We start from the raw sequence: 144,179 nt of genomic DNA on the forward strand, positions 1-144,179 counted from the left end.
AATAATAAAGGGTCATTTATGAATGTTAAGAAAGCCTGCAAATCCACTGCCAAACCTTGGTCATTCTGACCAACAGCTTTATGTAGTTAAGACTCAATTGATGAAAAAGGGATGACATTAGTGCCATAAAATTAGTCTTTGAGAAGTTTCTTCTATTCTTTGTACAGAATCCTTTACCAAAGTCAAACTGAGAGGAATTTAACAAGCTATACTGTTGAAAATAACTAATTGCATTTCCGTAGTCTCAAAAGCTTTTGAAAAGACTGTGAGGAAGAAAATCAGTCTGTAATAAAATCACTTTTATCATCTCCATTTTCATAGATGGTTATTACTACTGCATATTTAATTTGTATTGAGTATTGGTTAATTAATAAGAGAAATCGTGGATGTCCCATCAAGTTAGCATGAGATTTTAATATTGTGCTAGCAACACTATCATAGAACTTTCTATAATTCTTCTTTGGAATGGTAGTTTCAAAAACTACGTCAGCTAGTGGTAGCGACGGCTCTACAAGAGTAAATTTAGGCCATCTGTATGGTTGCTTATTAGTAGGTTTAATGTTTGTTGCCACCATGGGTAATCATTGAATGTGACGGCCAACAATTTCAAAGTTTCATCAATTCTTCAACAACTGTTACCTGGGAAGTCAGTTTCATTTTTAAATTTTCTTTTGTGCTATTAGTTTATATAGGATTAATGGTCATAAGTAATGGCATTATAAGAGAATTGAAATGAGGAAAATGTACAATATGTAGATGGTATTTTATAAAATTAATGATGTCCTGCCTTTAGTTTTAAGTGTCATGAGAACAGTTCTGTTTCAGCACCAACAAGATTCCTTCAGCAAATTGTAAGGTGAATGGAAAATGAAAGAAGTGTCAGAATACATGAAAAATCATATTAAGGCTCCAAAGTAATCAGGTAATGTGTGGAGTCAGCAGCAATTTGTGTGGCAGCAGTAGTAAAGATTAGATTCAGTTTTCGTTCCATATGCCCAAAAATTGAGATGATTCTCATGGGTGTGGAACATGTCAAAGTATAACAAAGCATTGGAATATAATACTTACTACCCTGATCATTTGTCAGGATATTGTCAAAATAGGTGAATACACTGCAGTAAACTGGAACAATATTTATAGAATTAACATGCTATCAAAATGAAACATTGTCATGCACTATTAATAAATTTATCATACACAAAACATCTAATCTTGACTGTTGTGACCAAGTGCTGTGAAAACTGAAATCTAACAGACATTTTTAACTTAAGCTGGCGTAACAGTCTCTGTTAAGATAGTCATCTATAGAGTAGGAGTTGCCTATCAAAACGTCTTTCAAATTCTGTTTGAACCGGCCTTTATCTGAAACCAAGTTTTTAATGGTTGCTGGCAATTTATTGAAAATGTGTGTTACTGAATATTGAACCCCTTTATGGACCCAGGTAAGTAATTTTAGGTCTTTAAGTAGATTGTTCTCATTCCCAGTATTGACACTATGTATTGAACTATTTGTTGGATACAGAGATATATTACTTGCCCCAAGTTTCATTAAAGAATAAATTTACTGAGAAACAGGGATTAGCATACAAAGTTCTTTGATCAGGTTTGTACTTGATGTTATTGAATTTACACCACAAATGGTTCTTATTACATGCTTTTGCACCCTAAAAACTTTTGCTTGGTTTGATGAGTTAACCCAGAATTTGATCCCATATGATGTAGTAGAATAAAAGTAAGCAAAGTATGCAAGTTTTTTTTATATCCATACCTCCTACATCCATCACCATTCTCACTGCAAATACAGATTTGTTTAAGCACTTCAGCAATTCTGTGGTGTGCCCTTCCCAACTGAATTTACTATTGAATTGATATGTTATCATATCCACTGGAATACTTGGATTTTAAGGATTTTATGATGGCTGCTACGTCTGTGGGAGACATGAGTGTCATTTCCTGGTCTCAGATACTCCATTGCACTGTTCCCTGAGTATGATAACCTCAAAGTGTCAGTAACAGAAATGAAGTACTTGTTTAAGAGGTTTGATACATGACATGCATTTGTTACCAAAGTCTCATCTATTTTTAGAGCTATCTGTTCCTCTTCCTTTTCGGCCCCACTTGTCTGTCTTCACTATATCCCATACAGTTTTTATTTTGTTGCCTGATGTTATTATCTTATTCTCATAATAAAGCTGCTTCAATTTCTGGATTACTTGCTTCAATATTTTGCAATATTCTTTGTAATGCATTTCAATTCTAACACTTCTATTCCCGTCAGTTTATCACACAGTGCCCTGCTCATCACTATTGGTGCCACCTCCCATTACACAAACACCCCTAATGCCCATGGCCTTACCATTATTGAACAGTGTGGTGTTTGTTTATTTATTGGTTTTTGTACATTATGAAAGTTGAAGTTAATATTATTGTGTCTGCTTCACAACTGAAAAATCATTTGCGTCAGTGACTCAGTTGTGGGGCCTCTTGCAGTTAATTTGCCCAACATGGTGTTTTTATATTGAAAGATCCACCAACAAACAAAATTCCAGACACATGACTATTTGTTGTTAAAACTGATTTTTGTAAATTATTTTTACTTTGGTGAAAATGCAAGGCTAAGCAGATTCTCGCAATTTTGTTAAGTGGGGCTCAAAAGAATTTACTGAACTCAGGTTTCTCAAATATGACCATGGCTGCAGTTACCCTTGATGCTGCATCACAGACAGGAGCACCTGCGATAGTGTACTCAACAACGAATCTGGGTGCACGAATGGCAAAATGTCATTTTTTTTTATGAATCCAGGTTCTGATTACAGCATCATGATGGTCGCATCTGTGTTTGGCGACATCGCAGTGAATGCACACTGGAAGTGTGTATTTGTCATCACCTTACTGGCACATCACATGGCTTTATGGTATGGGGTGCCACTGGTTACACGTCAATCTCACCTCTTGTTCACATTGACAGAACATTGAACAGTGTACGTTACATTTCAGATGTGTTACGATAATGCATGACCGCATGTTTCAGGTCCTGTACGGGCCTTTCTGGATACAGAAAATGTTTGACTGCTGCCCTGGCCAGCATATTCTCCAGATATCTCACCAACTGAAAAGTCTGGTCAATGGTGGCCAAGCAACTGGCTCGTCACAATATGCCAGTCACTACTCTTGATGAACTGTGGTATCGTGTTGAAGCTGCATGGGAAACTGTACCTGTACACTCCATCCAAGCTCAGTTTGACTCAATGCCCAGGTGTATCAATGCCGTTATTACGGCCAGAGGTGGCTGTTCTGGGTACTGATTTCTCAGGATCTATGCACCCAAATTGCATGAAAATGTAATCACATGTCAGTTTTAGTATAATATATTTGTCCAACGAATACCCATTTATCATTTGCATTTCTTCTTGGTGTAGCAACTTTAGTGGCCAGTAGTGTATATAAAGATAAAAATATTATTAAAGCCATATTAACTAATAGATTGCATACAGCACATGTCTTCTTGTGTCTTATAAATTTTTAAAAAGTTTAAACTGTTTTACCCATCTGACATAATTTAGATGTCTTAATAATAACAACGGACTCACAAGGAGTCAACATGGAAATGTTATTACTTGCAGGCAAATATGAAATAAGTCAAACTACAATGTAAAGAATTTTACTTATGTTTCATTTTATGTGATTCTGGTGCAAATATGAAGTGCTTTACTTCCCTTGAATTTTATATATGTAGTTCATGTAGATGGCACCATGTAACCAATCGATGTGTTCTCCATACAGCCTGCCTTCCTCAAACAGTAGTATTCAATAAACTGTGGGTGAAGCCTGATCAACAGGAACTTACATCCACTGAGCAAAAATGATAGTGGTATGGTATATACAACCCTTTTGAATTAAGCCATTACTTGTAACTTTTTATGACATCATCTGACTATGAACTTCTTGCGTATTCTTAGCATTCTAGATCTGCATAGCAAAATTTTAATAAGGATGACTGACTGCTGCAATCTACAATTTACAAGTCAATATAACAGTCGCTGAGAGCAACCACTTTCTGAATGGAAGGTGACCTGATGAATATTTGGTTATATTTAAGATTAATGTAACAGGAAACTTACACATTTTCATGCCCGGTCACAAAAAAAAGTGTAATTACATTCACAGATTATATCAGTTGATTACAGTCTTTGTTATTTTTCTGGGATAGTATTTATGTTTCATTACAATGTCAGTTTTGGTATGTTTGCAAAGTTATTCAATATTATTGTTATTCAATATTATTTTTATCACGTTGTGGCGTATCGCTACAACACTACCTTTCCCAATGCCCAATGGATTCCTAACCAACAACCTCCTTCCTAGATGCAAAGACCAATTGTATCCTTGCTCCCAATTACTTATCCTCTGAAGCCATTACCTACAAACAAATCTGAGGTATTGCTACGGGCAACTGCATGGCACCATCCTAGGTCAGTCTATTCATGGGCCATCTAGAGGAATCCTTCCTATACACCCAGAATCCTAAACCCTCACCTGGTTCACATTCACTGATGACATCTTTGCAATGTGGGTTGAGGGTGAGGACACCCTATCCACATTTCTCCAGAACACAATAACTTCTCTCCAATTTGTTTCACCTGTAAAATAGTTCTCCAACCTGAGGATTGACGTCACAAAATAGGTCCACCTTTAAACATACTTCCAACAGTCTGTCTTGTGTTTCATAGAACACACTAAGACAATTGCTCTTACATAGGATTTACAGTAATTCCGGTCAACATTGATTATATAGGTCAAGAAAAGTACTGCTTACCTTAGGCCTTAGCCAAATTAGATGGCTTTCAAGTTCTGTAATGTCAAATTTGATTCTACAACACTTTTACTTCATGCTTTCTGCAGGCAAGAAACTACTGGAACAAATCTCCAGAAATGATCCATTCGCCAGTTTCAAATGAGATTTATTCTAAACTTTTAACTGAAAGTTAATGAAGGAGCTGTGTTTGGCATGGAATTATGTCTTGTTTGTCCTGATTCTTTGTCCTTCAAGCATGGTTACCGTAACTATCTAGTTTTATTGTATTGTATTGTACCTGTACTTCCAGGCAACAAGGAATTTAATTTATGTTCCTATCCTCAATTGTGCCAGGGAAATTTATTGACCATATAAGATTAAAAATAGCATAAAGTACTGTTTTTCTTTTTTGGAGGGAATTCATCAGGTACAACAGTGATAGAAAAGTACTCAGTTGAACTAATATTCATGAAGGGAGTAGGTGGAAATTCAAATATCAATCAAGCTTTAATTTTTTTCCTTCAACTGGGTCACTAATGTGGATTGCCATTACCTTATCCCCTACACCCAAGACTATTTATAACAAACAGCATAGTATGAAATAACTAATTATATGCCACTATATACCATGAACAGAAAATAATTCTTTGTATTTGGCCTCCTACAGGCACTAGGAGTTTTTATACAACAGATGGTAAAATTCAGAAGATTAACTTTTGTTATAAATTTTAAATGAACATAGTAGCAAGATAATTATTAATACAAATGAGGAACCTTATCAGTACAACAATTTTTATTTGATCATCACATATAACTGGTATTTTTTTTACATAAATAAAGTTACTAATCATATGAAAATAGACATCACTGAACTTTTTATATACATTAGGAAACAAGGCATTCCATTAGCAACAGTCTTATCACATTGTTATACAATGTTATTTAGTACTAGTAATGACAGTATACTATATACTCTCCAAACTGTGTCTTGCATAAGTGGTACCTACACAGTAGGCAAGAAACTTGAGGATATTCACATAATATCTCATTATACATGACCATAAGCTTCTAACAATGCCTCACCATGATGAGTGATTACATAATCATGGTAATACATCATAATACATAGTGGCTGCCCAAGTATTAGTGATGCCCAAACAATTATGTTACTCCACCTAGGACCAAATGTCTTTTCAACACTGCGACTGAGCATTGACAGGGGTACCTGAAAGAGAAAATAAGATGATGAAATTATGTATGAAGCTATAACAAGAACATGAACTAAAATTAGCCCATATTATCATTCCTTCTTATTTCTTGCTTTTACATCATTAATCTTTATACTTCCTTAAGGCTTTTGTATTCAATAGCAGAAATTAACAATGTTTTTAAGAACCTTGACTTTTGTGCACTTGTCTGACCTTAATTATGCTTTAAGTTATCAATTTTCAAGCATTATTTTAGTTGCAACTACCATAAACTGGTCTGGTGCTTCTGTTTTACACAGTTGTATGTTTAAAGGTAGCCTTGTGGGCATTTCTCATTTAAATCATACAGTCGAGTATAATGTTCCTGATGTAATCAGTCCTCAGATAAACCACCTCTTGAAAACAAGTACTCTCACTACTACATAATAAATTTTACATGCCTCTGTACCATCTGCATATGCTTATGAAGTTTCTTTATTTTTTTCTTTCCAAGAAGTGTTTGATCCTGTCAAAAGACAATTAACTGAATACATTGAAACCTTTCTTTTTAACAGTTTCTTCTACAACAAGAGTTAGGCCGAATTATTTGAGTCAAGATTCCAAGCGGGAAAGCGCCGGCAGACAGGCACAATGAACAAAACACACACACAGAATTACTAGCTTTTGCAAATCTTCCTCAAATTTAACCATGTTTTCAGCACAGAATTTCCTGGCAGCTTTAACCATCACTGTCTTGTCTGTTAACGTCACTCGTTATGTATCTCTTAATACAAAATAGCTTTTTCCATGAAATTCTTATTCTCATTCACTCTTATTATTATTATTATTATTATTATTATTATTATTATTATTATTATTATTATTATTATTATTATTATTCTGCTGCTGCTATGTGGATCTGCAAGGATGGATATGTGTGTGTGTGTGTGTGTGTGTGTGTGTGTGTGTGTGTGTGTGTGTGTGTGTGTGTGTGTGTGTGTGTGTGCGCGCCAAGGGTAAAAAGTTCAGTTTTAGTTGTAATTTCTGAAAATTAAATTTTGAACAATGTGTAGTTTCAGCACCTATTATTGTGATGATATATATGGACCTGATTTTTGGTCATGAGACTGTCAGTCCACGGCCGAGTTTCAGACGAGGAACCTGTGTTGATTAGAACAACGACAATGCATCAACTTAATAGTGAAATAAGTGCTATGCGAATAATCCACATGTTAAAGCAATGACAGTGTGTTCCATGGTTATGTTTTTATTGCTCATACATGTTCAACAGTAAACTATTATAGCAGTATGTGGATGTTTGCCTGCAAACTATTAATGAGGCTTACTGAAAGTTAAACAATGGTGCACTGGTCATATGTAACTGTGTATTATTGGGAGGTTGTCAAAAGTGAAAGTAAAAGACTGTGAAACAACTGTGCATCTGTGCTACATAATTTACAGCAGACAGTACTGCATGTCCGCCCCATATTTTTTCAGCCAGTACATTGACACTGATGACAGAAAATGAAAAAACATAGTAGGCAAACCACTACATATGGTGCCTCAACATGAGGACTATTGTATGTGGGCACAATAAACTAGAACTCACGAAATTTGACAGTGAAGTATGAACTGTGGCGATTTACATTTTTAAATGGAAGAAATGCTACAGCCCATCAGCACTGGCATTTCACAGCCACAGTAGGACAGCAGTCAATCAGCAAGTGGGTTCAGTGGAAGCAGCCATTGAGTTCCAGAGCAGCCAAGAAGCACAGCTGATTGAGAAACAGGACACCTTGCCAATAGAATTACAGCTTGCCACATCCTTGCAGATCCACGTAACAACAGCAGCAGCAGCAGCAGCAGCAGCAGCAGCAGAAGAAGAAGAAGAAGAAGAAGAAGAAGGAGTGAATGAGAATAAGAATTTCATAGAAAAAGCTATTTTGTATTAAGAGATACATAACGAGTGACGTTAACACACAAGACAGTGTGTATAAGGACAATGCTGTAGAGGTTAAGTTGTTAAATGAACAGGACATAAGTGTGACTGGTTCTGTGGTTCTATAGATGATAATAGTTATAAATCAGACATGAATGTAGATTTAAAGGTTGGTGATGAAAGCCCTATTGTAAAGAGCAAAATGGACAACAACAACAGTCCTAAAGTGGGTGAAGTCATTAAGGTTAAGGAAGAGGAATCTGGTAGTAAAAGTCATCAAGAGCAACAGTTTATGGTAGATAGAAACTTGGAAGTGATGTTGAGGCAGATTATGAGTAGTATATGTAGGGTGGAAAAGAAAACTGATAGCATTAGAAATGACATGGTTAGCTTAATGGATGAACTGAAGAAAGAAATTAAAAATGAGATTCAGGTAGTTAACTATATTCTTTCAAAATTAAACAACTGGACTGAAGCAGTAGCTAAAGATTGTGATGAAAAATGCAAATAGGGCAGAATACTAGCAAGAAATTAACATTGATGAGCAGTAAATGCATAGGAGAGAGAAAAACTGATGATATAGGAAGAGGGTGGAGGCTTCCAGAAAACAGTGTAAGATGAAAAAGCTGCCAGGAAATTCTGTGCTGAAAACATGGTTAAATTTGAGGAAGATTTGAAATGGAGGTAGTAAAAAGTGTGCAATATGGATACAGGAAAAACTGATAAATGTAAATAAAAATGTAGATTCAGCATTTTCTGAAATAGAGAAAAAGATGGAAGAGGTACAAAATCTAAAGCATAGATTATGTAGTGTCCCAATCAGTTGGTTGGTTGGTTTAAAAAGAGCGGTGGTGGAGGAGAGGGGAGGGGAGGGGTACTGAACTGTGAGGTCATCAGTCCTTTGTTCCCAGTAAAAAAATTACACAATGGGAAGAAAAGAAAGGAGACATACAGCACAATAACAAGAGAAAGGAAGAGCCAGAAGAATGACAAAAGGACAACCAACACTATTATGGACAAAAAACAGGAAAAGAAAACCATACAGAGAAGCAAGAAACAGTAGAAGAGGTAAAAACAAGAGAGCAGATGACCGTGACTGATCAACCAAGTGAATAAGAAGGGAAAGCCAGTCACTCTGCTACACATTAAAATATCCACCGTAAACATATTAGAGTGGAGAACACAAAGAGAGGACATGCTGTAAAACTTATATAGAATGATAAAACCCACTGTCACATATAAAACTTGAAACTAAACTAGCCAATGAGGCATTGTCACATAAAATTAATGACAACCAGTCCGGTAACTGAAGAGTCCGTTGCAAGGTAGACAAAGAAGGACAGCTCACCAAGGTATGGGCCACTGTAAGCTGGGTGCTACACTGACACTGAGGTAGGTCATCATGGCAAAGGATGTAGGTGTGTGTCACCCAAGCGTGGCCAATGCAGAGCCAGCAGAGAACCACGGAGTTCCTGTGACATGCCTACATGGAGGACTGCCACACATTCATACTCTCCTTAAAGGCAAGCTGTTTGTTGTGCATGATGAGGTTATGCCATTTTGTCTCTCAGAGCAGCAAAACTTTGTGGCATAATACTGAATGCAGGTCAGTTGCAGAGAAGCTGATCTCCATAAGCAGTTTCCGCATTGGCTGTTTGGCCAGCCTGTCGGAAAGTTCATTGCCTGGGATTCCAATGTGACCTGGGGTCCAGACAAACACCACTGAACGACTGGGCTGTTCCAGGGCATAGATGGACTCCTGGATGGTCTCTATCAAAGGATGGCGAGGGTAGCACTGGTTGAGGGCTTGTAGGCTGCTCAAGGAGTCAGTAAATAGAAGAAATGCCTCCACAGGGCATGAACAGATGTTCTCAAGAGCACGAGATGTAGCCACCATAGCCACCAGCTCAAAAAAAAAAAAAAAAAAATTGCAGCCATCGTGCAAGGAATGCTGTTCAATATGTAATCCATGGACATACATGAAGTAGACATGAGCATCAGCCATCGAGCTGTCGGTGTAAACCACTTTCTTGCCTCAGTACTTGTCAAGTATCGAGATGAACTGGCAGCAGAGAGCCATGGGGTTAACTGAGTCTTTAGGACCACGTGAAAGGTCCAGGATAAGCTGCAGCCTAGGTGTGCACCATGGAGGTGTACATGAATGAACCTCACATATAGGTGGTAAAGGCAAAGACTCCAGTTCATAAAGAAGGGAGCAGACATGAACTGCAATTGGAATCACTGACCTGGGTCAATGACATGGGAGACGGACTGCCATGGGTGGAAAAAGGAGAGTGATTCTGATGTGCAGGAGAACTACGAACATGTGCTATATGTACCTGGTCAGTAGTTGTGCATGCCCAACCTGCGATGGAGGCACTCCGGCTTCCACAAGGACGCTGGTCACCAGACTCATCCTAAAAGCTCCTGTCGCTAGGTGAATGCCTCAATGGTGCACTGGGTTGAGTAAACACAATGCTGAGGGCGCCACCAAACCATAAACCAGACTCCCATATTCAAGGTAGGATTGAACAAGGGCTCTGTAGAACTATAGCAGCGTAGAGGGATTTGCACCCCAGTTGGTGTTGCTCAGGCAGCCGAGAGTATTGACATGCTGCCAGCACTTCCACTTACACTGATGAAGGCAAGGAAATCAAGTCAATTGGGCATCAAAAACCAGTCCTAAGAATCGATATGTCTCCACTAAAGTGAGTGGATTGTCATTAGGGTAAAGTTTTGGTTCTGAATGAACAGTACATTCCCAACAAAAATGCGTAACACACGATTTTGCAGCCAAAAACTGGAAACTGTGGGTTGGAGCCCATGAATACGCCTTATGAATGGCTCCCTGTAGGCACCGCTCGGCAACACTAGTACTAGTGGAGCTGTATGACATGCAGAAGTCATCTGCATACAGAGAAGGTTAGACAGATGTCCCTGCAGCTGCTGCTAGACCATTAATGGCCACTAACAAGAGAGACTCAATACAGAGCCCTGCGGGACTCCATTCTCCTGGAAATGTTGAGGGGGGTGAGGTGGCGGAGGGGGGGGGGGGGTACTATGGGAGGTACCAACTTTGACACTGATTGTAGGAAGGAACAGGAAAATCTGGATGAAAGTCAGGAGCAGGCCTCTGAGATGCCACTCATACAATGTGGCAAGGATATGTTGTCGCCAGGTCATGTCATGTCATGTCATATGCTTTTCGTAAATAAAAAAAAGACAGCAACCATGTGTTGGGATCTAAAAGGCTGTTTGGATGGCAAACTAGGAACACAAGATTATCAGTAATAGAGTGACCCTGTTGGAAGCTGCTCTGACATTGAGTCTGTAGGCAAAGTGACTCCAGTGCCCAACCCAACTGCTGACACACCATACATTCCAGCAGTGTACAAAGAAGATTGGTGAGGCTGATGAGCCAATAGCTATCCTCATCAAGTGAGTTTTTACCAGGTTTGAGCTTTGGAAGGATGGTGCTCTCCTGCCATTGCGATGAAAAGAAGCCATCGCAACAGAGCTGGTTGAAGATGACAAGGAGATACCACTTGTATTCATATGAGAGATGTTTCATCATCTGACCTGGTCGAGGAGCTGTGTTGGGGCAATGTGAAAGGGCACTGAGGGGTTCACATTCCATAAATGGGGTCTATAGGATTCACTGTGGCATGTAGAAAATGAGAGAAATTTCTCTTCCAGCTACTGTTTTAGAGTTCAAAAGGCTGGGGGGTAATTCTCCAACACAGAGGCTTGAGCATAGTACTTAGCAAAGAGCTCAGCAGTCACATTTGTGTCAGTACATAACTTTCCATTTATGGTAACACCAGGGACAGCTAATGGGGCCTGGTACTTTAAAAGACGTTTGATCTTTGCCCAGACTTAGGAAGGTGACGTGTGGCACCCAGTGGTGGAGACTTATCTCTCCCAATACTACTCCTGTTTGATAAGGTAGCGAACACGGGCACAGAGCCATTTAAAGGCTATGAGGTGCTCCAGATAATGGTGCTGCTTATGCCGCTGTGGAGTTCGCCATCACTCCTTAATTGCTTCTGCAACTTCCGGCGACCACCAAGGGACTACCTTACACTTTGGGCACTCTAAAGAGTGAGGGCTCATGTTTTCTGCCACAGAAATGATTGTTTTAGTCACCTGCACAACCATCACATCGAGGTTCCAACATGGGGGAGATTCACTGGTGACTGCAGAGGTAAAAGTTTCCCAGTCCGCCTTGTTTAAAGCCCATCTGGGCAGGCATCTGTGGGCTTGACGCTGGGACAGTGACAGGAAGATGGGGAATTGGTCACTACCACACAGGTTGTCATGTGCTCCCCAGTGGATAGATGGGAGAAGTCCTGGGCTGCAAATTGATAAATCAATGGTCGAGTAACTACCTCAAGCCACACTGAAATGTGTGGCGACCCCAGTATTTAAGAGGCAGAGCAGAGTTCGAACTGAGACAGTAAAGTTTCGACATCTTTGCCTTGGCTAGTAAGCATGGTGCCACCTGATAAGGGGTTATAGGCATTAAAATCTCCCAAAAGTAGGGAAGGTTTATGGAGTTTATTGATCAGTGCTGTTAATGCACTCATAGATTCTACATAATCTGGAGGAAGATATACATTGCAGACAGTTATATCCCACGTCATCCTGATTCTGACAGTCACAGCTTCAAGAGGTGTTTGAAGGGGCACAGGTTCACTACAGACCAAGTTTAGGACAAACACAAACTTCACTTGACACTCAATTACAGTAGCTATGTTTCCTGTAGTGTCCCTTATAGCCACGGAGGGCAGGGGTCCGCATTGCTGGGAACCAGGCATACATAAAGCAGGTGTAAAGCTTAGCCGTTGCCATAGCCCAGCCAGGCAGAGACAAAACAGCTGCAATTCCATTGCAGGAGGACATTGTGAGACTGGAATGCATGGAACACTCAATGAGGCAGTTTATGCCTCAGGGTCACCTGCTGCCACCGACTTTTTGCCTGAGCAGCCTATATCCACTGTCTGAGGGTCTAGCGAGATATAGGTCCTCAGCAAATGCCAAAATCTCCACCTCATCCACATACAGATGATCTAGTAGGTAGTGGTGGTGTGGATGCCACCACAATTCCCTTGGTCTTGGGGACCATCTTTTTGGGTTTCTCTCACTGTTCATAGGGTTTCCCTGGCTGGGAGGACTTCACTGATACAGTTTCCAGGAATGAGGATGAGTGTGAAGTCCTGTGACCAGCTGCTTTTGGGTTTTTCAGCCACTGGTGGGTGTCATCTTTCCTACTAGCAGAAAGATGGGAAGGGAGTGACCCAAGGGACCCCTTCCAAGCAAGAGCAGCCAAAGGATTTGTATGCTTCTCCAGCTTAGAAGTGGGGATGAACATCCCAGATGGTTGGGGGCATGTTGCTCCTCAAGTAGGTGATGCAGGAGCAACAGGGAGGGAAGTGCCCCCACCATCAAAGGGGCAGGTGTAGTCTTCCGAGTCAGAGGTGACTGGGGTTGGTGGAGCTGATGGGGCTATAACTGTTGTAGCAGTGGCATAAGATGTTTTCATGCATACAGGATGTAGGCCTACAAATTTCCTATTGGCCTCAGTGTAGGTCAATCGGTCCAGGGTTTTTTACTCCATGATCTTCCTTCCTTTCTTTCTTTCTGGAGAATCCTGCAGTCTGGCAAGCAAGGCGAATGGTGCCCTCCACAGTTGATACAGATGGGAGGCATGGCACATGGAAAATTGAGATGTGATGAGCATTCGCAATCTCAACATGTGATGCTGGAAGTACAGCAGGAAGACATATGACCAAATTTCCAACATTTAAAGCACGGCATTGGGGAAGGGAAATAGGGTTTTACATCATGTTCGTACACCATCACCTTGACCTTTTAGGGTAATGTATTACCCTCATATGCAAAGATGAAGGCAGTGGTGGCAACCTCATTATCCCTCAGACCCCAATAGACACACTGACGAAAATTTACACCTCACCATTGTAAATAGGCACGCAGCTGATCATTGGACTGCAAAAAAAAAGTCACTGTGAAATATGATACACTGGACCATATTTAAGCTCTTATGGGGTGTGATGGTTACAGAAACATCCCCCAGCTTGTCACAAATGAGTAATGCCTGTGACTGGGCAGAGGATGCTGTTTTGATCAAGACTGACCCTGATCTCATTTTGGACAAGCCTTCCACTTCCCCAAACTTGTCCTCTAAATACTCAACAAAAAACTCAACCTTCATTGGCATAAAAGACTCCCCATCAGCTGTCTAACATACAAGGTACCAGGGTGAATAAGAGCCACCGCCATCCTTAGTCTGACATTCCTCCTATGGTGTGGCCAGGGAGGGGAATAATTTGGGGTTTTACTTCTGTGCACTGGACTGAGCCTGTGAATGCTTAGAGTCAGATGGTGTTTGAATATCAGCAAGAGATGATGTACTACGTGTCATTGAGTTTCATCCACCCTGATGCCATCCACTCCAAACAGGGGCCTTCCCCACAGGCGCCACCCAGCTACAGGATGGGCATTGCCAGGAGTCCGGATGCCCCAGTGGATGGGCATCTGCCCCTTGGCATATGTGGGGAGTTAATGTTGCTGGCATCAGCAGAGCAATCCCTGTGTGGTCAGGAGGCCACAATCAAAAGGGTACATGGTGGCCCCACCGTGCAGGATATCAGGTGCAACCAAGCAAACAAGTCCATTATCTTCAGTGTAGAAAATTATACTGCACAGTTGATGGAAAAATATGCACCCAGGAGGGCGATATTGACCAACAGTTGGAGAATGAGCAGAAATGCAGATCCACATCGATGAAGGCTGCAATAGGACTTGGCGCACGATGCACCATGTAAGGTGCCCGTACCCAATTGGCTCGCTCTTCGGGAAAATTTTGAAAAATGGAGGTCCAGCTCTACAGGGAACCATCACATAGGCTGGAATGTGAGACTCCACTTTTAGTCACCTCTTACGACAGGCAGGACCCCCAGACCTGTAGGGGGTCCCAAACAGTCCTTTATTTGTTAGTTGTAAGAAATTTAATGATTTGCCTAAAACATAGAATAACAAAAAGAAAATGTCATTTGTGAGAGGTTTTTTGAAAGAGGATTCTTATGGATGGGCAGTTCAGGTAGCTGATAGTTGTAATTCGTGGCAGGGCTTTGAGAAAGAATTTTAAAATGAATATTGATCCAAAGAGTGAATTTTGCGGAGGAGAGAGATTTGACTCTAGGAAGGGTACTGTGAAAGGTTCCTGTCATCTTTGGATAAACAAACTGAAATATTTGGGCAAACAGGTAGGTACTGAATCAATAATTATGGGTTTAAGAACTAAGATGCCTCAGAAAGTTAGAGAATTGCTTGTACCTGCCCCTAGGGGTAATATTAGTGATTTCTTTAATTATGTTGATAAAGTGGAGAGGGTGAATCCCTCAGTGGAAGATCGTAGCAGACATTTTGATGACAATGATCACTGATAACAGTGGTGCTAAACTGATGTGAATGTTATGACAGGTCAGTTATTTGGTAACAGTTTGTGATTTTGTGAGGACTTAATCTCCTGACTAAAGAGTAGTGCTCAGCATGGAGTAGAGAAATGGGACCATGATTTGGTGTAACTTCCAAACCTATAGTTTTGATTTCAGTAGCAATTAAGTTATATGGGTGAGACTATTCTTTTTTCATAATGTAATGATTATTAAATCTATGCTACTGCACATTCCTGAATTTTGCTATTTTTAAAATGGGAAAGAAGCAAAATTCTTTTAAGTGTAACTAGTTTCAGACAGTAACAACTTAGAGTAATGTGCACTCGATTTTAAATTTTTCCTAGTCATTTCCTTTTGTACTATAGTCAATTTTAGTGCTAATTATTGCAATGTTATGATAACTATGTAATGTACCTGTTTATGATGTGATGATTATCGTCTGCCATTAGTGACATTTTTTTAGACTCACTTAGAAGTAAAAGCAAGTGTACTAAAGTAGGGTACTTTGATTTTTCATGTACTGTTGCAGAGGTGAACAACCTCCAAGGGAACTGGTAACTTACTCACTGCTACTTGGACAAATTGATGGTGTGGACAACTCTGAGTAGATGTGTAAAAGCTCATTAAAAGAGTGAAAGTGCTTGTGAAAAATACTAAACACTGAGCAAGTTGAATTTGCTGTCTATTGCAACTCATGAGGATTTGTTATTTGAAGCAAGATAGGACTTATCAAATGATATGTATCTTTAAATGTATTCTTCATTTACCCAAAAAGACATCACTTATGACGAAGAGGCAAAATTTTGTTGAAAGCATGACTTGTGGATATTTTATGTAAATGTACAACACACATGGCCAGTTCACATAAGTTAGAATTTGAAAAAGAAAACTATTTTAGTTTTGTTAAGATCTCTTAGGTAATATTTTAGTGATTGTGGATTTTAAACCCAATTTCTGGGGTCACTTGTGGTCATTGACTTGTCCAGTTAGCTATTTGCAATATCTATCAGGTCAATCCAATGAGGGGGTGATGTGACGAAGAAAGTAGGAATATTTTTACTTCCTTCTCCTTCTGCTATCTGCCTCCTTAAACTCATTTTTTCACTTTTGAATAATTGTCATTAACATACATGAATATAATCTGCATTTCCATAAAAGAGGAAGGTTGGCCCTCAGTTTTAAAGAATGTAACACCAGATCTGATTTTGTGCTTAGTTTTATGTATGTAATTTATTTTCTTATTTATTTTGATTATTACTAGTCAGTATCTTTCATTATAGGGCAAAAATCAGTAATTGTTTTGTAACTTAAATTATATTGTTGATGTATAAACAAATATGAAGTGTACTAATTATAAACCTTTGGAAAAAATTAATAGTTTTCTTGAAGGATCTATTTGGCTCTATTCGAAAAAATGTCAGCATAGCCAGCCCTTAACTCCAAAGTAATTAACAGTTTTCTCAAAAGTATTGTTTGCATGACAATGTATGTTAATTTCATGATTTAAACAAATAATTCGGCCTAACTCTTGTAGAAGAAACTGTTAAAAAGAACAAAGGTTTCAATGTATTCAGGTAACTTAAGGAGTTCAGTTTTAATTGTAATTTCTGAAAATTACATTTTGAAAAATGTGTAGCTCCAGAACCTATTATAGTGGTGATATGTAAGGGCCTGATTTTTGGTCACAAGACCGTCAGTCGACGGCCATGTTTCAGACGAGAAACCTGTGTTGGTTAGGATGACAGCAATGCATCAACTTTACAGTGAAATAAGTGTTACACCAATAGGCTGTGTGTTAAAGCAATGACAGAGCGTGTTCCATACACATCAGATCACTCCGAAAGAACTGAATTACATGGTTTTGTTTTCACTGCTCATGTGTGTTAACAGTAAACTATTGTAGCAGTATGTGGATGTTTGCAGGCAAACTTAATGAGGCTTATGGGAAGTTAGAACAATATACACATCCATATGTAACTGCTTATTGGGAGGTTGTGAAAAGTGAAAGTAAAAGACTTTAACAACTGTGCATCTGTCTGCTACATCATTTACAGTAGACAGTACTGCATGCCCAATCCCTATTTTTCAGCCAGTACATCAACAGAGGACAACAAATGAAGAAATGAAGTGAGCAAACTGCTAAAATTTCAGGATGCAAGATAGAACTTGGGTGAGGGTGACGGTGACAGAGAGGAGCCAAAGAATACTTTCTGCAGCAGTACTGCCACATGCTGTACAGGTCATCAGTTTGTGTCCCACTTTCTGCAGTAGTTTATGATCTGGAAGGTTGAGACATACTTGCACAACATTTTAATTCACTATAACATTATATGTATGTACAAACAAAAACACTCATTACCAAGGTGCACACACACACACAGTGTATAGTTTGTAAACATTACATAAACGTGCTTCTGTTGATGTTCCTGCTCTCTTAATTGACACCTTATTGAATTTTTATCCGACAATAAAACAGAATGCTCAATCTTAAAAATTCACCAGTTATGATTCCTTTGAATTATCTTTTTTGGTAACTTCTCACCTGAAGTCTTTTTCACATACTGTGGTATATTATGACAAGTTTCTTACCTGCCCCATCATTCCCATGAAAGCCCAAGTCTTGAATGTTCGTAATGGTACACTCACTAAGTACTCATGGAAGAAAGCACTTACAAAGAATACCATCACACTTGCTACTGTCCTTCCATAACCCATCTCAACCAGTGGTAAATACAAGTGCCTATAAAACAAAATTAACAACAATAATAAACACAAAATAAATCATCTTACAGTGCTTTTACTTTGTTATATAAGACAGTATCATAAGTAAAGCTTTAGGTGGACAAGTTAACAGCAGTCTTGTACTTTTGTACTGTGTTCAGGAAATCTTACAAAATCTTGGATGCTTTTGTCAGTGGACCTCAACCTTTGCTTATCATACCAGCACCGTGAAGCTATGAAAAGTACCTGATTTTCACATTACTGTGTAATAACAAAGCTTACCTTACAGCCCAGCGATGCACAGGCATGTTCCATGTTCTCCAGAATATATCTATGTTATTTGCATTCCACCAGTCACAATAAAAGTTCCTGTCAGCAAAGTGCAGGAGTTCACCCACCAAATTTAAGAATGAATGAAATAATAAATAAAAGCCAATCAGCCACAGTAAATGGTTTGGTATCTGAAAAGATGGAGAGGGGGGAAAAAAAGAGGTAAGTGATGAAATATTTCAGTCATGGTGTATAAATGCATCAATATGAGCAAAATTACTTACAGCAAGTTTTAGGAGACGTTCAGTTGCTTTTGCTACATCCATATTCTGTAAAGATATTGAGACTTAAATAGATCACAAACACACACCAAAATTAAAGTTTTGTTGCTCTATTTCTCAAATTGTGTACATTGGAAGGAGCAGGGTATCTAATATACTCACTGAAAATGGTATGAGTGAATTTTTGACAGATGGTATGATCCACTGCTGACACAATGACATCATTACTTGGAAACCAACTAGAACTTCCAGTATCCTCTTCAACAAAAACCTGGAACAAGCAATGTGAAGTTTTGCTCATTTTTCAGTGTCCTCCTAGATTATTAGACTACAGAAACTGTCACTTGTATTCACAAATCTCTAACAAAACCCTTAGGAAATGAAGAGGAGAAATAAAAGACAAAGGAAAGAATAAAAAACACAAATTCTTTAAATGCAATTATAGTGCAACAGAGAAAGAATCTTGATATTTGTTTAGTTTATAGCGTTCACATCTTGTTATGATTACAGAAGAGAATTTCACAAAAATATCTTAACTTTTATGTAAAATGAAGTGACAACGATTCATCTGTTGTGGACTAATGTTTGAAGCAGAGAAACATTTAACATGAAACATTATTAACAATAGCTTTCAACGCATGACTGCGTGCACCACTTTCATACAGGAAACTGTGAAGTAGGTCAACCAGCCACAAATTGTCCATCAATATTAGAGACAATGAGTCCTGAAGTCTATACTTAGCATGGAGAACTAAAAGGAGAGGGCATTTTACCAAGGTATGAGCCAAAATCTTTAAGGCTGCACAATCACAATGTGGACGTGGCTCATTACACAAAACTGGATTAACCTGGTATGACTGATGCAGAGATGACATAAGACTGTGGATTCCTTCGAGCAGAAGGAAGAGTGTCACGACACAGTCTCCCTGATGTGCAGAGTATGTTAAATAGTGCAGTAGCCTGCCAAATGACATTCCATTTCTGAGTGAGCAGAAATCTCATGTGCACCTGTAGACCAACAGCTAGGATCAGCAAAGCTGACAGGGAGCAAGTAACTGCTCCGCTAGACAAACTTTGGCTGGTTTGTTCTCCAGGACACCCACATTACATGGGACCCAGAGAAAAGAGCTGTAGGCAGCACAAGGGAAGGTCAGCAAGGTGGTCATGAATAGTAGAGACCACAGTGCTGCAAGAACAGCAACAGTCAGTAGTCCAGAGACTGCTCATTGTGACAGTATGATTTAGAATATGATCAATGGAAGGCAGTTTAATGAACACAGGGCTGTGCTAGCAGCTGTCACCTCTGCTATAAATAAAGTACATGGTCCCAGCAGTGAATGGCAGCCCATACTATCAGAAAATTTAGAAGTGTATCCTGTCTGATCCATAGTTGTAGAGCTGTCGATAAAAGATACTATAGCACCCTGGAACTCTCTAAGAATTTGATATAATAGATGCCAAAGTGTCATGCAGACATCTTTGGCTTTAGGGTCTTTGAAGATATCAGTCCCAATCCACAGTCTGGACACCATAAAAGAGGGAGTGTATGAGAAAGCATAGTGCATGAGAAAACATCTTAGGAGATGGAAGCAAGGCAAATTACAACTGGTAATCCCACCAAAGTGCAGTTATCAGCTCAGTGACACCCCTCATATGCAAAGGAAAGGGATACATGAGCTAATCAGGGAGTTGTTGAAAGGCAATTGCATAGGAGACCAAGAACTGGTACTGCCCAATTTTAACAGGGAAGGTCCCCAATTTGCAAGGGGGCTATCTACGAGACCAGTCCAGAAGGTACCAATGGCCACATGCCTGCCACAATTGTGGACCAAGTCTAACAGTTTCAGAGCTGAAAGAGCTACAGAGTCATAAACCTGGCAATTATAGGCCAGCTGGGACAAATAAGAGCCCGGTAAATACAGGTAAGAGTAGCATTATCTGCACCTTGAATAAACTACCACACATAGCTAGCCTTCAGGTGATAAATATGTGGCAACCCAGTCAGCTTTTTATCTAAAAGTAGCCCCAAGAAATGGGACAGTGATACAACATCCAGGGGCTGGATACTAAAGTAGAGTTCTGTGTCAGGATATACCTTGGTGTGATGGCAGAAATATATGACCCTTGCATTTGTAAGAGAGAATTGGAAATCATGGGAAAGAGCCAACACAGAGGCCTGACTGATAGCATTTGAGCAATGGCTACAAAGTGGGAGCTGTACGAAATTGAAAAAATTGACGACAGACAAGGCATGTCATCAGTGGCCCAGCAGCAGTCATTAGCCTACTGATTGTGATGAGTGATGCTCAACACAAAGCCCTGTGGGACACCCTTTTCTTGGACTTGTGGGAAGCTGAACAAAGTGCAAGTTGTCTGATTGGTTTAAAAGAGGGGGGAGGGGCAGGGACCAAACTGCTTCTGTTGTTCTGAATGAAAATACCACAAGGGTGAGAATAAAACAAATGAGACTTACAACACAAAACACAAAGAAAAGAAAAGAACCACAAGAACAATGGAACGGCAACAAAAGGGGACAAGAAAACCACAGAGACACAAGAAACAGGTAGAAGAGATTAAAACAAGAAAGCTGATTACCATGACTGGCTGACCATGAGAATAGAAAGGAGAAGCTAGCCACACTGCAACACATTAAAACCTCCTTCCTAGAAGTACTAGGGTGAAGGACATGTGTTAAAACTTACATAGAAGTATAAAACCCACTCTCATAGTTAAAACTAAATCAGCCTATGAGGTGTTGTCAGATAAATGTAGAAGCAACAAGTCGGGTAACCAAAGATTTTGTCGCAGGGCAGTCAAAGTAGGACAGTGCATCAGAATATAGGCCACTGGCAATTGGGCACTGCAACGACACAGTGCAGGAGGTAGCCATGGGCATGGTCAATGTGGAGCTGATGGAGAACCACAGAGTCCCTGCGAAACGCTTACTTGGAAGACTTCCACACATTCATAGTCTCCTCAATGAGAAGCAGTTTGTTGTATGTACTGTTATGCCATTCCATCTCCCAAGGTTGAAAAACCTTGTGGCATAATATTGAACATATGTCAGTTTCAGAGATTCTAATCTCCAGAAGCAGTTTTTGTGACATCTGTTTGGCCAGCCTGTCAGCTAGTTCATTTCTGGGAGTCTGACATGTCCTGGGGTCCAGACAAAAACCACTAAATGACTGGACCATTCCACAGCACAGATGGACTCCTGGATGGTCGCTACCAAAGGATGGTGGAGTAGCACTGGCAATAGCTTGTAGGCAGCTCAAGGAGTCAGTGCGCAGAAGAAGTGACTCGCCAAGGCATGAGCAGATATGCTCTAGGCACGAGACATGACAGCCAGCTCTGCAGTGGAAACACTGCAGCCATCTGGCAAGGAGGGCTGTTCAGTATGTCCTCCACAATCATACATGAAGCCTACGTGACCATCAGCCATCAAGCTGTCAGTGTACACTACTTCATGGCCCTGATGCATGTAGAGGACCAAGAGCTGCAGGGTTATCTGAGTCCTGAGGGCCATGGGAAAGGTCCAGGCAAAGCTCCAGACTGTGTTTACACCATGGAGGTGTACATGTATGGACCTAGAGGAGAGATTGTAAAGGAAAGGACTTCAGTTCCAACAGAAGGGGCTGAACGCGAACTGCAGTCATAAGCTCTGACCTGGGTTGCTGATGCGGGAGATGAACCACCATGGTTGAGAAAAGGAGACAGTAATTAGGATGCTCAGGAGAGTTACAAATGTGTGCAACGTAACTGACCAGCAGTTGTGCACATCTGATCTCCAATGGAGGGACTACAGCCTCCATCAGTACACTGGTCACTGGACTCATCCTAAAAGCTCTTGTCACTAGTTTAACTCTGCAGTGGTGCACTGGGTCAAGTAAATTCAACACTGATGGCGCCGCTGAACCATAAATCACACTCCCATAGCCAAGGGCTCTGTAGATCTGCAGCAGCATGGAGCGATCTGCACCCCAGTTGGTGTTGCTTAGGCAGCGGAGGGCATTGATGTGCTGCCAACACTTCCACTTAAGCTGACAAAGGTGATGAAGCTAAATCAATCAGGCATCAAAATCAGTCCTAAGAATTGCTATGTCTCCACTACAGCTAGTGGATCATCATTAAAATAAAGTTATGGTTCCGGATGAATGGTACGACGCCGACAGAAGTGCATGACATGACTTTGAGGCTGAAAACTGAAAGCCGTGGGCTAGAGCCCATTGACTGCCTTGAGGATGGCTCCCTGTAGGCACCACTCAGCAATACCAGTACTGAAGGAGCAGTAAAAAACACTTAAGTCATCTGCATATGGAGAAGGTGAGTGACAACCCCACCACTGCTGCTAGACAGTTAATGGCCACTAAAAATAGAGATACACTCTACACAGAGCCCTGTAAGACCCCTTTCCCCTGGATGGGGTGGCACTATGGGAGGCACTAACTTTGACACGGAAAGTACAGAGACAGGAAATTTTTGATAAAAAATTGAGAGCGGGCCCCGGGAGACCCACTCCTATAACATGGCAAGGATATGATGTTGCCAGGTCGTGTCTAAGCTTTTCGTAAATCAAAAGTGACAGCAATCATGTGTTGGGATCTGGGAAAGTCTGTTTGGATGGCAGATCTAAGGGACACAAGGTTATCAGTGGTAGAGCAACCCTGGTGGAAACCTCCCTGGCATGCAGCCAGTAGGCCTTGTAACTCCAGGACCCAACCCAACCACCAACACACCATACATTCTAGAAGCTTACAAAGAACATTGGCGAGGCTGATGGGCCAATAGCTATCCACATCATGCTGGGTTTTACCAAATTCAAGCACAGCAATGATGGTGCTCTCCCACCATCGCGACGGAAAGATGCCATTGCACCAGATCCAGTTGAAGATGACAAGGAGATGTCACTTGTCAGACAAGAGATGTTTACTCATCCGACTGTGGATCCAATCTGGTCCAGGAGCTGTGTCGGGGCAAACGGCAAGGGCACTGAGGAGCTCCCACTCTGTAAATGGGGCATTATAGGGCTCACTGTGGTGTGTAGTGAACGAGAGGACCTTCCCTTCCATTCTCCATTTGAGGGTGCAAAAGAACAGGGGCTAATTTGGCGACACAGATGCTCTCGCATAGTGCTTGGCAATCGCATTTGCATCAGCAGGTAACATGCAAATTGATGTTAATGCCAAGGACACCTGTTGGGGTCTGGTACCCAAAAGCACATCTGTTCTTCATCCAGACTTGGGGAGGTGACATATGGCACCTAATGATCGAGATATACCTCTCCTAACAGTTCTGTTTCCATCTTTTTATAAGCTGGCAAAAACAGGCATGGAGCTGTTTAAAATCTATTAGGTGCTTCAGGGAAGGGTGCCACATATGTAGCTGTAGAGGCCATCTATGGTCTAATTGCCTCAGCAATTTCCAGCGACCACCAAGGTATTGTCTTTAGCCGGTGGGCACCTGAATGAAAATGTGATAGTGTTTACCACCACAGAAATAATCTTTCAAGTGACCTGCTCAGCCACCACGTTGATGGTAACATGTGGGTGAGATTCAATGGTGACAGCAGAGGTGAAGGCTCCTCACTATGATTCTGAGGGAGTGCCAGGAAGATGGGGAAGTGGTTACTACCACACAAGACATTGTGGGCTCTCAAGTGGACAGATGGGAGAAGCCCTGAGCTGCAAAGTGATAAATCAATGGCTGATTAACTACCATGAGTCACAATGAAATGTATTGGGGCCCAGTATTTAAAAGGCAGAGGTTGAACTGAGACCTTCAAGTTTCAACATCTCTACCTTGGCCCGTATGCAAGGTGCCATCTCAAAAGGCGTTATAGGCATTAAAATCTCCCAAAATTAGGAAACGTTGAGACCCCATCTGGCAGTGTCACAGACAGTACAGTTCTTACAGTACCACCAATAGTCATGAAGAGTGGGGGTCCACACTGCAGGAAAGCAGTTTCCTGAAGGGCAACTCAAAAAGCAGGTGTAACACTTAAAAGCTGTCATAACTCAGCCAGGTGGGAGAAAAAACCACCAGAGTTCCACTGGAGGGTGACACTGTGTCGTCTGCGATGGGATGAAGGGATCAAGGAGGCAGATTATGTCTCTGGGTCATCTGTCACCACCAGATGAGTATTTATCTTCATTTTCATTGTGGCTAGAAAGTCATCAAGAGTCAGGTCCTCAGGGGAAGCTAAAATCTCCAACTCATCCTCTGATGCAGAACTGATAGGGAGTGTGCAATGGATCACCTGCCTTTTCTTTTTTTTCCCTTCATTTGTCTCCTCAGTGTATGTACTGTGTTGCTATATTGTTTAAAAAAACTGAAGTCAAACACTGACTACTTTAAACAATGTAGCTGACAGGTGCACATTTCTGTTCCACAGATATTTACTTTCACTATTCACAATGCCACAATAATACACAGTTTTATGGCCAGTGCACTATTGTGTAACTTTCAATAAGCCTCATTAATAATTTGCAGTTAAACATCAACATACTGCTACAACAGTTTAATATCTAACATCTACGAGCCATAAAAACCTAACCACATAGTTCCCAAGTCTTACAGAATATTGCAGTACATATTGAACAGACACACATTGTTTTAATACATGGCCTAATTGTGTTAAACTTATTTCGCAGTTAATTTGATGCATTATTGTTCTAACCAACACAGGTTCTTGTCTGAAAAACTGCCATGGACAGACTGTCTCGGGACCAAAAATCAGGCCCTAGGTATGAATATTTTCGAAGTTAAATTTACAGAAATTACAATTAAAAAAACACAACTCATTAAACTAACTGAATACATCGAAAAATTTGTTCCTTTTAACAAGGGTTAGGCCAAATTATTTGTTTAAATGATGAAATTAACAAATATTACACAACACTTTTGACAAAACTGTTGATTACTTTGCAATTAATTAAGGGCTGGTTTTTTAACATGTTTTTGAATAGAGCCAAATAAACACTTACAGAATGCTATTGTTTTGTCTCCCAAATGTTTATAATTAGCACAGAATTTATATTTGTTTATAAGTCAACAATAGAATTCAAGTTACAGAACAATTACTGATTTCACTTTATAACGAAAGAAACTAACTAGGAATAGTCAAAATAAATTAGGGAATCAGTTACATACATAAAACTAAGCACAAAATTAGATCTGGTGCAATCTTCTTTAAAACTGGGGGGGGGGGGGGGGGGGTGCAGTCACACTTTTTATGGAAATGCAGGTTATACTCATTTATGTTAACAGTAATTAGTCAAAAATTAAAAACCAATTTAAGTAAACAGATGGCAAAGCAAGAGGGGAAGTAAAAATATCCCAGCTTGCTTTGTCACAAGTGGTGGTATGGGGACCACTGGAGTTTCCTGTTTCTTAGCAGACTACTACATCACCTGCTTGCTCTCTCACTTCTATGTAGGGGCATGCTGGGAGGACTTCTCCAAAGCAGCTTCAGCTTCAGGCATGGAGGAACACCATGAAGCCCTTCATCCAGCAGCTTGTGGCTCCTTCAGTCACTGGTGAGTGTCCACTATGTCATTGGTGGACAAATTGGAAGAAAGAGTGCCAAAGGACCCCTTCCATGCAATAGGAGCCAGGGGAGGCTGTTGCTTCTCTGGCTGGGGGAGAGGGGGGGGGGTTATTGCTCCCAAAGTAGGTGCTTTGGTAACAATGAGAGAAAGTATGCCATCTAGCACTAAGGGGACAGATGCATTCTGGCCACCCTGAGGGCTCACTGTACAAGGCAAAGATGCAAGTAAGGGTGACGATGACGTAGCTGCAGCGCACAGAGATGTCAAGCCAATGGGATGCAACTTCATATTTCAGTTCAACCTCGCAGTAAAACAGCCTGTCTGGGGTCTTTTACACTTTAATTTTCCACTTATTTTGTACTACAATGGAGTCTGGTGAGCAGGGGGAGTAGTGCTCTCCACAGTTGCTCTACACGTGTGACATGGCACATGGGGTATTCAGATACAGTTGATATCTGCTATCTCTACATGTGGCATGGAAGTGCACCAGGAAGACATGCTCTAATTTCCAGCATTTAAAGCACCACATAGGGAGAGGGGCATTTGGTTTGATGTCACAGAGGTATACCATCACCTTGACCTTTTCAAGTAATGAGTCACCCTCAAATGCCAAGATTAAGACACCGGTGTCAACCCTGTTATCTTTAGGCCCCTTATAGACATGCTGGTCAAAGTGAAGACCACGTCATTCTAAATTTGCTCATAGCTCATTGTTTGACTGCAGCAGCAGGTCACAATCAAAAATAAACTCCCTGGACCATTTTGAAGCTGTTATGGGGACTGAAACAGGAACGTCACCCAGCTTGTCACAGGCAAGTAACACCTAGGTCTGGGCTGGGGATGCCATCTGAATAAGGACTGACCCCAATTGAGCATTTTGGACAATGCTGTCACTCAAACTCGTACTCCAGATGTTCAACAAAAAATAGAGGCTTCATATCCAGAAAGGAGTCCCTATCAGCTCTTCTGCACACTAAATAACAAGACAAATATGACTTCTTTACCATTAACATACGTTAATACAATCTGCATTTCCATAAAAGAGAAAGATTGGTCTTCAGTTGTAAAGAATATAATGTTTATTTTCTAATTTATTTTGACTATTCCTAGTTAGTATCTTTTGTTATAGGGTGAAATCAGTAATTGTTTCTTAACTTGAATTCTGTTGTCAACATAAGCAAATATAAATTCTGTACTAGTTATAAACATTTGGAGGAACAATTAATAGTCTTCTTCAAGTATTTGACTATATTCTAAAACATGTTAGAAAAGCCAGACCTTAATTCCAAAGTAATTAACAGTTTTGTCAAAAGCATTGTTTATGGGAATTAGATTAGGAAATGAGACACTTAAAGTAGTAAAGGAGTTTTGCTATTTGGGGAGCAAAATAACTGATGTTGGTCGAAGTAGAGAAGATATAAAATGTAGACTGGCAATGGCAAGGGAAGGGAAGGGAAGGGAAGCGTTTCCGAAGAAGAGAAATTTGTTAACATCGAGTATAGATTTAAGAGTCAGGAAGTCATTTCTGAAAGTAAGTATTTGTATGGAGTGTATCCATGTATGGAAGTGAAACATGGATGATAATAGTTTGGACAGGAGGAGAATAGAAGCTTTCAAAATGTGGTGCTACAGAAGAATGCTGAAGATTAAATGGGTAGATCACGTAACTAATGAGGAGGTACTGAATAGAATTGGGGAGGAGAAGACTGTGGCACAACAGGACAAGAAGAAGGGAGCGGTAGGTAGGACATGTTCTGAGGCCTCAAGGGATCACGAATTTAACATTGGAGGGCAGCGTGGAGAATAAAAATCGTAGAGGGAGACAAAAGATGAATACACTAAGCAGATTCAGAAGGATGTAGGTTGCAGTAGGTACTGGGAGATGATGAAACTTGCACAGGGTAGGGTAGCATGGAGAGCTGCATCAAACCAGTCTCAGGACTGAAGACCACAACACACAATATGGAACTATATTTGATAATTTCATGATTTAAACAAATAGTTTGGCTTAACCCCTGTAGAAGAAACTGTTAAAAACATGGAATTTTTTGATGTATTCTGTTAATCTAGCGAGTTAAGTTTAAATTGTAATTTCTGTAAATTAAATTTTGAACAATGCGTAGTTTCAGCACCTATTATTGTGATGATATATGAAGGTCTAATTTTTGGTCACGAGACAGTCATTCTATGGCGAAGTTTCAGACAATGAACCAGTGTTGGTTAGAATGGCAACAGCGAAACAACTTAACAGCGAAACAACTTAACAGCGAAACAACTTAACAGCGAAACAACTTAACAGCGAAACAACTTAACAGCGAAACAACTTAACAGCGAAACAACTTAACAGCGAAACAACTTAACAGCGAAACAACTTAACAGCGAAACAACTTAACAGCGAAACAACTTAACAGCGAAACAACTTAACAGCGAAACAACTTAACAGCGAAACAACTTAACAGCGAAACAACTTAACAGCGAAACAACTTAACAGCGAAACAACTTAACAGCGAAACAACTTAACAGCGAAACAACTTAACAGCGAAACAACTTAACAGCGAAACAACTTAACAGCGAAACAACTTAACAGCGAAACAACTTAACAGCGAAACAACTTAACAGCGAAACAACTTAACAGCGAAACAACTTAACAGCGAAACAACTTAACAGCGAAACAACTTAACAGCGAAATAAGTTTTACACCAGAAGGCCATATGTTAAAGCAATGACAGTGTGTGTTCCATATGTACCTGATTATTCTGAAAGAACTGTCAATTATGTGGTTGTGTTTTTGCTGCTCATAGACGTTTAACAGTAAACTATTTTAACAGTATCTGGAGGTTCACCTGGAAACTATTAATGAGGCTTATTGAAAGTTAAACAATAGTGCATTTGTCATATTAAATGTGGATTTGGGGGGGTTGCGAAAAGTGAAATTAAAGCACTGTGAAAAACAACTGAGTCTTTGTTGGCTACATCATTTAAAGTAGACCATGTTTGACTTCAACACCCCATTTTTCAGCCAGTATATCAACACCAAGGACAACAAACTAAGAAAGTAAAGTAGGTGGAACCGCTACAAAAATTTTCACACCCAGACGTCTCTCGTTTCTATTCTCTGTCTGCCTTATAATGATCTTTCTCATTTGAAGAGATTGCTGCAGCCTTTCAGCCACCAGCAGAAGAAAGATTCCAGAATGAGATTTTCACTCTGCAGCTGAGTGTGCACCGATATGAAACTTCCTGGCAGATTAAGACTGTGTGCCCAACCGAGACTTGAACTCAGGACCTTTGTCTTTCGCGGGCAAGTGCTCAGATGGTAGAGCATTTGCCCGTGAAAGGCAAAGGTCCTGAGTTAGAGTCTCTGTCAGGCACACAGTTTTAATCTGCCAGGAAGTTTCAGAAGAAAGATTAATTCACTTCATCTGCAAATCTTTCTCCATGGTACTGCCCTCTCCAAATGAGGGCTCTCCCCACACAGCCACACCAATAGTTACCTGGCCAGCAAACCATTTCTCAGAGATTCCTTTGGTGTGTGTGTGTGTGTGTGTGTGTGTGTGTGTGTTTTTTCCAGCTTGGGCACCAACAGTGCCATCCCCGTGTAGTAGATGGGGCTACCACCACACAAGTACCTTATGACCATGCTGCCCGCCACCACTCTGCCACCCACCCTACACAATGGAATGGCTACTGTGCTCGGTTTTGGGCACAGTACCTTCACAAGAGAAGGGTGCAAAGGATGAAAGGACCAAAAATCTGGAATATACACTGCACTGGGTGACCTTTTCTGCACAATATGTACACCTGTAAAATTTGAAAATGAGTATTAAGTCAAACCAACAATGGGGCCCTATAGTTAAGATTAAAAAGTTGTAGGATGACAGAAAGAAAACAAGTGTCCAAGATGATGCACAGATCTAAGCACAATCAGAACCATGGAGACCTTCACATGGAAGGGAAGAAAGGAAAAAAAGTAGAGACTTGCAGCTTGGAAAGGGAAGTAGCTCTCCAAAGGCTGGAGATCTGTGGTGTGTAAGGGGAGTCCCACAACTATAAAGAGATGGCTGGGGGGAGGGGGGCGGGAGAGGAGAGGCCCCTCATTGCAAAGTAAAAAAAACACATGAGTCAACCTAGTGTGGCCAATATGAGGATGGCAGAGGTAAGAATGCCGCATGTTGGAGGTCTCCTTGATCATAAAAGTTTATTAGGGAGTGGAGTAGCCTCTCAAGAGCTGGCCAACAATTGAGTAAAAAAGATTTGATGTAAAACGTCAAATTTGCCCCGGGAGGGGTCACAGAGAGTGGGTGGTGGAACACCTACACGTTTGTTCCAATGTGAACAAAACACTGATTTTTGATTTCATGACAATTAGCTCTAGCTGCACTTGCTCTTCAGATTACAAAAAAGCCCAATCCTAAGTGGAATAGAAATTGTGATTGTACAAGTATGAAATCATATTACCCCTGGTAGGGCATGTGTCATTACCACCCCACCAAAATGTAAGAGACTAACATTATAAAGTGCTCTCTTATGAAGATATTCATCAATGCTCCGAGTGTTTAAACTTTTTCAGACTGTCTGGGTGAAATAGGTTTTGGAAGTTTAATTAGGATTTTGAGACGTACTAGACAATGTGAATTTTATTTTACATTCTTGTGTCAAGCCTCACTCAAGATTTTTTTGTAGCTCTCAATGCTCCATTCACATATCTGACTGTTCTAGTCATCAATGCTGCATAGCACTGCTATCCAGCGAAGCCTGTGTAACTGTAGCAGTTCTGTTGAGAGAGGGGTTACCTTCAAGTTAGTAAGTGTGAAATGACTAGTACTTCACATGCAGTCCTTTCTGAGGAAGGATTGTAGAGTTTTTAAAGGAATGTATAAGAGAAATGGACAGTAACAATGATTAAAATGTCAATGATTTTGATGACAGTGATTCATTTGTAAACAATTCAAGTCATGGAAATAGTCCATCCTAACAAATTCCAAAATAAACTTTGCACAATGGGAAAGTTTTGTATTTTAATGTTTATGTAACTATATTTAAATGAAATGACACTGTTTAATTGTAGATCTTAATTGTTGATCAGCTGTCTCATTTTTCCATGAAGAGATTTGTGCAATTCTCGTTTCTGTACTCACTGCTCAGGCAGCAGTGACTTAAATAAGTGCATACAGATGTGCCAGTGTCTACATTACATAGTGCAAATGGTTAATATCATAGGAAATTTTGACTTCAGTGAAATTAAATAAGGGAAACCATATCACTGGAAGTAAATCTAGATGCATTATATATAGTTCTCAGTTCACTAAACTGAACTTAAAAAGTAACTTTTGTTAACTGAACAGATCTGAATCTCCTCCATTCCGATCATGAAATTTTACTTTTTGCCTCTGATGCCAGTAAACAGGAACAGATTAAAGTACTTCGAAAGGGCAAGTGTGAAAATATACTTTAAAAGGATAATGTTGTGTGGCCATAACATGAAAAGTGCCTGTTAACAATGAAAAGTTACAATCATTTGATGATTTTTGTATTTGGAGTTAGCTAATAATAGTGACTCAATGGACATACAACAAAATGATCAAAGCAAATGCTCTGTAGTTGTTTTGGTGATCTAAATAAATTTCTTGAAAGTAAGTTATGGTTTACTGGAAAGGAGAGTTTACTATCAGTTTACCAGTCACCAGTTTGTGATGGTCAGACACAAACTTCTTATACAAAACCATTGAAAGGCAGAGTTGTTCAATGAACAATGAAGACCTACTTTTTCATTCATTTATTCATGCTGAGAATTCTTAGAAGTGACTAGTATGACCTAATGAATCAATCATCAAACTGAAATGGAAGACATGATTATGACAAATCAAAGTTATATGGAATTGTATACAGGTGATTGAAAGAGAAATACTAAGGATGTTGTTTGATTTCAGTAGTAAGAAGATTGAGATGATGACAAAGAATACAGATGACATTAGGAAATATGTAAAAAGGATTCTGGAGAAACACAGCTAAAGACCATAATAGAGAGAAAAGTTCAGAAGAGATCTTTTCAGCAGAGGATGCTTGACAGCTGAAGATTATGCATTTAATTGTAGGGTCCCCTTAAATGTGCCAGGTGTGCACTACATATCAGAAGCAGCTACTCTGATAGCCCACTATGTGTAGGGTGAACACAAGAGTTTTTAGATTAGGCAACTCTCTTAATCCAGATAATGATAGCTGTAGGAAACCAAGAGTTATCAGCACGGATCAAAAGAGATGCCTCCCGTAGGTGAGAGTATTAAAATCCTAATACTAAAGTACCAAAGCCTTCACAACAAAGTGCCAGAGTTTGAAGCAGTCAACAAATGGAGTGAAGCTCGCATAATACTAGGTACAGAAATCTGGTTCAAACCTGAAGTTGATAGTGAGATTTTTGAGGAAAATTTAAATGTATATTGAAAGGATAGGCAAATGGGAAATGGAGGTGGTGTATTTGTTGCAGTAGACAAGAAACTCAAATCTACAAAGATAGAAATTGAAGTTGCATGTGAGATTGTTTGGGCAAGACTCAATATCATGTGTGGACATAAAATGGTAATTGGATCCTATCTCCCACCTGACTCATCTCCTAATTTAACAGAAAACCTTAGAGAAAACCTTAATTAACTTGTACATAGGTTCCCCAATCATACTGTAATCATCAGTGGGTACTTAAATTATCCAACAGTTAATTGGAAAAATTACAGGGCAACAAATAGACCTGACCTCTTTTAGGATGTCCACATCAAAACTGGTACCAGTGACCATGACATGGTTGTGGCAACAATGATTACCAAAGTAAAAGGACAACTAAAACAAGCAGAAATATATATGTTCAGTAAAGTAGATAAAATAATAAATGGTATCATATGCCAATGAGGAACTTTAAAAGTTCAGCACAGACCAGGAACATGCAGAGGAACTATGGCTAAAATTTAGAAGAATAACTGATCGTGCACTGGAAAGATGTACCCAGTAGAACATTTCATAATGAGAGGGATCCTCCATTGTATACAGTCACTGTAAAGAAACTTCTAAAAGAAACAGACTACTGCATAATAGGTGTAAAAAGAGCACAGGACTATAGGCAGACATGCTAAATGGAATGTGATTAGCCGTGAAGAGAGCAATGTGTGATGCCTCCAATGACTACCACAGCAGAATATTGTGAAATGGTATTTCACAAAATCGAATAAATTTTGGTTATACATAAAGGCTGTTGGTGGCACCAAAGTATGTGTACAGTCCTTAACAAATGAGACAGGATCTGAAACAGAGTAGCAAAGGAAAAGCTGAAATACTTAAACCCATTTACAAATATTCCTTTGCTAAGGAAAATTCATGAGAACTGACTCAGTTTAACCTTCATACCATTTAAAACATGAATGAAGTATGTTAAGTATTAGTGTCAGTTGTGTTGAGAAGAAGCTGAAATCATTGAAATTGTACAAAGCTCCATGATCAGCTGGAATCCCGGTCAGATTCTATACTGAATTTCCAGCTGAGTTTGCCCATCTTTTAACTATAATCTATCACAGATCCCTTGAGCAAAGAACAGTGCACAGGACTTTGAGAAAAAAGCACAGGTCACACCTGTCTGCAAGTAGGTAGTAGAAGCAATTCATAAGAAAAAGTCATGTGGAACCCAACTCGCACTTTTCTCATGTGACATACTGAAAGTTTTGTATCAAAGCATTCAGGTAAATGTTTTATTTCTTGATGTCTCTGAAGCATTTGACTCAATACCAGATCTACACTTACTGTTGAAAGCATGGCCATACAAGGGTACCAAGCGAACTTTGTGATGTGATTGTGGACATTTCAGCACCGAGGACACAACATGTTATCTCTGATGGAGAGTCACTGTCAGATGTAGAACTAACTCCTGGCATGCCCCAGTGAAGTGTGTTGGGATCCTTGCTGTTCATGTTTAATATTGATGACCTTGAAAACAAGATTAACAGTAACCTCAGAGTTTTTGCAGATGTTGCAGTTATCTATGATGACGTACTATCTGAAAGAAGCTGCATTAATATTCTGTCAGACCTTGTTAATATTTGAAAGTGGTGCAGAGAATGGCAACTTGCTTTAAATGTTCTCTAAATGTGAGAATTTTGCACTTCACAAAATCAAAAAACATACTATCCTAAGACTTAAGTAGGAATGAGTCACTGTTGGAATCTGCCAACTTTTACCAATACCTAGGGGCAACACTTTGTAGGAATGTTAATTGGAATGATTACTTAAGGGCAGTTGTGGGTAAAGCAGGTGGTAGACTTTGGTTTATTTGTAGAATATTGTGGAAGTGCAATCAGTCTACAAAGGAGTGTGCTTAGAAATCACTCATGTGAATGGTTCTAGAATACTGCTGAAGCATGTGGAACACATTCCAAATAGAACTAATAGGGGATATTTAATGTATACAGAGAAGGGCAGCACAAATGGTCACAGGTTTGTTTAATTTGAGGGAGATTGTCAACAGAGATACTTAAGGAACTGAACTGGAAGACTCTTTAGGGTAGAAGTAAACTATCCCGAGAAAGTCTACTCAGAGTTTCAAGAACTGGCTTTAAATTATGGCTCTAGGAATACACTGCAACACCCTATGTATTGCTCACAAAGGGATTGTGATGATAACATTATAAAAATTAGTGCACACACGGATGCATTTAAACAATCATTCTTCTCACACTCCACATGTGAATGGAACAGGAAGAAGAAACCCTAAAAACTGGTACAATCTGATGCACCCCCTGCCATGCACCTACACTGGTACGCAGAATATGCATATAGATGCAGATAATACTGATTGTGCTCATGAACATTACTGAAGTGAGTGAAAGTAGCCTGACACCAAACACTCAAGCCAACCATTCACTTAAGAACTACACCAACCAGAGCAATTTAAGTTAAGCTTATCTCTGAAGTATCCTAAAATTGCACTTTAAAATTTTGCTAGCTTGATATTTAATTGAACATTTACATCAGGTAGTATGGGTTAAACCTTAGATTATGTAACTGAAGGCCATTTGTCACAAAATATTCAGACTTTCCTATTGCGAAAAGTGAGATATCTATTAACTTTCATTTTAACAATTTGTTTACATTAGTTCAATTAAAAATAATAATGTACCTTTTCCGTATCCTTGTTGTTCTTGGGAAATTAAGTTCATAGCATAGAGTAGGTGCTAATATGTAGTAATACAAATCTTTTATATTTAAATTTTCAGGATACTGAACTAGATCAGGATGAGGACTTTTGTCTTTGAAGTGAATGGTTCCATTTTTCACACCAAGCGATTCTGTAAAGATACCATTTGTTAATATTAAACATTTCCCACTGCTAATCAGTATTTTACAAGAGGCAAGCACAGTGCTACAGTAATTCAAGTTGTGAAAAAGCTGTTTACCAAAGTTCTGGAGGGACAGAGACTGCCTTCTGAGAGTGTTTCTTTGATTTGCTCTGCTACTGCGGCACCACAAGTTCACTTGTACATATGACCACAGCTTCAAAAACAATATAGAATATAGCATACAGACAGCTGTTGCACCAACTGTGAAAAAAGTTATTTTTATAGTAACACTATATTCAGTCACAGTATGTAGGAAACAATTTATTGTGCTGGTCAACTGTCAAGTAAAATTATAACTTTAATCCCTTAAGAAAATCATTTGGGCTACAATAGTGTACTTGCAATATGTGATCAAAAGCATCTGAACACCTCCAAAATTATACATTTTTCATAATAGGTACATTTTGCTGCCACCTACTGCCAAGTACTCTATATCAGCGACCTCAGTAGTCATTAGACATAGTGAAAGCAGAACGGGGTGCTCCGCAGAACTCATGGGATTTGAATGTGGTCAGGTGATTGGGTGTCACGTGAGATTTCCACACTCACGAACATCACTAGGTCCACTGTTTCCAGTGTGATAGTGTAGTGGAAATGTGAAGGGACGCATACAGCACAAAAGCATGCAGGCTGACCTAATCTGTTGACTGACAGACTGCTAACAGTTGAAGAGGGTCAAAATGCGTAATAAGCAGACAGCTATCCAGACCATCACACAGAAATTCCAAACTGTATTATGATCCACTGCAAGTACTATGACAGTTAGGCGTAAGGTCAAGAAACTTTGGTTTCATGGCTGCTCATAAGCCACACATCATGCCGGTAAATGCCAAACGTCACCTCGATTGGTGCAAGAAGCATTGAAAAGTGAAAAAACTGTGTGGAGTGATGAATCATGGTACACAATGTGGCGATCTGATGGCAGGGTGTGAATATGGTGAATGCCCAATGAACGTCACCTGCCAGCATGAGTAGTGCCGACAGAAATTCAGAGGCAAAAGTATTATGATGTGCTAGAGTTTTTCATGCAGGGGGCTTGACCCCTTGTTGTTTTGCATGACACTATCACAGCACAGGCCTATATTGATGTTTTAGGCACCTTCTTGCTTCCCATTGTTAAAGAGCATTTCAGGGATGTCGATTGCATCTTCCAACACAATGGAGCACCTGGTGGAATGATTACATGGCAATAATATCCATGTAATGGCATGGCCTGAACAGAGTCCTGACCTGAATCCTACCGAACACCTTCGGGATGTTTTGGAACACTGACTTTGTGCCAGGCCCCACCAACCAACATCAATACCTCTCCTGAGTGCAACACTCCATGAAGAATTGGCTGCCATTCCCAAAGAAACATTCCAAAACGTGACTGAACATATGCCTGTGAGAGTGGAAGCTATCATCAAGGCTAAGGGTGAATTCTAGTATTACCGATGGAGGGCGCCACGAACTTTTAAGTAATTTTCAGCAAGGTGTCCGGGTACTTTTGACCATGTAGTGTATATATTAAGTCATAAAAAAGAAGTAAAATAAGATGAAAGACTTACCTAAGCTAAACGCTCCTGATTTAACATTGATTGTTACCATAGGAATCAGCACCAACACCACAAGGTTGACCACATGTATGAACATCCCAAAAGCATTTGGAATAATTTCCTTCAAAAAATTACAATAATTATTTACTGCAGATTACATCAGTTATATTTTTACACCTTCTAAATTTATTGAATAGTACCTTAATGCTTTAAGTATTACTTAGTTCTGGATTGTGAACATGAGCATCTGAAAAATCAGCAATTGTCCCTAATGGTGAATAAGAGAAAATCCAACATTTATGGACAGAGTATTTTTTTTACTGATGTCAGCCATTTTTAAACTTAACAGTAGGTCAGTTTGTAACCAATTAGTGTTTTTAATTAGTTTTCCTCAATAAGATGCACCATTCCAGAAATGAGCCTCACAAATAACCTACAAAACTGATCCTGTTTTTCTCTTCCACAGTACACACAACTAACAGTACCTTCCATTTATGCAATAAATGGAACTCATCATGCCCATTCTATATCACAAAAAAATCAAAGTGAGTAATATTCAGTACAGAAAACTGAATGTCAACTAATTTGTGAAGTCTAACATGAAAACAAAACATAATAATTCACAAAGTTTGTATTTTGCCAGTATTGCAGTGAGCTTCTCAAGGCAGATGCAACAGCAGCTAAAATAATGGAATCTGTAAGATGTACATGTCACCCACCAGATCAAGACCTCTGACAGCATCATTAACAGTTGCCACGCCTGAATGAAGTGACTGTTGTTAAAGAATCACTAATTTGTCCAAAAGTTTCTGTAACTTGCTAAAAAATTAGTCACCATCCGAAGTACTTCAGAAGAGCAAAGAAGAGTAACAATGGAGATATAAAATACAGGCCAACAAGATCCATCGTCTAAAAGTTAAGTCAGTTAAAAAAAGAAAAAAATTTTAAGTTAATGAAACCTTCACAATGAGCAACAGCTTGATTAACAAAGTGACATTTGTATGCAACCAACAAATACTGAGTTCATATTCTTTTCATTTTATGAACATTTTTAGATTACTGTCATATGCATGTATTAAGTATCTTTTATGATGCAGCACAGTGCATAGTGTTTTGAAACTTTGCAGCATTAAGGCAGTTATCTGAACTGGAACTCAAACTGAGACCTTCGTGTTTTGTGAGCAATATTCTTGCTGACTAAGCTATCTAGCCACCCACCATTACCCCACCTTCAGCATCAAGTCAGTTAGTACAATTATCATACATTCCTAAATCAAGGGAAGCTCCCCTGTATACATTACTCATGTAAAGAGGAATAATTTTAAATAAAACACCTATCCATCCAAACACATTAACCTTCACTATCTGATCAGAAGTATTTGGACAGCCATTGGCAAACAATGTGGGGTCTGTCCACCCTACCCCTGCATGACAACTTGAATTCTACTGGGGAATATCAGTCACGTGTCCAGGTCTGGAGGAATGGCAGAAATGTCTTACTCGTGATCCAAAACCAGAGAAGGTAGTGTTGTTTGACACTGTTCAAAGACACCCCAAAAGAGTGTTCCACTGGATACAGATCAAGACTCTGGGCTGGCCAGATCATTTCAGTAATGTTGTTGTCCACAAACCACTGCCTCACAGATGTTGCTTTATGACAGGGTACATTGTCATCCAGATACAATCTCTCATGTCCTAGCTGTCTCTTAACTGTTTTCTTACTGTACATAGTACACAGTGGTGTAAAATATGTTCATATTCTTTAGCATTTAGCATTCTATTAAGATCAATAAGAATACCACACACTAACCATGAAGAAAACACACATACTTTAACGTTATCGTGCCCGTACTTCACTGTTGGCACTATGTATGTAGGCAGGTAATGTTCTCCAGACGGCCAACAAACCTACGCCCTTCCATGACACTGCCAGAATACACACTATGATTCATCATTAGAATTCACTTCTTTACAGCCATCCACTGTCCAGCAGCATCACTCCTTACAAACCCGAAGCGTCACTTTTTTTTTGAAACTTTTTACAATCACCCTCAGCTATGCTATGTGACCTGTCTGCAAGTACAGCTCAAGAGAGCAACAATTTGATATCAATTTGGATAAAGATATGCCTTCCACAGTTTCAGAAGGAAGATCAGGGTAGCCTCAACCCATGGGCTAGGGAAGTGTGTATCTTTATTTGCTTATGGCAACTATCACAAAAGCATTTCAAATGCAATTATGTTACTGGTTTCAGGCAGCCAGTGATCATCACTAGACTATTTGAAAGCTCATGCTGCAACCAATGACATAAGGTTACCACTTCACTGTCAGAAGTATACATTATGTTTTTGTGATTGTTATAAAGAAATTTAAGAAGATAATTGTTCAGTCCCATTTTCAATAGAAAGACAACTTTTATGTCCCAGTGATGTGTTATAAGATGGTTAAATGGTAACAGTGGATTTTTAAAAAATCCTGTGCCCACCATCGATGGGCTGCAGTAGGAAATGATTTCCTTCAATTCAAATACTGCAAGCTTTTTGGACACAAGAACTTAGTATGTTTGTGAAGTACAATGGGCACTTCTCTAAATTTGAGGATGTATTGATATTTTTATGTATTTGGTATTATATTGTGAACCAAGCAGATGTCAGACAGATTTTGAATGGATAAATAACAGGGTTACATAACCAAAGGAAATCAAAACACAGTCATGAACTGGAAGACTAAAAGAATGAACAGCAATGAGACCCATCTGTCAGGAGAGGTTGTCTGTTGTGAATTAGTTTGGAGATTGTGAGAGCCATGGTTCTGGATGACCAAACTTTTGCTCTATAGCTGTGCTTTGAAAGTTGACAAATAGTACAATTTGCAATTTATATCACAGTCAAAGTTTGTCATCCACAATGGATATATTGAAAATAGTACAGTGCCTACAGTTAAGAAGTGGTCAAAGTACAAGCCTTTGTAAACTCAGTACCACTGGAACAACATCGTTACCAAACAAACAAGTGTTATGATACAAAGATAGTGTGTTAGTAGCACCAACTAAATGCCACTACAAACAGGCACTGGCTTGTAAGCAGTCAATGTCTAATGAAGTGTTAGTATGAACAGCAAGTAACTGTACTATGAATATCCTATTGAAAACTGCTTACATTTTCTAAGGTCTCAATCTCAAATTATCCACTGTCCAGTGTGAAATTACACCTTACTGTAAAACAAGAAAATACAACACTAAAAGGGTGAATTTTCTAGTGTGATAAAATATCAGAACTTAGCTAAACATGAAGAGAACCCATCTTCTTATGATTAAAGAGCTCCACTTCAATACATATCATATTGTAAAGCACTATTGCTCCAATAAACAAACTGCACAGTTTAACTTAACACCACATGAAAAAGTAAAAAAATGAGTGTTACCAATACCTGACAGAAGATCAGCTGTAATTCACTGATTATCTTAATTCCAGATTACAAATGGCAAAGTGCTATTTGTAATTTATAGACTAATAAGGAAAGCTCAAAATGAAATAGTAGATTGCAAATTTCTCTGAAGAAATAAAAGGAAAGATGATGAAAGCATTTTTTAACTTTCTTAGTACTGCATGCATATTTTTGTAGCTTATCCTTCGTGATACTTAATTACTGATATTGCCCGACATCCAGCAATATCTATTTCCATAGAATCAATCTCTTGAGATTCGGCACACTCAAGATCACAGCAAAACTTGCATTTCTTTTAAATGTGTGTGCTAGCCCAGCTCCATTTGTTCTTTTGTTAACCCATAGTAACTAGAAGCCCATCTACTGTTATACTTAAACATTTTTGCTGCAAAGTTACACTAAAAATGCAATCAAAACTGCAGAATATACTTACAACAGAAAGTGACTTCTCTACCAAAAGGCAGACAACAACAGGTACAACAGAATCTAAACAGAAGAAACATAAATGACCAATTACATCAACAAAGCGTCACTTAAGTGTAACTCTTCAATTTAATATTAGGAAATTTTCATTAAAATAAGAAGCTTTAACTCAACATAATTATCTTACTAGTCACTAGGGTGAACATTTACTTTTTGCTATTATATATGCATAACAGAAGTCAGTTCCAAATTAATTGAAAAAAAGGTGGAGTACAAAGAAGATTTATTTAGTAAGTGATCAACAAATGTAAAAGAGGAAATTAAAATCTCTAAAATAAAAATCTTAATTTAAAGTATGTCATTAGCCTGTTTAGAAAATTAAGTTTGAAAATTGTGTTTAGTCTGCATTGAATTATCTTAAGCTTCTAATGAAAATTGTGTTTAGTCTACAATGAATTATCTTAAGCTTCTAATGTGTTTACAATGGAAATTTTACATTAAGTATCTCTTTCAGTTTTGATTTATGATAGTTAGGCAAGCCACTGAAGTGCATGGCAGAGGGGTACATCCCACTGTACCATCTACACTCCTGGAAATTGAAATAAGAACACCGTGAATTCATTGTCCCAGGAAGGGGAAACTTTATTGACACATTCCTGGGGTCAGATACATCACATGATCACACTGACAGAACCACAGGCACATAGACACAGGCAACAGAGCATGCACAATGTCGGCACTAGTACAGTGTATATCCACCTTTCGCAGCAATGCAGGCTGCTATTCTCCCATGGAGACGATCCTAGATATGCTGGATGTAGTCCTGTGGAACGACTTGCCATGCCATTTCCACCTGGCGCCTCAGTTGGACCAGCGTTCGTGCTGGACGTGCAGACCGCGTGAGACGACGCTTCATCCAGTCCCAAACATGCTCAATGGGGGACAGATCCGGAGATCTTGCTGGCCAGGGTAGTTGACTTACACCTTCTAGAGCACGTTGGGTGGCACGGGATACATGCGGACGTGCATTGTCCTGTTGTAACAGCAAGTTCCCTTGCCGGTCTAGGAATGGTAGAACGATGGGTTTGATGACGGTTTGGATGTACCGTGCACTATTCAGTGTCCCCTCGACGATCACCAGAGGTGTACGGCCAGTGTAGGAGATCGCTCCCCACACCATGATGCCGGGTGTTGGCCCTGTGTGCCTCAGTCATATGCAGTCCTGATTGTGGCGCTCACCTGCACGGTGCCAAACACGCATACGACCATCATTGGCACCAAGGCAGAAGCGACTCATCGCTGAAGATGACACGTCTCCATTCGTCCCTCCATTCACGCCTGTCGCGACACCACTGCAGGCAGGCTGCACGATGTTGGGGCGTGAGCGGAAGACGGCCTAACGGTGTGCGGGACCGTAGCCCAGCTTCATGGAGACGGTTGCGAATGGTCCTCGCCGATACACCAGGAGCAACAGTGTCCCTAATTTGCTGGGAAGTGGTGGTGCAGTCCCGTACGGCACTGCGTAGGATCCTACGGTCTTGGCGTGCATCCGTGCGTCGCTGCAGTCCAGTCCCAGGTCGACGGGCACGTGCACCTTCCGCCGACCACTGGCGACAACATCGATGTACTGTTGAGACCTCACGTTTGCACTGGTGGAGACCATTTTTCCTAGTCTGGAATTTCAGCAGATGCTACCAAGTTTGCACTGGCAGTAAGGCAAGCAGATTACCAATGCACTGCGGAAGTGCAAGATATAATTACCGCACCACCAGAGGCTAATTTCTATTACTGGCTTAAAGCAGAATTGATTTGGTGAGTTTCAGCATTGCAGGAGGAGTGAATCTGTAAAGTCCTCACTTGGGAAGATATTGGAAATAAGGCATTGACAGTATTTGTGGCACCTAAGAAGCAAAGCATTCAATTGCATCTCTTTATTCGTCCATCAACAATATACATTGTATGGATGTAGTTAACTACAATATAATTTCTTATATTTAATTTGTTACAAAAACTTGGATAATAAATATAAATATTTCATACCAGCATACATAAATAATATTACTTTTCCATATTCAGATATACTTCAATGTTATAAAAACTATGTGTTAGTAAAAATTGTTTAAGATCTACCTTTAATTTATGAAATTCTTTAATTTTCTTTACTGTAAAAGGCAATGCACTAAAAAGTATTTTGGGTTGGTAGTTTACACTTTTTCGGTAGAGTGCTCCTTTGTGGCTGTGGCTGTGAAAAATCATCTCTGTTCCTTGTTTAATGGTTATGAACCAATTATTTAATGTTGATAATTCCAGGTAGGTTTTCAGAAAGCAGACACATTCATAGATGTATAAGCTAGGAGGAGTCATTTTAAATTATTTAAATATTTCTCTGCATGACACACTACAGGGAACCCCTTTCATTATTCTAATAATGATCTTTCTTTGAAGTTTGAAAGCTTGTTTTGCCTTACCTGTATTTCCCCAAAAGAACACACCATATCTAAGCAAACTGCTCATATAAGCATAATAGGCACACAGCAATGATTCAGTGTTGCAACATTCCCAAAGCATTCTTACCACATAGCATCATTTGCCTAGTTTTTTACTCAAATCATCTAGATGCTTTTCCCATCTGAAGTCCTCATCCACCCATATACCTAGGAATTTTGTGTATGTAGCTTGTGCAATAACAATTTCCTAACTCAGTTTTTACTCTTCTTCTAGCTTTACTTTCAATATTATTGAAATTCATCAATACTGTTTTATCCTTATTTATGATCAAAGCACTATCACTAAACCATTTTCCTGTCCATTTACTGTCCTAGAGACACTCTGCTGTAGATTATCCTCAGTGTGTCCTTTTATAAAAATGCTAGTATTGTCAGCAAACATCACCATTTCTGCAACTGTCAGATACTTTGGCAAATCATTTATATACACACACCAAGAACAACAGTGTGCCTAACACAGAACTCTGGGGCACTCCATAGCTAGGTTTTTGAGTCTAAAAGTTACTCTTTACCTTAATGACATATTTGTACCTCCTGTTGTCTATCAGATAAATAAGACTTTAACCCTCTGAAGGCAAGACCCCAGACTCCATAAAATTCTAATTTCAAAAGCAGTAAGTCATGGCTGGTTAGATCAGACATTTTAGATAAATCTAAAAATATCCCACAGCTTCGTTCTTGTCCAAGGCATTTAGGACCATTTTCATGAATTGGAGGACTGCCATTTCTGTGGATCTGTTCTGTCTAAACCCATTTTGAGCATTAGTCAGTATTTTATTTTTATTCAGAAAGTCAGCTAACCTTTCATACATTACTCTTTCAATTAGACATGGGAACTATTCTGGACAGCTTATTATGCACAATATGGAGCAGTCATTTGCCACAGCCCATTAAAAAAATATTAGCATCACAGTCTGACATCTTTGGATGTAGTAGTGAAGTTGGCAGATAAGATCCAAGATGCTATGACACTGGCTACTGTCAGCACAATCACTGCGCAGTGCACTAGTGTGATGCGAAATGTTTTAAGTGCAGATTACAATGCCTTGGCAGCCAAGCTAGATTTATCGATGAAGCAGTTCAGAGAACGTAACTCTACAATCTGAGCAATGACAGAAGCCTGAATCGATACTGCCAACACTTTCACAGCAGGTCACTGATGACCTCTTCAACAACCAAACCTGAGCAGCAAGATATCTGCTGGTATCACCAGAAATTTGGGGAGCAAGTGCGCACATGCATAACCCCCTGCAGTTACCCAAATGGCAATGACGTTCAGAATAGGTGCCTCCTCTGATTTCCAGTCAGTGTGAGTGTTTGTTAGAGATCAGTGGTCAGAAATATTTAATAGACACTAGATCCAATTTGTCCATTGAACTATGGAATATGTTGCACAGAAAGCAACCACCCACATTACTCTCCCTGAATGCAGAATACAACTCTGTCATGACAATGTATAGTGCTCTGTGTTTGTGATTACACCTTGATTTATGACGAGCCTAACCTACCATCAGAACAGGCTACCTCACTCATTATAATCTACTGCTGGACATGAAATACTCACGTCTACATCACAACACCACCACAGGCTTAAAAGTGTTAGGATTTTGATAAAATGCAGCTGTTGATACTGCCAAAGTAACACAGATAGTCGACGGTGAATAAGTGGAGCTGCTGAAGGGATTTCCAGCTCTGATATGACCACGTGGAGCCCCTAAGCTAGTAAGGCATGACTGTCCACTACATGAAGACAACTGATGGTCCCCCATGTCTTGCAGGCCACAACATTTGGCTTCAGATCATCTTAAAATTGTGAAAGCAGAATTTTGACAGTACGATTCGTGAACGTGTAATGTGGCCTTCCAACAGCTGCTGATCCTTGTCACTACATTTGGTCCCCAAAAAAGGATAGTGCATGGTGGCCTTGAGGTAACTACAGAGCCCTGAATGCCTGAACAATACAAGACAGATACCCAGTACCAGTTACTGGAAGATAACTATATGTTAAGTGGTGCACTTATTTTTAGCATCCTGGACTGTGCAAAAGCATACACACAGATCTCTGTAGCCGACTGACACATTCTGAAGACAGCAATAATCATTCCGTTTGGCCTATTAAAGAGCAGATTTATTGCATTTGGACTTTGAAATGCTGCTCAAACCTGGCAATGCTTCATTGACTCAATGCTAAAACACAACTTTTGCTACTGTTTAACCTGGATGATATTTTATTTTTTGTCATTGGCAAAGTGAAGTCAGCAGCAATAAACAGAAGCGTTTCAGCAGTTGGAATACTTTGGCATTGTCCTGAACTCTGCCAAATTTGTCTTTGGCCAGCCCCAACTGGATTTCTTGGGGCATAAGATAACAGCAGCAGGACAACTACCACTGCCTTATAAGTGAAAGCCATCTTACAGGTTTCATGCCCAAATACAACAGGAATTGCGTTGACTCCTTGGTACATTAAATTTTTAAAGCAATCATGTGCCACACACTGTAGAGTTACAGAAACCATTAACTGCCATTAACTGCAGTGCTCACGGGCCCAAATAACAAGGGTAACCCACCTATAACATGGACTGATCGTATTTGTGGCATCTGATGTGGTCAAAAAGAGCATTGAAGATGCCGCACTACTGATGCACCCTGAGCCTGCTGCATCTTTGGCACCAGTGGTCAACACTAGTCAGATGGCAATCAGTGCAATGTTGGAACAACAAAGTAGTGACACATGCAAACACTCATTTTTCTGAAACAACCTATCAAATTCACAAAAGCTGTGGAGCACCTATACAGAACTTCTGTCCATACATGAGTTTCTTATCAGTAACCACAATGCCTTAATAAATGAGAATGTACTACGTGATACAGACAGCTGTACCCTAAAAATCATAGGCTCATCTATGGAATATTTCCATTGTCAGTAAAGTGATTGGTATGTGCTTTACTTCATCTTTGTACACACAGAGTTTCTGGCAATGAAGATATGACACCACCACCACCACCACCACCACCACCACCACCACCACCACCACCACCACCACCACCACCACCATTTTTCTTTGTGACAGTTCACTTTTTCAGCACACCATGCACATTATTTATGTATTAAACTTAGAAATTTTAGCTATAAGTACAAAATGGAAACAGAATGAGGAAATTTAGTACATAAAATGAAATGTCTTATAGATAGGGCCTCCCATCATGTAGACAGGTCACCTGGTGCAAGACTTTTTAGCTGACACCATTGAGGTGACTTGTGTGTTGTTGAGGATGATAAATATATAATGATGACAACGCAACACCCAGTCTCCATGCATAGAAAATTCTCGAGCCAGCAGGGAATACAACTCCGTCCCCTTGCAAGGCATTCTGCCACACTGACCTCTTTGTTATCAAGATGGACAGATAGTAGATGAAGCTGCATGTGGGCCTTCTTACTAAAATTTCAGAATGCTTAAGACTGATATTAAAATTTGCCTTCCTCTATTCTTCATTAATATTGCTTCCTAACTGATTTGTTTCTTTGGTCACCAAGTGCATTTTTTTCTTTTTACCAGGAATCATGAAATTATTCATGAAAGATGATTATTATAATTATAACAACTTACACATCAAGAGCACAACAGATGGATGTTCTGCTGTCCCCTCTTGTTGTCCGCTAAGGAATATTATCCACTGTCTCGGGTCAACACGTATTCCATATCTGAAGAGAGAAAGAAGAACAAGAAACTTTTCATACATGTTGTTTATGTTCCATATAATACAATCACTTATTCTGGTGCTTAATGAAAGGGAGCAAAATATAAAAAAAAATGTAATGCACATTACCTTTAAAGTGAAGTTCCAGCAATCCTATTGAAGTAAAGGGTGCATAAAATGTAGACCTTTTCTGCTGATAATGTAGTTCATAGTTATCAGAATCAACATAAAACCAACACCAACAACAGTATACAAGCCAATGTCACAAGCAGAAAATGATGTAGATAAAGTATATAATGTTATTGAATAGGCAATTCAGTATGTGAAGGAAGATGAAAATTTAATACTCACAAATGACTGTAATGCAGTAGTACAGTAAGAACTAGTAAAAAGAGTTACAGGAGAATTTAGACTGTAGTAAGAATGAAAAAGAGAAGAGTAATTGAATTATGCAACAAATTTAAGCTAGTAATAGCAAATACACTATTCATAAATCAGAAAGGAGATGGTATAGTTGGAATATAGCCAGCAACATGGTATAATTCCAACAGGATTACATCAAGGTTGGATGAAGTCTGAATTAAAATGTTGAATTTTCAGGCATACCCAGGGGCAGATACATACTCAAATCACAATTTAATAGTGATGAAGAGAGGCTGGAGTATAAGATAACCGTCTGCAAGAATCAATGTGGAAAGAAGTGGTGTGCTGAAATACCAAGAGATAATATAGGCATTTGGAGTTCTCTAAAGCTATAGATACTGCGATAATGACCAATACAGTTCAGTGGAAGAGGAATGGACATATCTAAAAAAGGCCAATCACAAAAGCTGGACAGAAACATAGGAACTAGGCAAGCACCTGCTAAGAAATGTTTGGTAATACTTAAACTGATTAATGAAAGAAGAAAACAAAAATATTCAGGGAATGACAAGGATACAACAATATAAATAAATCTAGAATGAAGTAAATATGAAGTGCAAGGAAGTGAAGATAGAATGGCTGTTAGGGAAATGTGCAGAAGTAAAAATAAATAAATAGTCATATGAAGGTGTTAGCATGAGAAAAGTGAACACATTCAGTGAAATCAAAAGCAAGGGGGACAATATCAAGTATGGAGTGGGAATTCCACTAGAGGAGAAAGCAGATATCTGGAAAGACTGCATTGAGGGCCTCTACAAGGATGAGGAATGAGAGTTGATATACAAGACATAGGGACATAGGGACAAGTATTGAAGTCAGAATTCAATACAGATTATGAAGACTTGGGATCAAATGAAGCAGACGTGATAGATAATATTCCTTTGGAATTTCTAAAATCAATAAGGGAAATGCCAACGAAACTAATTTGGCTCTAAGAAAAGAAAAGCACACAAGAGGCAGTTCTGACTCTGCAGTTCATACTGGAAGCAAGATTTAAGAAAAATCAACACACTTTCAAAAGATTTTTAATGTAAAAAATTTATTTAGAATAATAAAATGGTGCAATATTTTCAGTATTCCAAAGAAAGTAGATGTAAACTGTAGAGAATAATGGGTATCTAAAATACTTAGAACAACCAAAGTGGAACAATATGACAGACCAAGAACACAGTGCTTGGATTAAAAAGATCCCTCCTGCTCAATCTATACACAGGAAAAGCAATGATGGAAATAAAAGAATGGTGCACGATTGAGATTAAAATTCTGGGTGAAGAATGTCAATGGTAAGATTCACTGACGACACTGCTATCCTAAATTAGAGTGAAGAAGAATTACAGATTCAATTGTATTGAATGAAAAGTCTAAATGAGATGTAGCAGAAATGAAAATAGCTATAAACTTATCAAAATTAATTAAAATACTCAAAATGGCTCTGAGCACTATGGGACTTAAATTCTGAGGTCATCAGTCCCCTATAACTCAGAACTACTTAAACCTAACTAACCTAAGGACATCACACACATCCATGCCCGAGGCATGATTCGAACCTGCGACCGTAGTGGTCACGAGGTTCCAGACTGTAGCGCCTAGAACCGCTCAGCCACCCCAGCTGGCAATTAAAATAGTCATTTTTTAAAAAAAATTATGATGTAATTTGAGACATGAAAATTGTGCTCATGAAGTGGTAGTAAGAGAATCAGTATTCCTTTCTCATCCCATCTGGTAAGTCTCCACTTTCCCAAGCTCTCCCCATTTCCTAAACCTCACCAGCCCCTTTTCTTTGCCCCTCTTCCTTCCCCTTCAACTCTTCTGGAGTGGAGTGGAGCGATTATGGATGAGCACATGCTCAAAAATGTTGACACCAGTTGTCTTATCTAATGGGTTAATCTGGACTTTTAAATTTTGTAAGGTAATGATGATAGCAAGAGGATACTTTAAACCTCCAACTGTAGTGATTCTGTGATCGTTCTCTATAAAATTGCAGAACAATTTTATTTGATAGTTAAATTAATTTTAAAGGATGGTATTAGAGCTATGTAACAAGAAAATGAAAAACTAAATTTAGCAAAGATTTTTATTTGATGTTTAATGTAGATAATGTGGGGAGGGCGGGGGGTGAGGGACTAAATTAAGGAGATGGGACATAAACAGATTGAAAGAGCCAGAGTTTGTTGAGAATATAATTTAACTGGACAGATAGGTTGTTGAAATTTTCAAAGGGAAAGGAATTCAGTAGAAGACAATGGATAGCTTAGAAAAAAAACAGTGAATGCAACAAAGGATCAGATAGGTAAAAAAAAAAAACAAGGGTTGATAGAAATTCTTGGATAACACTGGAGATATTGCATTTATTTCATGAAAGCATTAAATCGAGCAGGTTAAAGGAATATGAGAATCTAACAACCATTAGTGACAGGAAGTGCAGAATGGCTGTAAGGCATATTTGAAGGACTTAGAAGCATATTTCATTAAGGGAAAAAAGAGATACCACGTACAGGAAAATTGAAGACATTTCTGAGGAAAGAGAAGCACTTGTATGAATATCAAGAGCTCAGATGGAAAACCAGTGCTAAGCAAATAAGAGAAAGCTGAAATGTGGAAGGACTACTAGAGGATGTGTACAAGGGAGCTGAACTTGCAGGCAATAGTATAGAAACAGAAGAGAATGTAGATGAAGGTGAAATGGAAGATACGATGCTGCGAGAAGAATTTGACAGAGCATGTGTACATTATCCTAAAGCTTAGCATGTTTTCCATTTTGTTTACATGTCTATTAATCACTGAACAATTCAACTGTGTGACGTGGTTGCTTTTATTTCTTCCATTAATTATGTTACAGTATTCTCTTTTCAAATTTCCATGAAACAAACAACATATTCACTTCTTAAAACCATAAGCTTAGTCAATGGATAACTTACTTTATTAGATTCTCCAGAAGCAATCTCATTCCACCAATAGCAAGTAACAGGAACGCCCAGTTAACAAATCCGACGAAGTTGTCAAATCCTGATGACCATGAAAATAGTGAATCCCTGGGTCTATGACATCTGAAACAAAGTAACATTAGATTATGTGAGAGTAATTTATAGAATAAGGGTGAAAAGGATACTGTGCAGCTCCAAGGAATGACTGATTTGTTTACCCTCTCATTCGTTATATTTAGTAATTTGTATGAGTACTCAACTAAAATTACAATTTCATACAGAAGGCACTATATACAATATAAGGTAATTATATCTTCAAATTGCCCAAAATAGACAATTTAAATTTATCAGTAACAGTGCCTTTGCATTTATCAGGAACGTCTCATATGTTATCTAAACTTCGAAAAATATTTTATGGCAGTTTTTGTATTGGTTTGAAAGGAAAACCTTGTTAAAATAACCATGTCAAAACTGTTAAAAACATTTGCTATTTGTGAGATAGTTTGTTTACAATGCATATTTAAATGCAGCCACCATGTGTCTGAAGTTATCCAGGTGGAAAGAGTGGCCACTTTTGTTAAAATGCCTTTTTAAACTATAATTATAAAGTTACATCTACACCTGCATAATACTCTGTGAGCAACCACATGATGATGGTATGGAAGTGCATCTTTTAACACTACTAGTCATTTGCTTTCCTGCCCATTCACAAAGATAGCAAGGGAATAACTACTGTCTATAATCCTCCATACCAGCCCTAATTTCTCTTATCTTTACAGTCATTACATGACAGATGTTGATGGCAGTAAAGTCATCCTACAGTCCGCTGCCAACCCTAGTCCTCTAAATTTTCTGAATAATGTGTCACAAAAAGAATGTGGTCTTCCCTCCAGAGATTCCCATTTGAATTCACAAAGCATCTGTAATATATGTAAGCTGAGTGACCTTACTAGTAACAAATCTAGCTGCCCACCTCTGAACTGCTTTGATATCTTTCTTTAATCTGACCCAGAGGGTATCCCAATCACTCTACCAGTACTGAAAAATGGGCCACACTAGCATTTTACACAGAGTCTCTTTTACAGCTGAACCAAACTCTCCTAAAAGTCTCCTAACCAATCAAAGTCTACCATTCATCCCACTCATTATCATCACAAGCTTGTTTCATTCCATATTGCTTTCCAGCATTACATCTAGATATTTAACCACTATTATGACTGTGTCAAGCAGCCAACTACTGCCACTGGAAATTACTAGATTATTTTTCCTTATCTGCATTAAATTCTATTTTTCTTCATTTAGAGCAAGCTATCACTCATCACACCAATTAAACTTTTGTTTAAGCCGTCTCTTATTCTACTACAGTCAGTTATGATACCTTCCCATACACAATAGCATAATCATCCAACAGCTGTGGATTGCTGCCCACCCTGTCCATCTGATCACTTATGTGCAAAGATAAGAGCATCCTCTCTCTTCCCTGGGACACTATGACAATACCCTTGTCTCTGATGAACGCTTGCTGTTGAGGGTAACATATTGGATTGTAGGATATAATTTCCAACTGACTGTGGATAGTGAGCTGATAAACTTCCCACCAGATTAAAACTGTGTTCCAGATCAAGACTTATTCTAGACCTTTGCCTTTCACAGGCATGCACTCTAGTGACAGTTACCCAAACACAACTCAGGATCAGTTGTGTCTGCTTTCCATCCACCAGTACATAATCTACATTCTGAACTTCACAGAAGCGCTCCTGAACAACTTTTGAGCCTAGCACTCCAGGAGCAGTAAATTTAGTAACACTCGAAAGAACTGAATTTTCTAAATTTTCTATTGGAACTTCAACATTGTTCTAAAGGCATGGAATATAAATACTCAAACATGAAATAATGTCAATTAACAATAGCTACTAGTATCAGAGTCACAATGTGTCTTGTGCTTTGCTACTAAGCAACACCCCAAGACCTAAGCAACGCCCCAAACAAACAACACTTGTGAGAGTGATGCGAAGTGCACTTTTCCTCAATTCACTGATGTTGTTGTTGTTGTTGTCTTCAGTCCTGAGACTGGTTTGATGCAGCTCTCCATGCTACTCTATCCTGTGCAAGCTTCTTCATCTCCCAGTACCTACTGCAACCTACATCCTTCTGAGTCTGCTTAGTGTAGTCATCTCTTGGTCTCCCTCTACGATTTTTACCCTCCACGCTGCCCTCCAATACTAAATTGGTGATCCCTTGATACCTCAGAACATGTCCTACCAACCAATCCCTTCTTCTGGTCAAGTTGTGCCACAAAATTCTCTTCTCCCCAATCCTATTCAATACTTCCTCATTAGATATGTGATCTACCCATCTAATCTTCAGCATACTTCTGTAGCACCATGTTTCAAAAGCTTATATTCTCTTCTTGTCCGAACTATTTATCGTCCATGTTTCACTTCCGTACACGGCTACACTCCATACAAATACTTTCAGAAATGACACCTTAATCTATACTCTATGTTAACAAATTTCTCTTCTTCAGAAACGCTTTCCTTGCCATTGCCAGTCTACATTTTATATCCTCTCTACTTTGACCATCAGTTATTTTCCTCCCCAAATAGCAATATTCCTTTACTACTTTAAGTGTCTCATTTCCTAATCTAATTCCGTCAGCATCACCCGACTTCATTCGACTACATTCCATTATCCTCGTTTTGCTTTTGTTGATGTTCATCTTACATCCTCCTTTCAAGACACTGTCCATTTCGTTCAACTGCTCTTCCAAGTCCTGTGCTGTCTCTGACAGAATTACAATGTCATTAGCGATCCTCAAAGTTTTTATTTCTTCTCCCTGGATTTTAATACCTACTCCAAATTTTTCTTTTGTTTCCTTCACTGCTTGCTCAATATACAGATTGAATAACATCATTGAGAGACTACAACCCTGTCTCACTCTCTTCCCAACCTCTACTTCCCTTTCAAGTCCCTCAACTCTTAATAACCGCCATCTGGTTTCTGTACAAATTGTAAATAGCCTTTCACTCCCTATATTTTACCCCCTGCCACCTTCAGAATTTGAAAGAGTATTCCAGTCAAAATTGTCAAAAGCTTCCTCTAAGTCTACAAATGCTAGAAACGTAGGTTTGCCCTTACTTAATCTAGCTTCTAAGATAAGTCGTAGGGTCAGTATTGCCTCACATGTTCTAACATTTCTACGGAATCCAAACTGATATTCCCCGAGGTCAGCTTCTACTAGTTTTTCCATTCGTCTGTAAAGAATTCATGTTAATATTTTGCAGCTGTGACTTATTAAACTGATTGTTCAGTAATTTTCACATCTGTCAACACCTGCTTTCTTTGGGACTGGAATTATTATATTCTTCTTGAAGTCTGAGGGTATTTAGCCTGTTTCATACATCTTGCTCACCAGATGGTAGAGTTTTTTCAGGACTGGCTCTCCTAAGGCCGTCAGTAGTTCCAATGGAATGTTGTCTACTCCGGGGGCCTTGTTTTAACTTAGGTCTTTCAGTGCTCTGTCAAACTCTTTACACAGTATTGTATCTCCCATTTCATCTTCATCTACAACCTCTTCCATTTCCAAAATATTGTCTTCAAGTACATCGCCCTTGTATAAACCCTCTATATACTCCTTCCACCTTTCTGCCTTCCCTTCTTTGCTTAGAACTGGGTTTCCATCTGAGCTCTTGATATTCATACAAGTGGTTCTCTTATCTCCAAAGGTCTCTCTAATTTTCCTGTAGGCAGTATCTGTCTTACCCCTTGAGAGATAAGCCTCTACATCCTTACATTTGTCCTCTATCCATCCCTGCTTAGCCATTTTGCACTTCCTGTCGATCTCATTTTTGAGACCTTTGCCTTCCTATTTGCCTGCTTCATTTACTGCATTTTTTATATTTTCTGCTTTCATCAATTAAATTCAATATTTCTTCTGTTACCCAAGGATTTCTACTAGCCCTCATCTTTTTACCTACTTGATCCTCTGCTGCCTTCACTACTTCATCCCTCAAAGCTACCCATTCTTCTTCTACTGTATTTGTTTCCCCCATTCCTGTCAATTGCTCCCTTATGCTCTCCCTGAAACTATGTACAACTTCCGGTTCTTTTAGTTTATCCAGGTCCCATCTCCTTAAATTCCCACCATTTTGCAGTTTCTTTAGTTTTAATCTACAGGTCATAACCAATAGATTGTTGTCAGAGTCCACATCTGCCCCTGGAAATGTCAATCATACAGTAAAGCTGCATGCCCTCAGGAAAAATTACAGCCATAGTTTCCCCTTGCTTTCAGCCATTAACAGTACCAGCGCAGCAAGGCCGTTTTGGTTATTGTTACAAGGCCGGATCAGTCAATCATCCAGACTGTTGCCCCTGCAACTACTGAAAGGCTGTTGCCCTCTTCAGGACCCACACGTTTGTCTGGCCTCTCAACAGATACCCCTCCGTTGTGGTTGCACCTACGGTACGGCTATCTGTATCACTGAGGCACACAAGCCTCCCCACCAACGGCAAGGTCCATGGTTAATTTAATAGTCATGGGTGACAAATTCGGTAGTAGGAAAAGGGAGAGAAGGAAACGTAGTAGGTGAATATGGACTGGGGCAAAGAAATGAAAGAGGAAGACACCTGGTAGAATTTTGCACAGAGTACAATGTTTTCTGCAAGATCACTGATATATAACATGAACAGCAAGGAGTCCAGCATCCTTTCATAGGGCACAGCTGAAGTTATTTTCATACCTAATGACTTTACATCCACAATAACATCCTGTGTCCTTCCTACCGGAAAGTCCCCAATCCGGTTACGAATTTCATTTTATAGACCATATGATCATGCTTTTCACTACAAATGTAGGTGTGGCACTATGTCAAATGCTTTTCAGAAATCAAGGAATACTACATCTACCTGACTGCATTGATCCAAAGTTTTCAGTGTGTCACATGAGAAATGTCCGAGTCGGGTTTCTCATGATCGATGTTTTTGCACTCCATTCTGGTTGGCATTGAGGAGATCAATCTGTTCATGATACCTCATTATGTTTAAGTTCAGAATATATTCTAAGGTTCTACAATACATTAATGTCAAGGATACTGGACAGTAGTTTTATTGATCATTTCTACTACACTTCTTGTAGATTGGTGTGATCTGTGCTTTTTTCCAAGAAATGGAAATGGGTTTTTGTTCAAGGGTCTACAACAATACATTATAGTTAGAAGAGGGCTTAACTCGCCCACAAATCTGGTACATAATCTGATGAGGATTCCATTAGGACCTAGAGCTTTGTTCAGTTTTAACAATTTCAGCTGTTTCTCAACACCTCTGGCAATAATACTTATTTTATTCATCTTTTCAGTGATATGATTAAATGGGGCCTGTTATCCAGGGTTTTTCCTTTGTAAAGGAACACATGAAAATGGAGTTAAGTATTTCATCTTGTTTTGCTACCCTCAATTTCAGTTCCTGTCTCATTTGCTAGAAACTTGACACTGTATCACATGACATATGTGAACTGTCATGAGGTCCTGTAGTGGGCAGGTGTTGTGGCAACAGTAATACACCTTCTCACCTGTATCTGCATCCATACTCTGCAAATTACTGAAGTCCATGGCAGAGGGTGCTTCCTACAGTATCGAACTCCCTCCTGTGCCATTCGCGTAAGGAGTGTGGAAGGAATCACTACTATAACATCTTTATGCAGCCATAATTTGACTAATTATGTCTTTGTAACCTAGCAGCATTGTTTGGGTGTGGCCTAGTAGTACTCATTGTATGTTGAAAACCTGGTAGATGGATAAAAATGAGATTTTCAGAAGAATCAGCACTGAAAGGAATATGTGATAAAACTGAGAAGAAGCAGGGATAGGACAATAAACCATGTTTTAAGAAGTCAGGGGATAACTTCTATGGTACTAGAGGCAGTTACAGGCTAAAAACTAAGTGAAGACAGATATGGAAAAAATTGAAAAAATTGTGTATAAATTATACTCCAATAAGGAGTTTGGCACAGGAGAGGAAATCATTTGGAGCTGCATCAAACTGATCAGGATAATGACAACTTTTTCTGTGAAGTTATTGCCAGTTCAACCACATTGTTTGATCTTTCACCAAAAGATGCTAACACTGACACTCACGAAGATTGTGCCACATCAATTAATTCAGCTAGCAACCCTACAGCCTTAAATTAAACAGCTTTTGAGATACCACAAACAGTTACCTAAAGCAATGTCTTAACACAGACACTGGAGACTGACACATCAAAGTGAAGGAGTGTGTCACTGTATATGGATTCAACCAAGTTGTGAAGGAACAGACAAAATTTTTGTTCTGTGGCAGGGTGTGAGTAGACTACCACAGTATAGAAGTGCTTCAGAAAAAGACATGATCTCTGCACACTGATAACAGTTTTCTATGTACAAAATTTCTTGAAACAAATCATGTAGGCAATACTGAGTTATATACTGGTGACAAAACAACGAAGGAAGATTATCCATGCCTTCCATGTATGGTGAAGTCTAAACAGAAATATTCAGCAGAAAGAACAGTCAAACTTATTGGACATCTGGATATGATATCATTACTTTTATCACTAGTCAGGATGTTTCTGCAAACAAGTTTCTTAGTATGGTCCATTGTTCACAGAACTTATGTCCCATGACAGATTTCAATAGAAGAAAATAGGCTTCATCAATGAATATTAGGAATTTAAGCAGGTTCATTGTTGTGCTGTAGTCTTCAGTCCTGATACTGGTTTGATGCAGGTCCCCATGCTACTCTATCCTGTGCAAGCTGCATCTCCCAGTACTTACTGCAACCTACATCCTTCTGAATCTGCTTAGTGTATTCATCTCTTGGTCTCCCTGTACGATTTTTACCCTCCACGCTGCCCTCCAATGCTAAATTGGTGATCCCTTGATGCCCAGGGATATGTCCTACCAACCGGTCCCTTCTTCTTGTCAAGTTGTGCCACAAACCTCTCTTCTCCACAATTCTATTCAATACTTCCTCATTAGTTATGTGATATACCCATCAAATCTTCAGCATTCTTCTGTAGCACCACATTCTGAAAGCTTCTATTCTCTTCTTGTCCAAACTATTTATCGTCCATGTTTCACTTCCATACATGGCTACACTCCATACCAATACTTCCAGAAACGACTTCCTGACACTTAAATCTATACTTGATTTTAACAAATTTCTCTTCATCATAAACCCTTTCTGTCCATTGCCAGTCTACATTTTATATCCTCTCTACCTCGACCATCATCAGTTATTTTACTCGCCAAATAGAAAAACTCGTTTAGTACTGTAAGTGTCATTTCCTAATCTAATTCCCTCAGCATCACCCAACTTAATTAGACTACATTCCATTATCCTCGTTTTGCTTTTGTTGATGTTCATCTTTTATCCTCCTTTCAAGACACTTTCCATTCCATTCAACTGCTCTTCCAAGTCCTTTGATGTCTCTGACAGAATTACAATGTCATCAGTGAACCTCAAAAGTTTTTATTTCTTCTCCATGGACTTTAATACCTACTCCGAATTTTTTTTGTTTCCTTTACTGCTTGCTCAACATACAGATTTAACAACATCGGAGAAAGGCTACAAACCTGCATCACTCCCTTCCCAACCTCTGCTTCCCTTTCATGCCTCTTGACTCATAACTGCCGTCTGGTTTTTACCTACTTGATCCTCTGCCACCTTCACTACTTCATCCCTCAAAGCTATCCATTCTTCTTCTACTGTGTTTGTTTCCCCCATTCCTGTCAATTGCTCCCTTATGCTCTCCCTGAAACTATGTACAATCTCTGGTTCTTTTAGTTTATCCAGGTCCCATCTCCTTAAATTCCCACCTTTTTGCAGTTTCTTCAGTTTAATCTACAGGTCATAACCAGTAGATTGTGGTCAGAGTCCACATCTGCCCCTGTAAATGTCTCAATCATACAGTAAAGCTGCATGTCCTCGGGAAAAATTACGGCTGTAGTTTCCCCTTGCTTTCAGCCGTTCGCAGTACCAGCACAGCAAGCCCGTTTTGGTTATTGTTACAAGGCTAGATCAGTCAATCATCCAGACTGTTGCCCCTGCAACTACTGAAAAGGCTGCTGCCCCTCTTCAGGAACCACACGTTTGTCTAGCCTCTCAACAGATACCCCTCCGTTGTGGTTGCACCTACGGTACAGCCGTCTGTACCACTGAGGCATGCAAGCCTCCCCACCAATGGCAAGGTCCATGGTTCATGGGGGTAGGAAGTATGGTCATACTGAGTGGCAAATTATACTTTACATTGTTGTGATCAATTTGACACTCACTGACTTAATAGATATCAATCTTTACTCACTAAAATGTTTTGTCAGCATGGGCAGATTAGACTCCACAGTACCATCATATTAGCTTGCTTTGGTCCATTGTCCATCAGTAAAAATTCCAGAAAAAAATACTGGTTGGTTGAGGATTTAGAGGCCTGATAGTGAAGTCATCAGTCTTTCAGCCAAGTGGATGGAGCTAGCAATGTCCACCAGAAATTTAATTTAATTTAATTATGAAATTATCTAGGAGCAGTGAAGTTTAGGCACTGAAAGCAATATTGATGCCCAAGCTGAGAAGGAATTCAAGAAGTAGTACATGGATCAAGCAAATTCATGGCTCAGAGCAGATGAATAGTCTTCCAGGGCACATCAGTGGTGAGAGGAAACCTCACCCATACCTGAATCCTTCCAATTCAATTACTTATTTTGTTCTCTTTTAGGGCACAAAAAGTGACTGTAGTCATACACTCATATCAGAACCATAGAACATGAAGAAAAGAAATGAGTTAGAAGTTACTATACATTAAGCCCAACTGATGGAATGAAGATCACTAAAAATGGTGACTTTGAGAAAGGTCCATAAAATACCCCATAGGGACAATGGAGGTCCTCAACTAAAGCTTAAATACCCTTCACCAAATTGCTACAATGGATAAAAAGTGAAACACATTTGACAGCTCCCATGTCATTCACCTGAACTGCCGATAACTCAGATGGCAAACATAAATGAGAACATAAGTGATTAAGAAAGGGCATCCTATCAGGAAATGACAAACCACTAAAGGGTGAGGTCAATGAGAAAGTGTTGGGGGGAGCACCACTTAATAAATGGTGACAGCTAAAAAGACAGTGCCAAAGACACAACCTAGCTAAAATGATCTCATGGCGAGGGGGCTGAGTGGTCTGCCAAGCCACTGAGGAGGAGGTTTAATTCTCAAGAGCTTCCTGGCATATTAACACTGTGTGCCAGACAAACTCCAACTCTGGACCTTTGCCTTTGGTGAGCAAGTGCTCTACCATCTGACCTGCCCAAGCATGACTCTCAACCCGCTCTCATAGTTTCAATTCTGCCAATACTTCATCTCCTACCTTCCGAACTTCACAGAAGCTGTTCCGTAAACATTGCACCACTCCTGGAAGGAAGAAAGCTGTGAGGATGGGTTGAGAGTCTTGCTTGGGTAATTCAGATGGTAGAGCAGTTGCCCACAAAAGGCAAAGGTCCCGAGTGTGTCAGTCCAGCACACAGTTTTAATCTGTTAGGAAGTTTCACTGTTTTCAGCAGTTATGAACCAATGGGGAAGGGTTTGTGGTGACAGCACATTCTGAAGTTCATTTCTAAACGATTTTGCTTTAAGTCATCCAAACCCACTGTGTCCAGCATCCCTCCCTCAGTCTTTCATCCAGAGTCTATTTACACTCTTGTTATAAGGCCTACTATAATAACTGAAGCCAGCAATTCCAAACAAATCTTAAAACACCCATATATCAAATGACTGGAAAAAAACTATGTCGTAATTCAATTTTTTGCTGTGATGCATTTTATTTTATTTTGAAACAATGTACAACTATCAGTTTTGAAATTCTCCACTGACTGTAGCTGTGTGTGATCAGCCACCAAGCTAGCAGTCCCTAGATTCAGGAGGCAAGGTGGTTTGACTCCATCCACTGGCAACCACAAAAATGATTCTGTGGTTTCCCAATTTCAGTTTAGGCAAATACTGGGGTTGGTCCCTTACCATAGGCCACCTTTCTTTCCTGACACACTCCAGTTCTCTTAAAGATACAGCCCTTCTATTTAAATGAAAATAGTTGCATTGAAGGCAAGCCAAGCATCTCTTCAGATCTTCACACTAAAAGCAATATGATAAATAAATAAATATATATATAATCTAAATTCTCCTCATTTAGGCTCATGTATTTCTCTGCCAGGACATTCATTAATCCATAAAATGATTATTACATTGCACAAAGTGACACACACATACTTAAATGTCAATTTCTGAAGTGTGAGGATGAATAATTCCAAATCATTTGTACTTTCGCCACCAAAAATAATTCTAGCTTCTCTGCTGAACAGTGTTCTTTATTCCAAAACCATTGTCAGTAATAAACCCAGTGTCCCAAAAAATTAGTGCTCATACATTCTCCATCACTTCCTCAGCTCAAATCCAGATAAAGAAAGAGTGTGTATAATGACCTTGGAGGGTGAAGGGAGAGTGGAGCGTAGCAGCTGTTTAGTGGTTTGCTGAAATACAATACTCCTAAGTAATGAGACTATCTCCACTTAAGAGTTTTCATCGAGATCATTTTTGGATAAAATGATTTATTGTCCTCTATGGAAATTCAGAATTAATGAAAAACTTGAGTCTTTTAAGATCCTCTTAAACAAATTTAATCTTCCGCTCCATCCTCCACTTGATGAAATCCTTGTCATGTCCTTAGTGGCTCTGAGCACTATGCAACCTAACTTCTGAGGTCATAAGTCACCTAGAACTTAGAACTAATTAAACATAACTAACCTAAGGACATCACACACATCCATGCCCGAGGCAGGATTCGAACCTGCAACCATAGTGGTCGCTTGGCTCCAGACTGTAGTGCCCAGAACCGTACGGCCACTCTGGCCAGCCTGTGCTTAGTAGGGGGTGATTTAAAGACCACTATTTTTTTCTTCTATAACTCAAAGCACAGCTTCTAGCAAAAATGTTTCTCATTATGTTAAACTACATTACATTTTCTACAAAAAAGGTCATATTCCTTTTGGCTTTGACAGTTTCAACATTCACAGGTCAGTAAAAATTAACATTAACCTTAAATGAAGTGGGTTAAAAGAAATATTCAATGTATGTACCACATATAAGTTCAGTAGAACTGTATTAATGGGTAAACAGTGTTCCAGGGGTGCAACAGAGTGGAGGGGAGGGGACATGTGAGGGGTAGAAGGTCACTGAACTGTTTTCAGGCACTTCCCTCTTTCATAGCTCTTCAGACTGAAGATTAACCAGGCAATTAGTCTACCTACTCAACTAGGTCACAAGAAGCAACTACAATCTGTTTCATGATCTATGAACCATCCTCATTGTGTCTTATGAATCACTGGCAACATGATGTGCAGAAATGCCCCACAGTGTCTATTTGCCGCAAAATGCATTAACACTACATGGAATGCAGAGATGAGTTACTAATAATACCAATACAAGTAATGCACACCACTCTACATTGCCAGAAGGGGAATTTATTCTTAGTCATCCTTTATGGCAGTTATAGTGTCTTCCGGAAAACAGCATTTCTGTCCAATTTCCTTGTGAGAATAGAACAAGCAACTTCACTGAGCACATGTTTATATGTAGTAGTGTTATTTTCACAATGACCAAGAAGTGTAATTTGTAAGTTCTGCTGTTTCTTTAAAGCACAAAACAACTAAGGCTGTAAGCAGCCATGTCATAACTTGTATCAATCATTATCAAAGGAATTTTAAGTCAATAATACACAGAGCCTAATCAGCTGTAGTACAGGGACAGCCAAAAACTTGTGGATATTATGGGTCTTAGATCAGTAATGACACACATAAGCTGTTGAATGAATATTTATTTAAGCACATAAGGCGAAAACAGCATAGCTGAATAAATTTAGTGCACTTAGTACACATAGACATAGTGAATCAAAGATCCTCAGCCAAAAGACATGGCACTTTATGCCACTGGTGTCACAAACTAAACTAACACTTCCCCTTGGAGGAGGTTGCTCAAACAGTTGAAAATTCAATTTCCTTGACCATATTACAACAAATGGAAAGCACAAAATGATCCTCAGCTCATCCTGTTACATGCTAAAGTATCTTAATTCTGATGGCAAACATACTTTAAGTAGTAAATGCTTATAAAAATAGCATTGGGTCAGAAAATGGTGCACTGTCAATAATTGGTTGCAGTAAGCACAGTGGTGCTGAGTCTCCACTTAAGTGGTGGTGACCAACGATGCCCAATACACAGCTAGCTAAAAATGTCCTCACGGTGAGAGGGTGAGGTGTTTAATTTCCCAGAGTTTTCCCCCATATATAAAAGACTAGTGGTCATGCCAGAGTGAGAATGTTCCTATAAGCAGCAACACAGGCATCTGTAGAGACAGAACAGCTCAAATGCCTAGAGAGCCCGAGATGCCTGGCAGGAAACACTCCATGACAGGGGTAATTGCTATGGAAAAAGGCTACACGCAGCAGAGTCCTGAGGCACTCCATTCTCCTGAATAAAATTATTCAACAAAGCTGAACGCTTTGAAAACCTGTATTTTTGAAGTCTCCTGAATAAAAGGGGGCAAGAGGCCTCAAGTCCCATGTGTGCATTGTGCAGTGGATGCCCTTCCTCCAGCAGGTACCTTAAGCCTTCTCCAAACAAAATAGCACAGCTGTAGTTTATGGGTAGACAGGGCGACAAGATCAATAGCAGAGTGGTGCTTATGAAATCCACATTGTGCATTTGTTAGAAAATTTTGAGATAAGTCACCATACCAGTTGACCATTGATCATGCAATCCATCACCTTGCAGACACTGCTGGTGAGGGAAACTGGGCAGTAGCTGGATAGAAGATGTTTGTCCTTACCAGGCTTAGGTATGGGGATTGCAGTCGTTTCACACTGAGAATTTGTAAGTGTGGTGCTGTCAGTTACCTATGTAGTGTTGGTGTTAAATAAATGTGGCACCATACAGCCAAATCATTGACAGCATACTGTAAAATCATGTAATTGTGTTTTATTCACTTGGTGAATTAATGAATGACCAAAATGTGACTGCATTTCTCTCACAATTCACTGTGTTACTGGTATAATGCTCGAAAATATTTTTCTTTCAGGAATTGAAAGCTAATAGATTAGATTAGATTAGATTAGTTTTCGTTCCATAGATCCGTGTTGAGGAGATCCTCGTGGATGTGGAACATGTCACCTTTTTTATTTTTTTTTTTTAAGCTGAAATAACAATACTAATAGTATGAATATATACAACACATCATTAATTTCTATTAAAAAATTCGTCAATGGAGTAGAAGGAGTTTGCCTCTAGTAAGTCTTTCAGGCTCCTTTTAAACTGATCTCTATTTGTAACTAAATTTTTTATGTCTGCTGGCAAATTATTGAAGATGAGTGTTCCTGAGTAGTGGACCCCTTTTTGAACTAAAGTAAGTGCTTTTAAGTCCTTGTGCAGATCATTTTTGTTCCTGGTACTGTATGTATGAACTGAGCTGTTTGTTGGAAAAAGAGATATTATTTAGGACAAATTTCATTAAGGAGTAAATATACTGAGAGGCAGTAGTTAGTATACCCAGTTCTTTGAAGAGGTTTCTACAAGACGTCCGTGAGTTTACTCCACAAATAATACGTATTACACGCTTTTGGACTCTGAAAACTTTTGTTTGACTTGAAGAGTTACCCCAAAATATTATACCATATGACATTATGGAATGAAAGTAGGCAAAGTATGCAAGCTTTTTCACTTTTATGTCGCCTATGTCTGCTAACACTCGAATTGCAAATACAGATTTGTTAAGGTGTTTCGGCAGTTCTGTGGTGTGCTCCTCCCAACTGAATTTATTATCAAGTTGTAATACCAGGAATTTAAGACTGTTAACCTCTTCTATCTGCTCTTCTTCGTACTTTATGCATATGCTGGGTGGAAAGCTCTTACAGGTTCTGAACTGCATATAGTGAGTCTTTAAGTTTAATGTCAGTGAGTTGGCTTCAAACCATTTATTAATATCCATGAAAATGTCATTAGCAGATCTTTCTAGAACTACACTCGACATACTATTTATTGCAATACTTGTGTCATCTGCAAACAAAACCAACTCTGCTCTGGCAGTGTAACTGATGAGAGATCATTAATGTACACAAGAAAAATCAATGGCCCTAAGATGGATCCTTGTGGGACACCACATGTAATTTCTTTCCATTCTGATGATGACTGATGACTTAATTCACTAGTCCCTTGCACTGACACCCTTTGTTTCCTGTTAGTGAGGTATGACTTTAACCATTTTGCAGCACTGCCTGTGACACCATAGAATTCTAATTTATTTAAAAGGATGTAGTGGTTTACACAATCGAATGCCTTTGACAAATCACAGAAAATACCTGCTGCTTGTAACTTGTTATTTAATGAATTAAGTACATTTTCACTGTAGGTGTAAATAGCCTTTTCTATATCAGAACCCTTCAGAAATCCAAACTGTGTTCTTGATAATGTGTTATTTGTGGTCAGATGGTTGAGAAGCTGCCTGTAGATTACTTTTTCTAAAATTTTTGAGAATGCTGTCAAAAGTGAAATCGGTCTGTAGTTTGATGGCATCTCTTTATCCCTTTCTTGAACAGAGGCTTAACATCTGCATATTTCAGCCAGTCAGGAAATGTCCCAGTTATAATTGACTGGTTACACAAGTAACTTAGAATTGTACTAAACTCACATGCCTTAATTAACTTTGTTGATATTTCATCATAACCACTAGAATGCTTTGTTTTTAAAGTTTTTATTATGGAAGTTATTTCTTTTGGTGATGTTAGTGACATATTTATGTTCCTAAAGCTATGTGTAAAGGCTAGTATCACATACTCAAGGGCATTATTTACTGATCCTGACAATCCCATATGTCTGATGGAATGACACTGAAATTGAATATTCGTGAAATGAAAGACAAGCTGCAGCGACAAGCTCGGGATGTTTTGGTGTGCTAAAAGAATTCTGGCTTCGTTTCAGGTAAGTCGAGAGTATTTATATATTGTTGATTTTTCTGTTCTTTATTTTATTACTATTTGTATGAAGACCTCCCGAAACAAAAGTATGTACATAAAGTAAAAAATAAATGTTTTCAGAATAAATACAACATGAGCGTTTTCAAGAACCTCTAAAAAATCTGAACTCCCTTTGATAATATCTTGGCTGCGTCCTTGAACCAGGTACGAAGCTAGAGATTAAATGACTGGCGTCGTAGCTGCCGCGACGTCTCCATCTGTGGCTGGCAGGAAATGCTCGTCCGGGCAGCTGTTCTCGTCAAGCACGACAACCCGACTTCTGACGTAGCTGTCTATCTGCAGGAACTGGGTTCCCTCGGCTTGTTGCCAGCTGATCGCTTATTTTTAGCCCCAGACTTCTTAAACGCGGAAACCTTTCATGTGCTTCGGTATGCAGAGCTGCATTTCCCAAAACAAATGCAGGCAGCACCAAACCGCGTTTCGAAACTCACTCAGCTAGAATACAAATAGCTAACTTGCGACAGCAATAACAACTAAATCGGACAATTTAGGTGAACTGCATCACTATCACGTTGAATTAACTTATAAAATTTATTAAATATGCACTATCACAACCTGACTGCAGAAAAATGCCAGTCTTTCTGTAGCACTGTTCCAGTGTGCCTCAAATTATTGTACATGCAGCTACACTGAAGCATTTCTTGAGGTCTTACAAAGAAGGAGTTACAAGGCCAGCTTCAACTAAAGTGAATCTACTTGCATCTAGTTTGTTTGGATATTGATTGATAAGTTTCTGGGATGTGGCCAGCAGCCAACGTACAAAACTTGTGAAATCTGATAAGTACCAAGATAGTGAGAGAACATCTCTCCCTGGCAAAATGGCTTTCGAAAGCGACGAGATTGTTTACAGAGTTACAACGCTTTAGAAGTTGGGTGAGAAATATCATAAGCGAATAATCGAGAAGAATTAAAATACAAAGAAAGCCAGCTGTTTTATTTGCAGCTGAACGTAAGAAGTCGCTAAAAAGAATCAGTAACCTGTGTAGTTGGTATGGCATGGAATAGTCACTGTGGAGAAGGAAATTTCTGTGCTTCTTGATCTACATCTACACCTACACTCTGCGCACCACAGTAAGGTGCATGGCAGAGGGTATGTCCCATTGCATCAGTTATTGGGGTTTCTTCCTGTTCCATTAACGTATGGAGCGCGAAAAGAATGTTTGAATGCCTTTGTGCGGACAGTATTTATTCTAATCTTATACACGCGATCCCTATGAACGATATACAGAGTGGCCCATTGATCGTGACCGGGCCAAATATCTCACGAAATAAGCGTCAAACGAAAAAACTTCAAAGAACGAAACTTGTCTAGGGGGAAACCAGATGGCGCTATGGTTGGCCCACTAGGTGGCGCTGCCATAAGTCAAACGGATATCAGTTCCTTTGTTTAAATACGAACCCTCATTTTTATTACATATTCGTGTAGTACGTAAAGAAATATGTATGTTTTAGTTGGACCACTTTTTTCGCTTTGTGATAGATGGCGCTGTAATAGTCACAAACACATGGCTCACAATTTTAGACGAATAGTTGGTAACAGGTAGCTATGTGTCGAACATCCATCATGTTTGAAGTACATCACCATTCTGTCGTGCAGTGAAACGTCTTTTGGTAACATCGGTAGAACATTACGTAGGAAATCAGCAAAAATTGCACCATCTAAAGTTCCATCGATAAAATAGGGGCCAATTATCCTTCCCCCCATAATGCCGCATCATACATTAACACGCCAAGGTCGCTGATGTTCAACTTGACGCAGTCATCGTGGATTTTCCGTTGCCCAATAGTGCATCTGATGGCGGTTTACGTTACCGCTGTTGGTGAATGATGCTTCGTTGCTAACTAGAACGCGTACAAAAAATCTGTCATCGTCCAGTAATTTCTCTTGCGTTCAGTGGCAGAACTGTACACGACGTTCAAAGTCGTCGCTATGCAATTCCTGGTGCATAGAAATATGGTACGGATGCAATCTACGTTGATGTAGCGTTCTGAACACCAACGTTTTTGAAATTCCCGATTCTCGCAATGTTCGTCTGCTACTGATGCGCGGATTAGCCGCGGCAGCAGCTAAAACAACTACTTGGGCATCATTTGTTGCAGGTCGTGGTTGAAGTTTCAAATGTGGCTGAACACTTCCTGTTTCCTTAAATAACTTAACTATCCGGCGAACGGTCCGGACACTTTGATGATGTCGTCCAGGACACCGAGCAGCATACATAGCACACGCCCGTTGGGCATTTTGATCACAATAGCCATACATCAACACGATATCGACCTTTTCCGCAATTGGTAAATTGTCTATTTCAACACGGGTAATGTATCAAGAAGCAAATACCGTCCGCACTGGAAGAGTGTTACAGGATACCACGAACTTATACGTTTGTGACTATTACAGTGAAAAGTGGTCTGACTAAAACATTCATGTTTCTTTACGTACTACACGAATATGTAATAAAAAATGGGGTTTCCTATTTTTAAAAAGCAATTGATATCCGTTTGTCCTATAGCAGCGCCGTCTAGCGTGCCAGCCATAGCGCCATCTGGTTTCCCCCTTTAAGCTAGGCAAGTTTCGCTCTTTGTAGTTCTTTCGTTTGACGCTTATTTCGTGAGATATTTGGCCCGGTCACGATCGATGGACCACCCTGTATATGGGGTTGTAATACATTCCAAGAGTAATCATTTAAAGCCGGTTCTTGGAACCTGGTTAACAGACTTTCTGGAGATAGGCATAAAGTATATTTAAGAGTCCGCCAGAGTGTCAGTATCTCTGACTCTCCCACGGATTAAACAAACCTGTGACCATTCGTGCTCCCTATTTCCGTATACCTTAAATATCCGCTGTTGGTCCTATCCGGTACGGATCTCCCACACTTGAGCAATATTCCAGAACACTTAGAACGACTGATTTGCAAGCAATCTTCCTTATAGATTCTACCAATAAACATAGGTGATCACCTTCTTTACCTACGACTGAACCTGTGTTATTTCATTTCATAACCCTACGAAGTGTTACCACCAGGTATGAGTTGGCCTATTCCAGAAGTGATTCATTGATATTTTAGTCATAGGATACTACATTTTTCGTTTTGTGAAGTGCACAATTTTACGTTTCTCAACATTTAGAACAAGTTGCAGATCTCTGCACCATGTTGAAATCTTATTAAGATCTGACTGAATACTTATCCAACTTCTTTCAGCTACCGGAATGAGATTTTCACTCTGCAGCGGAGTGTGCGCTGATATGAAACTTCCTGACAGATTAAAACTGTGTGCCGGACCGACACTCGAATTCCCGAGTTCGAGTCTCGCTCCGGCACACTGTTTTAACCTGTCAGGAAGTTTCTTTCAGATAGTCCTTCGCTATAGAAGTTTTACAACTTTGTTTCTGCCATTTTTTCCACAAAATTTGAGGCTTTAATGTAACAAATTGCTTACAAGTGTACCATTCAAAGTATTTTCCATCGCTGGCCACTACTTTCTCCCATATTCCAGGCAGTGTGCGAATCCCGCGTTGAAAAAGTTTTTCATCTTTTGAAGCGATCCACGAATGATCCAATTTGTGACTTCATGAGATCGGAAGTGTTGGTCACCCAGGCCAAGCGCCATTGATCTAAACAGGTGATAGACGGAGTAGTGTCTGGAGAATACGGCGGGTGGTGTAGGACTTCCCATTTTAACGTTTCCAAGTACGCTTTGACCTCTTTCGCAACGTGGGGTCGAGCATTGTCGTGCTGCAAAATCACTATCGTATCTCTCGCTGTATTACGGCCGTTTGTCTTTTAATGCCCGCTCAGACGCATTATGCCTTCGTTAACGTGAATCTGTGATTGTTTCACTTGGTTCTAACACCTCATAGCACACGACGCCGAGCTGGTCCCACCAAATGCAGAGCATGATCTTGGAGCCGTGAATATTCTGTTTGGCCGTCTACGTTGATGCATGGTCAGGATATTCCTATGATTTTTTGCGTTTAGGGTTATCGTAATGAACCCCTTCCGTTTATACCTCTGAAGCAACTGTTCACAAACACACAAACGCCGTTCAACGTCTCGTGGTTTCAGCTAACACAGGACACAAGTTACTTCTTTCTGTATCATGCCCAAAGCCTTCAAACATTTTGAAATGGCTTGCTGTGTCACTCCCACTAATCGTGCCAATTCTTCTTGAGCTGGACGTTAATATTCACTCAGCAATGTCTCCAATTCTGCATCTTTGAGAACATTCCTCTTCCACCACTATGCCTGTCTACGACGTTAAAATCACCGTTCTTGAAGCGTTGAAACCTCTCACGACACGTTATTTCACTAATAGCGTCCTTACCATACGTCCTAGAGAGCATTCGATGAGACGTAACAGCTATTTTCTTCATATTGAAACAAAACAGTAACAACTCCCGCAAATTACGAGAATTAGGCTCTTAAACTTTTTCAGTCAAGAACAACTTTATGATACAGACACAAATCGAATGAGGTTATGTTGACCGAGGTCCAAGCTAACTGCCTGACGTCTGCGATCTGTTTCTTTCGACCACTACTTATCGTTGTCGCCACCTATCGGCAAACGGCGGAAGCAAAGTTGTACACCTTGTAGATAACTGCAACATCTGAAAAACGCCCAATTTTACTATTGATATCGTCTGCTACGTCATAAATACGTAACATGAACAGAAAAGGCCCTAGAACACTTCCCTGGAGCACACCCGAAGTTACTTCTACATCCGACGATGCCTCTCCATCCAAGATAACACGCTATGTCTTCCATACCAAAAGCTTCTCAGTCCATTCACAAATTTCACTTCCTAGCCCATATGATCGTAATGTTGACAATAAGCGTATGTGTTGCACTGACACAAAAGCGTTTCGGAAACAAAGGAATACTGCTTCTACCTGATTGAATTGACCCACAGAGTTCAGTGTGCCATGCGAGGAAAGTTAGAGTTGGATTTCACATAATCTGTGTTATTCAAATCCATGCTGGTTGGCATTGACATTCTATTCAAGATGCCTTATTACGTTTGAGCTCATAACATGTTACAAGATTCTACAACAGATCTATGTCAAGAAAGTTGGACAGTAGTTTTGCGAATCACTTCTTCTACCCTTATTGTAGATGGGTGTGACCTGTGCCTTTTTCGAGGTACTAGGCATGGTTTTTTGTTCGATGGATCTAGAATAGACTAAAGTTAGATGTGCTAACTCAGCTGCAAATTCCGTATAGAATCTGATGGATGCCATCAGGCCCTGGAGCTTTGTTCAGTTTTAACGATTTCAGTTGTTTCCCAACACCACTAATATCTCAGTCAACTTTTCAGTGGTATTGGGACAGTTCTCCTGGGTTTACCTTTGTGAAGGAACATTTGAAAACGGGGTTAAGAATTTCAGCTTTTATTTTGCTCCCCTCTCATTCAGTATGGACTGAACACTAACTTATGGTGCCACTAACAGCATTTACACATGGCCACAATTTCTTTGGGTTTTGTGAAAGGTCATTTGTCAATATTCTTCTGCAGTAGTCATTTAAGGCATGACTCGTTGCTCTCTTGACAGCCAAACGCGTTTCATTCAGCATATACACTCCTGGAAATGGAAAAAAGAACACATTGACACCGGTGTGTCAGACCCACCATACGTGCTCCGGACACTGCGAGAGGGCTGTACAAGCAATGATCACACGCACGGCACAGCGGACACACCAGGAACCGCGGTGTTAACCGTCGAATGGCGCTAGCTGCGCAGCATTTGTGCACCGCCGCCGTCAGTGTCAGCCAGTTTGCCGTGGCATATGGAACTCCATCGCAGTCTTTAACACTGGTAGCATGCCGCGACAGCGTGGACGTGAACCGTATGTGCAGTTGACGGACTTTGAGCGAGGGCGTATAGTGGGCATGCGGGAGCCCGGGTGGACGTACCGCCGAATTGCTCAACACGTGGGGCGTGAGGTCTCCACAGTACATCGATGTTGTCGCCAGTGGTCGGCGGAAGGTGCACGTGCCCGTCGACCTGGGACCGGACCGCAGCGACGCACGGATGCACGCCTAGACCGTAGGATCCTACGCAGTGCCGTAGGAGACCGCACCGCCACTTCTCAGCAAATTGGGGACACTGTTGCTCCTGGGGTATCGCCGAGGACCATTCGCAACCGTCTCCATGAAGCTGGGATACGGTCCCGCACACCGTTAGGCCGTCTTCCGCTCACGCCCCAACATCGTGCAGCCCGCCTGCAGTGGTGTCGCGACAGGCATGAATGGAGGGACGAATGGAGACGTGTCGTCTTCAGCGATGAGAGTCGCTTCTGCCTTGGTGCCAATGATGGTTGTATGCGTGTTTGGCGCCGTGCAGGTGAGCGCCACAATCAGGACTGCATACGACCGAGGCACACAGGGCCAACACCCGGCATCATGGTGTGGGGAGCGGTCTCCTACACTGGCCGTACACCTCTGGTGATCGTCGAGGGGACACTGAATAGTGCACGGTACATCCAAACCGTCATCGAACCCATCGTTCTACCATTCCTAGACCGGCAAGGGAACTTGCTGTTACAACAGGACAATGCACGTCCGCATGTATCCCGTGCCACCCAAGGTGCTCTAGAAGGTGTAAGTCAACTACCTTGGCCAGCAAGATCTCCGGAACTGTCCCCCATTGAGCATGTTATGGACTGGATGAAGCGTCGTCTCACGCGGTCTGCACGTCCAGCACGAACGCTGGTCCAACTGAGGCGCCAGGTGGAAATGGCATGGCAAGCCGTTCCACAGGACTACATCCAGCATCTCTACGATCGTCTCCATGGGAGAATAGCAGCCTGCATTGCTGCGAAAGGTGGATATACACTGTACTAGTGCCGACATTGTGCATGCTCTGTTGCCTGTGTCGATGTGCCTGTGGTTCTGTCAGTGTGATCATGTGATGTATCTGACCCCAGGAATGTGTCAATAAAGTTTCCCCTTCCTGGGACAATGAATTCACGGTGTTCTTATTTCAATTTCCAGGAGTGTATCTATAGCCCTACACATCGTTTTAAAGCTATTACGCAGTCATCTGTTTCCTTTGAAGTTTCTTTACAGTGACTTTACACCACGGAGGTTCCTCCCAGTATCAACTGTTCTACCGAGTACATGTATCTAGCCAGTGCATGGTCAACTTTTCTTTTACACTTGGGTTAGAGTTCCTCTACACAGTGCTGAAAGTTTCAGGTTCCTCATCGAGGTATGACACTAATTTTTATCTAAATTACTGGACACATATAGGTATCTTTCTGCTTGGTTTAGTTGTCCAGTATACTTAGGCAGTCTGTTGCAGCAACTGCGTTATGGTAACTGACTAAAGCTTGCCTGTCCAATTTCCCAAGCACAGCTGTCTCTTGTGGATAGAACGTCCAAGTTTAACTGACCAGGAAAGTACTTGGGCTCGAACAAACAGATCTGTATGGACGTTTGGTTACAGGACCATCATGTACCTCTGAATGTGCTAGTGGGTGTCTTTTTGTCTGCAAAAGTCTGCAGTCATGCTCTAGATATCACTGTAGATTTAATTGCATACGCCATACGCAATGCAGCAATCTTAACCATAAATGTAAATGCGGAATGTCAATAAAATGTTCCGAGCAATATGAATGACTGCAAAACGCACAGTGAATAAATGGAAGTTGATCGCATGGCGTATTTGCACATTTTATAATATCAGTGTTGAACGCCACGTCACTGACACTTTTGAAGTTGATCACTGGTTCAGCAATATCGTAGCCAGCGTTCTGCCACGCGTAACGAAGCAGTGGTCTGTATACTGCCGCAGATAACTGACTGTAAATAACAAAATGAATATTCATGATAAAGAATCTGTCGTGTAATTTCGGCTGCATATTACTGGAACGCAGTTTAATGAAGTCTGTTATTCTCTTGGCATATATTTTATATTGGGTGAAGAAACACACATCCAGAGGTTGTGCATATTTTGTAGTTTTAGGCGGAATGATTTCTAAATCTACATGTTTTCCGCCAGATGCTTCCAGTAGTACTCGTTCATCCTTATGTCCAGACCACGAGTCAAAGTACTAACGACTTTCTCGACAAATGTGGATTGGAAACTGACAGGAAAAAAACGTCATCAGATGTTTCGTCATCTTCCCACTCACTTGCATCGACGACGACATTTGGAGGGCACCGCGTTTCTATTTCCCTTGACACGCTGGGTCCAAACTTTCCACTGGATTCTTGGAAGCAAATATAGAGTTTGTCTGCCAATCGTCCGTTCATTGATATAGCAACATCGATCGTTTAACTATGTGTTGCACAGTTAACTGATTGCAACATCGCGACAGTGTCTCTCTCCCCTTTCATGGATAGTGTTCTGTCACAAGAAAGTTCATAGTTGAACTGACTCTGATCACAGTTCCATACAGAACTAATATTGATGTTTTCGCTTGTGATATGCTCATTGACGTCAGCAACAAACGTTTGAGCTCTTTCAATCAGCTCTTCTTCGTCATTCTTATCTTTTCGTGCTTTAAGCATAGTGATACGGCGTGATGTTATCCTAAAGTCCTTTTTCAAATTAGTAATTAATCCTAGTGTAGCTGTAAAGTTTGTACACCCGAGATTTCTGGCTACATCCAATGCCCAATGTTGTAACTGCCAATAATGAACAGCGGAACCGCATTCTCGCGCTTCATCGAATTTCGCCGTTAGACGCTCCTTGATGGTCTTTAACTGTAGTGTACGATTTCCTTTGAAAACTGTATTTCCTTTTTTCTTTGCCACGTAATCCAGTACGTTTTTAATATTGCTTTTAGACTTCAGTTTAGGGTATCTTTTCAGAAGCTTGTATGTGTCGAAACATCTTACGTAATAATCATCGTACATGTTCTTCAGTGTGTTATCAAACGCCGTGATGACACTTGCAACTCTTTAACCTCCTCCTTAGGAGACGGTTGGTATTCACTGTCACTGCTTCCATCGCCCCTTCCCGCATTTGCCGTAGCACTACCGTTTGCAATGAGTTGTTCGTCGTCATCATCTTCATCATCATCATCAATCAGCGTTACAACGGTATCCGTTTCTAACTGATGCTCATATTTCTGCACTACAATAGATACCCGAAAACATGCGAATGATTCCTCTTCTACTCCAATACCATCTTCACGAAGTAGTTCTTTGTAACTTCATCTCAACCAATCGCAATACATTAGCAGGATTGATTACCAATCGCAGAGTCATCTGACGCTTCAATACACAAAATCACAAAACGCAACTTCAGAGGCACACTGCACCGTCCCTACTGGTCCCGACTGTCGTACCGGGAGGTCAGTGTGCAATGCGGCATGGCATACGCAGAGGCCTCTAACGGACGACTGCAGAGTTTTGCAGATGGAGTATCTGCAGTGCAATAAGAGACCTTTGCATTATTTCTCACACGATTTTGTTGTATTTGTGTCTGTTCGAGCCCAAGTACTTTCCTGGTGAGTCATGCTCTTCAGCCCTTACTGTTCTAATCAGCATAAACGAGAAAGTATCGCTCGACACATTTCGTCTGAACTTCCAATAAATGAATGAGTAGGCATCTGCAGCCTCAGGACTGATTGAAAACGATAAATACCCGACTTCAACCGTTGTCAACTCCAGTGTTCAAGTGCACCATAGTGTTAAGGACTGATGCAAAGGAATTAGCAAAAACCGGAGATTGCATAGCTTTGAAAGCTTTTTTAGCTTCACCATAGGGTGACTCCTGGCTTTTTCTTTCCTCATCATAAACCTCTCACTTTCTGCTTCACACTGGGTGATCCTCAGAGCGGTTTACACACTCTGGAGGAAGTGATCAAGAATTGCCCAGTTCGTGAGCTGAGCCTCCAGAATTGCCACACGTTGGTATAGCCAGATCTTTGATATTTGAAGCATCGCATTGGATTAGGTACAAACAGGCAAACCTTAAGACGAATATAGCCTGTAAGGATAGGTTCAGGTAATTCGGGAGAATTAAGCATTAGAATAAATGTTGCCGATTTTTCCAATTTGCCGTTGACTCTCATAGTTCTGCAATTCCATGACGCCCATATTTTTTATATTCTTCACGCAACTCCGCAGGCTCCATCTCCATTGTATCTGATAAGGTAACGACGCCTTTACAAAAATTAAAGAGTGTTACGCAACTCAGCTTCGACTGGGTAGTCACCTAAGGACTCTTAGCCCAGAAGCTTAGATACTTTGAACTAGCACTTTCAACTAGAAGTGTTCCATTACGAAGTCGTTTGACACTTTTTTGGGACCCAGAAATACCCTCCATTCCCTTGTGAATATAGAAAGGGCGATCTTCGCAAAGGTTCCCCCCTGTTCTCTTGATTACAATGGAAGTGTTATGGCATACTAATGCCCTGTTACTATAATTGAGACTTCTTTTTGGGAGGACAGACCAACCGAGCTCTCTCTGATGGGTGAGTGTAGGTACTGCCTGACTGTACATCCGTCCTGTCAGCAGTAGTAGTTTGACGAGATCGTTCCATACCGATCCCACGAGAGACCGCCCTGCATGCCTCAGCAAGCCTTATAGAACTGGACAGGGGGGGGGGGGGGGGGGCGGTGGGTGCCTCGAGTTTGCCCGCTATTGACCGTTTTACCTCAACAGCCATTCACCTCATCAGTGCGTAGCACACCTTGAGGTTGAGGGTTCTTTTGCGCAGATATGTACTTTCTTCCCCGGGGTCCAGGCGGTTTTTTGGTTTTGATTTGTTTTAGGGCGCAAGAAACAACTGTGGTCTTACGCACCCAAGTCAAAACTATACAACACGAAGACAGAGGAGTTAAAAAGCGAGCACACATCACTCCCAATTGCCCTAAGAGAAAGCTGCTATAAACAGGCGCGTGGAGAAAGGGCTAAAAGAGACATCATACTGAAACGGAGGTCTAAAACTAAAAATTAAATGGCCTTCACCGTGTTGCTTTGGCGGATAAAAAGTGAAACGCGGTCGACAGCCCGCCCGTCATTTGCTGAAACGGCCGATAACTCTGACGCCAAACCCAAGTGGGAACGTAAACGGTTAAAAAGTGGGCAATCTGCCAGCAAGTGGCAGACAGTTATAACTTGAGCGCAATGCGTACAAAGTCGTGGGGGTAGTGCCACTTATCAAATGACTATGGCTGAAAGGACAGTGCCCAATACGCATCCTAGTTAAAAATCACCTCTTCCTGGCGGGAGGGCCGAGAGGGTTAATAAGCCTGAACTTATTCCCACGAAGGGAGGACCATTAACAATGCCAAAGGGACCACCTCCTGAGAGACAGCAACACACAGATCAGAGGTAATATAGAAACTAGCAATCTGAGGTACGAGAACTGCAGTCTTGGCAGCAGCGTCAGCAGCCTCATACCCTGGCAGACCAACATGACCAGGAACCCACAGAAATAGGACAGTGGCTCCACAAAGAGTGAGCAAGTGAGTTTTCCTGGACCTGCTCCACTAAAGGATGGGCGGTGTACAGTGCACAGTCTTTGAAGGGCGCTGAGTGAGTCTGAACAGATGACACAACTGAAAAGAATGTGTTGCTGGATGTAGTCCGTAACCTGATGTAGGGTGAAGAGCTAGGCTGTAAATATTGAGCAGTGTGCCAGAAGCCGATATCGAAAGATATGGATGCCAATGATGAAGCCACACCCGAAGCCACAGTCAGTCCGAGAGCCATCAGTGTGTACAAATATACTATTGTGAAGTTCCATGCAAAGGTTGTGAAACTGAAGACGACAGACCGAGGCTGGAGTAGTGTCCTTAGAAAGTGAATGAAGGCTGAAGTTAACATGTGCTGCTTCATGAAGCCAAGGTGGTGGTTATTTCACACCCACTGGGAAAGCTGCAGATAGTGTGAAGTGACGAAAGCGGACTCCAGGAGGCAACAGGTAAGAGGGACGCGCCCCATACTGGCGATCAAAGGAATCTAAGAAGGATACCAAATAATTCACACTTTACAGTTTCACAATTAGATACCTATAATATTTGAGGTACGACCTAGAAGGTAGCATTGTCACTTAAATCTGTGCGTACTATTTTGTGTGTACAAATTTCCAGATGTATCAGTTTTAAGTATCTGCAAAAAGCTATACTTAATACGAAAGGCCAAAAGGACATTCCATCGATATATGGAATACTGTCGGTCTGGCTCCGTAACCACATTGTAGGGACGGGTCGTTATGCAAGACAAAACGATGGGTGATCCTAGTATGGCTGATGTGCAGACAGTACAAGACTGGACTACTAGTGAGAGGAGCAGAAGGTAGAGCACTGAACTGCAGTAGTCTCCTGGATCGTGCACAGTTTATTACTGAGAGCAGTAGCGCACCAGATGTTACTCCACTTTTGGGCAAAGAGTGATTTGATGTGTATCCGCAAATCAGCACCTGGAATCGTGAAAGGGAATGTGTGTGTGTGGGGGGGGGGGGGGGGGGGCGCAAGTATCTACCCCTCTAATAAAACTGTCTGCCAGTTCATTCCCTGGGATGTCCCTTATGACTTGGGTCCCAGAGAAAGAAAACTGAGCAGGCGGCATGGCCAAGAGCAGAGAGAAGGTCATGGAACCAGATACCAACAGGTGACAGGAGTAGCATCGATGTATAGCCTGCAGGCTGCTCATTAAGTCGGTATACATTAAAACACTGTATATATTAAAACACTGTGCATGAAGGCCTGAATAACAAAATGAACAGCCTTGTTAATGGCTAGAAGTTCTGCTGTGAACACACTACACGATCCTATCAATAAATCGTGCTTAATGCCAGTAGGAAACATAGAAGTGTGTTCCACCTTATCTATCGTTTTAGAACTCTCAGTGTAGAAGGTGGTAGCGCCATGTAACTCTTCAAGAGTAGAACTTAAAAGGCACCTGAACACCATAGGGACGACAGAGACCTTAGGACCCTGCAGTGGGTCAGTGCTAATGTATGGTCGAGGCACCATCTGAGGGGGCGGGGGGGGGGGGGGGGAGGAGAAGACGCATGGGGAAATACACGGGGAACATTCCAATGAATGGAGACAGATACCCGGACAAAGGGAAGTAAGTTGCATTTCACTGGGCAATCCCACCCAAAGGCAGGAATCAAGAGGGATATGTCCCTCATTTGCAGGGAGGAGAGGGTACACAGGATGAACAGGGTCAATTAGTTTCAAAGTGGGAGGAGCTGCCGAAAATACATCTGACAACCATAATTAGTCTGGACTAACTAAGAATGAAAACGATGGAGAAAAGTAGCAGTCTCTCACTCCCAGATGTATCAGCCAGGAGGTGGAGAGCATTAAACTTCCACATGCAAGCAGTCTTGAGGTGCTAATATGGGGCAGCCACGTCAGCTTTTTATCTAAAAGAAACGGGACTGTGCTACAACGTCTAGGCGCTGGTCGCCTAAATTAAGTTCTGGATCGAGATGTACTGTGGGTCAACAGCAAAAATGCATAACCCGCTCTTCGGAGCGGAGAGAAGTGGAAGCCATGGGAGGGGCCCCACACAGAGGCCCGTCAGGTTGCATCTTTGAGCTGGAGTTCAGAAGATGCTACTGTGTGGGTGCGGCACCAGATGTAAAATCGTCGACACATAACGCCAGGTAACCACAGGCTCAACAGAGCTTACAAGATTATTGATGGCTATGAGCAAGAGTGTGACAACACACAACCCTGTGGAATATCGTTCTTGTAGATCAGAGGAGGTGCTGGATGAAGTGACAACTTTAATCTGGAAGAGCGAGGGTAACTAAAATGTGGCGCCAAGCTGTGTCATATGGCTTATGTAGGTTAAAGAAGACCATGGCAAGGTGACAGCAGTTAGCAAAAGCATGTCAGATTACTGTTTTCAATGTGGGTAAACGGTCAGTTTTAGATCGTCCTTCCCAGAAGCCACACTGGTATGGGGACAAAAGACCTTGAGATTTGAGTACCCAACATAATCTGAAGCTAGCCATCCTCTCCAGCAGTTTAGAAAAAAAAAAAAAAAAAAACACGGTCAGCCGAAATGGGCGGTAACTGTCTTAGAGTCATTGGGTTGTTTCCGATCTTAAGGATCAGGATAACTATACTGTCTCACCATTGCGAGTGGAAGACACCCATGAGCCAAATGTGGCTGAAGATCCTGAGTACATGTTACCTCTGTGTAACATCCAAGTGTTGGACCATCTGGTTGTGGAAGGAATCTGTGCCTGGGACTGTGTCATATGAAGAGGTAAGAGCCTGCAAGAATTCCCATTCAGTGAATGGCTCATTACAGGATCCATCTTGGTGGGAGTTGTAACGTAGGGGGGTTTCTTGTACTATTCGTTTCCGTCAGTGAAAGGTAGGATAGGAAGAGAACGCCGATGCTGTTGCATAGTGTTTTGCATGAAGCAACTGGATCAGTACACACAGGACTCTGCACAGTAAGCCCCGGAAGGTTGATAGTCGCTGGCAGTCCAGAAGGGTTCAGAGTTTGGCCCAAACCAGTGATGAAGTGGCATACTTCATCAAGGAGGAAACAGTGCTCTCAGCATTCCTTTTTCTTCTGCTTAATAGGGTAGCGAACCTTAGCATGGAACCACTTGCAAGCGATAAGATTGGTCTCTGAAGAGTATTGTTGAAATCGTTGCAGTTCTGGATAGTAACCGGTACATTCTTGGTATATCACGGTACTGGTCGACGATGATGGGGGACCTGTGGTTAGGGGGATAGCAGTGCCAGTGGCATGAAGAATAGTGGCAGGGACTCTTTGCAAGACTGCATCAATGCAACCTGACAGAGCTATCAAACTGCAGGGCAAACATATATACCAAGCGATAAAAAACAGTATAAATTTGAAAATTGAATAAATCACGGAACAACATATAGAGAGGTACAAATTGACACACATGTTTGGAATGACATTGGGTTTTATTAGACCCAAAAAATACAAAGTTCAAAAAATGTCCGACAGATGGCACTCCATCTGATCAGAATAGCAATAATTAGCATAACAAAGTAAGACAAAGCAAAGATGATGTTCTTTACAGGAAATGCTCAATATGTCCATCATTCCACCAATAGCTGTAGTCGAGGAATAACGTTGTGAACAGCACTGTAAAGCATGTCCGGAGTTATGGTGAGGCATTGGCGTCAGATGTTGTCTTTCAGCACCCCTAGAGATGTCGGTCGATCACGATACACTTGCGACTTCAGGTAACCCCAAAGCCAATAATCGCACGGACTAAGGGCTGGGGATCTGGGAGGCCAAGCATTACTAAATTGGCGGCTGAGCACACGATCACCAAACGACGCGCGCAAGAGATCTTTCACACTACTAGCAATCTACGTCTACATTTTACTCCACTAGCCACCCAACGGTGTGTGGCGGAGGGCACTTTACGTGCCATTGTCATTACCTCCCTTTTCTGTTCCAGTCGCGTATGGTTCGAGGGAAGAACGACTGTCTGAAAGCTTAGGTGCGCGCTCGAATCTAATTTTACGTTCGTGATCTCCACAGGAGGTATAAGTAGGTGGAAGCAATATATTCGATACCTCATCCAGAAAAGCACCCTCTCGAAACCTGGCGAGCAAGCTACACCGCGATGCAACGCTATCACGGTTACCAAATAACCCTGTGACGAAACGCGCCGCTCTTCTTTGCATCTTGTCTATCTCCTCCGTCAACCCGATCTTGTACGGATCCCACACTGATGAGCAATACTCAAGTACAGGTCGAACGAGTGTTTTGTAAGCCACCTCCTTTGTTGATGGACTGCATTTTCTAAGGACTCCCAATGAATCTCAACCTGGTACCCGCCTTACCAACAATTCTATGTGATCATTCAAACTCAAATCGTTCCGCACGCATACTACCGGATATTTTACAAAAGAAACTGCTACCAGTGTTTGTTCCGCTATCATAATCATACAATAAAGGATCCTCCTTTCTATGTATTCGCAATACATTACATTTATCTATGTTAAGGGTCGGTTGCCACTCCCTGCACCAAGTGCCTATCCGCTGCAGATCTTCCTGCATTTCGCTACAATTTTCTAATGCTGCAACTTCTCTGTACACTACAGCTACACCCGCGAAAAGCCGCATGGAACTTTCGACACTACTAGGTCATTATATATATTGTGAAAAGCAATGGTCCCATAACACTCCCCTGTGGCACGCCAGTTGTTACCTTAACGCCTGTAGACTTCTCTCCATTGATAACAACATGCTGTTTTCTGTTTGCTAAAAACTCTTCAATCCAGCCACACAGCTGGTCTGATATTCCATAGGCTCTTTGTTGATCAGGCGACAGTGCGGAACTGTATCGAATGCCTTCCGGAAGTCAAGGAAAATAGTATCTACCTGGGAGCCTGTATCTAATATTTTCTGGGTCTCATGAACAAATAAAGCGAGTTGGGTCTCACACGATCGCTGTTTCCGGAATCCATGATTCCTACAGAGTAGATTCTGTGTTTCCAAAAACGACATGATACGCGAGCAAAAAATATGTTCTAAAGTTCTACAACAGATCGACGTCAGAGATATAGGTCTATAGTTTTGCACTTCTGCTCGACGACCCTTCTTGAAGACTGGGACTACCTGTGCTCTTTTCCTATCATTTGGAACCTTCTGTTCCTCTAGAGACTTGCGGTACACGGCTGTTAGAAGGGGGCAAGTTCTTTCGCGTACTCTGTGAAGAAACGAACTGGTATCCCGTCAGGTCCAGTGGACTTTCCTCTGTTGAGTGATCCCAGTTGCTTTTCTATTCCTTTGACACTTATTTCGATGTCAGCCAATTTTTCGTTTGTGCGAGAATTTAGAGAAGGAACTGCAGTGCGGTCTTCCTCTGTGAAACAGCTTTGGAAAAAGATGTTTAGTATTTCAGCTTTACGCCTGTCATCCTCTGTTTCAATGCAATCATCATCCCAGAGTGTCTTGATATGCTGTTTCGAGCCACTTACTGATTTAACGTAAGACCAGAACTTCCCAGGATTTTCTGTAAAGTCGGTACACAGAATTTTACTTTCGAATTCACTGAACGCTTCACGCATAGCCCTCCTTACGCTAACTTTGACATAGTTTAGCTTCTGTTTGAGAGGGTGGAGCGCCATCCTGCATTTTGGTTCTAATAAAACCTCATGTCATTCTAAGCATGTGTGTCAATTTTTACTTTTCTATCTACATTATTCCGTGGTTTATTAAGTTTTCAAATTCATACTGAGTTTTTGATCACCCGGTACATAAAGGCCAATTGGCACTGTGGAATGACCAATACGGGGGGCCTCGTGGCGGCAGGGAAACTATACAACCATCGGAAAGTGGTCACTCTTAGTAAGGTCACGATTGGATGAACAATGTAATGAAAACCAAGATAGCAGCGGAGGAAATAATGAGATTCATAGCAGAAAAGAAACCATGAGTGTCACAGAAGTGGATAGGGGTAAAATTTGTAGTTAGTCTGTCAATGGGAAGATCCCTACCCACTGAAGTGGCATTCCCCTACAGGGGATGGTCTGCACTGAAGTATCTGAGGAGGAGATATGGGGACAGGAGTTACTATATTAAGGTAGGCAGGCCAACATAAGGAAGTAGCCTGCCTAGAGGGAGGTAGACATTGCAAATGGTGATTGCTGGGGGTGTTCTCACTCATACCGCTACTGCTTCAAAGTTGGTACGAAGAGGGGCCGAATCACTAATGACACCAGTGTGAGCCAAAGAGCAGACCCAGCAACATGGTTCTGCCAGAACGCCTGATAACCACAAAACATTGGAGAATGGTTATCACAAAACTGCGTTTCTTGAAGGTCAAGACAGAACGCAAAATAAGAGGACACAAGTTGGATTTTTAGTAGGTGGCGGTGATGTCCGTTGCATTTCCACTGGATTGTCTTGTGGAAAAGAGTCCAAGTTAGATAGATAAGCTAACGGGAGGTTATGTCACCGGCTCAGTGGTCATCAATGAGGATGGGGTGACAGCCATAAAAACAGGGTCTGATTTGGAATGAGGAGCGGGCCAAGCCCTGTGGGATACTCCTCCTCCTCCTCCTCCTCCTCCTCCTCCTCCTCCTCCTCCTCCTCCTCCTCCCCCCCCCCCCCCCACCCCCCCCCCCCCCCGGCCCTGAAGCTTACTGGCACACGGCGCACACATGTGTAACTCATACACACCTATGAATGTAACAGCTATATTCAATGTTTCCGTGTACTACCATTACTACGTTTAATGTTTTCCTATGGTTGATGAAATGCTAGTGTAAAGCCTACGGACATCGTCTTTTTCAAATTTTGTTAATAACCGAGTTTTCAAAATACTAAAGCTTAAATCATATCTGGTGGAACGCTAAATTGCCCGAGTCTTCTTTTTAATAGTGAATTCACTAGGAAGACTATCTTTCAATACGCCTCTAACGAAAGATAATGATTTTAAGATAGGTAACTAAGTCACAGCCTTTACAACATCTTCAAATGACTAGTTAGTACACCGTCCTTTCATGCCCAATTGTTGACAGAGAAAGATCCCTCATTCACTTTTTGAACATGTTTTAATTTAAATAACTCAGCGCTATATCGAGAGAGACGATCCTGTAACTCTCGATTCTTTTGCCTAAGGGCTTGCATTTCTGTTTCCATAATTTCTTTGATGGCTCGAGTACGCATTGTCGGATTCACAGCAATGTTAGTTCACACGACTAAAGTTTCGTCTAGTAGTAATTTCTTCACTAGCTGGTAATATATTTACCCGTGAAATATTCTTTACTTGTTTACGGTAGCTTCGTTCTGTCCACTAATATTTGTCTCATCAAGTTCATTACTCTGTCCTAAGTCAGCGCCGGAGGATGGCATATTTAAAGCTGGAACAGCATTAGTTTTCAGCTTACGTTCCGAGGGAATCTTCAACAGTTCACCTTTCAAATCCTTTTCATAATTCGAATCAGTAAAATGTGCCGAGTAGGCACGAGAATTTTCAGCTGAAAACGAATCTGTACATTTAAAATCATTTATCCAGTTTCGTTTTTTCTCACTGTGTTTAGGAAATTTGTAATAGTTCCTAACTTAAAATCAGACAACGGAAAATCCAGGACGGACTGTAACAATATTATGAAATGGATAGTTTCTACTCACCATATAGCAGAGATGCTGCTGAGTCGCCGATAGCCAATCTGGCTTCAGCTGCCAGAGACACTGTGCGTGTTCGCTTTCCGACAGTCTGTTGTGCCTATATGCGACTGTCTCAGCTATATGGTCAGTAGCTTTTATCCTTTCCATAATATCGTAAATTCCAACTTACTTGACGAGCGAGGTGGCGCAGTGGTTAGAACAATGGACTCATTCGGTTGACGACGGTTCAAACCCGCGTCAGGCCATCTTGATGTAGATTTTCCGTGATTTCCGTAAATCGCTTCAGGCGAATGCCGGGATGGTTCCTGTCAAAGGCCACGGCCGACTTTCTTCCCTATTTCGAGGGAACTGAGGACCTCAACGTTTGGTCCCCTCCCCCAAACCAACCAATCCTAGCTTGCTTAGTTTTCTCCTGTAATTTGTACTACTGGCGATCGCTAATAAAACGATTATTTTTCAGTTGTAAACTTACTCGAAAATATCCCGCAATATACTGATTATTACGGCATAACTCCGAACCCAATTGCCAGTAACCATTAAAAATTGACATTGCCGTAAGCAACCTTATTCTCGCTCGTAAACACAATTACAGTATATTACGGCAATAGCGGGCTCTGAGCGCTGGTTGGGTTCACTCTGACGTCAGTGGCATGACTTGGTGCTGCGTCTACACCTAGTGATACCTACCGTGTGACCTAGTATCACAATCCAGACGAAATGTCAAAATATAACTTATCTGCGCGAAAGATAAAAATAAAGGAAGAGTAACACTTATTAATATCTAAGAGAATGGTGATAATACCCGCTTTTCGTAGATAACAGACTTGGACACAAATTAGACAAAATAATATTGCAAATATTTTCAGAGAAGTAAGTGTAAAAACTGAAGAACTGATTTTGGTCTCCAACAAAGTAGAAGCCTGTTGCATCTGAACTGTAAATTTGTTGATAGTCACACGTGTTCAAATAAACATATCAATGTGTTGCATACACTATGTGCAGTAGTGAGGAGTACATACTTTGTCAGCTTCTCGCTAAAGAAACTTGAGTAACATAATGAACTGAGCGCAGCCACAGCACACGCGACGTTCGTAAACCTGGAAAGTACTTTACACTTACAGAATAACACTTTGGAAGTTTTGTAGAAAGTAGGAGCAAAATTTAAATACGAAGTAATTTACAGTATTTTCATAGGGTTGGAGGCTACGAAATACTATTCAAAACCAAGCACGCATATGGACACGAGTTTACCTAAAAAGTGCGAGACCTCGAGATTGCTATTCTGTGGAAACAACATTCTATTTAAAACACATTTCACTTTAGCATAATCAGGATAAAATTAATGACGATATTGAAATACCGGTAATATACTTAAGCAAAGTAAAAAAATAAGCTCTAAAACAATTTTCAATTACAAAAATATTTCTGAAGTCACATCTGGTGTATTGTACTACATACATGTATGCCTTGCCACAAGAAAAACTACACGAAACAGGAAGATTTTTCAATGGCGTTACAGAGGTCACTAAGAAGCTGCATGGATGAAGCGGGACAGGAAACAGCTTTGAATAGACCTAGAAATACTCTTTGAAAAACATGTAGTAAAAGCAGTAACGGCAAATACCTAAATGCGTACACAAGAAGATTGGACGTAGTGTGAAAAGAGAAACGCAGCCGAAAAATCCGATGGAAATGGTTTACTACTGGGAAAGTCAAACTTCCTTTTGAAATTCTTATTTACGATAGTTTCAGAGTGAAAAATAGTGTATGAAGAATAATCATAAATTGAGAAAAAATTTGAGGAGCTATAAACATAAATGGATGTTTACGTCTTTTGTGTCCGACGAACCTTCGTTTCACCTTACTTGCGTACTGCATCAAACAGGACGAATAAAACTAGTAAGTAAATGGCGTGACGTAAGCGTCTGCGTTGCACAACGCGAAGTTGTAATCTGCAGTAGTATTGACGCTGAAGTTAAAGACACAGGCCATAGTTCGGAAAGAGTAGTATGTGGACGACACCTTTCTGTGAACGTTGTTACTTCAGTGCAAGTGTCATACGATGACACTAGAAGACTCGTCACTGAAATCTATTACTCCAAATAACGCATCCATAAGACATCAGTAAACGAACTATAAGCCACCTTTTGCACACTTCCATGAGAGCTGACAGCATGCACTTCAAACAGTAAAACAACTAACATAACACTGCAGCATCTGGCTTCTGCTTTGTTTGGAAAAACTCTTGATTGTGACAAAGGTAGCGACATATTAGTTAATTAGATTAGATTCAGTTTTCGTTCCATAGACCCAACAAATGATATGATTCTCTTGGGTGTGGAACATGTCAGAATGTAGAACATAAAAACGTAAAGCATTTGAATATAATACTTACTACCCTGATCATTTATTAGTAGATTGTCGAAATAAGTGAACTGCAACAGCTAATATTTACTGAATTAACGCGCTGTCAGAATGAAACATTGTTACGCACTATTAATAAATTTATCATACACGAGATATCTAATCTTGACTGTTGTGACCAAGTGCTGTCAAAACTGAAATCTAAGGGATATGTCTTATTTGCACCTACTATCTCACTTCGTGAACGTTGTTATGCCGATACTATCTGCGCATACTCTCTTGTTGCCACTAGCGCATGCTAATCCTGAGATCCGTAACGTTAGGTCCCTTTGTCAGGGCTTACTGTTTACACCTTTACTGTATTGCCTATTTTCGTCTTTGTAATTTCGCTGTCAACTCGTTTGTTCAGTAGGCTGGTGTCGTGGAAAGGACAGATTTTCTGGTACTTGGTGTGGTTTCTACAGATCTTGGAACCCGGTACATAGTGCACTTTGTCCATGGCCACAGTTGTGTATTTATACTGCCGACGTTGCGATATTAGCCAACGTACTTTTTACACAAATTTATTCCGCTTGACATGGAAGAGTGTCCTGTTAACACTACCCGTCCGCAGAATTTATCCTGACTAATCGGCAAGGCACGGATTCGTATCTCAGAAGATTGGCCTCATGCGCTTCCCCGCGGTTTTGCCATTTTGGGAACGGGAGAGTGATGTGTTTGCATTGAAGAAATTAGCGTTTGTATTCATGTAACGAAAGATTCGTCTGCAGTGACGACACACTAGCAGATTTTACCCGAATGTCATTGAAAGTTCCAGATTTTGTTGCGAAAAAGCCAGATCCGCTTCAGATGAAGTGTCAACGTGTACTGTGCAAGTCCAGAACATAATTAAGGATAAGTTTAGCGTCTTTGCTGATATCTTAGACTGTCATACATCTGCAAATTGTTGGTCGTCTCTTGGGAGGTCAGTATTTCATTTGCTGTTCCGGGCCTGTAACAGCTTACGGTCGCCCTTGGTGAATGCTGTCTTGGTTCTGCTCCTGGGCCTGTTTGAATTCGTCTTCATACATTTCCACTGCCACAGGATGGTGCATGTGTGTCAGTACCGTGTTTCGTGGGCCTAACTTTCGGTCACTCCTATTCTGAGCAGGTAACGAATTACTGTTGGTTGAAATCTTTGCATTTCCTCGTTGCTTCCACTACCGTAAATTAGTTGCTGCAACTCTCGCAGCCAAGATAGCTGCCTTCTAGCATTTGCAAGGTTTTGGAATGAATATAAAAACTCATTGTCCAAAGTTCCTAAGAGCGATTTAGAAGATACAGCGTAATGCATTCATTTTGACTTGCCTGAAACTAACTAATTAACCTTTGTATTAATGAAACTATGTTCGGAAGAGTTTATGAAACAGCGTAAATTATTTGTGCGCCTAAATTTAAAAAGTCTGAAGATGTTTTTCTTGTGAGTATGCACGTGCTCGTCGTTCACAAACGCCATTGAACTGTCCGACACCAATTTCTTTCAATATCACGAAACTTAAAAATCAAAGTGGCCTTTGGTAACATCAAATCACACTGCTCCATCAGAAAATGAAGAAAGTATTGTATTCCAGTTCGTAAATGTCTAACTCAGTGCCTATGCTTTTCTATTGGCAGTAGTATCTGATGAAAAATTACTTTAACCACCGGTAACGTAGTAAATACTTGTCTGTTTCGCGAAGTAAATTGAATCAGCCTTTTCAGAACGTAGAATTAATTTTACTACCATGTTATTTGGGTACATCGATTACAGTAGTTAGTCTATCGAAACCCCGAAGAAGATTCACACTTCAAGTAGAGAAAAATACATTCGAGATGAATTCGGATGTGCACGTACGATTTGTGTGCGCCAGAGGAAATCCTTCACGTTAAATACTAAATGTAAGTCAGAATTTCGAACTCTGATGTGTGATTTCTCTTTGGATTGAGTGCGAACTTCCTAAAATAGTCCTAGTTCGGAGTTAATATAACACCGACTATAACAAAGCACAGTTTGTGGTTTCCTATGTTCATTATAATTATTTTAACATTGTTTCTGACGTGATGATATAGTGGTTGCTGGTGACTAAATATTTGTAGAAAGACTGAATCACTGTGTAATTTTCTGTCTTGACTTTTACAATCTTTCCTTTCACCGACCAGGCGTACTGCAGTTTATCAGTGCCTTATCGTAGTCAGCGCACCGCATGACAATTAGTAACTCTGCATTTTAGTTGAAACATCGATTGGACTTTGAGCCAATGAAAATTGGAAAGGAAGAAGAGACACTAAGAGCAAAACATGTATAACTACAAGATAACTTCATGTAATAGCATAGCATAAGTAGAATTAAGGATGTTTGTGTAACACAAAACAGGACATAAATCATTTCTTTTTAAATTATCTAACTAGGGGAGTAGACTAGGTTATCAGTTGAGGTGGATGACTTGTTTTGAGGTCAACATTGCCAAGAACATTCACCGTACAGAAATCCCCTAATTTCTCTGCGTTCTTTTTTTTTTTTTTTTTTTTTTTTAACAACATTCAGTGTTGGACTCCATCGTTGGACATTGGTTGGAGGGTCATGGCTGATCAGCTGAAGTCTTGTGGCTTTAATTTTCATTAATATTTTGGGTCCACACTTGTCCTTTTAGCTTGGGAGAAAATATCCTAGGTAGTAGAGAAAGACCTCTTTAAGAAAGAATTCGCGCACAGTGTCCAGCAGCTAGAAACACTTCGCCGTTATCTTCAAATGTTTCTCGCGCGTGCAATTAGCGATCTGAACTGCGTACAATTGCAAGCCTCGTGCGTTAGCTACAGTCCCAACTCAGTACGAGGACAGTAGGAGACTGGACAAACTACCAAAAGTTGCCACAGAGTGGAATCCTGTGCGCTGTCCATCAGATAAAATGTTAGGAATTCCTGCAAACGAAACTAATTCCTCGAAGGACTGCACTACTCAGCTTATGTAGTTCAGACAGGATAGGTATAATCTATATTTAAAAACAAAACACGTAGCGAAAGGCTGAATGAAATATTTAATGAATACTACAACATTAACCACAGTACTGGAGCTCTTTTAGCTACATAAGAGACTCCAACAAATACTTTTTTCCTGGACGCCTTCTGAAACAATTAGAACTGCTGTAGACTGTATGTGGCTATTAGATTGTTAGGAACTGTATACTTCCAACATTTATCTGACGGTCATGTCGCCCCTTTGAAGTGACTTAGATGGACAGTAACTGCCGTATGGAGACGAAGAACACATTCTGTGTAGTTTGGACGATGCTCACGTCATTTGTGATGGAACTCATGCCTCCTGTTTTGAACATAGGAGCAAATTATATACGATATACGATATTAACAAACGTGTGCTTTTGCTACACGCGGCTCTCCGTTCGGCACATGCTAGACCCAATCGTTCGAAGCTTGGCGCATATTATCGACAACTGTCAGTGGCACAAGATTAGAAATTACTTCCAGTGCTACAACAGTTTTCCATTACATTACTGTTTTTGCATCCTGGGTGCTTATATAAGACATCTTTAATGCGTTTTTATCAATGACGACTTAGAAAATAATTACAAAATGTTTATTTTCGTTGTTTCATGTTGAACGAGCGTTGATCAGAACAAGGCTTCGTTTACTTGTTTGGGAGCCGACTATCACCGACGGCCCGGTATCGCCGTTTTGTTCTCATTGCTTGTGATTATTCCTTAAACACTGCAGCTGTAAAAGAAAATCCCTATAGAACTGTACGAATGCATCTGTTTTAGTAAACAGTTCCATATTGTGCCTAGCACTGGAAGATTTTCTAACAAGATCTGACTTTAAACAAGAGAGTAACAATATTATCTGATTTACAACAGTGCAGGAGATAATCATTTTAACAATGGAGATAAATAATTTCATCGTTTGAATAAGTTGATTTGCCAAAGTGTTCTTATTTCAACTAAGTTTAAAAATGACAATAAATGGTCTTAGGACAGCATTTTTCAATTTACGAAATATTTCATTGTAACACCCCACCCGTCACTTACCTGGTTTAGGTGTGTGTTCACCCCAGGTAATTGACTAACAGATCAACAGAGAGTGCAAAACTGCCGCAATGTCGGATAATGCAAATAAAGTAATAAGGCCCTATGACTCCTGATTGAACTGTGATGGCAATTTTGACATTAATTGATTCAGAATTGATCCCTTTTAATTAAAAAAGGGGTGCACATTGATGTTATATTCAGATATTTAACACCAGATGCAAATGTTGACCATAAAATTAAGAAAGTGACCTGAGATTTCAACTACTTGATTGAAAACAGATGCAGTCGATTAGCACAGATTTATTTTAACTCACAACCTTCAATCATGACATTACATAACTCACCTAACAGGCAGTGGTAATAAATTGCTTTTTCGTGGAGTAAAGCGCGATATAACAAAAGTAATTCTTATCAACTGACCCAGGCGTAATGCGAAGTGCGAGAAGAATTCTACATTACATGGCCCATGAAACCCTCATCGAAACTTTGCCGACGTGATCCAACAAATTAATCAGTGGCCGTAGCAGGCGCAGTATCACCGAATTCGGTGTGGTGTGGCAGCGTCGTTATGCTGATATTGGCTGACCTCATGGTGGTGCAAGGCTGCACTCGTCTATTCACTTCTAGCTATCTTGCTCAGTACATAGCTGAACAAAAACTTTCTATCTCCAAGCTCAATCGTTCTGTTTGCGAAGTCCTAAACTGCAGAGATGCTCACTCTCCCAGTCAAGCTCAGTAAAGAACGCCATGTCCTCACTCTGGGCGAGCTGGGAACGGAAGACCACAATGTGGAACTCTCCCAGTCTGCTCTTCGGCTCTGTTTCCCCTCCAGTAAAATCACTTATGCCAATTGCAGCGCAAGTCGTTAATTATGCGTTGCTTCCCAGAGCTGACCAATGCCTGCTCTGGGAAGTGAACAAATTCCCACAAAATTTCCCTTCCTCTCAACTTCTGCTATTTAGCTCTTCCCAGGCCACCATCAAGGTTAGCGTTGTTTTCCGGAATTCTGACTCCCAGGAGAGTACTTCAAATTCCTTGGTCCTACATTCCCATCGGAGGCCAGCGTATTTCATTCTGTCGCTCTTCATCTGATTTACTTCAGACTCTGCGGACCGGGAATTGAGCATGAAGTTGCTATAGTCACAAACATGCATATTTTGACCTTTGTTTATTGCTCCACCATAGCTTTGCGCAGCTTTCTCGCATGTTTCACTGAAAACAGGACGACTGACATTTATCAACAGGTGTACAAGTTCTTCGTCTGCTTCCGGGTACACCACCATGGGGTCAACCACTCCCCCCCCCCCCCCCTCACTGTCACTCACTGTAAGGCAGCTGGAGGCTGCGCCCCGTTACTGCTTTTTCAAGAGTTTGAGCCGCCCTAAGCTGCCTATTGTCACTTCCCTTCGCCGCTCCCCTGCCCTGCGCTGTGGTCAACTCTAATACTTCCCTGGGGTAAACTAGCCTCCAGTAAAACGACGCGTTTCTACAAAGTTTACATGTTGTGTGAATTACTTTAAAACCTTCACCCAACATTAATTATTCTAATACGTTTATACTATACCCTCTACAAGATGCATTGTGCCTTGTGAGTCATTTTTATTCAGCTCTACTGTTCGCTCAAAATGAGTTAGGTGATCTTAAATGACTTCATGTAACGGGCATAGTTCTTGCCATCTTACATCATTAGCAAAGATTTTATTGCGGTATTAGTCGTCTAAAATGAAAGATTTACTGCCAAGAATGGTAATTTTGTGGAAAACTTAGTTTATTCACAAATGGGAACTTAGATATATTAGTACGACATGTAAGTAACAACAGTTTAATTGATAGATTTCTGAATTTCAGAATTCTCCGCAGCTTCTAGTTAAGTATTTGCTTAACGCTATAGCAACATGGCACACAAAGCGTTACACAAAGTTACCGTTTCCTCCACTTTGAGGATCATTAATTTATTAGTTGTGTTGGTATCCAACAATTTTCTCAGTCTTTGGCTATTTTAGCTTAGATTTTTAATTTTCTGTGACTAACTTTTAGGAATAGGATTAATTTTTTCATTAATATTTTCTCTACATTTCATAACTCTTAACACCCTCGATTTGATGGTTAAGGATACGAGTAATTTCAGATTGACTCAAAGTGGCATACACATATGAAGAGATGTTTGCACATGCTAATTAAATGGATAGAAGTAGTCTACCTTAAACTCGCCCCTTTCTTAAATTTCTGTGGACAAACATGTAATGGATATTGTCTAGAAGCAGCTGCACCTTTTTCACACCCTTAACTGTGCCCTTCCTCAATTCTGCTGCCGTGTCACATCGTCTCACTGACAACGCCAAAGGACGCATAAAAAGAAGCGCCCAGACACAGATATGGAGACTAGGGTACAAACACTTATTGAAAGCCGCAAGAAAAACTCTTTAGATGATGCGGAAACCTAGAAGAAGCTGGGATACTGGCGCATGGTGGTTCCCACAGTGCACACAAATTGGTCAAGGACGACGCCGCTGTCGCGATAATCAACTTTGAGTGTTTGGTGTACTTGATAAGATTGCCAAGCGTGTGCGTGCATCTTCGTGCAATTGTATTCCCCTATAAGAGACTGAACTGGCCTATTTTCGGGTTGTTACAACTTAAGGTGATACCACCTTTAATATAAATGCACTGCAGTGTTCAGCCTAGAGTTTCGCCATCTACATTATTATTTTATATATATTTCAACTTTAAATTGTTATTTTGAGAAGTATTATCTTTTTGTAAATGTTTTAGATGAAAAACTAAAATTCTTGGCTTCATCTCAGTTTTACGCCAAGAGCTGCCAGGTTTAGTTCTTTATTATGTATCGTACCTACAACCATCAACAGTTTTTAAGCATTGCAAGCTTACGACCAAGCAAAATATCGGGGTTTCTGCTTCCGTTAAACATGAGTAAGCGCTTTCCGTTTCTTCCCCCTTTACACAGAGCAATTTTTCCTCGTTCGGCTAAGTCAAAGTACCGAGGGGGGAGGGGGGTAAATAAGAACACTATACAGCCCGCCACCTTTAACAATTGGCGGTATTACTATTCTTCAGCTCTACGGAACTACTGTGGCGTCTATGAGGTCAGTCACGCGCATACTTTATCAAAACAAGCCTATCCTTGGGACAATAAGGAGTTTTGCGCGGAGACAACTACGCTTTCACTCTTGTTAAAACCTCAACTCAAGCCACAATGGGTTCTTCAGCATTGATGTATAAACTGAAAATTGGTAGTTTTCTAGTGTATAGCGTGTAACTCGCATTATCAGAACTGTCGATACTTCAAATAAATTATTTCTTACAGACTGACGTTCCTGAACACGGCACTTTTTGTCATCTTTCGCTGAACAGATAGCCTAAGTTGCAGACTTAGTGCTAAAATCGTTCTTCCTGATATGCGCCAGAGCTGCAGTACTTCAACTGTCACATTCTTAATTCGGGAATAGAAATTTCCGTGCGTGTGGACACGGAAGAGGTTTATCACTAAACGCTCTAATCAATAAACAATGGAACAATGGTAAGTGGAAATAATTACTTGTGATATAGTCCCGTATTTGCAGAAATTCATTTTATGAATAACAGAAGTCTTACGCGAAATCTTCTCTGGGGAATACATGGACCAGGTTAGGATTATGGTAAAAGAACGTAGCTCGACAGACTTCGTAAAAGATTTTATCGTGGACACGATGCGCTGATGCTTTCTCAAGCCGGGAAGAAACCGTTTCCGACGCGACCTGTCAAATCGTCGGTCAAATTCCTGTCAGATAAGATTAAACCGGCCGCCACACTGTACCGAAGGACTTTGATCAGTGACACAACATGTTCGCAGAAAAACTCCCCGATATGCGTGTCACTAGGCACGTGGGCCGCACTACAAAGTAGTACGGGTTTGCTGTCGGTGACTACGGCGGATTCTGTCCATTACTGGGAACTCTCGAGTTTCCGACGGACAAGCAAGAAAAGAAGTTACGGGTATGTTACTGTAACGAAAGTTTCTTCAACCTGTCCGGCACAGGTGAGGCCTAACATTTGTTGGCCGAGTAAAAGCAACGGTCTTCCAAATATTGGAAGGCTTGGCTATAATTTGTCAGCCATTTTACGTCAGAACCAGTGGATACGTCGTTCTTATGTGTTTGGAAGACCTAATTTGTGGTGGGGGACGGGGGGGGGGGGGGGGGGGTAGAGAAAAACTGCTCAATGGCAATTTCACGTGCCGTTCACGTTTGCGAAGGAAGGAGGAAACATTGGGTGGTCATTAACCCTAGATTACTAAATCATCGTAAAATCTATGGCTGCATTAGGGCATAAGACATTTGATTTGGTATGTAACATACCATTGGAGATCTGTTCTAGGTAGACCAACATTATAATAAAGGTCCGAAGATGGCCTTTTAAGCCGAAAAACTGTTAACACAAAAGTAATACTGTAGAACAAAAGCAAACTGGTGCTTGTCATTTATCATAATCTATAAATTATGCCTTCCTTTCAACTAAAATGTGGAGCAATAAACTTGAGTATCGTTTAGTAGCAAATTAACATGTCTTCCCCTCCTCCCCCGCATTCCAGTGTTCCAGGCTTAAGCACTTCGCATTAGCTTAGTTGGGCAAACCTGGGAGAGAAAAATCAGTCAATCTTGTTACAGAAATTATCTGTGCATTTGCTTTAAGTACTGAAAAACACGCGAAAGCTAGATAAAACGGATGGATGAAAGTAGGTATAAAAATTTGGATCTAGTGACACTAAGAACCCAATTGTAAAATTGTGGTTGGACATACAACAGAAACACTAGGCTACTTGAACGGAAATGGTAAGAAAAATTTAGATAGCAATATTTTCATGTAACTTTTTTTTGCCACATAGAAATTCTTTCCCCAATTGTATTTGTAAGAATTCATTAAATCGGCAACAAATACACCAGTAACAGTCACGCTAGCCTGTCTTTCACTGACAATATTCATTGCGCAGAAGTTGCCCTCAGTGATCTGTTTTGAAACAGAACGACGGTTCGTCAGTATTGCGGCAACGAACCGTAGAAACCAGGTCACCTCCTAGCAAGCGATAAATTCAGAGGAAAGTTTTTACCGTGAAAGAGGCATTTGGAACGACCCCGTCAGGAAGGAAGGTTAGGGCTTGACGTTCCGTCAACGACGATGTGACTAAGAGACGGTACGGAACTGGACATCACAATGGTTACAGATGTTTACACTCAATCACGAGAGTTCCAGCACTAATTACTGGCTCTCGTGGTACGGACATGAAATGCAATGGTACGTGCTCGGATTAGTTCATCTCCGCACGTGACTGCGCGGCGTGAAAGTGTAGCTGCCGCGCAGCGTCGTGGGCGCACGAGGTCGACTGAATTGTAAACAGCCGCTGGTAGGCTGTAGAGTAGCGTAGCGACACTTACGGCCTGTCGGGCTGCGACTTCCTGGCCTTGGCCTCCTCGTGCTGGATCTCCTCGGCCCTGGTGACGCTCTTGGTGCGCCTGTAGCGCACGCGCGTCGCTGCCTCGCCAGTCGTCGCCATAGCTAGCCTGGCACTGTGGCACCCGCCGCTGCAGCTCGGCCACACTGGTCTCCCTAGCAGGCGGCTGCCGCGGCACCGCGCCTGTCACAGCCGTATCAACAGCGCCCCCCACCACCTGTCCTGCCGCTTCCTCCCCTCCCCTCCCCCGTTCGACGTCCCGCTAGCCGGCAGACAGCACACTTTTCCCCGCGAAGGCGGGCTGACGCAACGGCCACGCAACACAAACATACGTGGCCCGCCCAACGTTGCACCCGCGGACGCTTTACGTTTTCCAGAAGCCAGCTTCTGTTCACCACGTTATCGGAAAACAGCTGAATACACTTGGTTGTTGCTGCAGGACCCTACACAGCCACCAACGGACCGGCTATCGTACCGACAAATTGGACGTAAGCGTTTCGACAGACCGACCGACGAACTTCCCATATCGGCCAGCTTCCGTTCACCACGTTATCGGAAAACCCGACAGTTCTTCCTCCCCCACCACAGTCCTGCCATTCTATACGACAAATTGTACCGTGTGTAGCGCTGTCGTCCCAACCGCCCGACAGAAGTTCGTCTTTTGTCACTCCGCGCGGGATTAAATGCTGTTCTAGTATACATAAGATGATATGAGGCGGACGAACCTTTAAGAACCATTTCTGGAGAAATTTAAAGACTGCAAATGTTTGCGGGACACGTCGTACGAGAGATATAGCAATGTAGATGCAAGAAATGAAACACTTTTTTTTTAATTTTTTGAATAAATCTATAATGGTTTCGTGTGGGACAGAAAGAGAATAAAGTCCGTCGCCCTTCCGTATTTCTATTTTTAGGTTTCATTTACGATACTTTAATATACTTTTAAACGTAAAAATGTAAATGTCAACATTTAATGGACATTAATTCATTAAGCACACTTGCTTCATTAGTATAGGTGTTAAAAAAAGTCCAGTCTATACCCGCTTCATTAGTAAGGTGTAAAAAAGTCCAGTCTATATAAAAAAAAATTGTTCAAATGGCTCTGAGCACTATGGGACTTAACATCTTAGGTCATCAGTCCCCTAGAACTTAGAACTACTTATACCTAACTAACCTAAGGACATCACACAACACCCAGCCTTCACGAGGCAGAGAAAATCCCTGACCCCGCCGGGAATCGAACCCAGGCGTGGGAAGCGAGAACGCTACCGCACGACCACGAGATGCGGGCCAGTCTATATCCAAGCCCTCTGCTTCGAAGAGCAAAGTGGGACTTTTTTATTACAGTTCTAACAGTTACTAAATATATCATTTCTTAACTGTCTGTTGTTCATTTATTAGATAATGTGCGCCATCACCATGTGTAGTCTTTCTTCTTCGAATTTGAAATGGTATCTTAAGGCTTTGTTACCTCTAAAACAGCGAAGACAAATGCACGTTTCTGTTCCTGTGTGAAACCAACATAAACACTGAACTTAAGATAAACAAATCACAACAGGGCGACTCTGTAGTAACTGGATGCAATCGGTTGGGACGTAGCCTGCCAGAAAATTGGTCGTTCGGCTGATAAGTTGGAGCGAGGTAGGGGCCTTATGCCAACCACCATGAATTCTGAAACATGAGGTGCTGTGACAGACAACTCGGATTTTTGGAATATGACATCATGAAAGCCGTACATCAAAGCAGTGGTGATATAGGTACAGTCTTTCTTGAATTTCGATAAGTTTTTTAATCGGTATCACAGTAGCACTTAATAACGAAAATACGATAATACACGGTATCAAACGAAATTGGTGACTGCATAAAGGTTTATTGGTAGGGGGGACTCAGATGTTGAAGTAAATTTAGCCGTAGCCCAGGAAAGTATGATTGTGTTGTTCATTAATGAACTAGCATAAGCCGGCCAGAGTGGCCGAGCGGTTCTAGACGCTGCAGTCTGGAACTGCGCGACCGCTAGGGTGGAAGGTTCGAAACCTGCCTCGGGCATGGATGTGTGTGATGTCCTTAGCTTAGTTAGGTTTAAGTAGTTCTAAATTCTAGAGGACTGATGACCTCAGAAGTTAAGTCCCACAGTGCTCAGAGCCATTTGAACCAACTAGCATAAAATGTTAATGGTAGCCGAAGACATTTGGCAGCTGATGCAATTATTTGTAATGAGGTACCATCTGAGAAAAGCTGCACGAATATTCAGTGAGATAAGATGTCAAAGAGGTGCAAAAGTGGGGCGAGTTTATTCAGATTTATGGAAAACTAAAATTGTGCACTCCACAACACTTGCAGTCTCCTACGCTTTAAATATCAGTGAGTCACAACTGGAAACTATGAAGTCATATAAATAACTTGGGGAAACAGTTTGTAGGGATATGAAATGGAACTATAACATAGGCTTAGTATTAGGCACATTAGATGGTAGATTTCGATTTATTAGTAAGATACAGTGGGAAAGTGCAAACACTCTAAAAGAAGATACGTACGAAACACCGTACAAGCCGTCCTCGACCGTTACCCCAAGTGTGATAGTACGGCTATCGTTTTCTACTCACATAGCCTAAATGATCTGGCGGACAAGGTGGCGCTGGCCTTTTGGCCGAGCGGTTCTAGGTGCTTCAGTCCAGAACAGCGCTGCTGCTACGGTCGCAGGTTCGAATCCTGCCTCGGGCTTGGATGTGTCTGATGTCCTTAGGTTAGTTAGGTTTAAGCAGTTCTACGTCTAGGGGACTGATGACCTCAGATGTTAAGTCCCACAGTGTTCAGAGCAATTTGAACCATCTGACAAGGTGGTCAGCAATCTGCTGCTGTTTGCTAATGATGCTGTGGTGAACGGGAAGGTGTTGAAGTTGATGATAAAAGATGACTTAGACGAAACATCTAGTTGATGTGGTGGATGGAAGCTCGCTCTAAATGTAGAAAAATTAAAATCAGTGCCGGGAAAAAGATAGTCGTAATGTTCGGATAGCTGTATCCGAACATATAACTGTTTAAATATTAGGGTGTAACGTTGCAAAGCGATATGAAACGAAACGAGCATTGAAGATTGTGGTACAGAAGGCGACTGGTCGATTTCGGTTTATAGGGATAATTTTGGGAAAGTGTGCTTCATCTGTAAAGGAGACTACATATACAGGTGACACAGAAAAATTGGAACATTTCCACAATACAATAAAACTAGAAGTGACGAAGGAAAGAAATTACATTCATAGTAACTGAAAATTTAACAACTTGATGGCATTTATCATTTCTTAAAAATTACGTCCTTTAGAGTCGTGTAGACTTTGCTCTTGAGGTAGCCCCACAAGGAAATAATCACAAACGGATAAATCTGGCGATCTAGGTGGCCAGAAAATGTTACCGAATCGTGAGATTAGATGGCTGCATAACAATTCTCGCACATATGCCATTGATTGCCGTGCAGTGTGTGATATCGCTTCGTCCTGTTGAAACCAGGCTCCTTGGACATTTGGATAGTTGTTCAATGCAGGTGTAACGAAAGTTCGTACCATCTCCAAGTAACGATCAGCATTGACAGTTTTTGTGTTTCTCTGTTCATTTACGGAAAAAATACGGTCCGATAATCACAAGTGATGAAACACCACTCCATACTGTCACTTTACTAGCTCTTGAATGTCATTCGGATTTGTGTTTGCAAAGTAGAGAATCAAATGTTCAAATGTGTTTGAATTCTCAAAGGACCAAACTGCTGAGGTCATCAGTCTCTAGACTTACACACTATTTAAACTAACTTAAACTAACTTATGCTAAGAAAACACACACACCTATGCCCGAGGGAGGACTCGAACCTCCGGCAGGAGGGGCCGCGCCTGCCCTGTAATGGTAGTTCCGTTTATTCGTATTACCTGTGAGATGAAAATGTGCCTCATCTGACATCCACAGTTTGTTTAGAAATTCATCGTCCTTATTTTTGTTATCATTTGTTGACAGAATCCTAATCGTAACTCGCGCACAACATCATTGTTCGCTGGAGAAGGCACACTTCTTGGTCGTCCTGTCGGTTTCTTCTTAACGACATATCCAGTCTCATCAAAGTTATTAATCCAACATTTTATCGCGTGTTTCGACGGAACGGCATCGTGACCTCCTAAATTATAAAAACATCGAAACTCCCTCGGCACTGCTACCAAACTATCATTGTTTTTAGAAGACATTTTTATGGCTAACGCACGATGTTGTCCGTTCCACTGATCCAAGTTTACTGAAATTGCGAGCTGTTTACTCGCTAACTGTCACGAACCCACTGTGCTGCCACCTGCCCATGGCTGTCATTACTCATTTCAAACATTCCCGTTGTTCTGTGTCACCCTGTAGGACCCTAGTGCGACCTATTCTTGAGTACTGGTAAAGTGTTTGGGATCCGCACCAAGTCGGATTAAAGGAAGACGTCGAAGCAAATTCAAAGGCGGACTGCTAGATTTGTTACCGGTAGGTCCGAGGAACAGGCGACTATTACGGAGATGCAACTCAAATGGGAACCCCTCGAGGGGGAAGGCAATGCTCTTTTCAGGGAACAGTATTGAGAACATTTAGAGGACTGGGATTTAAGCTCATTACTGAATGATTTTACTGGTGCCAACATATATTCAACGTAAGGGCCACGAAGGTAAGATACGATAAATTAGGGCTCAAGTGGAGGTGACAGTCTTTTTTCTCTCGCTCTTTTTGCGCATTGAACAGGAATGGAATTGACTAGTAGTGGTTGAGAGTACCCTCCGCTACGCACCTTACGGCAGCTTGCCGATTATGTATGTAAATATAGATGCAATTGTGTGGTACCCATACAAAGTAATAATTGAGAGACATATTGAACGAATACAAAGGAGGGCACCACAGTGACCACAGGCTTGTTCGATCCAAGGGACAGCATCATGAAGATGCTGATGAATCTGATTTGGTGGACGCTTGAAGATATACTCCAAACTATACTGCATAGTTTCAAAAAGCAGAATTAAACGGGGAATATAGGAATATACTAGATTACCTTAGGTATCATTCCCATAGGCCGGCACAGATAAGATTAGGCTAACTACAGCGCACACAGACGCATTTAAGCAATCAGTCCTCCCGCGCTTCTTACGCGAATGAACTTTGAAGAAACACTAATATGAGATACAATGGGGAACGCCGTACGTCATTCACTTCAGAATGGTCTGCAGCGCATGTGAGGTGTCGATCGTTGTGCACTTGCAAACTCATGTGTTTTCCACTTGCAAACTCATGTGGTTCTCAAAGGTCTAATGAACACTGATTTCGCGAACACTTGTCGCGTGAAACCAAAACTTAGCGTTCATTTGTTTTCGTATGGTAAAGAGCCCGCATGCAAACAAGGATTCTAGCAACAAAATCGATTTATTCGCCAATGACACCCGGTAGGCAGCAGATGATAAGAGTTCTGGTTGCTGCTGCGCCTGTTGAATTTCGAAGATTTCGATGCATTTTCATGTCATCGCCTGGTAAGAAAAATACTTGCTTTCGTTATGTCTGGATAAGTATGCGATTACACCGAAAACCTCCTAGCAAACAGAACGCAGTAAATGGTAAGGAGGTGGTCCTCGTTGAACGCATGAACCATACGAGGTCTGTTCAAAAAATTCTGGAACTTTGTCCACAAAATTTTTCTACGCTTACCTTTTACTTATTATGCACGGTCTCCTTCGAAATATTCTCCTCCACAATTGATACACCGCTTGCAACGCCGTTTCCACTTCCGGTAGCAGTTTTGCTACGCCTCTTACTGGGTCGCTCGAAGGGCCGTCTGTCTATTTTCTATTATCTCATCTATCGTTGCAAATCTTTGTTCTTTCAATGGCGTTTTCAACTCCGGAAATAAAAAGAGTCTGCAGGTGTCAGGTGTAGAGAGTACGGAGGCTGAGGCTGCACATTGTTTTCGTTTTTTGTGCAAGCCACGCAACAACAGGGATGAATGTGCAGGTGTGTTGCGTTATGGAAGAGCCATGAATTGTTTTGCCACATTTCAGGCCCTATCTTTCTCACATTTTCTCGCAGGAGTCGCGGTACGTTCCGGCGGTACCATAGATTAACAATTTGTCCCTGTGACACGAATTCATGCTGAACTAATCCTTCAAAGTCAAAGAAAACTATTAGCACGGCTTTGACATTTGACCTAACCTGACGAGCTTTTTTCGGGCTTGGAGAACCTTTCTTGACCCATTGTGAAGACTGAACCTTGGTCTCAACATCATAACCGTAGATCCACGTCTCGTCACCAGTTGTGATTCTCTTAAGGAACATCTCGTTCTCATTTGCGCGACCCAAAAGCTATTCACAGATTGCGAGACGAAGGTCTTTCTGGTCTTGACTCATGAGCGGTGGGACGAGCTTGGCGGCAACACGATGCTGTGTCAGGATTTCATGACATGATCCAACTGAAATGTTATATTCTGCACTCTCTTGGACAGTCAGTCTTACGTTGACGTTGCTGACATGAGCGTCGCCGGTAGACGTAGAAAGGGTGTTCTGAACGAAGGACATCTTTAGCTTCCGTCCGGCCATTTTTAAACCATGTGAACTATTCGTAACAGTGAGTATGGCTTAATCACTCATCACTGTAGACTTCCTGCATCATTTGGTGTGTCTCTGTGAAGGTTTTCTTGAGTTTCACGCAAAATTTAATGCAGAGGCGTTGCTCGTCGAACTCTGCCATCTCGAAGTTCGTAAACTGTGTGATACTATGATCCACTTTATAAACACCGAACAATAACAACAGACATAACAACAATGAAACTTCAGGCAGCAACACATTTACCACAGGCATGTTCAGGGATGCAAGCCGCATTTCCCTCCAACGCACCAATGGCGCGAAACTACGAATGTTCCGGAATTTTTTAAACAGACCTCGTAAATGTCAGTCTTTGTTTTTTTGAGTAAAATAAAAAGTAATGCCAAATCTGCTGCTGTAGTTTAATTCTTTACACTTTTTTCTTTAATACATTATTTTCGTGTCCACATCGGATGCTCCGTCTAACCGCTGCACCCGGTAAAATGACCCTTTACAGCCGGAACATTGATCATTGGCGGGAATTCCCGAAGCACTTCTATTGGATCTGCCCTAAAATATTTTATGTAAGTTATTTTCAGTATATTTTCCATCAGCATACACACCATGAATGAAAGATATTAATGTGTAACAAAATGATGATGTGTTGAAAAAATGTAAAGTTTCTCGCCGAGACGATCGAGACAAAAGCTTTGCCTGGCGTTCATCGTTTCGGCGGTTTGAATTCTCACGGAATGTGGTTACACACATCTTAGACCGTGCGAAGTGGCGCAGTGGTTAGCACACTGGACTCGCCTTCGGGAGGACGACGGTTCAATCCCCCGTCCGACCATCCTGATTTAGGTTTTCCGTGATTTCCCTAAATCGCTCCAGGCAAACGCCGGGATGGTTCCTTTGAAAGGACTCGGCTGACTTCCTTCCCCGTCCTTCCCTAATCGGATGAGACCAATGACCTCGCTGTGTGGTCTCTTCCCCTCAAGCAACCCAACCCAAACACACATCTCTCCAATGTGTGTAGTCTGTGCAAACGGTTATCCAATTTCACAAAATTATTGAAGAGTTGTCTCACCTTGGCGATGCAGTGGAAGTTTTCATTATAATCATAATATTGTTTAAGGTGTTGTATGCCATAAGGACTAAAGGGATTAGAAATTAAACGTGTGTGTGTGTGTGTGGTGTCCCGCATGATTCTAAGTAAAACCCAGGCGTTAAGGCGCGGTGTCCCAGCATGCTGGGTCCCTATTGGTTAATGGTGCATCTAAGGGCTACCTCGTTAATCTTAGAAGTAGTGCGCCATGGTAGTTTAAGTTATTGCCTTTGCCTTTCTTGGTTTAAGATAAGCAAGAATTCGTCAGCATAACTTTATCTTAAGCTGCACTCAGCCATCAGATACCGCTGCGCGATTTCTTTGGGTTGTGGTGTTTGGGCGAGTTAAAGCGCATGATAAATCAGTGCAATGGGGATTAGTAATTGCGTTGTACATGTGTGGTTTGTAGTGGTTATGTCCAAATTGTATATGCCCGTTGTGTATGGTTTACATACATTGATTGTTGTGCACGGGGCCACAGTAATTAAAATCAGATTTTATTTCTGATCAGTTTCATTATTTGTTTTATTGAGTAAAACTTTTATTAATGAATGGATATACATTAAGATAGTAATTTCAATGAGTCTGTCGGGATAGATGTTTTAAAAATTTAGCCTACTTATTGAGAGCTTAAAGGAAATGAATTTTTTTTTTTTTTTGTTACTTGAATGCAGTTTCAGCTATCCGCAGCACTTTCATAGTCTGCCCGTATCGTTGTTTGATTGACTACTATTCATTGTGGTTAAAGGTTCTGGGAACATTGTTAAGTGGGCCAGTCTGTTACACATAGAGATCGGTGCTCATGAAAGCAGAAACCGTGGTGCCCAGCTTGTCCCCCTGAGCTGATGGTCCTACAACCGCGAGGACGGCAGCCCTGTAGCTAGTCAAGAGTACCAGGTTCACCTAAGGGATGCTTTTGTTAATGTTTGTCAGCTCCGTCTCATCAGTTAATTACCACAGCCCTCCACTCCCAACCGCGAAAAATCTGCACGAAACGTTCACCGAAAATATTCTTAAAGATATCGCAGAACGGTTACGTTTGCTGACAGAGAATTCAATGTAGAAAGCCGGCACCAAATTAGTCAGAATTGTATGAAGTGTTCCAAAGTCTCCCACCAATTTGAAAAGTAGTCTCGAGAAGAACGCGTTCAAAGTTTTGAGTTATATTTCGTGTAGTTACGTTAAACATACATGTGGTCAGCGATCCGTGGACCATCCACCAATTCTTCCAGATCCGAAAGGAGGCCTTCCTCCATCTTCTTCGTGGCCATGGTGGTCCTGCGGGTACCTTTGGCAGCTTCTGTTTTCAGTTGCACTTCTCCCTCCATACGCTTTTCGTCCGCTTTCATGCAGGCTAGTCCGATCTAACGTTTGGGCACTTTCATAGTAACCATAATGCCTACAAGGTCGTCGTTGAAATTACACGCTGCCACATTGGTCGCAATGTGGACCATTTTTTTCCGGCTGTGAATGGTTTTCGGAGACGTTTTTTTCCTAAATCGCCCTGTAACTCGTTAACGAAGTTTCTAGCGAAGTAAGGATGAACACAACAATACAGCAGACACCCTAGACAACATTTTAAGCAAAAATCATTTTTTCGAACTTTTCGAAGAGGACTACACTGTAAAGGGGAAGAAATTGTCAGAAGTGTAAGTAGCGTCAACTATACGCTGAGAAAGTATGAACGGACGATTCTCAAAAACGTACCCAAGGATCTGAGCTGGAGGAGTGCAGCTTATTAATTTCGTGGAAAGGGGAGACTTGAAATAAACGAAGCACAATTTCTTAAAAAATAAATCTCAAAACTAAGTTCATTGAAAAATCACCAGACTTACAAATGCTACCGCTTTATAATAGATACCTACTACTGGGCGAGAGTAATTTGTGAGATATTTGTACACATAGACTGGAGAAAACTGACCTGGAGAACAGTTTCAGGGTACCAGGAAAGCCAGCAGAGGAAAGGAAATACAGTATTAAACTGACTAAACAGGTGTTGAAAGTGGCCACCACTTCTCTTGGCGCTTTTGGGCCCTGTTGAGCTAATTGTTGAAGGTGGATCGCAGTTGGCCTGCTGAAATAGCTTCAGTCTCATCCGAAATGTTCTGCTGCAGGTCTTGAAAGTTGAGCGTTATTATGATACACCTTATACTTGAGAGCTCCCCGTACAGTGTAATCGCACACTGACAGATTAGCTGACCTGAGTATTGGAACAATGCTGATTCTGCGCTAAAGTACCGTCATCCAAGATGGCGTCCATGACGTCATACAAGATGGCGGTCGTGACGTCATTCAAGATTTCAGGTTTTCCCGGGAAGTTTGAATTTTGGCGGGAAAGTGCCGCGCGCCCCCCTCAGCCAGAAAATTCCAACAGGATAATGCATCACACCAAGACAAATGGCGAGAAAAAGGGGCTTGTCGTTATTACTTAACCAATTTCAAACTTGTGTGTTTGCCACGGGCTCTAGAACCCAACTGTCTTGAGATCGTCGCCACCAGAGAGCGCTACCGTGACGTAATCCAAGATAGCGACCGTGACGTGCCGTTAGGAGAGCGCCCTCTGGTGACACCCATATGAACTAAGCCAGTTGGAGGCCAGACTCAGTGGCGAACACACCTCCTGAAATTCGTTAACTAATAAAGGCAAGTCTGTTTTTCCCACCATTATTGTAGGTGTGCCGCATTATCATGTTGGAATTTGAACTTCACGCAATTTTTATTGGGGAGGGGTTAGGTCAGTGGATGTAGGCCAGGTGTACAATCTTACACTGCGTGGTTGATACACTGGGTGCAGACATCTTGATTTGCGTCACAGTCGCCATCTTGGATGATGTCATGGTGGCGACGATATCAACTAAGCCAGTTGGGCTCTAGAGCTCGTGGCGAACACATATGCTTGAAATCGTTTAAATAATAAAGACACGTCCCTTTTTCTCGCCATTTTTCTTGGTGTGACGTATTATCCTGTTGGAATTTGAACTTCGCGCCATTTTTCTGGGCGAAGGGGGCGTGGCACTTTTCCGCCAATATTCAAACTTCCCACCAAAATCCGCCGTCTTGAATGACGTCATCGCCACCATATATGTATGACGTCGTCGCCGCCCTCTTGGATGACATCATCGCCACCACCTTGCATAACGGTATTTTGGGGCAGAACAGTTTTGTTCCAATACTGACCAGGAGGCCAGCTAGGACTGCAACGAAACAGACGTCTGCTGTCTGCTAACAACTCTTTCGGGTGTGAAGATCGTGTAAATGTGCTTAAGGTTCAGCCGGCTGTATGTGCAGTTGCTCCATCCTGTTGCTTTTCCTTCTCCATTATTGCTGCCACTAAACTTCAGTCGCATCCACTTTTATTTGGGCCACCCTGTATTTCGAGAAACGTTCAGTAAGTAATGCAACATTTTTCTCTGCCAATTTCGGCTAAAAAATGCGGAATATGTTGTGGAACATAGTAGAATATTCCGGCTTTAGCACCTGTAGTTTTATGAAGTTCTGATGGGTGCCAGCGCTATAAGTAGCTACAAACCAGAGCATCAATGGTGTCTATGGGCTCTTGTTGAATACCTACGGAGACGTGGCAGTGAACAAAAGGACAGTGAGTCATTGGGCAAGGCTTCTGCCGTCATGATAAAAAGGACGCTGCACAACTGGTCATGTCTGTTGGTAGTGCGGTCCCCAAAGGTGTGTGCCCGTTAGGGTCCTCTTCGTCTAACAGAACATCATAAAGAGCACGAAGGACCATCTGTGTGTAGTTGCTTGTGCAATACGAAGCTTATCGTGATAATTAGTTGTCGAACATGGGCTCGTCATTTCGAACCGGAAACAAAATGCCAATCCATGAAGGTGTGACACACCACTTTCACTAAAAAAAAAAAAAAAAAATTCCAAATCTCACCCTCAGCCAGGAAAGTCATTTTGTTGGTCTTCTGGGGCTCTGAAGAGGTTATTCTGTTTGATGTCCTCCCTCATGGTGCAACTACCATCTCTGGCATGTTCTACTATACTCAGGAAAATGAAGAACGAATTCAGGGTTTGTCGCCTTAAAAATGCAAGCGAACTTCTCCATGACAACGCAGGGCTTCAAGCAAGTCTACGCACTTGAGAGGAACTCAGAAAACTTCATTGGACTGTTCTTCCTCACCTGCCCTACAGACTGTATTTCGCACCTTCAGACTTCCATCTGTTTGGCACATGAAGAATACACTCCATGGGAAGCAGTGCATGAATACTGGGGAGGTTATTGATGCAGCAGGACGTTGGCTGCTACGTGGACCGTTAGAGTTGTACTGTAAGAGCATACAGGCTCTCCCATTAAGTTGGCGTAAGGCCATCGCACTGAATTGATATTATGTAAAAAAAATAGGGTTTCATAGCCAAAAAAGTGAATAATATCGTGTATTGGAATCCTGAATAAAAGCTATCGGCTTTCAGAAGAAAAATTGTTACATTCCTTACTGAATGCTTCTCGCATTATAATGTCAGGCAGGTCATGTTAAAGTACATGTGAATAGTTTTTATATTCACATTTTAACAGTTTTTGACACTGGTCGGTAAAACGAAAGTTAGCACGAACTGAACTTAAAATGCTACTGCAAGCCTTTAAATTCCCAGCAAGAGCTATCAGGCATTTTCAGTTGCAAGGCAATACAGGCGAACGACGAAATAGTTTCTCAAGATATGGCTGTGGGCGTACCCGCTAGTGTCCGGTATCCATTACATGCTCTGACTTTCATGAAACTAGTACTAAATTCACACATCCGTCTGTGTGACCTGGCAGACTGGGACTTCGGTTTGATAAGATAACATTTTATATAGAGTTTAGGGCGGGGGAGATGCCCTCCCGTGTGCTCTGATGGTTATGCCCATGACAGCTATTGTTCACAATAGATTTTTGCGTTCTGAGTTTGTACGCGGAAGTTGCAGTTGAGTAATGGAAGGTGGAGTCGTTAGGCGATTATTAGGAAAAACACCTTGCCGCTGACCCTACACCCTGTTATATGTAATGGTGTGTGAAAATTTGTGCCATATAGGGATTCTGTATATATAAGTCGCAATCTTCCATTATGTCCGTTCCTCTGATGATCCCGTCCCGGCATAGAGAACAACATATGTTTGTACCCAAGTAATAGTAGGAAAAATCAGTGATGGTAAAAGTTAGGGGCAGACCTGAAAACGTACACAGATAGCCTAATGATTAATGTGACTGCTCACGAAAAGCAGGCATTCAGAGTTTGAATCCCAGTGCACAAATTATTTCACTGATATCACTTATTTCCTTCATTTCATGCTAACGATTTGATATCATTGAAGTCGTTTCAGTGACATAAATATGACTTCAAGATGAAATTGGAAGAAAATGCTCTATTTCAGTTTCCTATAGAATCGCTAATCAGCTACTGCGGTATCTGGGAAACAACCACATGAATCTGCCTGTTGGGAAGACAGATGCTAGACTGAATTTTATCATTCAATTAATTATTGAGTAAAATTTGTCTGTGTTTTGAAGTTCGCTGTAAATCAAGATAAAGTTCAAAACGATAGGTTCATGGTAAACAGTTATCGCCAGTATGGCAAATGACTGACACTAGTTTCATTCATAGGTCTAGAACATTTGCAAAGCTTACTAAATGAAGGACAGGGTGAAGATTCCTAGAAGAACTGCTTATTCAGCAGAAGACAGTCACGTAAATACTCAATGAACTCAAATGGAAATGTGACAAATAAGGCATTGTATTTTTTTTGTACCACTTCCATCAACATTAGGTTTCGCTTAAGAACCAAGTACGTAAAATTAGAGAAATTCAAGGTTAGGCGGAGGAGTACCCATGACAGAGAGATGTTAAAGTTTAACCTTTCTTTATCGATGTCACATTGCTGTCGGAAATTGCAGCTACATTTGCTACATTTTACTGGATACATTATGGTGTTAGGCATTGACGGGAGATTTAAAAATCAAAGATGGCACTGGTGTGAAGTTTAAACAATTGCAAGATGGCGATGGAGGGAAAATTAAAAACCTGCAAATTGCCGTTGGTGGGTCATTTAAAAACTGCCAGATGGCGTTGAAAGGAAATTCAAAAATATGCTGAAAGCATTGACAGGAAATTAAATTGAAACAGCCTGGAGGGAAGAACATTTTTGCACATTCTATAAAACGAAACACCCAGTTTTTCTACCTCGAAAATGCAACAGCGCAAGCAGTATGTACAGCCTGCCGTGTTCAAAAGTATTCATTTGTACTACAGTATTTCCATAAACTTTCATAAACCTTTTTACCCTAACTGCAAATTGCTGTCCTTCATCATACCCCACCACATACACAAATGACATGCAAAGAAACTATTTCTCTAACTGCATTTCGAGTGTCAAAAAAATATATACACGCTCATAAAACTCAGCGTCATCAGCTTTATACACCATTAAAAAATGTTTGTCAAACACTTTACTACTTCATCAGCAAATTCCATCTCTGTCCATTTTATAACGCACTAATGTTTGTCAATTTTAACATCTCTCTCTGTAATGGTAATATGAATGAGCCATCAACATTATATTGCAAGCGGAATGAAACAAAAAAATACTCTAGATATCAATTTTATTATATTTATTTATCCACTTTCAATAATGAATCATATTTAAAGTTTTCTATTTATATTTTCACACATACATTAAAACCACAGCTAACTTTGTCTTGCTGCACAAATCATTTGACATCTTATGCTGTCACAAAGCGGAAACGTACAAATTAATACACATTTTATTCATCTTCATCACGTTTTACAATAATTTCTACTGCAAACAGTACGTTGCTACATGAACACACATATATCTGCTAAGCTATCCCCTTCCACGATGACCAGTTTTTAATGTTGACGCTAGAATTCTCTGTTCTTGGAAAGCGAATACAATTTCTCACTGTCTGCTCCCAAAATACAAAGCGTGCTGTTGAGTATGCGAAATCCTATGCACTGATTATGTGCACTGTTTCCAAATCTTTTTAATTTTTGAAATGCAACTTTTGTGGATATCTTTCAACTGACAGATTATTCTTACATGCAACTTCCCAATTTTCAGTTGAGTCATTCACTTTATTATATTTGACAACCGTCATAACCTTCTAGCAATAATCGATTCTTCTCAAAGTTCCTACACACTATACAGTATTTCATTATCACGTCGGTTATCGCCTACTGCTTTCAAACCTAGCGAGAAAAATAATCACTCTACCAATTCGTTCAGGCATTTCGATGAATAAAATATTGTATGTTGGCTATTTGTTGAACAGCATCTGCTAGTTGTGAATGTCATCATCGTCATAATAACCATCCTTCTTCTTCTTTATCTTCCTCATCATAATCATCTCCTTCTTCTACTTCTACATATTCCTATCCATAATCGTCCTATTCTTCTTTTTCTTATTTTACTCCAGTATATCCACCCTCTTTCAAAAATTCATTATTTTTCTTTGCTGTTATCGTCTTTCACTTCCTTGTCTTCGTCTGTCTTCTCCTCTAAGAATTGCTGCCACAGTCTCAGCAACAGCTGAGAAATGGAGGAGACAGAAAGTAGAAGTTTATACTTCATGAATCACATCTTCTACCCAACAAAACCTGTAAGGTTGTTTGTATCCAGCAGGCATAGCTGCATTAGCGTCAGAATTTGAGAAAATTATAACATCATATTGATATTTACATTAAGTGACAGTAAAAAACTACATATATTATATTTACCATTCTTTTGATAGAACTCAATGTGTTTATTGTGGATGAGAGCAATAAATCCAAATATTAGTTCCTATCGATACATATTTACTCAATTACTTCTTAGCTAATTAAACTTTAGAATTATATGTATGTATGAAATTTATTGCCAGTAGAATCAGTTTTAATTTTTGGACAGAATCACTGTAGCCTCATGACAGTTATTTCATATTTATTAGCAGCTTTTCTCTTTTTATATTTTTGGCTGTGCTGTTAGTTATGGTGCTTCTGGATTCAAGCACATAAATCACTTAGAAATAATTCTTTAACAGCCAAGAACCTAGCATAAAGAAAATTGAATTTTATGGGAGATATGTAGATGACACACTATTGTTAGTGAAAGTGGATACCAAACACATCAGACATTCTAAATTACTTCAAGAATCTACATGAGAAAATCAAATTCACTGTGGAACATGAGCAAAATAAAACCATCAATTTTCTGGACCTAAACATTACAAGAGACAACAACACATTCACCTCCAAAATTCATAGGAAAAGCACAATGACTAACACCACAATCCCTGCAGCCTCATGTCATCAAAATACCCATAAACAGGTAGCATACAGGTCAATGCTACATAGGGCAACTAAAATACCATTGAACCAAGAAAACATGCAATAAGAAACAAACACAGTGCAAAAGACTGCATTTGCCAATGGTTACAATGCTTCCACTGCTTCCATGGTTGAAACAATCCTAAAAAAAGTCAAGAAAGCCCAAGCACAAATTGCACTACAGAAGAAAAAGAGAAAAACAATTATATATCTAGTATCTCATACATTAGCAATGTACCTCAAAAGATTGAAAATATTTTCAAAAATCACGAAGTAAAAATTGGGTTTTCTACATCTAATAAACTACAACAGAAACTGGTACATAATATAAAGTGTAAGCATGATCCATACTCAGACTCTAGAGTATACAAGGTAACATGCCATGAATGCTCCATGTTCTACCTAGGACAAACAGGCCGAAATTTCAACACCAGGTACACAGAGCACATAAAAGCCTACGCACACAACAGACACACTATATCAGCCATAGCAACACTTATGCATACTACAAGAAATCCATTTGGAAAAATAGAGCAAAATGTCGAAGTACTTCACCGACTAAATAAAGGACATAAAATGGATTTGCTAGAAGAACTGGAGACGTATTCACATTACAGAAAATATGAAGATAAAATATTAAACGAAAAACTTGAAAGTGAATCAATGAATTTCTTCAGATGTTTAGACAGTAACATAAATAAAAATAGTAACACAGAAATAAGCATTATTGTAAAACAGAAATACGTAAATTATGATCCAAACTGTTAAGGTAAATAATCTTTGTCAAAAAGTATATCATTCTCTGTGGAAGATCTATGTCATCGCTTTGACTGCTTGTAGGGATATCTGTGCAACTGTTTTGTTTATGTACAATGTTTTCAATTTAAAAGTGTACAACAATTTGTGTGTGATGGTTAGTGTGTGTGAGACTCTGTACAAATGGACCATAAGGACACTATAAGTACAAATTTCTAAATTTCCCCGCTAACTTCACAAAAAGATCGACAACCAACTAAAAATCGTGTGTTTTCCTATATATTGCAGTAAAGTCAACGAAATGAAGCAGACTCTCGCACATAGTCAACATCACATAGAAATGGTATTACAAACGCAAAAAAACGCACTTGAAAATGGGAATCATTTGCCGAAATTCGTCGTGCGAAAAAATAAAGAAAATCGTGAATGGTAGTATGTAAGTTATTTATAAACAAACCTATTGTTTTCACAGTCGCAGGCTCTCAGAACCATTTATAATGGATCAAATCAGATCCAATCATCACCGTCAATTGAAGTCACTTTTTCACCTCCCCAAGTGCTGCTTTGCACTGACATAACTGAATTGTCCTGGCCAATCATTCTGCTGTTACTGCTTCTCTCTTGACAACATAGCACTTCCCACTTATTTTATGCTGGTCGGTTCACTTCTCATAACATCTACTGGTCACTTTCGCATTACACAGGGGTATTTAGATACTGTTGATCAGACAGCATTAGTCACAGCAAAATTGAAAGAAATTATCCTTCATATTACAGCAAAACTGTAACAAATTCTTCATGTTACAACAAAACTATAACGGACTACAGCAAAACTGTACCTAACAAATGGTTCTATGTTACAGACGAACTATAAAAAATTGCCCTCCACGGTGGTATCGTCTTTTCTTTACTTGCAGGCACAACCATAAGATTAACTGATGAAGCTTGGGTATGCCATGTTGCTATCATAATCAAATTGGTTCTAGTGGCTCTGTGCACTATGGGACTTAACATCTGAGATCATCAGTCCCCTAGACATAGAACTACTTAAACCTAACTAACCTAAGGACATCAGACGCATCCATGCCCGAAGCAGGATTCGAAACTGCGACCGTAGCAGCAGCGCAGTTCCGGACTGAAGCACCTAGAACCGCTTGGCCAGAACGGCGGGCTATCATAATCAGTGGCGGCAGTTTGCGTACTACAGTGTTGTCCGTTGATAACAATGATTTGTAAATGGTGATTAAAGCTTATATATAAATAGCAAATTTGCTGCATGCCATAGTTTGTTTCGTTTTCAGGGCATTTTCACTATGACTTACTAGGAAGTAAGTGGCAACGTCACTACATCAAAATTGTCATTGAGACTCAGCGGTACGATCAAGCGTAGTACAACACCCCAAAAATAGTAGTGATTCTCTTTTATTATGCTATAACGTAAGAAACAGCGGCATCTGAGTTGTGATACTTGTCATAAACAGTCGTAATGCACGTATGTTTCCTTAACAAGAAATACACTGCTGCTTCATCTAATAGAGAATTATATTCCAGAGTGAAATAATTGTACGTGGTGCTATGAAGAAAAATACTTTTTTGCACCTACCCGTGAAAGGCTGCTGCGTAAGGCTCTTGCCCAGCAGTGGCTCTCAAGAGAGAGCTGATAGATGCGCATCTCAGGTTAAGTGCAGTGATACACTGTGAGGTCTACTTGCAGCAGACGACCGCCGCAGCACCACGGACAGCCTTACAAGCGCTAACACTGCCTGCTGTTTTCAAGAGCATCCCAAATGACCTGAACTTTTCATCATGTTCAAAAGTATTCAAACAATTTCAATTCAATGCAAATTGGTTTAGTGTTTAAACGTACAAAATCAGTTTGTTGGATATGTTAATAATGATCCATTTTATTATAATCAATAAACATACTGCTTATGTCAGGGATGTAGGTTACTTATATAGCTGATAGTTGACAAAATAACGCTGGATGTTTGTATAAACTATTTTGAAATTTATTAGAAATTTCTTTAAGCAGCAGCTCACTGTTCTCGCCAATGCATTTGACTTGGATTGAAGTAATGTGACACCCATGCTGGTTACTTTCGAAAAGCAGGCAGGCATCGGCAAGTCTGAAGTTGCTGACAAACAATTTTTGCTTGTTGGAATAAGCAGTAGCCTGTTGTGGCTTGTCTGGGAAAACTATGCATACATTTTGGCGAGATGCCAGTATGTGACATATTGGAAGATTGCAAAATTGTTGACTCACTGAGTAATCAAAAGGGCAGTTAACAATGTGAGACTGGTACTATCAGAGATAAGTCGTTTGATGGTGCTATCCTCTGTGAAAGCGTCATTGATTTACTCTGCACATCAGAATACTATAACATCTCCATTTTTCGATCTGTTGGCGAGGATGAGGGCTGCTACAGACAGTTCAGTAGCCTAAATTATGAGGAAATAATGGTTGAGCACTCTATACAGCATGTTAAAACCAATTATATTCTAGAATAAGTTTGTGCGGATTCACACTTAAAAATCAAATATATCCTACTGTAATAGTTATGATGGGTTTGATTAACATAATGCAAAACTGTTATATTATCATAATTCAATGTCTATTGCTAATTATCATCATTAGTTAACTCTTTAGCATACATCTGTTTCTCACTCTTTACTCTGTACACTACAGCCCAGATTCAGCCTCGAGAGCATACATTTTAGTCCATAGGCTGTCAAATTCAGTAATAAGTTCACCATTCAACTCATCATTCAATAATCCAATCTTCTTATAGGTGTAATGTTAAATCTCTTATTTACAGGGAAATCTAAAGTATCAAGCCACTTGATATCTCTATAGCACAGTTTTACAAGCTTTGCTGGAAACTTATTTGGTGTATGTTGTAGTAGTCTTCTGTCCGGAGACTGGTCTGATGTAGCTCTCCATGCTACTCTATCCTGTGCAAGATTCTACATTTCCAAGTAACTACTGCATACTAAATACTTCTGAATCTGCTTAGTGTATTCATCTCTTGATCCTCAACAGAGATTTTTACCCTCCACGCTACCCTCCAATACTAAACTGGTGATCCCTTGACACCTCAGAACATGTCCTACCAACCGATCCCTTCTTCTAGACAAGTTGTGCCACAAATTCCTCTTCTCCCAATTCTGTTCAGTATCTCATTAGTTACGTAATCCACCCACCTAATCTCCAGCATTCTGTATCAACAAATTTCGAAAGCTTCTATTCTCTCATTGTCTAAACTATTTAGCGTCCACGTTTCACATCTACACATGGCTATACTCTTTACAAATACTTTGAGAAAAGACTTCCTGACACTGTAATCTATACTCGATGTTAACAATTTTCTGTTCTTCAGAAACGCTTCTCTTGCCATTGCCAGTCTACATTTTATATCCTCCCTACTTCGTCCATCATTAGTTATTTTGCTTCCTAAGTAGCAGAATTCGTCTATTACTTTAAGTGTTTCATTTCCTAATTTAACTCCCTCAGCATCACCTGATTTAATTAGACTACATTCCATTATCCTCGTTTTGCTTTTGTTGATGTTCATCTTATGGCCTCCTTTCAAGACACTGTCCATTCCGTTCAACTGCTCTTCCAGGTCCTTTGCTGTCTCTGACAAAATTACTATGTCATCAGCAAAGTTTTTATTTCTTGTCGATGGATTTTAATTCCTAATCAAAATTTTTCTTTTGTTTCCTTTACTGCTTGCTCAATGTATAGACTGAATAACATCGGGAATAAGTTACAACCCTGTATCACTCCGTTCCCAACCTCTGCTTCCCTCTCATGCCCCTCGGGTCTTAAAACAGATGTATATGCACTGACGTTATTCATTCCAACTGTCATATAGTTTCTGCAGCTGAACAGTGCAAGCTATGTTTATCAGTACAAACGATGAACGTTTGATGCTTGGAGATAAAGTGAATTCTTTAGCTTGGGGTCACTACCACCTGAAAAATGGTGTCCTGTTTTATTGTGTATGTATTAAAATGTAATTTCTACTGCAGGGAAAAGTTAACCCTGAATATTGAGTCTGTGAAAGAGTAAAAGCATTATATGTCATTTGTAACTTATCTACTGTGTGAAAAATTTCATTTTAAAATTTCTTCATTGTAATAGGAGAGTTGACCTTAATCTGACACATGTTGATTATTCTGAAAAACTTGAGCGAGCCTGTGTGAAATACGTCTGAATGTATTTGTGTGAGAAAGTCTATACTTACAAACATATCAAAGGAAATTTAGAAGGCGGAAAACCTCCTTTTTACCGTATCTTTTGTAACTTGTTCTATTTCTAAGTGTCAAATATCGTCGAAAACTATTTTCCTCGGTGAACAGAGCTGACTTATACTGTTGAAATAATTTTCACTGAAAGTACTTGTATTTACGTTCTTATTTACACGCAGTACAGGCTATTTCTTTGTCCAGGTATTGAAAAGCCTAAATATCTTTTTGCTTTCAGATATTTCGTCACCATTGTGGTGGAACACTAGTAGATATAATACCATGCTATCGAGCAACCTTCGTTATGTGGTGCGTACACAAAGCAAACAACAAAATAAATATTAGATTTAGTACTTTCATCGCTAGGTAGCATGTGGGTAACGAGTTTCCTGCAGTGGACTCGATTAGCTGCCAAGTTTTTATCTACCTCCCAGCTCATGTCCACCCACTGAAGATCCTCTGGAAAAGTTCACTCCCAGGTGTTCTGAGATATTCCTCTACTTCTGTACCCATCCATTGGTTTCCACATCAGTGCTGATTTGGGGAGTCTTCCTTCAGCAACGATTTTATTATATAGACTGCATCTACATCAACATGGATACTCTCCAAATCACACTTAAGTGGCTGGCAGAGGGTTCATCGAACCACCTACAAAATAATTCTCTATTGTTCCGCTCTCAAACAGCGCGCGGAAAGAACGACCACTTACATCTTTCCGTGCGATCTCTGATTTCCCTTATTTTATTATAATGATCGTTTCTCCCTATGTACGTCGGTGTCAACAAAATATTTTCACTTTCGAAGGAGAAAGTTGGAGATTGAAATTTCGTAAGAATTATTTCGCCTGAACGAAAATTTACCTTTGTTTTAATTATGTCCATCCCAAATCCTGTATCATGTCCCTGACACTTTCTCTCCTACTTTTCAATTTAAAAAAAAATATGCTGCCCTCCTTTGAACTTTCTCGAGGTATTCCATTAATCCTATCTGCTAAGAATCCAACACCGCGCAGCAGTACTCCGACAGAGGACGGAGAAGTGTAATTAGTGAAGGCAGTATCTTAAGTAGATCTGTTGCATTTCCAATTGTTCTGCCAACAAAACGCAGTGTTTGGTTCATCATCCCCACAATATTTTCTGTGTTTTCTTTCCAACTTAAATTGTTCATAATTGTAATTCCTATGTATTTAGTTGAAGTTACGGCCTTCAGGTTCGACTGATTCATCGTGTGAACGAAGTTTAACGGATTCTTTTTAGCACTTATGTGGATGACCTTACACTTTTCATTATTTACGGTCAACTGACAATTTTCGTACCGTTCAGATATCTTGGCTAAATCGTTTTGATCTTCTGATGACTGTATTACACGACAAACGATAGCATTATTTGCAAACAACCAAAGACAGCTGCTCAGATTGCCTCCTAAATCGTTTACATACATAAGAGCAGAGGACCCCTAACACTATCTTGGGGAACGACAGAAATCTCTTCCGTTTTAGTTGATGACGTGCCGTTAATTGCTATGAACTGTGACCTCTCTAACAAGAAATCACGAATCCTGTCGCATAACTGTGACGATATTCTATAAGCACGCAATTTGATTACTAGCCGCCTATGAGGTACAATTTCAGAAGTCTTCTGGAAATTATAAATGCAGAACCAATATGGAATCCCTTGTCGGTAGTACGCAGCACTTCGTGTGAGAAAAGAGCTAGCTGTGTTTCACAAGAACGATGTTTTCTAAATCCACGTTGACTGTGTGTCAGTATGTCTTCGAGGTAATTCATAATGTTCGAATACAGGGTATCTACCAAAGAACTGCTGCATATATATATCAATGACAAGGGCCTGTAATTTGCTGGATTAATCCTATTGCCTTTCTTGAATTTTGGTGTGACCTGTGCAACTTTCCAGTATTTGGGTACGGATCTTTTGTCGAGCGAGCGGCTGTATATGACTGTTAAGTGTGGAACTATTGTATCAGCATACTCTGAAAGGGAGCTAGTTGGTATACAGCTTGGACTGGAAGACTTGGTTTTATTAAGGGATTTAAGCTGCTTCACTACTCCGAGGACATGTACTTCTAAATCACTCATTCTGGCAGCTGTTCTTGATTCGAATTCTGGAATATTTACTTCGTCTTCTGTGGTGAAGGACTTTCGGAATGCCTTGACAGAGTAGTCCAAGACTTTTGTTTTGAATTACGCGGCAAGTTTGTCAGTGTTTCACAGTATCGTACGGCATTGAGGGTTTCAGCTTGGGAAGGAAATCAACAAGGGGAGATCGTAGCTTAAGTGCCTTCACTTCATCGTCTGTTGGTTTGACATGACAAACCCAAGTTTCATCAGCAGCCACAATTCTGTTTAAGAATTTATCTCCCTCATCACTGTATCGGGCAAGAAATGTCAAAACACTGCCAAGTTGCTTCCTTTTGTGGAAATCTGTGAACATTTTCGGAGCCCAGTGGGATTTGTGAGAGTCTCACGCAGAACCGTTTTTGCAGTTTGTAGAGACTCATCAAAAAGCATTATTATTGTGAAGCGTATGTTTTCACGAATTTTCTCATTTATTTTCCCAGCCAAACCATCATTGACAACAGAGAGCCACCTATTCGATTCTTCTTCACAAACATTGCTTTCGTCCGTTATTGATTGTATCAGTCATTACATTTCACCATAAATCTCTACAAGTTGACGATGAATTTCAGCTGGCTTAATATTCTTTGAGTTAAAAAACCGTATCACAGTAGGCACTTCAGAGTCGGTGCTCAGAGATTGCCTAAAACATTTTGAACGATCACTAAACACAACCCAATCCGGCTCGAGGCCGTGGGGCGTACGTCACGGCATCTGACACTGCATATTTTAGCCGAGTTTAATAATTCTTGACTGCGCGCTTAAATGCATGCTATTATATAAAGATTTCCAGTGGGGCCTGCACGGAGCGTTCGCAGTGTGGTAGGCAAGCCGGCTAGTGTGACTTTAGAAGGTCGTTGCGAGGTCTGTATTTCTCGTGAACCACGATCCGGTTCTAATGGCGTAGTGGAAAGACAATGAAGCAAAGAGAATAGCGCGAATGTGCGGGACTGTGATGGACACGCCTGTTATTTGATAGAAGTTTATCGCTGTGGGTAGAGAAATGATGCTGGATCGTGTTAGGGCAAGTCCATCAATAAGCTCCTGTCAACTTGCCTATGAAGTGCACATTTCGAAAAGTACAGTGTCGAGAATGCTGGCTGAGCAACAGTTATATCTCTTATCAGAAAACGACGTGTTCAGGTAATAGCGCTAAAAGGCACTGAATTCAGAATTCAGTTCTGTCAAAGGATTGTTATTGTTCACCGATGAGATCTCTTTCACTTGTGATAGTCCTTTCAATCGCCGCTCCTGCCATGTCTGGAACGATGAAAATTAATATGACACTCCTGCCTCGAATCACCAACAAGATCCTCTAGCAACTTATATGATGGATTAGTATAACTATTATTTGACTTTTTTTTTCAGTACCGTCGGTGCACAATGCACGTACTTAATTCGAGGCGTGCTCCCACATTAGCTACAATTTATACCTTTTGTTGCCCGCGAGGGGATATGTTTACAACACGATGGTGCACTATTCCGCTTCGACATTAATGTCGGTGAAGATCTGAACAACAGGGTTGTTCCTGCCCTACGGCCAGCATGCACACAAAGACTCAATTCTGTCGATTTTTTGCTGTGGGGTTACAGGAAGTCTTTAGTGCATACATATATGCATTAATACTTGTACCATAGATCATGAATACCACATTTTGTAATGATGTGGAACGTGTCACTTTGACATAATTTTTCTTTAAACAAAATTATTAATTTTTTACAGTTACTACTTCATATCTAAAAATCCATCTATCGAGTAGGAGTTTCCATTTAGAAATTCTTTTAATTTATTAAAAACAAATTAAAAGCACCGGTCAGACTTTTAAGGTTATTTGGCAAATGGTCGAAGATTTATGCGGTAGCATAATTCACCCTTTTCTATGCCGAAGTTAGAATCTACCCAGAATAGTGAAGATCATCCTTTCTTCTAGTGTTGTAGCTATGAACTTCGCTGTTATTTCTGAATTGGGATGGGTTATTAATAACAAATTTTTAAGTGAATATATGTATTGTGAAGGTACTGTGAATATCCCGAGTTCCTCAAATTAATGTCTGCAAGGTGATCTACTGTGGGGTCCAGCTATTATTCTGACTACACGCTTTTGTGCAATGAATAAGTTTTCTCTTAATGATGAAATACCGCAAAATCTGATGCCATATGAAACCAGTGAATGAAAATAGGTATAGTAGGCTAATTTACTGATACGTTTAGCGCCAAAATTTGCAATAACTGTAATAGCATAAGTAGCTGAACCTAACCATTTCAGCAGATCATCGATATGTTTCTTCCAATTCAATTTCTCATCAATGCACACACCCAGAAATTTTGAATATTCGTTCTTATCGACAGACTGCTTTTCAGAGCCTACATTGGTTAATGTTCTTGTACCATTTACTGTACAGAATTGTACATTTCAAAATTTAGTGAGTCTGTTTGCAGAGAACCATTCAATAATTTTCTGAAAGACATTATTTTCAATTTTCTCAGCTGATTCTTGTTTGTTGGGTGTGATTATTATACTTGTATCATCAGCAAATAGAACTAGCTTTGCATCTTCATGTATATAGAGTGGCAGATCATTAATATACATTACGAACAATAAGGGACCCAAGACGGAATCCTGTGGGACACCATTCCTGATACTTCCCCAGTAAGAGGAACCTATTGATTTTTGAAGACTATCTGTACTTCTGATTTCAACTTTCTTCATTTTTCAGTTAAATATGAATTAAACCATTTGTGTTCTTCCCATTCATACCACAATACTTAAGCTTATCTAGAATAATTTCATGATACACACGGTCAAAAGCCTTTGAGAGATCACAAAAAATCCCAATGAGTGATGTTCGGTTATTCAACGCATTTAATATTTGATCAGTGAAGCATATATAGTATTTTCTGATGAAAAACCTTTCTGAAAACCAAATTGACATTTTGTTTGTCCTTCATTTTTCAAATATGTGATGCTACTCTTGTATACATTACTTTTTCAAGAATTTTGAATAAAGCTGATAGAAGTGAGATTGGGCGGTAGTTGTCAGCATCAGACATATCCCCCTTTTTATGCAATGGTTTAACAATAGAGTATTTCAATATATCTGGAAAAATGACCTTCTTCAGTGAGATACTACATATGTGGCTGAGAACCCTACTTGTCTATTGGGAACAAGCTTTTTTTGCTCTGTTAGAAATCCCATCAAGTCCATGTGAGCTTTTACTTTTAAGTGAATTTATTATTTTTCCTAATTCCAGAAGGAGAGGTGGGTTGAATTTCAATTTTATTAAACTGCATAGCCATTGCCTCTTCCATATACTACCTTGTATTTCCTAATGAATAGCTGGATCCTATTTTCTCTACAACACTTAAAAAAGATGATTAATAATGTTTTCTACTTCTGACTTCTTGTTAACATACTTCTCATTGAGTTTGATAGAAATACAGTCTTCCTGTGCTCTCGATTGCCCTGTTTGTCTTTTAACATTATTCAAATTGTTTTAAATTTATCAGATGTGCTAATCTCAGACATAATGCACATACTTCTGGACCTTTTAATATCTTTTCTTAATACAATGCAGTAGCTTTTATGATGTTTCACTGTTTCTGGATCATTAATCTTCCTATCTATGAAATACATTTCCCTTTTCTGTTTACAAGATATTTTTATCCCATTAGTAAGCGATGTCTTTTTAGTTGATTTCTTACAATTATATTTCACTATTTTCTCATGGAAACTGTTTCCAAATATACTCACGAAGGTATCATGAAATACGTTAAATTTTAAATTAGCATCAGGTTCCACGTACACATCATCCCAGCTTTCCCTAAAATTTTCAGTTGTTAAATCATTAACTGAATGCAGTATTTTGGAGGACTGTGTTGCATTACTGTATGGAGCTACGTCATATACTGTAATTAGCTGTCCATCATGGTCAGCCAGACCATTCTTAACATGAAAAGTTATTATTTGATTAAATTGATCTTTGTCTACAAAACAGTATCTAACAGTGTGCTGCTTTCCTGTACCACTGGAGTAGGAAAATCAAAAACTGACGTCAGATTGAAAGAGCGAAGTAATACTTCAAGGTCAAGCTTTCTATCTCACTCTTTCAGAAAACCTACATTGGAATTCACACAGACGGCCGGTGAGGCCGAGCAGTTCGAGGCGCTTCATTCTGGAACCGCGCCACCGCCTCGGTCGCAGGTTCGAATCCTGCCTCGGGCATGGATGTGTGCGATGTCCTTAGGAGTTAGGTTTAGGTAGTTCTGAGTTCTAGGGGACTGATGACCTCAGATGTTAAGTCGCATAGTGCTCAGAGCCATTTGAACCATTTTTTTGAAACTTACACAAACAATAATTTGCTTTCGTCTGTCTGACAAATAGCGCAACAAAGAATCCACGTTTTTCAAAAATAGCTGAAAATTTCCCAGTGGGGACATATACACAGCTACAGTTATAGAAGTACCATTATTTAGTTTAAGCTCACAAGCACATGCTTCTGTAGTTTGCTATACACAAAAATTTTTAGTTTCCAAATTTTTCATACTATGACAAATGTTAAAATATATGTCAACTCCTCCTCTCTCTATAGTGTCTTTACTTACATGTGCTGAAAGCTTATATCCACCTACATTTACTATTTCCATACTTATGACAATATGATGTTCAGACAGGCATAGAACATCTATTCCACCCTCAGTTTCTAAATCGTCTAGACAATTTAGAAGCTCATCTACTTTTTTTTTTAATCCCCTAATATTTTGATGCAATATACTAACATTATTTTTCACTGTGCCTTTATGAGAATCTTGTGACATGCTAACATTATTTTTCACTCTACTGTTATGAGAATCTTGTGATGTTTTCACATCTCTAGTGCCTTCCTGTCTAAGCTTCTCATTAACCTTAATTTCAATCAATATAAACTATAGAGGAATTGGTTTGTAGTATCCTAACTATATACCCCGCCATACAGCAGAGAACAGGTACGTCTGAAAGAGTGACGCAAGATTTTATCAGCTGTTGTTTTGCGAGCATTAATAGTGTCAGCTGTTACTTTGAATTGTTGCCATGAGCTTAGGTTGTTGCTACAAAACGTAAGTTGTTTATGGCAATGAAAAATCAGAGAAAGAATACTGTCACGACATAGTTTAAATCTGTTAATAACTTTCATTCCAGTGCGCTCTACAGTAATTTATAAAGAGAAAGCTCGCTCTCGTTCTTAGAAGGACTACGTCATTCGTGACGATCCTGTTCAGCGAAATCACTAGATTTCACCGCAGGCCTGACATCTAACGGATATTGCAAGCACCATCCTGTCGCTGGATACTGACCAGTAGTGTCGCCTTACTGACCGCTGGAATGTCGCCTTGGACACTGAACATCACACTTTCCAAGATCGCGGGAAAGCTGCCAGGATACAATAGCGCCGAAGAACATCATTTCCTCCTTGAATTTCTAGCAAACGGTTACTGCTAATCCTATCTGGCGCTCTCGGCACAACACTGCTCGTTATTAATGCTACAGTTTTGAGTTGAATCTGTATAACGCTGCCATTTGAAACAATTACGACGAAGACGAGTGTCTTCCTTGGGGCTCCAAAATAACACTGAAACACAACTGTTGTGTAGTTATCCAGCCTCTTGCAGACCCACAATATTACCTCGTTGAAATTCAGTTGATTACATAAAATGTGTTCGTCACGAAATCTCTTTAACTCAGCACGATATTCACACAACAGACCACTGTTTCATCGAGTCAAATACAGTTGTTATTATGTCAACCTTATCGTGTTCAATACTTGGGTCCTACTTCTTCCACAATTTAGTTGTGTGAATCATTGGCTTTTTCATCTTCAGTATATCAAGCTGATGTGTTTCTGTGACATTTCTTTGGGGTTTCTCGAGTACTCTCTTAGTAATACCTGAATACTGCAACTAAGTCAGTCATCGAAAAATTGTGTGCAAAATTGGAAAACTCATGTCGGCTAGAATCCTGAAAATATATAATCAGGTTAATCAATGTTCAAATGTGTGTGAAATCGTATGGGACTTAACTGCTAAGGCCATCAGTCCCTAAGCTTACACACTACTTAACCTAAATTACCCTAAGGAAAAACACATACACCCATGCCCGAGGGAGGACTCGAACCTCCGCCGGGACCAGCCGCACAGTCTAGGACTGCAGCGCCCAGACCGCTCGGCTAATCCCGCGTGGCAATCAGGTCAATAGCTCAGTTCATCAAAACCAGCTGTATTGTAGGAACAGGAATCTGAGTCGCCCCACCAAGGTTAACCAGTTCATAAACGTTGCAAGCTCCACTGTCGTCTTCTCGTGTGCGTGTCTAAGTCTCCACTGCACTGTTCTAAACATGGAGAAGGAAATGATCCACATGTATTCCCGAGCACAAATGTGATAGCTCGTAAATTCTATGTTATCTCCTCAACCATGGTGCGTCACGTAATCTCTCGGCGCTCAAAGTGACGATTTATTTTACCATTAACATAAAATTGTCTAACGTATATCTTAGATTTATGCTTTATCGTTCTAAGTCTGGTTTCAGCGCGATAATATGACGGAGCCTTCAGATCTGTTTTCCATCTCTGGAGCTGCTTAATTGAGTATAAATACTCCCCTCTTCCCTCGCTCCCGCCCTACTTCCATCCTTAATCCTCTATGTTTTTCCCGCACATTTTTCGAGAGTTTTTCGTTGAGCTCGTAGAAAAATGAAATATATTGCCTTAGGTGCAGTGTTTGTAAAGCGGCTACATAATCTGAGTCGCCCCACCAAGGTTAACCAGTTCATAAACGTTGCAAGCTCCACTGTCGTCTTCTCGTGTGCGTGTCTAAGTCTCCACTGCACTGTTCTAAACATGGAGAAGGAAATGATCCACATGACAAATGCCGAAGACTGGGATGAAACATAGCATAATTATCTATTCCGCAGAAACTGGTCTTCGTTGTTATTCGAAAATGAAAATGAAACAGAGACGCTTGAGAGTAGTTGATCTGATCCATAAGAAAACCAATAACGTTTCTTCAGTTGTGCCTATCTGTTATCACATACCGAGCAGCAATATTCCGCGTATTAAATGTCACTTTTTGTCAATATTGCAACTGCTAGTAAATGTTTGTGGAGATACATCACGATTCAGCGCTTCTGAACTGTTCCCGTTGTAGATTCGGGAAAGCATCTTGCGAGTAGTATTTCCTACTCATAAGAGATTGGCACAGGGAACGAAATGTTGCCCTCCCTTGTTTCATTGTCCCATATAATTAATTTATACTAAAAGCAGTTTGTAATAGATGCTGTTAATTTCCTGTCTTTCTCTATATTTTTTTATTTCTTCAGTTCCATAGAATACTAAGGAAGTTATTCCAGTACCAAGAAAGTTTTCTATTGTGTCTTAACACATGTCCTATTATCCTGTGCTGTGTTTCCCTCACATCCCATTCCTCGCAGAGTCTGCAGATAATCTCCTCACTTCTCCGCTTTATTATCAGCATCCTTCTGTAAAACCACATCTCATATGCAACGATTCTCTTCTTTTCCGATTTTAGGTATATGAAGCGAAAAGCAACTATTACTGTTGCAGCGAGTAACTAATGAACATAAGGGCAATTTCTAAGTTCTTGCACATTTGTAAGCGTCGGCCAATACTTATAATAACTGGTCATCGGTGTATGTAAACAGTCTTATGAGTCCCTGCCTCTACTTTACCAGTAGCTGGTCTTATCATGCAGAGCATATCTCCTGGTACAGTGTGCAACTGACAGTCCAAAGTTCATATCCCACTGAATGGAAGCAAAATTAAATTATCACCATCCGATCAGTGGCCGATCAGCACTATATGTAAATCCTTGGAGTACTTTGTTCGTGCATTGCCTTGAAACTTACAACATCCAAGATAAATATCTGGCTTCTGAAAACGCTATAGTTCACCAACCGCATCAGTCAAAAGTGACGACACCAAAAATTCCACTGTCATACGTGCAGCGGTCATTTTGCTCACGGAAAAATTCAAATGGCTTTGAGCACTATGGGACTTAACATCTGAGGTCATCAGTCTCCTAGAACTTAGAACTACTTAAACCTAACCAACCTAAGGACATCACACACATCCATGCCCGAGGCAGGATTCGAACCTGAGACCGTAGCGGTCGCGCTATTCAATACTGAAGCGCCTAGAACCGCTCGGCCACAACGGCCGGCGTACTCATGGACTCAGCAAGGCTTTTGATACTACCGATTTCGAATTACCACTTCTGACAATAAAACAGTAGAACTTCTCAAACAGTTTAATGCTGTGTTTCGGCATCTATACTGAAAACAGGTACCACAAACTCGCCTGTGGGTCTGCGAAGTCTTCAACGAAACATGTGCCCTTTCGATTCCTTTTGGGTTCTGTTAATGGTTCATTGCTTTTTCTCGCTGTATATCAATGTTGTTTCATTTTTACGTTCTTATAACTACCGTGTATATGCTTATTTTAATGCAAAAATATGAGTGGCTATCAGATCTTCTTGGCTCTTTAAAACTGTGGAACGTTACAACACTTCGTCCTATGGCTGTTACCCTCTTTTCCTCATTACATGTTTACGAAATATAGCCACTTCCTTAAAAGAGCATACTGGCTGCTTTGGAGCGTTGTAGACGGTGCAGAGCTGGTACCAGGTCACGTGACCCTACACCGCTGAGAAAGCCACTACAGTGAAGTACAGTGTTGGCGACAGTCGGCTGCATGGAATTGGTGCACTTTTGGATCGACGTGGAGACATGGCAGAAATGAGTTATCGTGTTTGGATGTGCCATGAGCACATCGTAATGAATTTTCCGGATTTGTTGGTCTATTAATGCAGTCATATAACATGGCGTAAAAACAGTGGCCGTAAAAATATTATGCTTGACAGCAACCGAGGACGGAAGTCACGCCTTGTCAATCAAAAGCTGATACGTAACCCGTCAGGAACTGTAGCTGTCAATGAATGCAGCTCCATCTCAACCAGTTTCCGAGCAAATAAAAACGGTTTTCAACAAACTGGGCCCAGGCTACGTTGCGCACAGTGAAATTTTCGCACAGTTAAATTTGTGCTCATAAAAGAGAGAGTAAAGCTGAACTAACTAATCGAATTTCCGGAACTGCATCTTGCCCATCAGGTAGAATAGCGGAGGGCCCTTCAGTGGCTGGCCTGGGTAGCCGAGCGGATCGAATCCTGCCTCGGGCATGGATGTGTGTGATGTCCTTAGGTTAGTTTGGTTTAAGCAGTTCTAAGTTGTAGAGTACTGATGACCTCAGAAGTTAAGTTCCGTAGTGCTCAGATGCATTTGAGCTCTTCAGTGATATATCACTTCAAATTAACTGGTGAAGAGCTCTGTAGCTACAAATTTTTTACAGTTGGAAGATATCATAATTTGTTTTATTTTCTGTCAGATTCAATTACTGAATTCTTACTTACCACCTGACGTTCAGAAAATACAATGGAAAATATAAAGACCAAATTACAAACACAAATGCGAACCTTTTTGGTTAAGCTTTTCCATGGTGGTTACTGATATTGAATGAAACAGTTAATTTCCTGTTACAAATCACCTTTTATTTATGCCCACAATATGTTTCACCTGTTTGAAACTGCGTCATCAGGTGGATTTATGTGTGTTAATATGAAATGTGTGTATCTGTTACAACTTTGGGGGAACCTGTGGCACTGTGACTATGATTTGGGGTAACCTGTGGCAATGTGACCACTAGGGACAGAGTCACAGGTTACCCCAAAGTCGAAATGCAACACACATATATCGTGTTAACTCATATAAATTCAAGTGATAATGGAGATTTGAACCTTTGAAACGCACTATGGGCATAAATAAACAATGACTGGTAATGGATAACTTATTGTTTCACTCCACAAACACGAATGTTAAAAATTTTGTATCTTTTCTACTTGACAAACTTAAAAATAAATAAAAAATTAAATAGGTCCATAACGAAAATGTCATACCCGTAATGTACGTCCGCCTCCGTAGCTAAGTGGTCAGCGCAGCTGAGTGTCATGTAGAGGACATAGGCTCGATTCCCAGAAGTCTCCGGGATGTTTCATTCATGGAAGACTGGAGCGGGATATGTCCGCACCGCAGGTCCTGGTCTAGTGTCTAGCGTTGCTGCCTCTGGATCACGAGGTCCCGGCTCGAATCCCAGTCGGGGTTGAGGTTTTTCTCTGCTCGGGGACTGAGTGTTTGTTTTGTCCTCATTATTTTATCATCCTTCGGGAAATTGGCGAGCCGGCCGGAGTGGCCGAGCTGTTCTAGGAGCTTCAGTCTGGAACCGCACGACCACTACGGTCGCAGGTTCGAATCCTGCCTCGGGCATGGTTGTGTGTGATGTCCTTAGGTTAGTTAGGTTTAAGTAGTTCTTAGTTCTAGGGGAATGATGACCTCAGATGTTAAGTCTCATACTGCTCAGAGTCATTTGAACCATTTGAAATTGGCGACACAAGACGGTGCAGAGATTGAGAATTTGTACGGGCGCTGATAATCATACAGTTGAGCGCACCACAAACCAAATATCATCATCATCATCATCGTCCATGGTGGAACGGGATGAATCAGCTGACGGAGGAGCTGTTTGACCAGACGTACCGGCTTCAAGTAAAGAAAACACAACGGCCGAGAAAGCGTTGTGCTGACCACACGCCCTCCATACCGCATACAATGACACCATTAGCAGAGGATGACACGGTGGTCGGTCGGTACTGATGTGCTCGTTACATGTAGTGTACATGAGACTCCTCTTCATTCTGTTTAAAATACCAGGCCTAAGAACGTACAAGGAAAATTACCTGTACATACAGTGGATGGACGAAAATATGGAAACACAGTGAAAAACAAATGCTTCAATTTAAATACGGATGCTAGCCAACCCTGCCGGTTGCACTGTTATATTCGACCACGAACGACACCTGTGCAATGTCCTAAGTTCTTTGCAAGTGCCACAAGTGGTCAGAACGCAGGTGGAAGTGCATTATATCGGAAGTAAGTGGGCAAATTGTTGGTGCTCGTAGGTTTGGTGCTTACGTAACCAAGGTAACCGAAGTAGTTGGTGTCTCTAGAGACACCGTATCGAATATTTATACCGCGTTTAGGAAAGCGAAGAAATTCCATCCACTAAGACGAAACGCAGGCGATGTATGTTGAGTGATCATGGCGGACGATTATTGAAGGGCATTATGACGAAAAATAAAAGGGCGACAGGTACAAAAGTCACTGCAGAATTGATTATCGCACTTGCAGAATCCTGTCAGCACCAAAACAAGACAAAAGGAGCTCCAGAAGCAGGGAATTGGAGGGCGGGCTGGAACACCAAAACTATTTTCCATTGATACAAATGTCCGTAACAAGAAAACGAGGTGCCGAGGGCACAAAACCTGGACTGTGAAGCAATGGAAGAATGTCATTTGGTCTTGTTTCACGCCCTTTCCAACTTCTAATCGAAAAAAATGGTTCAAATGGCTCTGAGCACTGTGGGACTTAACTACTGAGGTCATCAGTCTCCTAGAACTTAGAACGACTTAAACCTAACTAACCTAAGGACATCACATGCATCCATGCCCGGGGCTGGATTCGAACCTGCGACCGTAGCAGTCGCGCGGTTCCAGACTGAAGCGCCTAGAACCGCTCGGCCACTCCTGCCGGCCTTCTGATCGAGTTTACGTCCCAAGAGCAAAACATGGCGGGGGTTCGGTTAAAATTTGGGTAGCTATCTCGTGGTATTCCATGAGCCCCTTGGTTACTCTGTAAGGCTGCTTTACTGCCACGGATTTATGTTGCTAGTTGGACTGATTAAGTCCATCCCAAGGTACAATGGTTCTTCCCCAGTAGTGATGCTGCGTTCCAAGACGGCATGGTCCATGTTTACACAGCCTTAAATCGCCCAGAACTAGTTCTGTGAGAAGGTAGATGAATTGTCGCGTCTCCACTGGCCACCACAGTCGACAGTTCTCAGTATTACTGACTCTTTGTGGTCTGGTATGGAGATAAGGGTACGTGACTGCTCTCCACCTCCATCATCCTTACCTGAATTTGCAGCCATTTTGGGGAAGAATGAGATTCACTCGAAAACTATACGGGATCTGTATTCATCCATTCCGAGAGGATTGGAAGCTGTTTTGAATGCCAACGGTTTTCCTACAACGTATTGGGTACGGTAAGGTGTTATATTTTTGGATTTTCCATATTTTTGTCCAGCCAACTCACCTTCTCCTCCCAATTCAATGAAAACAATTTTCTTTATAATTCTCCATATTTCCACCATTATTGCCAAGTGGAAGATGCACTGACGGAAAAAATAGCAACACCAAGAAGAAGTTGTGCGAGATAAACGAAAGCTGGTACGCATGTTCCTACATCTGGAAGATGTCTCGTCGAATTTCGCGCCAGTCACATAACAGTGGCGCTAGAAGCACCGTTATGAGGCTGAAAATCACGTTTGCTTAAAATATGCGTGGTTACGGGCGTGAGCGTTATACTCACATCCATGAACGATGGCGGTTCGCGCAGGTTGAGACAAGAAAGGGGCCTGCAGTGTTGTCAGTTCCAAGCGACAGCAGAGGTACGCGCGCACGCTTGCTTTGCGCCTGATAAGAGCATATATCTCGCAAATTATGTCTCTCGCTTGCTTGTGTAGAATTTGTAGCTCACCACCACCACCAGCCACAATAACATGCGACAAATGGAATATAAATTCGCCAAACAACTGCTACGATCGCGGTATAATGTTCGCACTGCGTACAACATTCACAGCAGAGCCGTCTGAACACTTGTGAACTCTTAACTGGTTGTCGGAGAACGCGTGACGTAGATTTGTAGAACAAGTGTAAACTCGACTGCCATCGTTCGTGATTCCAACTATAGTTACCTTTGAGATTGGATTTAGTGAGTTGATGTTAGTCAAGAATGCCTTTCAGGCAACAGAGCCGCCTTTACTAACAGCTCACTTAGTTTGAAGGAGGTTATAATAGTAATGCAGAAAGACTTGACAGCAGGGGTTATTCTAGAAGTCGGTCAAGGGGGAGGGGGGCTAATGAGGAAGGGGGGGGGGGGGGTATGGAATATGGTTTAACAAAAGGAGAATTTGGGTCCTCTACCGACAAACTAGTAAAACTTGGTGTTGCTTAAAGTAGTTTTTGGTAACTGTTTTGGAGTTCATTGTAAAAAATGAGTGTTAATAATAAGACACCTATTTTAAGCTATTTCCCGCTCTTATTCTTGTGTTAAAATGTGTCTGGAATACATTTGCAACCTATATTGCTACATAATTATAAAAAAAATGAATGAATCTGTTGGAGTAATATATTCGCTGATTTCTGAAGTCATTTTATCCAGTGTAATATGGTACACCATGAGGGGATCTATATCCCCCATAACCCCCCACCCTCCCCCCCACCTTGTCACCGCCCCTGCTTGACAGGAATGTTGCAACTGTGCAATCACGACTGGCAGAGAAGTTCACGAGAAGGTATGGATGCAAGAAGACTGGGCACTGGACGGCCACTTGGTACTACAGAAAGTGAACACCGTCGTCTTCGACATATGGTTGTGGCGCAACTGCAGCAGCAGTTCGAGTTGTCAGCGATGGCCGTGTGTTGGTTAGAAGGGGGCGAGGTGAGCGCCTAAAACCAGCCTGTCTGAGGCCTAGACACTCTGAACCTGCGCGCGGAGTTATGATCTGGGGCGCGATTCCGTATGATAGCAGGAGCACTCTCACGGTTATCTCACGCGCCCTGACTGCAAATTTGCACGTCAGTCTGGTGATTCGACCTGTTGTACTGCCATTCATTAACAGCATTTCAGGGACTGTTTTCCAACAGAGTAACGCTCGCCCACATACCGCTGTTGTATCCCAACGTGTTCTATCGAGTGTAGACATGATGCTTTGGTCTGCTCTACCACCAGAATGCTTATCCAATCGAGCACGTACGAGACTTAATAGGACGACAACTCCAGTGTCATCCATAACCAACATCAACCATCCCTGTATTGACCGACAAAGTGCAACAGGCGTGGAACTCCATCCCACAAACTGTATCCACCACCTTTACGACACTGAATTTACGTTTGAATGCTTACATTCATCATTCTGGCGCTTTTAGCGGTTATTAAGGTACTAGTATTTCACGTTTGGAGCTGATTTTCTCGCGCCTGCATTAACCAGTGGTCTTCCAACTTTAATCGCTAAAATGTGTTACCTAGATAAATGTATTCCAGAATTTTCATTGCTCGACATTAGTTAATTCTTGGTGTATATGAGTATTATGACATCGTATATTAAGTAAGATATACTTCAAAAGGACGGAGTACGCTTCATGAAATAACTTACATAATAACAAACAATTTTTTTAAAAGCGATAACGCATAACATGATTTTTCATATTAGGACGGAATATATATCACAAAAGAAGAAAACTCATTTAAACGTTAAAACAATCAGAATCAGTGCAACATGCATGTGTAAGGGGCCAAATCGTTGAAGGTTATATCGAGGATTGCTGGCGCTCTTCTTCCGATACCAGGAAGTTTACGTTGATGGTAACTTGTTTGGTGCCATAGATGCAGCTCGGACTGGGGATACGGCACCTTACTGCAGCAGTACACAGCTTTTCGGTGAATGAAGACTTTCAAATGGTTCAAATGGCTCTGAGTACTATGCGACTCAACTTCTGAGGTCATCAGTCGCCTAGAACTTAGAACTAATCAAACCTAACTAACCTAAGGACATCACACACATCCATGCCTGACGCAGGATTCGAACCTGCGACCGTAGCGGTCGCTCGGCTCCAGACTGTAGCATCTAGAACCGCACGGGCACTCCGCCAGCTGAAGACTTCCAGGACGCAGCTAGTCCGTGACTTAGTGAACAGGCAGTATCCAGGAATACTGAACGCAAATTTGGCCGATTTTTGTGCGGGCACTGTTTTCACTTGACGCCTTTTTCATACATCCAACAGAAACTGACTGGCAGCGCTTTAGTGTGGCCCGACGAGTGGCGATTTTGTCCTTTCTTTCGATATGCTGCAGGGTGCCGAGTGCACCGATGACCCCGTGGAGAGTTTAAATCGCAGTAAGTTTAGAGTGCAGTTCAGGCTGGAGGTAGATCTGTGACGCTGAGGGGCTGTTTCTCGTATCACGACTTTGGCCCTCACATTTATGTTAGCACGAACATTCTAGGTGACCAAGTGTTCCCCTTCCTTTTACGTCTTCGTGACGAACGTGCTGTAGGCACTGCTCTCTTCCAGCCAGAAGGCTACAAGCACATATTCCTGTTTTGACTCAAGACACCACCGCACCTCCATTAGTCCAATAAATCACCTGATCTTAATCTCAGAGTATATGTCTGGGACAATCTGGATCAGCGGGTATAACGTGGCAGTCAACATCCCGAAAATCGGCAGCTATATCGGACCTAAACATCGTTTCACCTAGACATGGTATACGTGAAAAACTTGTGCGCTCTCTTCATCCAAAACACAATTATCAAACCTAGAAATGTAGTCCCCATGGGGTGACTTTCTTCGTAACTGGCAACGTTAAATGCCAGTATCTACATCTACGTCTACATCTATACTCCGAAAGCCACCTGACAGTGTGTGGCGGAGGGTACCTTGAGTACCTCTATCGGTTCTCCCTTCTATTCCAGTCTCGTATTGTTCGTGGAAAGAAAGATTGTCGGTATGCCTCTGTGTGGGCTCTAATCTATCTGATTTTATCCTCATGGTCTCTTCGCGAGATATACGTAGGAGGGAGCAATATACTGCTTGACTCCTAGGTGAAGGTATGTTCGTGAAACTTCAACAAAAGCCTGTACCGAGCTACTGAGCTTCTCTCATGCAGAATCTTCCACTGGAGTTTATCTATCACCTCCGCAATGCTTTCGTGGTTACTAAATGATCCTGTAACCAAGCGTGCTCCTCTCCGTTGGATTTTCTCTCTCTCTTCTATCAACCCTATATGGTACGGATCCCACACCGGTGAGCAGTATTCAAGTAATGGGTGAACAAGTGTACTGTAACCTACTTCCTTTCTTTTCCGACTGCATTTCCTTAGGATTCTTCCAATGAATCTCAGTCTGGTATCTGCTTTACCGACGACAAGTTTTATATGGTCATTCCATTTTAGATATCTCCTAATGCCTACTCCCAGATAATTTATGGAGCTAACTGCTTCCACCTGCTGACTTGCTGCATTGTAGATAAATGATAAAGGATCTTTCTTTCTGTGTATTCGCAGCACTTGGCTACATCGAGATTCAATTGCCATTCCCTGCACCATGCGTCAATTCGTTGCAGACCCTCCTGCATTTCAGTATAATTTTCCATTGTTACAACCTCTCGATATACTACAGCATCATCCGCAAAAAGCCTCAGTGAACTTCCGATGCTATCCACAAGGTCATTTATATATATATTGTCAATAGCAACGGTCCTATGACACTCTCCTGCCGTACACCTCAAATCACCCTTACTTCGGAAGACTTCTCTCCATTGAGAATGACATGCTGCGTTCTGATATCTAGGAACTCTTCAATCCAATCACACAATTGGTCTGATAGTCCATATTCTCTTACTTTGTTCATTAAACTACTGCGGGGAACTGTTATCAAATGCCTTGCGGAAGTCAAGAAACATGGCATCTACCTGGGAACCCGTGTCTATGGCCCTCTGAGTCTCGTCGACGAATAGCACAGGCTGGATTTCACTAGTGCTCGAAGTTGACAAACGAGCAACACAAATGTTTTCAATTCATGGACGGCACGTGACACTAACAGCAAACGCAGCTAGTTGGTGCAAGGTGAAGCAGTTCAGTAGAGAAGGCCATATCAGGTCTCTCCCACGAGTTCTAATCGCAGCTGCCTGTGACACAACACTGCATTGATTAGTGGGAAGGAGGGGAGAGCGATGACCTCTTTTCCTCCGGCGCTCTGTTAAGAAACCCAGCGGCGTCCGCCCACGCGTGGGATTCAAGTCGACTCAGCACTCATTCCAACCTAGGAAGTCTCCACTCATTAGCGACGGATACTGCACTCATTAGGCCATCCATTATGGAACCGGTAACTTTTTTCCGAATTGCATGAATACTTTTACCTTTGCAAGTAGTATTGAAGATATTAGTCTTCCATACGAAATACTACGTAATAACATTAATTTCCAAACAACTGGGTCATTCTACTTTTTCCGAAACCCCTAAAACTGAAGATCTAGTCAACGGGGAAAAGTTATTTTGGATTACAAGAAAGAATAGAGCGTTTTGTCACTGGTTTTATTAAGCGCGTAAGCGTCACAGAGATGCTCATCCAAATCCAGAGGCAGACTCTACAAGAGAGGTGTTCTGTACCACGGTGTAGTTTAAAGTTCCCAGAGCGTACTTTGCTAGAAAATGCAACCAATATATATTGCATTCTCAGTCATATATCGTGCAAATAGACCCATGGGGCAAAATTAGAGACATTTGAGCTCGCACCAACATTCATACTTCTCGAGTACCATTCGTGAATGAAATAGGGAGGGAGTGGCACATTAAGTACCCTCCACCATTCACCGTACCGTAACTTGTGGAGTACAGATGTAGATGTCGAAGCTGTTGAATTCTAGATCATTACAGATAGGGAATTAGTTCAGTTGCATAAGGAGAAAAGAAGAAGTCGTGGTCTCCCCATGATGTAAGTGAAAACTAATAAATTTAAATCGTCAGCGCCAAACCAAATTCTGAATCACATTCCTTCCGAATGCAAATCCAGTACTTTGGATGATCCCACTCGGTAACTGCAAATGAAATCCCCAAGAATGACCATCTTTTACAGAAGCTCGAAATTTAGCGCGGACTTCAAAGCGAGATACTTATTACAGTTTCCACAACGAAGCTCTGTCTCGAAACCTGGCAGAAAATACAAAGAGATTCTGGTCGTATGTGAAATATGTTAGCGGCAAGAAACAATCAATGCCTTCTCTGCGCGATGGCAAATGAGATACTATCGAAGACACTGCAGCCAAAGCAGAGTTACTAAACACAGCCTTCCGAATTGCCTTCACAAAAGAAGAATTCGAATCGAGAACAGCCACCAACATGAGTAACGTAGAAGTAAATATCCTCGGAATAGTGAAGCAACTTAAATCACTTAATAAAAGCTAGTCTTCTGGTCCAGACTGTATACCAATTAGGTTCCTTTCAGAGTATGCTGCTGCATTAGCTCCATACCTGATAATCATATACAACTGTTCGCTCGACGAAAGATCCGAACCCAAAGACTGGAAAGTTGCACAGATCACACCAATATTCAAGAAAGGTAGGAATACTCCACTAAATTACAGGTCCATATCGTTAACGTCGATATGCAGCACGATTTTGGAACATATATTGCGTTCGAACATTATGAATTACCTCGAAGAAAACGGTCTATTGACACACAGTCAACATGGGTTTAGAAAACATCGTTCCTGTGAAACACAACTAGCTCTTTATTAACATGAAGTGCTGACTGCTATTGACAAGGGACTTCAGATCGATCCCGTATTTCTGTATTTCCGGAAGGCTTTTGACACTGTACCATACAAGCGGCTCATAGTGACATTGTGTGCTTGTGGAATATCGACTCAGTTATGTGACTGGATCTGTGACTTCCTGCCGGCCGCAGTGGCCATGGGGTTCTAGGCGCTTCAGTGTGGAACCGCGCAACCGCTACGGTCGCAGGTTCGAATCCTGCCTCGGGCATGGATGTGTATGATGATCTTAGGTTAGTTAGGTTTAATTACTTCTAAATTCTAGGGGACTGATGACCTCAGATGTTAAGTCCCATAGTGCTCAGAGCCATTTTGTGACTTCCTGTCAGAGAGGTCACAGTTCATAGTAATTGACGGAAAGCCATCGAGTAAAACAGAAGTGATTTCTGGCGTTCCCCAAGGTAGAAATGGGAAAAAAAATGGAATGATCATATAAAGTTGATCGTCGGTAAACAGATGCCAGACTGAGATTCATTGGAAGAATCCTAAGGAAATGCAATCCGACAACAAAGGAAGTAGGTTACAGTACGCTTGTTCGCCCACTGCTTGAATACTGCTCAGCAGTGTGGGATCCGCACCAAATAGGGTTGATAGAAGAGATAGAGAAGATCCAACGGAGAGCAGCGCGCTTCGTTACAGGATCATTTAGTAATCGCGAAAGCGTTACGGAGATAATAGATCAAATCCGGAGGAAGACTCTGCAGGAGAGACGCTCAGTAGCTCGGTACGGGGTTTTGTTAAAGTTTCGAGAACATACCTTCACCGAATAGTCAAGCAGTATATTGCTCCCTCCTACGTATATCTCGCGAAGAGACCATGAGGATAAAATCAGAGAGATTAGAGCCCACACAGAAGCATACCGACAATCCTTCTTTCCACGTACAGTACGAGACTGGAATAGAAGGGAGAACCGATAGAGGTACTCAGGGTAACCTCCGCCACACACCGTCAGGTGGCTTGCGGAGTATGGATGTAGATGTAGATGTAGTGTTATAGGCCCTTTGCTGTTCCTTATCTATATAAACGATTTTAGAGACAATCCGAGCAGCCGTCTTCGGTTGTTTGCAGATGACGCTGTCGTTTATCGACTAATGAAGTTATCAGAAGATCAAAACAACTTGCAAAACGCTTTAGAAAAGATATCTGAGTGGTGCTAAAATTGTCAGTTGACCCTAAATAACGAAAAGTGTGAGGTCATCCACATGAGTGCTGAAAGGAAAGGCTTAACTTTGATTGCATGATAAATCAGTCAAATATAAAGGCCGTAAATTCAACTAAATACCTAGGAACTACAGTTTCGAACAACTTAAATTGGAAGGAATGCATAGAAAGTGTTGTCGGGAAGGCTAACCAAAGAGTGCGTTTTGTTGGCAGGACACTTAGAAAATGTAACAGATCAACTAAGAAAACTGCGTACACAACGCATGTCCGTGTTCTTTTAGAATAATGCTGCGCGGTGTGGGATCCTTACCAGGTAGGACAGACGGAGTACATCGATGAAAGTTCAGAGAAGGGCATCACGTTTTGTATCATCGGGAAATAAGGGAGAGAGTGTCACTGAAATGATACAGGATTTGAGCTGAACATCATTAAAAGAAAGGAGTTTTTCGTCGCGACGCAATCTTCTCACGAAATTCCAATCACCAACTTTCTCCTCCAAATGCGAAAATATTTTGTTGACACCGACCTACATAGGGAGAAACGTTCACGACGATAAAAATAAGGGAAATCAGAGCTCGTACGGAAAGATATAGGTGTTCGTTCTTTCCTCGCGCTATACGAGTCTGGAATAATATAGAATTGTGAAGGTGGTTCGATGAACCCTCCGCCAAGCACTTAAATGTGATTTGCAGAGTATCCATGAAGATGTAGATGTAGATGTGGATGTAGATGTAGGGGGCTACGGCGGCGGCGAAACTTCTCCGTCGTTTCTAGATCCCCGGTTCCATACAATACAACATGAGATGCTGCTCCCTCATCAGTAGGAATGATAAATAAAACATTTTTATCGATGCTATCATCAAACGGATTGATGGTATTTTTAGTCGCTCTGATCATACTGTGAAGACTTGCGTTATCTTTTCTGTATTCCGGTTTTTTATCCAAAGAATATGATGCATCATCTTGTTGTGACAAACCCAGATTCTTCTTGACAGAAGTCAGTATTTTCTTTCTCATACTATGGTTGAGAGCGTATCTTTGACGCGCAGATATGGAGTCCGCTGTAAGGCTATTATCTGATTGTAGATTTGCGTTTTGAGTGTGCTTCTACACTCCATCTATACAATACATAACTATTTCACAAGGTTTTTATACATGCCAGTCGTCCGGCAGCGCTGCAGTAGCGGTTACAGGAAAACTGTGGGGATTTCACGACTCATTATCATGGAATTTAGTCAGCGAAAAATATTTAATTAAACAATTTTTAATTAAAAACATATGTGCAGGGATATGGGGCGTCAACCGTAGCATGTTTTGTTTGTTTATATTTTACATTGTATAAAATAAACACATTATTAGGAAACTCGATGAGGGAAGATTGGTTTAAGTGGCTAAGACTATCAGTTTCGCATTGGCCAATATTGCGAGCAAGTTAGCTGGGAAGCACTGCAAGAGCTACTCGGGTCTGATCGCCTACCGATATTGATTAAATGTCGGAACAACCTCAATCGGGAGTATAGGTGTTTCTGCATTTAATTGAAATAAATGAAAAGCAAAATTTGCTGGTAAATCTGAAAGACGTTAAAGAAAGTGGACATGTGAGCGCGGACTATGCCAGCCTAGTACATAATACTGAAAAGATGGCCGAAACCTAAGCCCCACAAAACTCGCCCATCTATGTTTCTTCTAGGCCTCTGGCGGGACGAAGAATGTGAGACAGCAGCTGAGGAGATGATAGAAGCACTCAAAACCTACACGCGACGAACCACGGAAGAGAATTTTCTTAATACACTGAAGAGCCTAAGAAACTGGTACGCCTGCCTAACATCGTGTAGGTCCCCGCGAGGACGTTGAAGTGCCGCAACATGACGTGGCATGGACTCGAGTAATGTCTGAAGTGGTGCTGGAGGGAACTGACACCATGAATCCTACAGGGTTGTCCGTAAATCCGTAGGAGTACGAGGGGGTCTCTTCTGAACAGCATGTTGCAAGGCAGCACAGGTATGCTCAATGATGTTCATGTCTAGGGAGTTTGGTGGCCAGCGGAAGTGTTTAAACTCAGAAGAGTATCCCTGGAGCCAATTTGTAGCAATTATTGATATGTGGGTTGTCACATTGTCCTGGTGGATTGCCCAAGTCCGTCGAAATACACAATGGACATGAATGGATGCAGGTGATCAGACAGGATGTTACGTACGTATCACCTGTCGGAGCTGTAACTAGACGTACCAGGGGTCTCATATCACTCCAACAGCACCCGTCCCATACCATCCCAAAGGCTCCATCAGCTTGAACAGTCGCCTGCTGACACGAAGAATCTGTGGATTCATGAGGTTGTCTCCATACCCGTACACGTCCCTCCACTCGATACAATTTGAAACGAGACTCGTCCGATCAGACAACATGTTTCCAGTCATCAACAGTCCAATGTCCTAATGTGGGTGTTGACGGACCCAGGCGAGGCGTAAAGCTTTGTGTCGTGCACTCATCAAGGGTGCACGAGTTGGCTTCGGCTCCGAAGGCCCATATGGATGACGTTTCTTTGCATGGTTCGCACCTTGACACTTATTGATGGCCCAGCATTGAAATCTGCCGCAATTTGCGGAGGGGTTGCACTTCTGTCACGTTGAACGATTCTCCTCAGTCGTCGTTGGTCTCGTTCTTGCAGGATGTTTTTCCGGTAGCAGTGATGTCCGACATTTGATGTTTTACCGGAATCCTGATATTCACAGAACACTAGTGAAATGATCGTACGGGAAAACCCCTCCTGCATTGCTACCTCGGAGATGATGGGTCCCATCGCTTGTGCACCGACAGTAACACCACGTTCAAACTCATTTAAGTCTTGATAACCTGCCATTGTAGCCACAGTAACCGAACCAACAATTGCACCAGGAACTTGTTGTCTTATATAGGCACTGCCGACCGCAGAGCCGTATTCTGACTGTTTACATATCTCTGTATTTCAATTCGTATGACTGTACCAGTTTCTTTGGCGCTTCAGTGTAAAATCGCACCCAGGTAAGGACGAAACGGCTATGCAAAAATAAAAAGAGGGAAAGCTGGCGAAATTTAAGTAATATCTTATCTCTACTGAATCCTCGCTGATTCTCGTTTGGAATAAGATCAAGAGGATGAGACGAATAAATACAGCAATGCGAAAAGTATAAGCAACTCCTAAAAACCTTTTTGGTAACATTTTATGCAAACTGACCTCAGACCTTGCAGAACAGGGAAAAAAAGAGCTCACGATAGACAGTCAGTTGTAACTTGAAAATTGCTCCCTGTCTTAATTGATTCGTGCAATATACCCAGCAGCAGGAGCACGATCGGAGCATTTATTCAGTGCTTCGGCACGTGCCGTAGAAGAGACGAATTCATCTATTGAACGTCTTAAATAAAATATGGACCAACGAAATCTATATCCCAGAATAGAACGGGGAAGGCGCCAAGTGCGCTTCTTTATACAGGCCCATCAGTCTGCTATCAAGTGTTTACAAGACGTTGGAACATCAGATTAAACTCAAGTTAGAATGGTGGATTGAAAACTGAGGAGCTCTGCCCCATTGACAGACCGGTTTCAGACAGGCTAACGGCACAACTGAAACGTTCGTATCATTAGCTACTGATAAACAGCTCAAATTCAGTGACATTAAAAATGTATGCGGGTATCACAAATTCTGCAACGGTTATTATCCGACAGAACCCTGATTATTACAAGAAACAGTGAAACAGTGCGACCAAGCAGAACAAGCAAAGGGTTTTCACAAGGCTCGGTGTTATCGTCATTGCTATACAATCTATGGCCAATGTTTCACTCAAGTCCATTATGCAGATGATTTGTGCATTTATACTCGCAGCGATTGTTTTATAGATTGTCAGGAGCAGATGGGTAAAGCTATGATAGTATCCAATGGATCGCTGAATGAGATCTGCCTTGACATGTCGCCCAATAAGTCAGCTGTGTGTGTGTGTGTGTGTGTATATATACGAGACATAGGCTTAACGAAAGAAGGATTACAGGATGAAAACCTTTTATATTCCTGGTCGGAAGAGTGGTCAAGCACTTAGGATTTACATCGATCATAAACTAACATGGTCACGTTACGTCAACCATGTAATTCAAAAATGTAAAGGTGCCACTCAGCACCTTTCGCGCTGTGAGAGGCGGTTGTTGGGAATGAGATCCATGGCTCTACATTAACGTATATCGCGCGCTAATAAGACCGTATATGGATTACAGATGCATCTGTTATGGTTCACCAACACAAAACAGATTAGAGAAACTAGATAAGGGTCAGTTTAAGGCTATCAGAGACTGTATTAGAGCAATCAAATTGACTCCAACTAACGTTTTGCTAGTGGAAGTAAATGAAATGCAATCGAAACCATGCAGGGAATACATCACTGTTAAATTCATCTTGAAAAAGTTTTCACTTCTTAAATGGCAAATTACTGACAAGGATTAGATATCTCCCTACAAAGTGCTATGCAGGTAGGTACTGAATTACGAAGAAACGACCGCCCTTAGCAGAATTTTAGTGTGATGCTTCGTCTTTCCATGAATACTTTGCCACTTCACAAAATATAAGTTGCTTCAGCGCGCCTTAGGCCGACACCTTAGTTAAGCTGAATACCAAGACACGCCTTCCATACAGGCAAACTTTAATGTATGAGAAAATTTTAGCTGTCAATCTAGCAGCAAGGTCTTCGTCAAGACAGATCTACACATTTGGGTCTAAACAAGAAGATGGGACAG

At 40.9% G+C, this 144,179-nt stretch overlaps 1 protein-coding gene across 1 annotated transcript; it reads right to left on the reverse strand.

Moving 5' to 3' along the window:
* Positions 1 to 5,565: 5,565 nt before the first annotated feature.
* Positions 5,566 to 96,871, reverse strand: LOC126272294 (diacylglycerol O-acyltransferase 1). The gene is made up of 12 exons (XM_049975058.1): positions 96,562 to 96,871; positions 50,551 to 50,679; positions 47,119 to 47,213; positions 41,011 to 41,063; positions 37,143 to 37,251; positions 35,650 to 35,793; positions 35,373 to 35,541; positions 18,834 to 18,942; positions 18,675 to 18,719; positions 18,403 to 18,581; positions 17,989 to 18,139; positions 5,566 to 6,020 (listed from the first exon to the last, which is right to left on the reverse strand). Exons 1-12 carry the CDS (start codon positions 96,678 to 96,680, stop codon positions 5,844 to 5,846), a joined length of 1,479 nt encoding a protein of 492 aa, XP_049831015.1. The 5' UTR covers positions 96,681 to 96,871; the 3' UTR covers positions 5,566 to 5,843.
* Positions 96,872 to 144,179: the final 47,308 nt, after the last annotated feature.

This window comes from Schistocerca gregaria, chromosome 5, assembly GCF_023897955.1.
Source record: "Schistocerca gregaria isolate iqSchGreg1 chromosome 5, iqSchGreg1.2, whole genome shotgun sequence".
NCBI classification, from domain to species: domain Eukaryota; kingdom Metazoa; phylum Arthropoda; class Insecta; order Orthoptera; family Acrididae; genus Schistocerca; species Schistocerca gregaria.

Bases quoted from the DNA above. Each gene is read 5' to 3' on its own strand.
- LOC126272294 (XM_049975058.1), bottom strand. From the start codon at position 96,680: ATGGCGACGACTGGCGAGGCAGCGACGCGCGTGCGCTACAGGCGCACC. The intron at 50,680-96,561 runs GTAAGTGTCGCT...ACTTTGTTTCAG, and splicing joins AAGTCGCAGCCCGACAGGCC to ATGTCATAGACCCAGGGATT. The intron at 18,720-18,833 runs GTGAGTATATTA...ATATCTTTACAG, and splicing joins ATTCACTCATACCATTTTCA to AATATGGATGTAGCAAAAGC.